At 42.5% G+C, this 125,624-nt stretch overlaps 2 protein-coding genes across 5 annotated transcripts; both read left to right on the top strand.

The window, feature by feature from the left end:
* The first annotated feature begins 5,379 nt into the window (after positions 1-5,379).
* arih2 (ariadne homolog 2 (Drosophila)) lies at positions 5,380-53,697 on the top strand. Of its 2 annotated transcripts, none has more exons than XM_060932178.1 (15): positions 5,380-5,503; positions 8,778-9,234; positions 14,660-14,727; positions 14,811-14,883; positions 23,079-23,220; positions 23,421-23,542; positions 32,846-32,955; positions 33,114-33,231; positions 33,368-33,418; positions 42,342-42,363; positions 42,459-42,610; positions 44,555-44,698; positions 44,913-44,981; positions 46,394-46,507; positions 53,130-53,697. In XM_060932178.1, the coding sequence occupies exons 2-15, from the start codon at positions 8,986-8,988 to the stop codon at positions 53,199-53,201; spliced, it is 1,506 nt and encodes a 501-aa protein (XP_060788161.1). In that variant the 5' UTR covers positions 5,380-5,503; positions 8,778-8,985; the 3' UTR covers positions 53,202-53,697. The 2 variants fall into 2 exon arrangements, with proteins under 2 accessions (XP_060788161.1, XP_060788162.1); XM_060932179.1 differs by lacking the exon at positions 5,380-5,503 and adding an exon at positions 5,896-6,432.
* An 11,843-nt stretch (positions 53,698-65,540) lies between these two features.
* Positions 65,541-121,883, top strand: impdh2 (IMP (inosine 5'-monophosphate) dehydrogenase 2). 3 transcript variants are annotated; one of them, XM_060932175.1, is made up of 15 exons: positions 65,541-65,932; positions 79,065-79,113; positions 81,538-81,639; positions 81,826-81,900; positions 83,219-83,425; positions 83,556-83,643; positions 88,245-88,444; positions 88,523-88,613; positions 101,011-101,106; positions 104,553-104,624; positions 109,173-109,316; positions 112,663-112,807; positions 113,187-113,330; positions 113,473-113,556; positions 121,529-121,883. In XM_060932175.1, exons 1-15 carry the CDS (start codon positions 65,835-65,837, stop codon positions 121,548-121,550), a joined length of 1,617 nt encoding a protein of 538 aa, XP_060788158.1. In that variant the 5' UTR covers positions 65,541-65,834; the 3' UTR covers positions 121,551-121,883. The 3 variants fall into 3 exon arrangements, with proteins under 3 accessions (XP_060788158.1, XP_060788159.1, XP_060788160.1); XM_060932176.1 differs by lacking the exon at positions 104,553-104,624; XM_060932177.1 differs by lacking the exon at positions 113,187-113,330.
* Positions 121,884-125,624: the final 3,741 nt, after the last annotated feature.

The following is a 125,624-nucleotide window of genomic DNA, read 5'->3' as shown; positions in this document are numbered from 1 at the left end:
TATATTTAATTGAAAATAATACAAAGACAACATATCAAATGTTGAAACTGAGAAATTTTATTGTTTTTTGAAAAATATATGCTCATTTTGAATTTGATGTCAGCAACACGTTTCAAAAAAGTTGGAACGGGGCATGTTTACCACTGTGTTGCATCACCTCTACTTTTAATAACATTCTGTAAATGTTTGGGAACCGAGGAGACCAATTGCTGTAGTTTTGAAAGAGAACCGTTGTCCCATTCTTGCCTGATATACAATTTCAGTTGCTCAACAGTTCGGGGTCTCCTTTGTCATATTCTGCGCTTCATGTGCCAAATGTTTTAAACTAGTAGTTCTTGCCCTTGAACCTGATTTCCTCTGAACGGTCTTCTTCACAGGGGCTAAATCACTCCCCACGTCTCCTCAATGACATGGATTTGGCCCTAGCGGTAGTCTCCGGTGAGGAGCGCTGATTGCGAGGTCCTGTACGATTGAAACTGTCAGGTGAGTGGGGGATGGGATTCACCGCTGAGGCTGTGCACAGTGTGTTAGCATGAGCATGTAACCTATGGGAAAGGAATAGTGTGTTGAATTAGTACTAATCCCATGTTTTGGAAAATCGAAAACTGGGGTGTCACTAATCCATGTGCAAAGTATGGAGTATGTGCGTCCAGCCATGTCGATTTGCATAGGTGAACAGACAGAGAGAGAGAGAGATTCTTCCTTTAGTAGTATACAAGACAGATAGATAGAAAGAAAGAAAGAAAGAAAGAAAGAAAGAAGGCAGGTATAGACTGCAGGCAGGCCAGTTTAGCACCTGGACTCTTTTACAACAGATCCATGGAGTTTTAATATGTGCAGAAAGCGGTTTGGCATTGTCTTGCTGAAAGAAGGAAGGCCTTCCCTGAAAAAAGATGTTGTCTGGATGGCAGCATATTGCTCTGAAACATGTATATATCATTCAGCATTAATGATGCCTTCCCAGATGTCCAAGCTGCCCATGTAATGTGTACTAATGCACCCTCATAGCATCACAGATGTTGGCTTTTGAACTGTACACTGATAACAAGCCGCATGGCCCCTCTCCTCTTTAGCCTGGAAGACATGGTGTCCATGATTTCAAAAATAATTTATATTTTTGAATTGTCAGACCTCAGGACAATTTTCCACTTCACCTCAGTCCATCGTGAAAGAGCTCAGGCCCAGAGAAGGTGCTGTACAATTGAAATTGTCAGGTGAGTGGTGGAGGGGATTCACCGCTGAGGCTGTGCACAGTGTGTTAGCATGAGCATGTAGCCCATGGGAAATGAATAGTGTGTTGAATTAGTACTAATCCCATGTTTTGGAAAATCGAAAACTGGGGTGTCACTAATCCATGTGCAAAGTATGGAGTATGTGCGTCCAGCCATGTCGATTTGTATAGGTGAACGGACAGAGAGAGAGGGAGAGATTCTTCCTTTAGTAGTATATTAGATAGATAGATAGATAGATAGATAGATAGATAGATAGAAGACAGGTATGGACTGCAGGCAGACCAGTTTAGCACCTGGACTCTTTTACTACAGAGCCATGTAGTTTTAATATGTGCAGAAGGCGGTTTGGCAATGTCTTGGTGAAAGAAGGAACGCCTTCCCTGAAAAAAGAGGAGGAAACCCACACAGACACGGGGAGAACATGCAAACTCCACACGTCGGCTGCTGGGCTCAAACCCAGGACCTTCTTGCTGTGAGGAGACAGTGCTAATCACTACACCACCCGACGTGGTGTCCATGATTTCTAAAAATAATTTCTCCTTTTGATTCGTCAGACCTCAGGACAATTTTCCACTTCACCTCAGTCCATCGTGAAAGAGGTCAGGCCCAGATTAGGTGGCTTTGTACTATTTCCAATGAAACATGGGGTTTCTGTGATTTGCAAATCTTCACATTCTGTTTTGGAATTGGGGTTGTAAATAGTACTAGTCACGGGCGATTGCTCTAAGACAACGAGGGAGGCTCAGCCTCCTCTAAAAATGACGAACATCATGTAGGATGAATTGCGCTAGGCTTATGTTATAGCCGACCTTATAACATTGCTATTTCAGATCCAGAATCATAGAAATATATGTGCTCAACCCAACTACAGTGCGAAATCATTCCGTTATAACTTTCCCCAGTTCGCCTAATGTGTGCGTGAGTTTTCCCCCTCGTGACAGCGCGATGCAGCCCAGCCTCAGTGGACTTCAATGGCATTTGGGAGCTATGCGCTTTTCAATCTCAAAATGCAAGACGATTATTGGACAAATACTGCGAAAACGCCCGCCCACGGGCTCCGAGCCTCAGTGGACTTCAATGGCATTTGGGAGCTATGCGCTTTTCAATCTCAAAATGCAAGACGATTATTGGACAAATACTGCGAAAACGCCCGCCCACGGGCTCCCAGCCTCAGTGGACTTCAATGGCATTTGGGAGCTATGCGCTTTTCAATATCAAAATGCAAGATGATTATTGGACAAATACTGCGAAAATGCCCGCCTACGGACTCCGAGCCTCATATGGGAGGGACATGGCAAAGCTTTCCGCGAGGAGACTGGTGATTGGTGAAAGCGGCCGGATATTTTCTTTGATTGACAGCTCGTTTCAAATATAGACAGGCAGCGGTGAATTTCAGTTCAGTCCCATGCGGATTCGCAAGTGCTGTGGTGTATTGTAAGAGATCAGTTTACATTTCGATTTCATTCATTACATATGGTTTCTACCAGCTTTTTTAGTTTGTATATATTTTCATTGTAAATAAAGTGTAAATATAGTGTTGTCAAGTTTGCTATCTTAGTTCCAGAAATTTCATTTATTTGAGTGACTGAACTTGAACTTGAGGGGGCTAGTCAGCTAGCAAGAAAGCTGCGCACGGATGCCAAGCATTGCTGATTTAATTTTGGCAAAGCCATTTGCCAGTCTTCCTTTCGAGGAAAAAATTAAAATTAAAGAGCAGGGTAGAGCAACGCCTCAAATTGACTTGGTGAAAAAAGTAGGGAATAATACTCGTTCCTTTCAGCTCTTCTGGTACGAGAAAGTGAATTGGCTAACAGCAAGTGACCCACATCAACAACAGTAAATAGGCTACTTTAGTAATATGTCATGGATGGACCAAAAATATAGAATCTATTTAAAATGTTTATGCCGAGTATATTATATTGGAATATATATTTCTCTGGATATGAATTAAACACAGCTACAATTTGGAAAACACTTTTAAACAAAAACACAGCCGAGAACATTTCACACTACAGACCTGGATTAAAAGTGAAGGGTTATCAAAATTGTCAATAAAACATTTCTCAGTCAAAATAAGTAAAATATAGGGAAAGTGTCATTGAATGAAATGTGTGGCACCCAGCTCTATGTTTGGCTCCCCAAGGTCAGTGCTTGTGCCTATTCCAGAACACTCTGCTGTTACTGCTGAGGTTCCTGACAAAGAGCTGCTTTCAATAATGATCAATTTTTAAACAACATGCCACAATTTTAAAATATAAAATGTTAAAATATCCCCCCCCCAACACCACCATGTATATTGGACAGTAGGCTAATGGGCCAAAAGAACCTGTTATTTCACAGTTTGTGACGCTGCCAACAATCAGCCAGATCAGAGGCAAGAGTATGGGCAAAACTGATGTGTTTTTTCTTTTAAAATCTGGAAATATCGTAACTGACCACCCTCCCCTGTTTGAAAGACTACCAGCCGCCACTGGTACTAAGTGATGAAATTCTACACCTATGACCTGATTTGACTTGTGGAACTAATCGTCCATCCCACACTGAGTTAAATCCGCTTTGGTGACGCTTTAAAGTGCCATTCCACCATTGGATGTATTTTTTTGGCATAAAATACAATATATTTTATGACAACATGACTAGACAGAGAAATCTTTTAGCTTCAAAATGATATATCAAACATAATTCTTTGACAACGACAAGTATATTAATTTTGCGACCAAAGTCACCTACCCTTTTAATTTCCGCGCGGTAGTGAAACGTGATGTCATCGGCAGGTTCCCCTTCTTGTGTACCACGTCACGTGTGACGCGGCACAGATTATCAGCAATGGCGGATAGAACGCGATTGTCAGCTTCGGAAAAGAAGCGAAGGAAAATAGCAAGTGATGCCCAAAGGAGACGGTCGATGGTGAATATCGGCACAGCAATCGACAAGTGGAAATTGCGTTCTATCCGCCATTGCTGATAATCTGTGCCACGTCACACGTGACGTGGCACAGATAAGTAAATATAGTAAGTAAATATAATAAGTAAAATATAGGGAAAGTGGGCGGCACGGTGGTGTAGTGGTTAGCGCTGTCGCCTCACAGCAAGAAGGTCCTGGGTTCGAGCCCCGGGGCCGGCGAGGGCCTTTCTGTGTGGAGTTTGCATGTTCTCCCCGTGTCCGCGTGGGTTTCCTCCGGGTGCTCCGGTTTCCCCCACAGTCCAAAGACATGCAGGTTAGGTTAACTGGTGACTCTAAATTGACCGTAGGTGTGAATGTGAGCGTGAATGGTTGTCTGTGTCTATGTGTCAGCCCTGTGATGACCTGGCGACTTGTCCAGGGTGTACCCCGCCTTTCGCCCGTAGTCAGCTGGGATAGGCTCCAGCTTGCCTGCGACCCTGTAGAAGGATAAAGCGGCTAGAGATAATGAGATGAGATGAGAGATAGGGAAAGTGTCATTGAATGAAATGTGTGGCACCCAGCTCTATGTTTGGCTCCCCAAGGTCAGTGCTTGTGCCTATTCCAGAACACTCTGCTGTTACTGCTGAGGTTCCTGACAAAGAGCTGCTTTCAATAATGATCAATTTTGCGACCAAAGTCACCTACCCTTTTAATTTCCTCGCGGTAGTGAAACGTGATGTCATCGGCAGGTTCCCCTTCTTGTGTACCACATCACGTGTGACGTGGCACAGATTATCAGCAATGGCGGATAGAACGCGATTGTCAGCTTCGGAAAAGAAGCGAAGGAAAACGGAAGTGGAAATCGCGTTCTATCCGCCATTGCTGATAATCTGTGCCACGTCGTACACAAGAAGGGGAACCTGCCAATGACAACATGTTAACATGTTTCACTACCGCACGGAAATTAAAAGGGTAGGTGACTTTGGTCGCAAAATTAATATACTTGTCGTTGTCAAAAAATGATGTTTGATATATCATTTTGAAGCTAAAAGATTTCTCTGTCTAGTCATGTTGTCATAAAATATATTGTATTTTATGCCAAAGAATACATCCAATGGTGGAATGGCGCTTTAACGTGTGCACCATTTCAGTGTCTTTGACGACATTCTTGGTTTGCATCCTAAATCGCTGTCTATGGAACAGCTAGTGCGCACTTTGGTCATGCGTTTGAGACGGGGCCTTTGGCTCAGCGGGACCCGGAAGTGACACCACGCACTCAGCCCCCGCTTGTGTAGTATGCTTGTCCGTATAACGGCTCAGTTAGCTCTCTCTCTCTCTCTGAGCGCTTCAGTTCTAATATCTGGATATTTTCCTCAAGTGGAATTCTGGTAGGTGAAATAAACTCGGTGTGTTTGTGGAGAAAGCGGCTTTTCATGTGTTTAGTGCGTGACTTTGGGGAGAATTATAAAACGGCCTTGTTTACCTGCGAGTCCCCGGACTGAAGTGAGCTGGTAGCGGTGCTCGGGTTCGTTCATCCGGGGAAGGAAGGAAGGAGAGAAATGAGGTTTTATTTTACTCAGAGCTCACAGGATATAACCTGGGAGCAAAACTTGTATGTATGACTTATCGTTTTGAGGATATTTGATGCAGGGTGGTATGGGTTTAAATGACATGTTTAACTCCTAGTTAAAGCAGTTAGCCTGCTGTGCTGCGGATTAGCGGCTTGAGCTAACGCTTGCTAAGCTAGCTTTTAAATTAGCCAACAATGCCGCGTCCGTGAGTGTAAACAAACTCCAATAACGGGTTGAGCCGAGCGGTTTACAGTCGCTCTCTGGTCGCTAAGCAGGCACTTTGTGGTGTTTTGTGTGTCGCTGTGGGTTATTAATAGGAGCGAGAGGAGTGCACAGCGAGTTGTTTTTCGTATCTGGAAAAACTCCAGTCTTGAGCTGGATGGGTGATTTTAGTCTGCGTTTCAGACTCATCTCTTGCTCCATCTATGGTGCTTTTGGCTCCCATTCAACATCAGTCCGTGACCAGAGTCACACTGAGACATGGCGAGCTTTGGCAGCTCTCAGATCAACTCACTTGAGCTAATCTTTCTTGTGATCTCTTGCCCTGTCTCCGGTCTCGTTTAATCCGTTAAACCGCAGCCGAAAGCTTTTCACTTCACTCCAGTACTGATTTGACCATCTGAGGAACAACACGGACAGAATCATCAGAACCGACCTCCAAAAGAATTCACCCTTAATACTGGCACTTCTTTTCACCTCAAAGTGTCAAGTACACACACACACACCACCTTGACCAGCAGCTGTAGGTTAGTGAAGTTCCCATTTCATCTCATCTCATCTCATTATCTCTAGCTACTTTATCCTGTTCTACAGGGTCGCAGGCAAGCTGGAGCCTATCCCAGCTGACTACGGGCGAAAGGCGGGGTACACCCTGGACAAGTCGCCAGGTCATCACAGGGCTGACACATAGGTGGTGTTTACATTAGACCGTATCCGTCTCGTTTTCATCGCGGATGCACTGTCCGTTCACATTAAAACGACTCCACAGGCGGAACAACTTGAATCCGCCAGGGCCCACGTATTCAACCCAGTTCGTATCTGATCTGGTGCTGTGTAAATATTGAGATACGAGGAAACGCAGTGCTGAGCTCTAGCTGACGTCGTCATTGGACAACATCACTGTGACATCCACCTTCCTGATTCGCTGGCGTTGGTCATGTGACGCGACTGCTGAAAAACGGCGCGGACTTCACTTCCTGCTATTGTTTCCGCCTTGTATCACCTTTTTGTTTTTCATTAAAGAGTATAAAAGTATGAATATAATGCTTTGCATTGTCATTCTTAATGTTGTTCATGGTAAGATGCAAATACTGCCCATTGTGTAGTTATGATTGTCTTTAGGCTTGCCATCCTTCCACTTGCAAGTGGTGAGTGACTTGCGCATGCCCGATATGCGCTGGGATCACACACACAGCGGCTCAGTCCCGAATCACTGCTCGTGCGCTTCACTCGCGCGCTCTGTGAGCTGCGCGGGGCCGGAGTGCGCACCCTCCAGAGGGCACTCGCTGTTCAGGGCGGAGTGATTTGGAGCGCAGCCGCTGAGGAGGAAGCGCTGAGCCGCACTGACACATTTCAACTTACGTGCCGTCTAATTAGTCATGTGATTAGCGTATCCGTGTATTGGCGTTGCTGTGTGCACGCGAATCGTTTTAAAAACGTTAATCTGATGATCCACTGATACGGTCTAATGTAAACACCACCTTAGAGTCACCAGTTAACCTAACTTAACCTGCATGTCTTTGGACTGTGGGGGAAACCGGAGCACCCGGCGGAAACCCACAGGGAGAACATGCAAACTCCACACAGAAAGGCCCTCGTCAGCCACGGGGCTCGAACCCGGACCTTCTTGCTGTGAGGCGACAGTGCTAACCACTACACCACCGTGCCGCCCATCAAAAATATTTTCTATATAAATTGTGTGCACTTGTCTAACTCCAACATTGTGTCTCCCCTTGCTGACCACCACCGTTGTTCCGATAGATATGATATGATGGTCTTAAGGAAAGCAGTGCCGATATTTTTAAACGTCTCCCGAGTTCACATTTTCGAACCCTGGTCTGTTTACCCTTGAAGTGCTGCTGGTTTAAGCATGTAAGAACAGCAAACACATTCAAGTGCAGACCAAAATAACTGATCTGAGGCCTGGTCCAAGCCAGGTGGTCTTCGTCCACTTCCAAGTGCACTTTAGGACGATCCGGTTACGCTGATGAAGAGATTTGACTCCGAATCAAGCCGACTGCAGGAACGAACCAAACATGTCGGGCATTATCGGTTGCGACACTATTTTGCAGATGTGACTCACGAAAGGACGGAACTGTAGCACTGAGGAAGTGTTCTGGATATTTGAACAGACAAAGAAAGAAATGGCAAAATGATGTGATTAGTCATCACACAATAATTTTATTAAATAATTATATAAACAGCTCTACTCCAAGATTTGTCTGTTCTTTTATCAGGGTTTTTTTTTTCTTTCACACACTTGGTAAATGTTTATGTACCTTTTTTGTCATACGAGTTGTTGTTGGGGTGGGGTTTTTTGGGGGGGGCTTATACACCCCTCAACTGACATAACATTACATTAATGACATTTGGCAGACACTTTTATCCAGAGCAATGTACAACATACCCAGAGCAGCCTGGGGAGCAGTTAGGGGTTGGGTGCCTTGCTCAAGGGCATTTCAGCTATTCCTGCTGGTCCAGGGAATTAAACTAGTGACCTTTTGGTCCTGAAGCTGCTTCCTGTAACCATTATGCCACGGCTTCCCTCACGTAATTTTCTGTTCAATTGTGTGCAGTATGAACCAACCCAAAACAAAAGTATATTCTGTATATTCACTCAGATGAATTAAACGTAAAAGCATCACTGTAATTTGGTTAAGAACAGGCCAACAAACAAAAATCTCAAGTCGGAAACTGACTCGGACAAAGCGGAAAGAACGATTAGCACAAATCAGCCATTCTAAGGGTGACCTGCACTGTTTGAAGTCTTCCTTCCCCCGCTTCAGTACCATATTGCTTCAACTTGTGTTTAATGAAACCATATTAACCAGCTACTGAGCAATAACACACTTTCTCGGTTGTGTCTCTTTAGTGTTTCTCTCTGCTCGTCCCCATTTCTGGTTTCCTCATGAGTGACGGGGAGTGTGACTTTTTCTGCTTCTTCCGCTGCTGCTGAGTTCGGCACATAGCCCCCCTGGGATACACGGTCCAGTCTGGGGCAGGTGGCGGCAGCAGCACCGAGGGCCGCTTGTTGGTGGAGAGCGGCGTTTGAGTCGGCGCACGGATAAGCCCCGAGGGCTATGTCTGTGGACATGAGCAGCCAAGCGTCCGACAGTAACGAGGAAGATTTCGAAGAGGAGGAAAATGAGGGCGCCGAGGAGGAAGATCAGGGTGATATGACTTATTATTATGAAGGTGTGGCTGGCGATGTGGAGCAAGCGGAACCTGATGCTTTCGACCCGGAAGAATACCAGTTCACATGTCTGACCTACAGAGAAAGCCAGAGACTGCTGACTGAGGAGGTCAACCATGTGTCCACCTCCCTTAAGGTTTGTATTTGTGGCGTGCGCGCATGGTTTCCATCAGGAAGATGCTTAGGTTGCGAGATGGGGCAGAAACCATGAAGAGTTTTCTTTTTGTTGCGTTTTGATTTTAATTGGAAGCCTTTCCATGTGAAGCGAAATGAACATCTATGTCTAGTGGTGACAGACTGATGGGTTATTTAGTTAATCCCATCTAGAAGATTTTTTTTTTTTTTTTAAGTGCTCCAGCTGCACTTCAGTTTTTTTTTTTTAAATGATTAACTCCTCTTTGATATCTGATTATAGTTCTATACATTGATGCTTGGGTCAAATTTTCTTAATCCAGTACTGTTCTCCGGGGGGGGGGGGAATTAAAACCCTTTCTAACACTACGTTCAGACTGCAACCTGAAACGACCCATATCCGATTTGTTGTGAAATCCGATTTTTTTATTAGGCCGTTCACATTACCAGTTATATGAGACTTGTATGCGATCTCCAATATGAACGGAAAACGACCCAAAAGTGTCCCGCATGCGCAAATTGACACGTAATAAGCACATCTACGTAATACGTAAACAAAAAAAAGCGCACTCTTCATGTTTAATGATTTTTGTTTGTTTGTTTAATTATCTGGTTAGTGTTAAAGTGTGAGGTCTCATGTGTGTTTTTGTTTCTGAACTGAAATGAAAACGTGTAGCCTGGTAACGAGGGTTGACTCCTAAATGTCTCTCTAATTTCTATATAAGTGCACTACATGTTACTAGGAAGTAATGGATTTTTAAACTCTATATAGTGCACTCGAGCTTCAGTAGGCAGTCATTTGGGATACGGCCGCTGTATTACCAAACTCTTAATTCAGGCTTAATAATTTGCACATATTTATTTTGTTATATTAATAAACTTTTTCTACATTTTTATAAATATTTATTTAGATTGTTTATAGCCAGCTGAATTCTGCAACTTCTCTCAGCACTGGCTCAAGGTGCAGAAACACCAGTGCAGTTTGCGATGGAGATGAGGCGAGACCTGGCGATGTGGTTTTTGTGGCGGCGGCGGAACTCGCACAATAATCTGATTAATGTGGGCAGCAGACTAATGAGACCGAAGGTGTCAAATTACTGGAAATTTCCAGAATAATCTTGTAATACAGGATGGTTTAAGTTATAAATCAGTTATAGAAACTGTTTTATTTAATCAGGCTAACAGATCAACATCCAGGTCCCTACCAAATCCACCATTAGCTTGATCAATTCTATAAAAGTCTATTTAAATTCTGAAAACTGTACAAATGTTGTTGTTTTCCACCAAAGAGGCGGGATTAGCCAACGCAGAATAGTGACGTTTGTCTCTTGTTGATGACGTGTAGGTCGCATGAATGCGACCTGTCTGGTCAGACTGCAGTCGCATGTGAAAATATCGGATATGCATCAGAATTAGGACCACATATCCAAGCGGCCTGGGTCGCATGTGAAAAAATCGGATCTGTGTCGTTCAGATTGTCAATAACAAATCGGATACAGGTCGCATATGGGCAAAAAAATCGGATATGGGTCGTTTCAGGGTGCAGTCTGAACGTAGTCTAAGTACTTCTCTGTACTTTCTCAGTACTTCTGATTTGCAAAGTGCTCAGTTTGTGAAATAGCCTTGAACCTGCCCTCCCCAATGTACAGATTATTAGATGATGATGATGATGATATATTTTGAGTTTTCATTTAAATAAAAAAGCCTGCAAATATAATGATGCAAATCAAGGCTCGGAATGTGAGTGAACATCTTTCGTGTCTGCACGTGATTAAAACAAGCTAATTTACTAGCAGGTAAATAATTGTCTGTGTGTGTTGGACAGCAGGATATTTAGTTTATATTTTGCAGTATACTGTACTTGTTCTGTTCCTGCGCCTGAAAAATAAAGCAGCAGATTCCGCTGCAGACCATTAAAGCATCATTTATTTATTTATTTATCTCTTTACCCCCACACGCTTCAGCACTGCAGGTGGGCAGAATTGACTCACTGAACTGTCTGATGTCAAGTACACTGGGAGGAAACCCCGCTGTGTTCACGCGTGTGTGGTTCTGCATATTTTAATGTGACCTGGCACTGGTGCGACTGTGTGGGCTGCAGTGTCGCAGCTGCTTTTCTTGAACCCGGAGAAGCTTTATCAGGTTGAAATCTTGCACTGGAAGCATGCAGGGAGATGCTTCCTGAAGTCAAGAGCCAAGCCTTTAATTGTGCAACATTAGTGCAAGCTTTTCTTCATTCTGTCTAAGAAATGGCACACAAATGCTTGGAAAGAGTTGTTTATACAACTCTTTAAGAGCTACTAGAATAGAATAGAATGCCTTTGTCACTATACACATGTACAATGAGATTAAAGCATCTCCAATAACGGTGCAAAACAGCGTGTAGAGAGAGAGAGAGGAAGGGGGGTGTAAGGGGGGTAAGGTGCACAGTCTGAGGTGTATGTGTTGTGTTACACGTTATGGAGTAAAGTATTGCACAGAGACAGTCACATTATAAATTATTGCACGAGAGAGTCACATAAGATAAAATATTACACATTATGAAGTATTGTAAGGTAAGGTGCACAGACTTGAGGTGTATGTGTTGTGTGTAAGGTGCACAGTCCTGAGGTGTATGTGTTGCGTTTCACATTATGGAGTGTGGTGTTGCACATTATAAAAGTATTGCACAGAGAGAGTCACCTTATAAAGTACTGCACATTATAAAATAGTAAAATAAATAGACTATAAAGTCAGAGCATATCCAAGTTCAGGGCGGTTATGGCTTTTGGAAAGAAGCGTTTTTTTAATCGATTTGTCTTTGTCCTGATGCACCTGTAGCGCCTCCCTGAGGGCAACAGGTCGAACAGATCAAAGCCAGGGTGGGAGCTGTCCTTGATAATATTCTTAGCTCTGCTAAGGCAGCGGGAGGTGTAAATGTCCATCAGGGAGGGGAGAGGGCAGCCAATGATCTTCTGTGCTGCCTTAACTACCCTCTGGAGCCTCTCCCTGTCTACAGCAGTGCAGCTGCCGTACCATACTGTAATACAGTACGTCAGCATGCTCTCAATGGATGAGCGGTAGAAGGTCAGCAGCAGACCTGGTAGAATTCATGATAATGTAACAAGAGCGTGATGCTAAGTTTGTTAGTGTTATCATGTATCTTATTTTTAACAAAGGTAACGTTGCATGACAAGAAGTTGGGTGTCGACCTTTGGGGCCTGAGACATTCAAATGTGGCAGATGGTTTATATGGTTCACGTACTTTCAGAACACATCTTTGCTCTGGTCTGTTAGACCAACACCCAACCCTTCACCCAACACGAGTGAGAATGAGGCCTGGGAAACGTGTAGATTTAGAGATCAGCTTCTGGTGGGAGGTTTAACAGTAGACCATTTTTTGAAATTTTCATTTCTATCACTGTAATGAAACCTGCAAAGCAACAGATGTATTCAGATGTGGGTTTTTGTTTGTTTTTGCTTTGATTGTTTTCTATAGGTTTCCTGAATGCAGCGTGCAGAACTGAAATATGCTCCATCATTAAGTACTGCGTTAAACTCCTTAAGACCCATTTAACATCAATTTAAGTTCAGCATCAAAGACTTGCTGCTGTTACGTCTTGTTACAACAAGCTTTCGAAAGTAGTGACTGGTCCCCGAAAACTGTCTGATCTGTAAAAAGGACCGAAATGCACATTTACATCATAGACTGGCAAATAATGTGTGATTGGCAAGGTGTTTAGCGACTGTTGATGCACATGGTGTTGGAAGTCCGGTTGTTCTTTAAGTTTTTCAGGAGAAGCCATTTAAAGGTGCTGACTGCAAAGTCTCATCTCATTATCTGTAGCCGCTTTATCCTGTTCTACAGGGTCGCAGGCAAGCTGGAGCCTATCCCAGCTGACTACGGGCGAAAGGCGGGGTACACCCTGGACAAGTCGCCAGGTCATCACAGGGCTGACACATAGACACAGACAACCATTCACACTCACATTCACACCTACGGTCAATTTAGAGCCACCAGTTAACCTAACCTGCATGTCTTTGGACTGTGGGGGAAACCGGAGCACCCGGAGGAAACCCACACGGACACGGGGAGAACATGCAAACTCCACACAGAAAGGCCCTCGTCAGCCACGGGGCTCGAACCCGGACCTTCTTGCTGTGAGGCGACAGCGCTAACCACCACACCACCGTGCCGCCGACTCATCTGAAAAATATAAATATATTAAAAAAAATTTCTTTTGTGCATGGCGTTTTCCAATGGCTCACAAAAATATTGTGTGGACGAGATGTGATCATTTTGATGTCCTGAGGGTCGCTTTTCTCCAAATTGGGACTCTCTTCCTACCTCTTGAGGTAAACTGTATGGCCCTACGGAAACAGCCAAACGCAAGGAGCTTTAACGAATTGGCATAATTATGGAACTGTGTCACACCAAGATGGCAACGCGTGGGAAACATCGTGACACTGCATCAACCTCGGGGAGTTTTGAGTCGCAGGTGTAATTTGTGGTTGACGTTCATGAATAAATCTGAAACAAAAGACGAATATGTCTTTTGTGTTCTCGTTTCTTTCTCTGTAATACCATAACATTAACTCCATACTCGCTATCGTAGAGTCAAGCCCATGCTTTATAAGGCTAAGATAGCTAAGCACTAGCTAGAATGCAAAAGTCCTGTGAAATTGAGTTATCTGTCCAGAAAAATGATGTCATCTGGCCTTGCTCTATGTTGCACTCGCACTCACTAGGCAGGCTTTCCTTTACTTTTCCGCTGGCTTTTAGCTAATGGGAGAGCGGAGTCTGCCATGTTTGCCCGTTCCGACTTATTTTAGTTAAAAGTAGGTCAAAATCGCCCCACGGTGGTCACGTGATATTGTTGCTTGCTTCGGCAGTCTCCGGAATGGTAAAACGCGGGACACGTTTTATCTCGGCAAAACATTTGCACACAGGATACACAGTGTGTGCAGCAGCGAGACATCTCAACTCCAATAGAAATAGAATATTTTGACCAGAATTCAACTTTGCAGTCAATACCTTTAACTGGAATTATAATAACGAGACCCCACTGGCTGAGCGTCGCTTGGTAAACAAGCTAACTGGCTTTCTTACTATTTCGCTGACAAATTCAGTGTTGCCTTGACCTTAAGACTTTATTGCAATCATTATGTGCGGTCTCGCTGATCGTAGAGTGGAATACTGCAGTGTTTTTCCGAGCCTGATCTTTGTTTTCATCTGCAGCAAATATGTAATTAGATTAGCGTACACTAGAATTTTGTTATGTTTTCCTGTACTAAGACGAGCACGGAAAAACCTGTTTATACAAATCGAACTTCTAAGGGATGTTGTTGGATTCCGTTAATAAACTATTTTTAGTGTAATGCATAAATTAATTCCGAAGTCAAAGATAAAATCCCCCCCCCCCCCCCCCCCCCCTTCTGTATTTCCCCAGGTGTCACCAGCTGTAGCCAAACTGGTGCTTGTACATTTCCACTGGCAAGTGTCACAAATACTAGACAGGTAAGATAACGTGCATACAAACTTCTCTGAATAAATACAAAAAGGGGAAGAGCTGATATTTGTATTTCCTCTGTGTGTTATAGGTACAAGTCCAATTCGTCTCAGTTGTTTTGTGAGGCCCAGGTTCAGCCCATAACCACCTGCCGATCTCTCACTGTAAGTAGGTGGTGGTGGTGGCTTGTTTGAGCAGAAGAAAGGAATCTATAAAAAATATTTACGAATAGCAGAGCAGTGCGTTAGGGCTGCACAGTAAATCATCGTTTTGTTCAATATTAAAATCACAATTATTCCGTCAACTTGAACAAAGTCATTTTATTGCACTTTATCTTCCGATCAGCAGAAGAGAAACGGTTTCACGTAGTGCGTCATATTCCTTCAAACGTCTTAATCTTCAAATAGGTGGGTTGCATCCACCTCATTAGATATGCAAAACATGAAGTGGTGGTCAGCTAAGCTCACTGTTCACAAAGCGTTACTATCGGTGGGGCGCCTTGCTAGTCGTTAAAATGCCCTACGCTGGTGTTTTGCACTGTTCGAATCAAACCGTGAAGGGATGAGAATTTTCCGCCGATCGGCAGATTTCCGACTTTTTCAGACCAAAATGATCGTTTTTGAGATCGATATAAATCCGTTGAGAAATTTTCGGGGGGGAATATGATTAACGATCTGTGGTCACCTTATAACGCAGACATCCCAAGTCTCCCGGAACTTCCGGGATTCTCCTGCATATTGATAGAAGCGAGCAAGAGCGTGCGTGCGCAACATTAAGGTCTGCATCACGCATCTTAGAATGTGCGAGGGAGACTGTGTGCAGTGTTGCCAGATAGTGCTGACGTTTTCCAGCCCAAAATATGTTCAAAACCCACCAAAATGCACTTAAAACCCCACCCAATGTGGCAACACTGCCCGTGTGCCTGTTCATGTAGCACATGCCAGACAAAGAGCATCCTGATTGGGTTACTCAGCAAAATAAGCCAATCAGCTTTGAGTGTGGGCGGGCTTTTATCCCTTTTCTCGAGGACTGGCGTTTTCAGTTGAGTCAGTGCAGCCTACAGGATTGGCATGGCAGAGAGAGAGCGCGCGCCCCAAAAAACCAAAGTACAAAACCCACTTCACCTCAGATTACACAAAAGAATCTCCCTGTCTAATAAGGGTCAACAATAATGACAGTTTCGCGTGATATACTGTTTGCAGCAGCATTGCCCACCGTGGCTTAAATGATTGTAAAGGACATGTTGAGGTGAGGACTGTCATTTCATGTGCATTATATTTAGGTCTACAACAGGCTGTCATGAAAAGACCAAACTTATTGAAGATTTCCATAAAGTAACAGTGTATGACTATACATCATATATATCACATATATATCAAATACACGTCATATATAAGTGTGTATCTTTTTATAAACGGGGTTAGCTTATCTAATGTAGCATGTTGGGGAGAATCATAGTCTCGTATCTATATTTCTGATAAAATTTTAGGTATGATACCGTGTATAACTCTCCTCCTTATTGCTCATTTCATAGGGGATGGGGGGGGTTGCTGGCGTGTGCCGCGCGGGAGCGTCTGCCCAAATTTTTTAGGCCGAGATGAACTTAGTTTTTGATTTTAAAAAAATTTCCAATATGTAATGCCAATTGTACATGCCTGTTCTTTAGTTCAAAATCACCATCTCGATCTTCAAATTGACCATATGGTATCTGTATTACATTACACAACATCCTGTCCAGATAAAACCTAGTTAGTACACAAAACAGTTGAAAGGGAAGTGATGAGTGATGTTGAATGTTGCCTGCTTAATATGCAAGACCTCCTGCTACCATGATAACATCAGAAGAAAGCTTCAGAGAATTATATGATAGAACTTTTTTCTGGTTTGCACTTCATTTTAAAGGATTAGACTATTTAAAGACATGAATAGCAGAAATATAATACTGTAGAGCTCGTTTATATTAAAAGGTGCATTGATTTCAAAAAATCATCAAATGTGAATGGTACAAGTCTCTTGTACCATATTAATCATTTTCACCTGGGAGTCCACCAGGAAGGGGAATTTATTTCCGAATACATTGCAACTTTTTGCTGATAAAATATATATATATATATATATATAGCCAAAAATCATTAGCCCTTGGAACCCCACCCTGTTTTTTTCAGACTTTTTAAATATTTTTCATTCTCTTACCTGGTGATAAAAGTTTCTTTCAGATTCCCTGTGAAGTGATGAAAAAAAGGGTGAAAGAGCAAAGGATTTTACTAAAAGATGATGAGAGAGGTGGCTCTTGAACCTTTCTCTGCGATCGAAGGGAGCCAATTCAAAGAACGCTCGAGTTTGCAGTGATCACTTTGAAAGATTTGTAAATTTCCTCCAATTTATTTTTGCTTGAATTCGCAAGTGACTTTTCTCGCCGTTTTCTGTTATTTTGTGACGTTTTGAGCGTAATGAAAGAGCCAGGCTTTTATGGATGTGCAGTGTCCAAAAGAGAAACACGAATTAGTACATCTTCTCTTCTGCGGATGCTGAACCTCCGTCGCCTTGACACTGTCCTCCGATGCAGTCGTCTCCATTGGTTTGGACACGTCCAACGCAGTAATTCTTGGATCGACAGATGTCCTACCGTGGAAGTTGAAGGAGCGAACAACCGTGGCCGACCTCGAAAAAGCTGGAAAGAATCTGTCGGTGCTGACTTGAAGCTATGGAATATCGCAACTCAAGACCGTGCTGAATAGAGAGCTCTGCTGAAGACCGCTAGTCATACACGCGTCTGACGTTTCAACTGACTCAAAACGGATAGTGTGAGTGTAGTGTGTTTTGAAGTTCAGGAGACGCTCAAGTCCTCAGATGTGTTTTTGTTTCCTGCTTGATCGTGGTCGCCATATTGTAAACTGATGCGTCTGTTTTCACCAGTGTTGGGCATGTTACTTTCAAAAAGTAATTAGTTATAGTTACTAGTTACTTTTCCCAAAAAGTAACGGAGTTAGTAATGGAGTTACTTTGTCATAAAAGTAACTAATTACCAGGGAAAGTAATTATTCCGTTACATTTTGTTCCCCCTCAAAAAAAATCAAATTCAATTAGTGTAATCATAATAAAAGTGAATGTTAAATGTGTTTAATGACTGAAATGGACACTTAACAGAACCAATTAGTAACGTTATCTACACTATATTAATATTTTTGTGGGACAATGTGAGAAGACATCAAATGTAATATATTTTTGTAGTTATTAAAATTATGTTACTAATTACTGGCCACTGACGAGGACAAACGCTTTGTTCCTCGACATAATGTGCATTGCACGTAAACACTCTTGCCTTTTATTTCAAGTAATGAAAAGTCCTGGCTGTATTTCCAGTGTGAAAGCGCAGTGCTGGGCTGACCGCTCGCTATCGCTGGCTCTTCCGATTGAAAGAGCGTGCAGTAGGCGTGGCCTACCTACGTATGTTGTCCAAATCTACTCTGATTGGCTTACTGTGCCGTTGTCTCGTGTCTCCCCGCCCCACACTAAAGCAGAGTAAAGAAAGGCTGAACGAGCAGCGTGCCAGATGAGAACAGCTTTAATAAAGTAACGCATAGTATTTTATTGTAAGTAACGGGAACGGCGTTATAATAATGTAAAAAGTAATTAGTTAGATTACTCGTTACTAAAAAAAGTAACACCGTTAGTAACGCCGTTTATTTCTAACGCCGTTATTCCTATCACTGGTTTTCACTTTATTGATCAGGATGTCTGAGCAGTCTTTACAAGCATGATGATGTAGACTGGGCTCCTACACTGAACTAGAGAGATAAGATAACTGAGACGGTCCATGGAAACACAAAAGCAGAGCTCGCAAATTAACAGCAGGAAACTAGCCTGGCAAGCCAGACTAAATGTGAATATTTAGTCTGGCCTCGATCCGTAGACATTTCCGAAGGGTGTGGGAGGAACAAACCACTGTCTTTCAAACTGTCTCTGTGCGTATAGGCCAACGCTCTGACCAATCAGCGCAACAGTGACTGTGACGTAGTCAGAGCGACAGAAAGCAGTGGGGGAGGCCTTGAAATTAAATAATTTTTCAAAATGCGTATTAATTAATAAACAGGTTCTAGATATTAAGAAGTTTGGAGATAATGACCACAAGTTTGGAGTCTGTACCACATACACTTTTTTTTTTTTTTCCCCCCAAGTGTTTTTCAAGGGTTTGCCTAAATTGTTTTTGAGAGTTTTTATTTAGTGGTGTTTGGTGAAATAATTTCCCTTAAATTTAAAATAACGGGAAAATAAGAAACAATCAAAAAGTAATGTTTCAAAGCTGTTTATTAATTCTTCGTACTGCACAAACTAGCCCCATCCTTTTGGCTACGAGCGGAGCCAGCTGGTAGATCAGACTTTTGCCATAGCCGGTCGGCAAAACAGCGAAAACGTCCTTCTTGAAAAGGAATGAGCGGAGAGCCTCTTCCTGCTCATGTTTCAATGAAAACTCCAAATCTAATTCTTCTAAAACTGATTCCAAAGCGGAGTCAAACGCGCGCTGTTCACTAGCCGTAGCCATCTTTCCTGCTGCGCTTTCTCCAGCGTCACGCAGCTTTGTCATCACTCCTGCAGAAGCCCGCCCAAAGAATCCAAACAAAAACCTTGCGTTGTGATTGGCAGGCACGATTTGATGCCCGGGGTGTTTTTGTTTATATGGTGCAAGGCTAGACCCACTCGCTAGGCAAAAATATTTTTGGCCGCTAGGCAGGTGGGTCTAGTTTATTAGGCTAGCAGGAAACTGCTTCCCTGGCCGTGCAGTTACAGTGAGCCGTGATAACTTCTCCGTCCTGTTTCACCAATACCCAGGTCTTTAAAGGGGATTCTGTAGATCTTTGTGAATGATTTACCTGGAAGAGAAGAGCAGGGAGGATTGAGAATCGAGCGGCTGTGGTTTGTTTAAATCCAGTACTTAAACTTGTAGCATCCTAGCAATCAAAGACGCGTCCAAAAAGCCCAGAAATTCCGACTTACCTGGGCATAAATGATACAGGATTTATCGTGTAGTGTCCTGATTCCCAGATCTTTAACCCAGCCACATATAAAAAGTTGTACTTACTCCTCCATGCTCTTCCAGGTTTTCATCTGTTTGTCCGCGTAGAACGATGTCTGCAGCACCAGGTAGTTTGAGATGTCGGGGAAATCAACAGATGGATAATTTTCCAACTCGTAGGAAAAATCCTTCTTTGTGAACGTGTAAAAATCTATCCCATTGCAGAGAGCAACTTTCTGAACGTAGCTTGACCATGCGTTGGCCTCTAAACTGCGAAAATAGCCGGAGACGGTTTCACGTGCTCTTCACATAACGGCAGCCAAATTGGTTCGTCTGACCACCACGTCATTCACCGGACGTAAAGTCAAAAGCAAAAGTCATGTGACTGAATGCAGCCTATTAAAGGGTATTTCTTAGTCACATTAAAGGGGAACTGAAGGCAATTTTTTTATTATCAAAATTCTATTTATCTCATTTTATAAAATGTAGGAATGCATTTCTGACAGCTATTTTGTCACTGCTATAGCAAGTTATGAGTGTTTTGAAATATGCTCTATAATATATCAGTCCGTATGTCAAAGCAATGGCCGTAAACGAGATTCGCTGAGACCTGTGCGAGACTTCATAGGACGGAAGTAAAACGTACAGTGGAAATCAAAGTGGCCAACATTGTCAAAAGACGCGCGCGCCTTCTTTCGAATGCTGATGTAATCAAGCCGGAAGTTTTCCCTGTGTCCGAAATCGCTCCCTACTCACTATATAGAGCACTAGATGGTGGGGACGCCATTTTGTAGCGCTGTCCGAAGCCTTAGTGAGTTTGTGTGGGAAATGCACTCAGTATAATATGTATTTATCACCAAAATACATGCATGTATTTTGTTATTTTGAAAACCCACCAGCCGCCTGATCTGGCACGTTTTAATTGTGCGACAGTAATAACGTAAATACCAGCGTGACGGACTCGTCCTTATCCTGTCGTCTTTCCAACTCTTCTTTATTCCACGTTGGTTCAAAGTCATATGGAATAATCTCCATCACTGATGAAGCTGGCAAATCTCGAACTTAATCTAAATTGGAATGATATGGCGATCTGGCTGCTGTGTAAACGGTTTTCAAAATGGTGGCACTGACACTTCATGTTTGAAGTCTCGCACAAGTCTCATGAAGATCGCGCGGATGAGCGACACCTGCCTTGGACCATACAAACTACATTCAACATGGCTAAAAACCGAAAAGGCCGATAAGTGTACAACCCCGATTTCAAAAAAGTTGGGACAAAGTACAAATTGTAAATAAAAACAATGCAATAATTTGCAAATCTCAAAAACTGATATTGTATTCACAATAGAACATAGACAACATATCAAATGTCAAAAGTGAGACATTTTGAAATTTCATGCCAAATATTGGCTCATTTGAAATTTCATGACAGCAACACATCTCAAAAAAGTTGGGACAGGGGCAATAAGAGGCTGGAAAAGTTAAAGGTACAAAAAAGGAACAGCTGGAGGACCAAACTGCAACTCATTAGGTCAATTGGCAATAGGTCATTAACATGACTGGGTATAAAAAGAGCATCTTGGAGTGGCAGCGGCTCTCAGAAGTAAAGATGGGAAGAGGATCACCAATCCCCCTAATTCTGCAACGACAAATAGTGGAGCAATATCAGAAAGGAGTCCGACAGTGTAAAATTGCAAAGAGTTTGAACATATCATCTACAGTGCATAATATCATCAAAAGATTCAGAGAATCTGGAAGAATCTCTGTGCGCAAGGGTCAAGGCCGGAAAACCATACTGGGTGCCCGTGATCTTCGGGCCCTTAGACGGCACCGCATCACATACAGGCATGCTTCTGTATTGGAAATCACAAAATGGGCTCAGGAATATTTCCAGAGAACATTATCTGTGAACACAATTCACCGTGCCATCCGCCGTTGTCAGCTAAAACTCTATAGTTCAAAGAAGAAGCCGTATCTAAACGTGATCCAGAAGCGCAGACGTCTTCTCTGGGCCAAGGCTCATTTAAAATGGACTGTGGCAAAGTGGAAACTGTTCTGTGGTCAGACGAATCAAAATTTGAAGTTCTTTATGGAAATCAGGGACGCCGTGTCATTCGGACTAAAGAGGAGAAGGACGACCCAAGTTGTCATCAGCGCTCAGTTCAGAAGCCTGCATCTCTGATGGTATAGGGTTGCATTAGTGCGTGTGGCATGGGCACCTTACACATCTGGAAAGACACCATCAATGCTGAAAGGTATATCCAGGTTCTAGAGCAACATATGCTCCCATCCAGACGATGTCTCTTTCAGGGAAGACCTTGCATTTTCCAACATGACAATGCCAAACCACATACTGCATCAATTACAGCATCATGGCTGCGTAGAAGAAGGGTCCGGGTACTGAACTGGCCAGCCTGCAGTCCAGATCTTTCACCCACAGAAAACATTTGGCGCATCATAAAACGGAAGATACGACAAAAAAGACCTAAGACAGTTGAGCAACTAGAATCCTACATTAGACAAGAATGGGTTAACATTCCTATCCCTAAACTTGAGCAACTTGTCTCCTCAGTCCCCAGACGTTTACAGGCTGTTGTAAAGAGAAAAGGGGATGTCTCACAGTGGTAAACATGGCCTTGTCCCAACTTTTTTGAGATGTGTTGTTGTCATGAAATTTAAAATCACCTAATTTTTCTCTTTAAATGATACATTTTCTCAGTTTAAACATTTGATATGCCATCTATGTTCTATTCTGAATAAAATATGGAATTTTGAAACTTCCACATCATTGCATTCCGTTTTTATTTACAATTTGTACTTTGTCCCAACTTTTTTGGAATCGGGGTTGTAATATAATATGCCAATACGAGTCACAATATATAAGGTTACTAAAACCGAAACCGTAATTGGATAACACGTTAATTAAGAGAAAAGGCAAGTTTAAAAATGACTTCAGTTCCCCTTTAATTGATTGTATCTTTTGCTCCATGTCTGTGGATCTTCAGTTTCACCCGTGTAGCTGAATGAAATTGCTTCTCTCTGCAGGTTCAGTGTTTAAGATGCAGAAACCAAACAGTGGTCAAGGCTCGCTCTGATTGGTCAGACAGCTGAAACTCAATGGGGAGCTTGTGATTTAACATAGCAGAGATGCTAAGAACCAAGATTTAGGCTTTTGGTTAACTTCAGGAAAGCTCATAAGTCACCGAAGACGATTAATCTAGGAAGATGACAGTAATGGTCAGGATTAAAACTGGAATAACAGTTCGGTCCTGCTGCAGGTGTTTTTATTATTACTATTCTCTCGTGGCAGAACACTTTCATACCGTGTGCTTACTGCGTGTGTAGGCCGTGGCATCGTTGCAGTGTGGTGTGTGTCTGCAGTTTGTACGGAGAGAAGTGCTGCTCTCTCTACCATGTCAGCACTCCTTCTGCAAATCCTGCTGGGAGCAGCACTGCACCGTGCTGGTCAAAGACGGCATAGGAGTGGGTAAGCACACACACACAGCTGTATGCACAGATGTGGTTCGGGGTTTGTCTAATTCTACTTTGTCATTGAGTGTTTGTTGATTCTTGAACACTCCAGCATATGCATCGTCTTGTCTCGGCGCTCTTGTCTTTTGTTTGTCTAAATCACTTGTCAAGATATTTCACCGTTTGAATTCGACAAAGGCGTTTGTGAACTTTCAGGGATCTCGTGCATGGCTCAGGACTGTTCTCTTCAAATGCCAGAGGATTTCGTCCTGCCCCTGCTGCCCAGCGAAGAACTAAAGGACAAACACAGACGCTACCTCTTCAGGGACTATGTGGAGGTATTGTCTGTCTGTCTGTTTATACATTAAATTTGAAAAAAAAAAAACCACACAACGAATCGTAAGTGGATGGACTAGGGTTGTCACCAAACCACAATGTTGTAATCGCGATTCTTGGTGCCAAAACAAAACTAAAGATAAAACTAGAAGGGCACTCGGCAAGCGCAGACCTCCATCAAGGACAATAGTGGACTCTTCTGTGATCCACAGCCACTTTATATGTCTGGATATATTTCCAAAATGATCAGAATTATGTGCCTACATGTGTATCTGAGTACCCGTCCATTGTGGATTTTGATATGCGGCTATCGTGTTTCTATATTGGCTATGTTTCGTCCATTTACTTTTGTCCCCTTTTGTGAACTTGACTGCCATCTACTGGGCTTTAAGATGTATGGCAAATCCCATGTTTTGCAACATTCGCAAAAGGGAAAATAAATTTACGGGTCAACTTGGATCCGCTCCAGAATTTAACAGGTTCTTTCTTGGCCCATGCTAAAGCTAGCCGCACACTACGCCGATCCACGCGATACCGAACCGACCCATTTCAGAGCTGACTCCCGACAGGGCACGCACATATCCCCGACTAACTCACGACTGTTGACGAGTGCAGTCGCGATTGAAGCGACACCAAACGAGATTATGCGAACTAAGCATCATAACAAACATTCCGCTAAATATCACGTGACAACTTAATAGCTTTGTGATTGGCTATTGGATATAGTTACTGTTAAATCCAACACTTGAAGATGCTACAGGCTGAATTACAAATGACACAACATGGAATATGTAGCGCCCTATCTAGGCTGCATGAGCTATTATTTCCAACCTTAAATAGTGCACTTATATAGGGGAGTTAAAGCAATTTGGAATTCAGCCACACAACTTGAGCAGTGGCTTTCCAGCCCACTGTGTCTATGGATAAAGCTTCAGTCTATGGAATCACGGTATATACCTGCATTAGGTGCTACCAACACGTATTTCTCGCGCTAGAAATTGTGTTTAATGATGTCACGTGTTATATGCGAAAGATATGATTGGCTATTGCTAGCGACTCTCGCCGATCAGTCTGGCTCCCGATTAGTTTTTCGAATCGGCTGTGATGAGTCGGTACCATCGAAAACTAGTCTTTACGCCTGACTCGCGACTTCAGTTGGCTCGGTACGCTGAAAATCGGCGTAGCGTGCGGCTAGCTTTAGCCCTTCCACCAAGTTTCATGGAAATGTGGTTGGTAGGTTTTGTGCAATCCTGCTTAAAGACAAACAAACGGCACCGAAAACATAACATCCTTGGCCACGGTCATAAAACACATAAGTAATTAAATAATTCAAATATGGTTTGGTTTAATAATGTATTTGTTGCACAGACCAACAGGGGAGAGCAAGTGTGTACTGTCTGAGTGTAAATATCACAAGTTCCCATCAAAAACATGAAAAGAAAATTAATTATAACGATTAGTTATAGCCCCATACTGTATGACCTGCACTGATGACGCTTAAAAACAGTCACGCAAGCTTGCAACAAAATTGCAGGGATTGTTATTCGCATCGCATGCTGTGTATGGACCACTAAACGGTGTCCGTTTATAAAACAGAGTTAAACATTTAAACATGCTTCATTAAATTTCCTATTGTAAATGTCGGGAAGTATTTTTCCTGTGTAACGATGAGCTTTGTGAGTCAGTGCACAGGAAAAGCGCTTAATCTCATGCCTGAGAGGAAAACCGTTCAAAATGGCTGTTTTCTGATTTCTAACATTTTGCGTAATGGTTATATTGTCTGTTTATGGGCATGGTAAGAAAACATATGTCCAATTTCACTCTCTGAGCTCACATTTTCCAGAACCTGAGGGTGTGAAACTTGATTTGTGTACTTTGCTGCTCGAGCCTATCCATGTGCATCTTGCTTGTCAGAGTCCTATTAGCAAGCGCAGTTTGTTATCCGCCGCCCAGACGAAGTTTGGCGGGGGATATAGAAACGGGTTCCATCCTTCCGGTCACGTTTTCATTTCCAGGTCGTATCTTTTAAAACTACTGAAGATATCTTCATGAAACTTTGTATACATATCAAGTAACGTGAACTGGTGCCTTTTGCTATTTTGGATTTTTGAAAAAAAAAAAAAAAACTCTTTTTTTTCCAATTTTTACATAAACAGTAGATTTTGACTTGGTTTTGAAGAGCAATGTTCGTTTCCGGAGCATATATCCAAAACTACCGTATTTTCCGGACTATACGTCGCTCCGGAGTTTTAAGTCGCATCAGCCAAAAAATGCATTATGAAGACGAAAAAAACATATATACGTTGCACCGGACTACAAGTCGCACTTTTTTGAAGGGTTATTCTATCCATAGAATCTGTGATTGTATCTGATAAGCGGCGCGTGGTTACTGCGCGACTGCATTGTTTATTTAATAAACGAACAGCTGAGCAGCTGCCCTGTAAGCCTAGTCTGATTATTTTAAATATCTACTACTGTCTTTAATACTATCACTATCGTTATTACTAATAGCCTATATTATTATTATTATTATTATTATTATTATAACTAATATTAGTAGCCTATTACTGATGCATTAATCAGTTTGCTTTTAGAATATTTTTACCGGTAGGGCTTATTATCGCCCCATGGCTCTTTCATCTGTGTTATTAAAGCTGTAGTCATCATCGAGGAGTGTCATTCATTTTTGTCGAATTTTATTTCATCAAATCAGAGGCCAAGTAGGCTATAGGTATATCATCTCCAAAGACAGGTATGGTAGTACAAACAACCGTCTAGTGGAAAAAAAAACAACAACAACCGCTCAGAGAAAAAAACAGGCAGAAAGTGCGCCTGCCAGTTAACGTCATATCAGATAAAAACATTAAACGTTATTCAGACCATTAACACCATAACATCAGAGATGAAGAATAAAGTTCATCTTGGAAGGAGAGTTATTTTTAAAAATGCAAAACAAAATCATTTATAATAGCCCAGAGAAAAACTGTCTGAATATGTACCGTAACATCAAGTTATTCAATAGCCTATAGGCCGAATATCAGGGCTTAATTTGAGCCGGAACATGACGGAACAAGATCCGTAACCTCTGTTGTCGGATCCGGCAGCTATTTTCATTTCATTCGGTGCTCCGGCAGCTATTTAAATGGATCAGATCACCTCCGTGACCATCACAAAGGGGAAAAAAATCAAACAAATTAAATAAGTAAATAAAAATTTGTTTGGTGTTCGGTTTTGATTTTGATATCTGTTGTTGATTTCTCTCCTATGACATCCACAAAATCTATGCGAAAGGGGAAGAGGGAGGGACATGGGGTGTATACTTCCGCTCAATAGAACACCGGGTTTTTTGTAGCCGTTAGCTTGCGCTGTGGAAAAAATGGCAAAAAAACAAAGCTTACTAAAATTTTTAAAATGAATTCTCCAACTTGTTTTGTAAACCCTTTATTTCTTAACTATTACTTGAATTGATTGCACTTATGTTTGCTGGCACTGCTTTTAATGAGCAGGAGAAAAACAGGGAGGGCTCGGAAAATGACCGCAGGTCGTAATCGAACCCGGGTCCCCGGATTTATGGTATGGCGTAGAGCCCTGCACTCCCGCGGGACCCGCCGCAAAGCAGTGCGGCGCGGGACAAATTTTGAAAGCTCATTGCGGGCGGGACCGGAAGTGCACATATGCGCACGGGAGCGGGAGTGCACATATGCGGCGCAGGTGGGAGCGGTGATAAGCTGCAGTCCCGCTAACTAAAAACGTGCTTAAAATAAAATTTATAAATTATTAATTTATGTCTATCATATATAATTTGTGCTGGATATTTTATTTGGCATTAATAAAAACATTTTAAGATGCCTAAATTTGCAGAGAAAGTCCGATTGCCAGATTGAGTGAGAAATTGCATCTTAAACTTGCCATTGATCACCCTAAGGGGAAATTCTTTGATCACTCTAATGACTTGCAGTTCACACCCAGCTAGCAAGAGAACCATGAGTGAATTGATTTACTTGTTGCGTTAGTCTACAACTTGAATCAGAGAGACAGGTTACACAGTGATGGTAGGCTTGACTCAATGCTATCCCAGAAATCCTTCCTGTAATATGCAAATTTGGCTGTCCAATCAGAGGTGGTCAAATTTGCATATTGCAGGAAGGATTTCTGGGATAGCATTGAGTCAAGCCTACCGTCATTGTGTAACATGTCTCTCTGATTAAAGTTGTAGACTAACACAAGCAGTAAATCAATTCACTTCTTTTACTAGCTCTGCTTTGCAATAAAAAAAAACATTGGTACAAAGCAAGCCCATTCACTTTTTTATGCTGATCAGAGAATTACAATGGTTTCTCATGTGATAAAAATGTGCGATTTGCGATTAACCCTTTGGTGACTGACCCCTTGAAAATGGTTCCTCCAGGAACCATGACGTTTCAGTTGTCAAGACAACGGAAAAACTAAAATACAAATACAAGAGCATTTTGTTTTGTGCACAAGAGCATTGTGACGTATCTTTCTGTTTTTGTATTTTAGTTTTTCCGTTGTCTTGACAACTGAAACGTCATCGTTCCTGGAGGAACCATTTTCAAGGGGTCAGTCACCAAAGGGTTAAATATTTGAATCGTTTGACAGCACTAATTATTATTATTATTATTATTATTATTAGAGATACTGCATGCTGAATTCAGAAACAAGGTAAACAATAACAAACGTGAGCTGTAGATATTTATGCTCAAATCCACTCAAAGTAGGGGGCGGGGCACCATCACGCTGTGTCAAGACAAGAACTTTCCTGAGAAATAACGCGAACGTCTGCATCATGCGGGATTTGCGGGCGGGAGCAGGACAAAATATGGCAGGCGGGAGCGGGACTGAAAATCATAATTCTTTGCGGCCGCGGGCGGGAGTGGGACTGCACAGTGCAGGTGGGAGCGGGACTGAAAAATCCGACCCGCGCAGACCTCTAGTATGGCGCCTTACCCACCTGAGCCACGAAGTCCCGCTGGCACTGCTTTTAAATCCCCTACTTAAATCCTTAAAATGAGTCACTTAACTCATGTCTTGTGTGATCTGATCTCCAATGGTGAAATAAACCGGTTGTGATATGAGTACAGTCTGTTATTTTAGAAGATAAATTTAATATATAATTTAATATATAGCCTAATAAAAAATATTTTATAACATATCACAACATATTACTGTCTGTAACTGTTCGTCACTAAAGCGTTTTCTAAGATCATAGTCTATTTTTTTTTTTTACACACACAATAAGCGCATGTGCGTCAAGTTATAGTAAACCGCCCCCCGCCTTTTTTTTTTTTTTTTTGAGTCGCCGGACCCACCCACCTCCTGTGTTCCGGGACCTCCCACTTCACAAATTAAGCACTGCCTAAAATCATTACATAACTTATTTAAATAACTATAGGCCTATCATTAATAATAAAACACAGGTCAATCAAGTTTATCAAGCTGACGATTTCACTCCAAATCAGCAAATCCATTGAATTCTTCATCCTCGGTGTCACTTCTGAACAACTCTGCCAACTCCAGCGGCAGACGAAGCGCCGTTTCCTCTTCTGCGTGGCTGTCGTCAGACTCGGCATCAGCTCCAGTTATTCCGCGGTGGAAAAAAAAAACATGTATATACGTCGCACCGGAGTATAAGTCGCATGGCCAGCCGAACCATGAAAAAAAGTGCGACTTATAGTCCGAAAAATATGGTATTCATGATACGGATTTGAAACTTGGTGTGCATGTTAACAAGGTGATGTAGATGTGCCTTTTCATACTAAGGAATTTGAGAAGTCTTAATTTTTCTTGTTTCCATGGAAACAATTTCAGACGTAGTCTCAGGTTAGTCTGAGGGGTAGGTTTTGTTTCCGGAGCAGAACTTGAAAACTATGAGTGGTATGGTCTTGAAAGTTGGTATATGTGTTGATTAAAGTCATGTACAGTATATGTGCCTTTTGATACTAAGAAATGTGAGAAGTTTTAATTTTTAGCTCATCTGGACCAAGTGTCCGGTGGGCTGCTGAGGTCAGTGTAAACAGAGGTGGATAAAGTAACCAAGTTCATTACTTAAGTACAGATCCCACTGGTTAAGTGTCACTCCGATACAAGTGGAAGTTGTACGGTCAAGTTTTTACTTAAGTTAAAGTACTGAAGTACTTGCTTTTAAAAATACTTAAGTATTAAAAGTACATTTTCTGTCAACACGTTGTATTATTTGTTTTATATATGTATTAACATGTATACAGTGAGAGTAAAAAGTATTTGATCCCTTGCTGATTTTGTTGGTTTGCCCACTAATAAAGACATGATCATTCTATACTTTTAATGGTAGATGTATTCTAACATGGAGAGACAGAATATCAAAAAGAAAATCCAGAAAATAACTTTAAAGAATATATTTTAATTGATTTGTATTTCATTGAGGGAAATAAGTATTTGATCCCCTAGTATGCTTTAGGAGTTCTGGCTTTCACAGACCAGTTAGACACTCCCAATCAACCTGTTACCTGAATTGAAGACGCCTAACTAATCACCTGTATGAAAGACACCTGTTCACAGAATCAGACAATCAGACAGATTCCAAACTCTCCAACATGGGTAAGACCAAAGAACTCTCTCAGGACCTCAGAGACAGGATTGTTGACCTGCACAAATCTGGAATGGGCTACAAAAACATTAGCAAGATGCTGGGTATTGAAGTAACAACCATTGGTGCAATTGTGAGAAAATTTAAGAAGTATAACATGACCATCAATAGACCTCGGTCTGGTGCTCCACAGAAGATTTCACCTCGTGGGGTGGCAATGATCATGAGAACTGTGAGAAATCGGCCTGCAACCACACAGCGGGAGTTAGTGAATGACCTCAAGGCAGCTGGGACCACAGTCACCAGGAAAACAATTGGCAACACTTTGCGCCGCAATGGATTAAAATCCTGCAGTGCCTGAAAGGTACCCCTGCTTAAGAAGGCACATGTGGAGGCCCGCCTAAAGTATGCCAATGATCACCTCAAAGATGTACAAAGCGATTGGGAGAAGGTTCTGTGGTCAGACGAGACCAAAATTGAACTATTTGGCCTAAACTCTACTCGTCATGTGTGGAGGAAGAAAAATGCTGCCTATGACCCCAGGAACACTGTGCCCACCGTCAAGCATGGAGGTGGAAGCATTATGTTTTGGGGGTGTTTCTCTGCCAAGGGCACAGGGCTACTTCACCGCATCAGTGGGAAGATGGATGGAGCCATGTACCGTGCAGTCCTGAGGGACAACCTCCTCCCCTCTGCCAGGAAGTTGAAAATGGGCCGTGGTTGGGTCTTCCAACATGACAACGACCCGAAGCATACAGCAAAGGCAACAAAGGAGTGGCTCAAGAAGAACCACATTAAGGTCATGGAGTGGCCCAGCCAGTCTCCGGACCTCAATCCAATCGAAAATCTATGGAGGGAGCTGAAGGTCCGAGTTGCCAAGCGACAGCCCACCAACCTTAATGATTTAGAGAGGATCTGCAAAGAAGAGTGGGCCAAAATTCCCCCTGATATGTGTGCTAACCTTGTGGTTAACTACAACAAATGTCTGTCCGCTGTGCTTGCAAACAAAGGCTTTGCCACCAAGTATTAAGTGCTTTTGGCTAGAGGGATCAAATACTTATTTCCCTCAATGAAATACAAATCAATTAAAATATATTCTTTAAAGTTATTTTCTGGATTTTCGTTTTGATATTCTGTCTCTCCATGTTAGAATACATTTACCATTAAAAGTATAGAATGATCATGTCTTTATTAGTGGGCAAACCAACAAAATCAGCAAGGGATCAAATACTTTTTACTCTCACTGTAAATGTTCGTTTCCGGAGCATATATCCAAAACTATTCATGATACGGATTTAAAACTTGGTATAAATGTTAACAAGGTGATGTAGACGTGCCTTTTCATACTAAAGAATTTGAGAAGTCTTAATTTTTCTTGTTTCCATGGAAACAATTTCAGACGTAGTCTCTCAGGTTAGTCTTAGGGGTAGGTTTTGTTTCCGGAGCAGAACTTGAAAACTATGAGTGGTATGGTCTTGAAAGTTGGTATATGTGTTAAGTAATGTTTGTGTGTCTTTTGATACTAAGAAATGTGAGAAATTTTAATTTTTAGCTCACCTGGACCAAAGGTCTGGTGGGCTTATGCCATGGGCTGCTGAGGTCAGTGTAAAGAGGTAGGGTTGGTTTCCTGCAGTAGAACTTGAAAAATGTGACACATACCGTATTTTCTGGACTATAGAGCGCACCTGTATATAAGCCGCATCCGCTCTATTTTTTAAAAAAAATTTAAAAAAAGATATACAAGCCGCACCGGGCTATAAGCCGCAGATATCTATGTTGAAAAATTAGATATTTACTGCATGTACAGAACGATTTTGTACTGTAAATGTACATGTATGTACCTGAACAGATTCTTTCCGAACAGTGCCTTTTAACACGGCAGCAACTTTGCTGATTAAAACGGAACAGAACCAAGAGAAAATAACCGGTATTTATTTACCTTCATTTCTCCTGTGTTTGAAACCACAAGTCACTTTAATCATCTTCACTGGATTTGAAAATAATTACCAGTTAGTAATTTGTCGTGCGTGTTCTATCTGCTAAAGATCTGCTAATTCTTCTTTGCATTGATTTTTCGTCTATCTTATTTTTGATTCTACTTCCGGTTAGAGCGCCCCTAGCGGTGGAAGAAAAATCCACAGAATAGCCGCACCTTTGTATAAGCCGCATGGTTCAAAACCTAGGAAAAAAGTAGCGGCTTATAGTCCAGAAAATACGGTAATATCTTGAAGCGGGGGATATAGATGACCGTCTTCTTGTTTCACCTGTATGTGGAATATATCAGCTAATTGTTTACCTAAGCATACCATCATGGGTTTTCAAATGTTATACGTTTGAATTGTGTACCCTGTTGGATCTTTTCATGACCAAACTCACTCTCTGTCATGCAAGTCAGTCTTTCTGTCAATGGTAACTTTGATGCCATGGTATCTGTGTTAACTCTGAGATGAACCTTGCACCTAATCTAAGCCAACAGCTCCAATATCAGATTACTTTTTAAGCTTGCAGGGTGGATTATAGAATTTATTTATTTTAAGTCCGGATTCGCGCACAATCTCCCGGTGATGGGGCGAACACATGTCTGCATCAGTGAGGGGCCCAGTGATTTTCCTTATTTTTAAAATAAATAATTGTACAGTACTACCAAAGTAACCTAAAATAATATAGATTTAAATTCTGAAGTAACTTCCAATCTCTGTCTCTTTCGGTCTTTCTCCAGTCACACTTCCAGCTGCAGTTGTGTCCTGGCGCAGACTGTCCCATAGTCATAAAGGTGCAAGAGCCTCGAGCTCGTAGAGTTCAGTGCAGTCGTTGCAACGAAGTCTTCTGGTAAATAAAATCCTTCTCGGATGCAGAAACAGCACCCACTCCTTCACTCTTAAATTCATGCCACATTCCACACATGTAGATTCCTAATTAGTGGAAGCTCATTGTATGTGCCGTCTACAGTATTAATGTGTTCTTGTTCTTTCTGTCCTCCTGTCCAGTTTTAAGTGCAGACAGATGTATCACGCCCCCACAGACTGCGCTACCATCCGCAAATGGCTCACTAAATGTGCGGATGATTCGGAGACGGCCAACTACATCAGCGCGCACACTAAAGACGTGAGTAAATCCATCGGCACACGCGTGCGCACACATGCACTCCTTAGCATTATTGTGCGAAAATAAAACTCTTGAATGTACAAGAGTGTCGAATTGTTTTGCTGATCTGCTTCTCTTTACTCTTATTGGATTGTAGTGTCCTAAGTGTAATATCTGCATTGAGAAAAACGGAGGCTGCAACCACATGGTGAGTCGTGTGCACTCTGGCTTCACTCCGTGTTTACTCCTGCACCTTCGTGGCCATTGAGAAACAGGATGTGCATACATCCAAATGAACTCTGTGACCTTCATATATGCGCTACTACTTTTAGGTCATGGAGATGGTAGTTTAAAAAGAGTAATTAAATACTGTATTTAAAAATCTATCCCGAGTAGATGTGATGTATTAACATAACTTGGGAATGGTCATAATCTGGATAAAGCGTGGATGCACTTTATCCTCATCTGACTGATGTCGATTGTCCTTCCCACATCAGTAGATTTTATCAAAACAAAGCATTCCTGTATAACAGCTTCTTTAAACGTGCACAGCGTGCTTACAAACAGCTCACCTAACAAGCATCAAAAATCAAAGTCCTTTCCACGCCATGTGGCGCACTGGGCGGCGCCGATCCCCGTTTCCGTAGCCCTCGGCCTCTCGCCTATTACATAGCTAGGGTTACAGTGGGGGGGGGGGGGGCGAGTCCTCTGGTAACCGCGAGAGTTTGACTCCCCACTCGCATCTGTATTGCAGCGTGCCTTGCCAGACAGCAGAAGGTACCATTTTTAATGATGGTCTTTGGTATGACCCGACCGTGAGTAGAACTCGCGATCTCCTGATCGAGAGGCGGACACGCTAACCACTAGGCCAACTCACGGTACCGAACAAGCATACTACTGTATTAAAATGATAATTTGGTAAGATTGAATAATCCTGACCTTACCAGTTTGTGCTGTTGTGCTTATTTCTGCTTGAGTGATGTAGCAGCCTGGGTGTCCTGGACAGATGGATGTTAATTAACCATGCTCCAGTTGGTCTCATTATTACACTCCGATGGTTTTTATCGTATTTCTACATTTTCTCAAAATTCTCAAATTTTGCATGCAAATATTTGTAGCAGGGCTTTGAACCAGAATTTTTTTCCTATTGGTTCGTTCCGAACAGAAACGGAATTTTAACGTTTCCGGTTTTGGGTTCCACCATTAAATGGACGTTCCCGAACCGGTTAGAACAAAAAAATTTCGTTCCCGGAACGGTTAATTACGTTCCCTGTCAGCTGTTTAACAAATGGCTATAAAATTATGTCTCTGTCTCATCCAGCTTAAGCCAAATGTAGGCTAATTCTATTACAACCTTCATTAAATAAAACAAGAAATAATTCAAAACAATTATTATTTCAAATGTTGGTGATTTGGATTCTCAGTATGTCTTCCCATCTACACAAACAGAAAAAGTGCCAAAAATGAAAGAGAATTCGTTTAGTGTGTTACCAAAGGCTAGTCAGGCCCTATGCACTGATAGGCTAACAGAGGTTAACATCATTTAATGTTCGCGAGCCTCTCATTAACGTGGACAAATATATTGATATCGTGTTTGAAATTGACGTTTTTGAATAACGATAGACTGCAATATTTACCTCTTATTTAAGATGTGGAGACGTGGTAGTAGTCCACCCTCCCGCTCTCTCCATTCAGTCAGCGAACATCACACAGGAAGTGAACCCCAGCGGGTCATAGAAACTTGCGCAGGAGAAGAATGACTTTTTTTATTTGTAGGCTACGGAAACTTTGAGGAACGAAATAAAAACCGGTATTAACCGGTTACCATTATTTTTAATAAGCGTTTCTGTTCCGGAACATAAAAAATAATAAAGTTTCTGGTTTCGTTTCTGTTCCATGTGAAATAGAAAAAGTTCCCGGTTTTCGTTTTCGTTCCTTGAACCGGTTCAAAGCCCTGATTTGTAGTATTTTACATTGTATTCTTTGGCACTGTAATATACCAGACATACCCCGTGTCCGAAATCACTCACTCGTTCACTACTCCTTATATAGGGAATTACTATATAGAGGACTATATAATGAGCTCATTGGTAAAATGAAAAACCGCTTTCGGACACTAGTCCGTCGCGCTGGTATTTACGTCATTACTGTCGCAGTTAAAAAGTGCCATATCAGCCGGCTGGTGAGCTTTCAAAATAAATGCATGCGTTTTTGTGATAAATCTATATTATACTGATCATATTTCCCACATTAATCAATACAAAGTACTTTGTGTCTGCTGCATCTTTTAGTTCTTTTAAATCAAGGCTGAATACTTTCTTCTTTGCCGCTGCCTTTTATCAACTCAAATTTGAGACTTTGATTTTTCAGCGTGACCGCAGTGCATGATGGGATATATTGCTTGGTTAGTGACCATCGGTTGTACACTACTTTTCGTAATGCATTGCGGGATACTTTGAGTCCACTATATAGGGTGTAAATAATCCATCACTATCATTTCGGACAGCACTACAAAATGGCGTCCTCAGATGGGGGGGAATGAAATGTTTACTCTGTAGGTACACGAGCTAAATGAAAAACAGGGTTCTATCTGAAACGGTGGCTGTAGCTTGGTTTCATTGCACCTGATAGAGGGGCATTAACACATTTAATCAGGAAAATGCAGCAGTTGAGTAGTTCTCTGCTCTTGCCTGATGGAGATTAACTTTATTAAAAAAAAAAAAAAACACACACAAAAACCCCCCGAAGAATTATACAGGACTGTAATTGAGAAGTGCTGGACTAAATACTAATGGGACAAATAAGAAAGCGAAATTTTTAACCTACTGTACTTATGCTCCCTTTTAATGAACCATGATTTAAATCGGGGCGATCAGTTGATTAAAATATTGAATTGAAGCGTACTTTTTTTTTTTTTAAATATTATCTGTTCTAAATGTACCTTGAAGGGATACTTTTCAAGTTTTGAGAGTGGACAAATATGCTTGTTTGATGCAAATGTATGTGGTCAGGAAGGATAAGGCTGAACACAGCAAAAACCATTTTTGTGGGTATTTTTATTGTCCTGCTGCATTTAAAAAAAAAAAAAAAAAGGCACCGTTACTGTTGTTGTTTTGAGGGTGTAGCACAATTCACTGTGAACAAAACAATGTAGTATTTTCCTCTAGCTCTGTACTTAATTTCTAGCCTCAAACTATGCAATAAAATAAATGAACTCGGTGATGTGGACTCTGGACAACAGTAGTGAATATCTTTAAATAAAGAAAATAAAAATACAAAACACAAACACATTTGTTAAGCCACAGCGCATAAAGATGTTTTCCAGTGAAATGCAATAACTCACTGGTAAATATACAGTACATTCGTGGGCAAAAACTGCATTTACAAACACATCACTCACACCATTTGTCAGAATAAAACAAACTCTCTCACTCCAATATGCAGCCTGCACGCTTACACACACACGCACGGACCTTAAAGGAACAGTCCACCGTACTTCCATAATGAAATATGTTGTTCTCTGAATTGAGACGAGCTGATCCGTACCTCTCCGAGCTTTGTGCGACCTCCCAGTCAGTCAGACGCGCTGTTACTCCTGTTAGCAATGTAGCTAGGCTCAGTATGGCCAATGGTATTTTTGGGGCTGTAGTTAGATGCGACCAAACTCTTCCACGTTTTTCCTGTTTACAGAGGTTTATATGACCAGTGACATGAAACAAAGTTCAGTTACACAAATTGAAACGTGGGGATTTTCTATGCTATGGAAAGTCCGCACTATAATGACAGGCGTACTAACACCTTCTGCGCGCTTCGACAGCGCATTGATACCTTCACTCGGAGTTGTACCATTTTTTTTTTTTTAGACAGGGCGGACGGACCAGGGCATTCGCCCGCCTGGCCGTGCCCGACTAGGAGCGCTCTCGGCCGGCTTGGGAGGCAGACGGCAGCCCCTCCTGGAAGTGTGTTTTACCATGGGCCTCATGCGGAAAAATGACAAAGTCCCAGTTTTACCATGGGGCTCGAGTTGTACCATTTTTTTTTAGACAGGGCGGACGGACCAGGGCATTTGCCCGCCTGGCCGTGCCCGAAGAGGAGTGAAGGTATCAATGCGCTGTCGAAGCGCGTAGAAGGTGTTAGTACACCTGTCATTATAGTGCGGACTTTCCATAGCATAGAAAATCGCTACGTTTCAATTTGTGTAACTGAACTTTGTTTCATGTCACTGGTCATATAAACCTATGTAAACAGGAAAAACGTGGAAGAGTTTGGTCGCATCTAACTACAGCCCCAAAAAAATACCATTGGCCATACTGAGCCTAGCTACATTGCTAACAGGAGTGACAGCGCGTCTGACTGACTGGGAGGTCGCACAAAGCTCGGAGAGGTACGGAGCAGCTCGTCTCAATTCAGAGAACAACATATTTCATTATGGAAGTACGGTGGACTGTTCCTTTAACACGTAGTCTTTTCTCCCCTCTGGACCATCATAAGCATATAAAAAAAAAAACACGTATAAACAGTCAAAATGCAACAATACAAGTTGATTCTGTACATAAGTGCACTTTATACGACTTGTGCCGACCAGCTACATCGCTCGCTAACACTCCGAGGTGGACAAGGTACCCAAGTTCATTACTTAAGTCAAAGTACAGATCCCACTGGTCAAATGTTACTCCGATACAAGTGAAAGTTGTCCAGTCAAATTTTTACTTAAGTTAAAGTACTGAAGTACTTGCTTTTAAAAATACTTAAGTATTAAAAGTACATTTTCTGTCAACGTATCATTACATTACCACAGCGCTTACAAAACCTAATGCCGTTACCAAGGACAGAAATGTGAATTTACAAAATGAACGCATGCTGTGCCATCATGGTGGTTTAACGTTAAGCTAGCTAGTCAGTGAAACTCCACCTGACATGCTAGCAAACGCTTTTTAAACTCAAAATCATATTGGGTAGCTAATGCTACTAGAAAAGAAAGATTTCTACGTTCTGTTTATTTGGCAAGATTATGCTAAAAGATATTTCTGAAAGGACTTCAGATAAGTTAACGTTATTCATGTTAGCATAACTGTTTTTACATGCTAACTGTGTCCAAGTTAACTAGCTATGTGTTGACGTTAGCCGTGGGCAAGACTGTGGCAACTTGGCGGGCAAATCCATAGGAAGTCATTTGACGAACCAGACTGTATAGCTGTTGCAACGTTATCGCTAGCTGTAAAAGCACAGACAACTTCATTGCAAGCTTTGTCTTGGAGCAAAATGTTTATATACCTCAATATGCTTCCGCAGGTTGGACGGCGAGTTTTTGTAGGCCGTGATGTGGTTTGTTTTCAGCAAACAAAGCAAACATTTAAAACGAAACGAATCTTTAATGTTTTCAGAAAACTGAATTATGGGTTCTAGGCATGGCCATGAGGTGCGTGTGTTCTCCAGAAAAACCGCCTCCTTCCGTTCTGCCATCAACTGATCATGTTCAAATAACGCTGTTGAGAAATCATTGATCTTGATTTTATACAGTCTATAGATGTTATGTCAGGCTTTCGTCTAAACCGGGGAACAGGGGCGCTGCGCCCTCTTACTCTCGGCGTTCGCCCTCTTACCGAAATGCCGATTGAACCCCAAGTCACACTTAGGCCATGCACTTGTATGCTACTGCACAACATGCAATCTTTCTCAAAACGATCTTTTCTCCGTGAAAACATCCCAGCAACACCACGTGATAACGTATTTGATGATCAAACACATTATCATTACTCCAAAAATATTCCAATCATAGTAGATACACCGCCAGACGGTGCAAAAAGAATCCGAATTGGCGTTTTCCAGACTGAGGCGCCATGTTGTTTAGTTGTCGCGGCTGCTCTCGCGAGATTTGACATGGGTTACATACAAGGTCAGCTGACTTGTAGAGCGAGATTTCTCGAGACTGAATGACCTTTCACCCACCGGCGCGGGAGCTTTTGACAGAAGTAGTTTGCCAGTTGTTTTTGTTGACACTTGGGCATTTAAAGATGTCATCCCGCGGCACGAAACGGAAGAAAGCCAAAGACTGTCCGGGGCAGAAGATTACTTTTCTTTTTCAATGTTGACAATTTGTTACAATTTCCCTCTCAGATAGCCTCAGAATGTCCCATTGTAGCCTCAATTTTTCAAAGGCTTCGCGCGGCGGAGAGAGGGGGGACGGACAACCGGCACCATCCCCCCGCTTCGCTCCCTCGCCATGGTGAGCACCCTCATACTAAATTTTTCTAGAAAAACCCCTGTTATGTGACCCTAGTGATGACTGATAGTGGGTATCATCTGCGAAAAATCCAATCATGTTTTAGAAAAGAAAAAATTCACTTTCAAAGCCGCTTAATTGTAACGAGGACCTTGATAGAAATGTAGCGGAGTAAAAAGTACGATATTTGCCTTTCAAATGTACTGAAGTTAGTCATAAGTTTCCAAAAAAAAATACTCAAGTAAAGTGCAGATACTCAGTGTACTTAAGTACAATACTCAAGTAAATGTACTTCGTTACTGTCCACCAATGCTCACACTACATCACTTCCTGATTTCCCAAACTACAGGGGAGGAGGCACAGAACGTGTATGCGTTAATTGCGCATCAAAAAAAAAAGTGGCATTAAAAAGAATTTGCATTAACTTCAATAGCCCTAATTTAAATATAATTTGATATTTGCTCAAACTAGACCTGTACTATAAATATACCTTTGCTATCAATTTGATGGCAGTTCTCTTGATTTTGTTAAAAGAAATCTTCACGTTTTCCTGTACTTTAATTATAGTAACTGAATGTCAGACTCAAATTATCATGGATTAAAGTTTTCCGTCGTGTGACGGATTTCCGTCAACTGAACTCTCCCAAGGCCAAATGTGAGGTCGGTGCTGATCCGAGGAGAATTAAAATGACGGGTGGTTGGGTAGAGATTGGGTTATAACACTGATGTGTTGCAACACCATCAACTATCAGCAGGGTTTATTTAACTTTTTTGTTTTTGAGCCATGCTTTGTGTCGTTCATTTCCTATGTTTGATCATGTTTAAACGTTCGCTGTCTACGGTGCGGCATTAAAAAAACATGCGCTGTCAAAATTGGCAAAATACATTCCCATGTGCTTGGCGTGCTTGTGTCTGACCATTTCTGTTTTGTATTAAATTAAATCTTGCCAAAATGACTTAGTTCAAACCTGGACATATAGAAATGGAGCATGTAAAAAAAAAAAAAAACGAAAACATAAAACCCCGGAAAGCCCGCTCCTCTGCTTCAGCCAGACTTGAAGACCCGACGGTGCAATGCTTGCAGACTGTCAGAAGTAATTAGACCTAAATTTATAACTAACAAATCAGCAGACGCCCCAACAATTATTCTTTTCGTTAGGCCAATGTGTAAGGTATGTTAGAACCGTGCCTTATAGCCTACGCTATATCACAATTTAAAGGACGTTTGAGGAGTTGGAGGGCTGCGAGCGCAATGATGTTCCGACATGCGCTAAACTTTATTCCCTGAAAATCATACATCAGCGTTCAATGCCCCAAACAGTCAAAATGTCTAGAAGACTACGGTTAAATAATAATCATAGCCTACTAAGTTAAATTACGTCAAAAACATCTGTTTCCGGCCTATGAAATGATGGAGGAAAATGAGGACGAACGCAAAGTAGATAGCAGCCAACTTTACGCGATCTTTTAGGTAACTTAACACTCGTGTTGGCCACAATATTTCTCTTAATAAAATCTTGAATTGTTTTTGAAGTTGTATTCAACACAAAATAAGGTCAAATTATAATTTTAATGTAAGCGAAGATCCAAACTTTTTTCTATATTGACGTCGAGCATAGAGGAGCATGTCATTCTGCTTTCGGTTTCGGCAGCATGGATGCGCTTTACATGAAAGAAGCCACTGATGTGTCTGCCATCGATAAAGGTGTAAAACAAGTGGAGGTGGGCTTGGCTGTACGAATTAGGTGAAAACGGAAAGCCATTTAGTTCATGGTGCAAAAAACTAAACATTCCAGGCGCTTGCATTTGTGTGGTTTGCCACAAAAAAATTATATACGGAAGCAATGGAAAGAGAGTGCAATAAATTGAATATATTAATCCATTAATTAATTGATAATAAAGTTATCAGGGTGGCACGGTGGTGTAGTGGTTAGCGCTGTCGCCTCACAATAAGAAGGTCCAGGTTCGAGCCCCGTGGCCGGCGAGGGCCTTTCTGTGCGGAGTTTGCATGTTCTCCCCGTGTCCGCGTGGGTTTCCTCCGGGTGCTCCGGTTTCCCCCACAATCCAAAGACATGCAGGTTAGGTTAACTGGTGACTCTAAATTGAGCGTAGGTGTGAATGTGAGTGTGAATGGTTGTCTGTGTCTATGTGTCAGCCCTGTGATGACCTGGCGACTTGTCCAGGGTGTACCCCGCCTTTCGCCCGTAGTCAGCTGGGATAGGCTCCAGCTTGCCTGTGACCCTGTAGAAGGATAAAGCGGCTAGAGATAATGAGATGAGATGAGATAAAGTTATCAGTTCTAAGTTAATCATTCTCAGAATTTCATCGAAATCCACCCATAACCCCCCCCCCATAGAATTTCATTGAAATCCACCCATAACCCCTACCCCACCCCCCGTAAATTTTCAGTCAAATAATTTTTTTTTTGCTTTAATCCATGAATTATGACCGTTTTTACTTCTTACATTTGTTTTTGATATGTTTATTGATTTTCCAGAACAAAGCACACGTTTTCAAGAACCCCCCCCCCCCCCCCCCCCCCCCCCCCCGGAAAAAAAAAAAGAAAGCTCAGCTCACAGATGCAGACATCTATCACAAATTCTGTTCTACATAAACCCTCTAGTAAGAATGGCAGAAATATCTAATCCTGTGTAGGACATGAAAGGCTCCCATGTTCTATGAAATGCATCGTCTTCACAGTGTAACGTGCATGTCAAGGAATTTAGTGAGACATATTCAAGTATAACCTTATGACATTGTGTTTTTGATGGGACCCTGTCTGTTATCCAGTTCCAAAGTATGCACTTTCTTGCACTGAATGTCTCTTAGATTAATTTGAAGTGTTGTTCACGGGCTTCCTGACAGTGTTTTTATCTTTTTTTTCTTCTCTCTCTTTCTTTCTATGTAGCAATGCTCCAAATGTAAACACGGTAAGAGCCTATCAGCTGTGCGTGTAATCAAATGAAACCAGCTTGAACATGCAGTACTCTGGCTTTGAATAAAGGGTGTGTGCGTGTGTGTGTAGATTTCTGCTGGATGTGTCTGGGAGATTGGAAGACTCACGGCAGCGAGTATTACGAATGCAGTCGCTACAAAGAGAATCCTGATATCGTGAACCAGAGCCAACAGGCGCAGGCTCGAGAGGCCCTGAAAAAATACCTCTTCTACTTTGAGAGGGTAAGACATGTATATGTGCACAAAAGTTTCAGAGAAGCCACAAGTAACCCCTAATTAGTTTTAGGTTGCAACCGTAATGATGATCTGTATGTTGTTGGTGCTCCCGAAGGCCCTGTGAATGCGTTGTATTTTAGTTGTTCAAAATGGCGTCGTTTTCATGAACGTCACTGAAAAGTAATTTAAAAAAAAAACAGGTCTTTAGTTCTTTTCACCAAGTAGTATACAAGTTGGGCCCAACTATATTTACACACACACATACGTGGGAACATTCTAACACATTACACAGGAGTGCAGAATATCTGTGAAATCTTTCATGCGAGTGTGAATATAATATGTTATTTACCAGCTGGGAGGTCCGTATGGTGAAATACTGTGACCGAGGTCTTGAAAGTACTGAGCGAGGCCCTCTGGGACGAGGTCAGTATTCAAGGCCGAGGTCATGGTATTTCACCATACGGACCGACCTTAAAGGAACAGTCCACCGTACTTCCATAATGAAATATGCTCTTCTCTGAATTGAGACGAGCTGCTCCGTACCTCTCCGAGCTTTGTGCGACCTCCCAGTCAGTCAGACGCAGTCAGACGCGCTGTCACTCCTGTTAGCAATGTAGCTAGGCTCAGTATGGCCAACGGTATTTTTTGGGGCTGTAGTTAGATGCGACCAAACTCTTCCGCGTTTTTCCTGTTTACATAGGTTTATATGATCAGTGATACGAAACAAGTTCAGTTAAAAAATTGAAAGGTAGCGATTTTCTATGCTATGGAAAGTGCGCACTATAATGACAGGCGTTCTAACACCTTCTGCGCGCTTCGGCAGCGCATTGATATCTGAGCTCCGTATCAATGCGCTGCCAAAGCGCGCAGAAGGTGTTAGTACGCCTGTCATTATAGTGCGGACTTTCCATAGCATAGAAAATCGCTACGTTTCAATTTGTGTAACTGAACTTGTTTCGTATCACTGGTCATATAAACCTATGTAAACAGGAAAAACGCGGAAGAGTTTGGTCGCATCTAACTACAGCCCCAAAAAATACCGTTGGCCATACTGAGCCTAGCTACATTGCTAACAGGAGTAACAGCGCGTCTGACTGACTGGGAGGTCGCGCAAAGCTCGGACAGGTACGGATCAGCTCGTCTCAATTCAGATAAGAGCATATTTCATTATGGAAGTACGGTGGACTGTTCCTTTAAGCTGGTAAATAATGTATTTCTTTTTTTTCTTTACCAAATTCTAACAGAAAACGAGAGCGCCCGAAAGGGAAAACCAAGGTGAAGCCGCCATTTTGAATCCTCATTCACGGCTGTAATGTAAAGTGCTTCCTCCTCGGTATACAAGTGCACTTCCATGGCAGGGAAAAAAAAACTACATCTTGCCACCTATGTAGTCCCCTATTTATACAAATAGGAGTCATTCAGGATTCAGCCATGTTTTTGCTCGGCGTTAGCAACAGTTAGAGGTTTTTAGCTTTCTCCTGAAATGTTTCCTTTTATTTCTTCTTCCTCAGGGTAGTAAAACTCGCTTTCGCTGTGAACACTGTCGTTATCGCTGTCCATGCTGTAAAATTAATGCAATTCTCCTGAGAAATGCTCACAAAAATTTATAAGATTTTTGATAATCTTATTAAAAAAAAAGATAAATGTTGACAAATTCTACTAAGTTTGTTGTGAACGAGCGAGTCACCAGAGGTCCATAACTGGTGTCCGTATCATAGGATACGGACCCGCTTGCCAGCCAATCAGAGCGCAGGATTTGATGGAAACTGCACCGTGAAAAAAATAGAGCTTTTACCTGCAGCTGAGCTCTGTTTTCCGGGAACAGCACCACATTCTTAAAGAGATCCAGCGCATGTGATGTGCTCATGGAAAGAACAAATCCTGCTGTTGATTGGACTTGGGTCGGCAACAGTCAGGCACTGAAGTTTGTGTTTGTGTGTGTGTGCTTAGTGGGAGAACCACAATAAGAGTTTGCAGCTGGAGGCTCAGACATATCAGCGCATTCAGGAGAAGATTCATGAGAGGGTCATGAATAACCTGGGTACCTGGATCGACTGGCAGTACATGCAAAATGCTGCCAAGCTACTAGCCAAGGTACGTATACACATTGCTATTCTCTGTGTAAGGTATACAGGGAAAAAAAACACAACTATTGGCACCCGTGTCAGTTATAATTATATAGCTTCATACTTAGATTGTCTATTGAGAGGGGTTTTTTTTAAATGTCGTCATGCTGCAGAGCTATTTTGATTGCATACATGTACAATAGAGACATTACCACTGTGTGTTTTGTTATTCCTCTCCATAGTGTCGCTACACACTGCAGTATACCTACCCTTACGCCTACTACATGGAGTCTGGACCCCGCAAAAAACTGGTGAGTGACATTTACTAACTACAGTGTGTGCATATTTAAATGCAGATCTGTGTATAGGCCATAGATGTACTGCTTTTTTTTTTTTTTCTTTTTAAACTGGTGTGATGAAGGCATAGATCACAATCAATGATTGTTGATGTGGGTTTTCTTTAATTATGTAGTTGATTTGGCATAAATGTAAACCCAGTCAATTGAATTGACCAGGCATACAAATGTTTCTTAAAGAAAATTCCTCATCAAAGGTAAATCTTTTAATAAAGCAAGGAAAGCTCGAGCAGTTTGTGATTTTATTTATTTTTAAATTTGTAAAGGTTTTGAAACTTTTAACATGACTGTTATTTTTGTCAGTGGAAATTTGAGAAATGCAGCTCGAATAGCTCCAGAAAATAGATATGATGGTTATGCACTGAATAGTTGAATTATGATTTAAAGGTGGGGTACGAGATTTTTTCAGGAGTATTTTTTACCATATTGCTTGAAAAGCTCCTCACACCCATGTTGCAAGCAGTACAATAGAAGGTTTGACCCAAAAACGAAATATTTTAATCCAGTCTACAGTGTAAAATAAAGGAAAAACGCCATCCAATCATATCGAAGTACCACCTCAAAATGATTGTATACTGACACGTCAATCAGACTGACGCCCACGAGCAGCCTGGCCCTTGGGGGGGGGGGTGAGAGAGCGAGCAGCCCTTCCCCCACCCCGCGCGCTGCGAGCAGAGTGTCGCAGAGTGCAGGATTTTCTCAGAGCGCTCCCTCCAAACAACGGGGATTTACATGAAAACGGAAGGAGATATTCACAAAATTCTTTCACAGTGAGCGCCGCAAGGCTCTCCTGAACACACTGATGTCATTTTTTTTTTTGTCTGTAGTGTAAAAAATGAGGTCACTAGAGTGAGTTAAAAACAAGTGACTTTTCTGCCAAGTTTATAATTGCAGTCTATGGGGAAGCGCGCCTGTCCTGTCCTCACTTTCAGGCTTCTCATTCAAAAACTGCAAGTCCTATCGTGTAGGTAGACACATTGTGTGAATCAGGACAAGTGTGGCTACTGCTTTTGAGAAAATTGTGTGTGGAGTGAAAATTGGGGCTGAAAACACAGTTTAAATGAGAAAGTTTGAGCTATTTTTCCAAGCTCTCTATACTCCACTGGTGTGTAACGCAGTAGACACCCATTATAAAGGCTGATTTTCTCAGGCTTTATAAGGGGGAGGAGGGGTGGAGACGCGGGGGTGGGAGCATGGCGAGGGCGGGCGTGTTTCTTTTCAAAATGTGGCTTGCGGGAACCGATATTCCAAAATCTCGTACCCCACCTTTAAACTGTAACTGACTACTGTACGAACATAACTTCGTTAATGTTGAACAGTTGTTTACATCGTGTGTGTGTGTGTGTGTGTGTGTGTGTGTGTGTCAGTTTGAGTACCAACAGGCGCAGCTGGAAGCGGAGATTGAGAACCTGTCATGGAAGGTGGAAAGGGCGGACAGTTATGAGAGAGGCGAGGGAGAGCTTAATGCCACTGATCGAGGGGTGAGAAAACGCAGCACTGTACAAAGTAGACGAAGTCACTTGTTACTTTTTGTTGTTGTTGTTGTTGTTTACAGCACCATCTGTTCTCATCTCGCTCTCTCGCTCACTCTCTCGCTCTCTTCTCACTCACACCTTTGCAAATTCAAATGATAACTCCCAGCCAAGCACATTGCAAGCTCAAACTGTGTGTGTTCATACTCAGAATCCGTTCTTATGTTACAGTGCTGGCTAAATCCTCAATACTCGAGGGGGTAATAGAGTACAAATCTGACGAGCATGTGGTATTATTCCAGGAAGAAGAAGAAAGCACAACTTTTATTCATCACACACTTGTGAAATTTCCTCTCTGCATTTAACCCATCTGAAGCAGTGAACACACACACACACACACACACACACACACACACACACACACACACACACACACACCCAGAGCAGTGGGAAGCCATGCTAACAGCACCCAGGGAGCAGTTGGGAGTTAGGTACCTTGCTCAAGGGCACCTCAGCCCAAGGCCGTCCCATATTAACCTAACCGCATGTCTTTGGGGGAAACCGGAGCACCCGGAGGAAACCCATGCTGTTCGTAGCTGTTAGTCCAATAATAAATTTACAAAAAAATTTATTTTATTGCTAATTGTTTACATAATGCATCAAAGTCTTTCACACGGTCAGATTTTTAAGTTTTCCACTATAGTTCTGAAAACTACACCAATTCCTTAAAGGAATACGCCAGCCCCAAGTGAAATTGAGTCAGTCCCTGCAGTCCCTAGAGTTGGATGAGTGAGCCAAAACGTTTTGTAGCCGACCCAGCCATTGTCCTGATCTGGAAACGTCCCGGTTAGCTTTAGCTTAGCGTAGTCGCTGTAATCCGGCGTGTCCAGCTAGCATTGTCATTGCAAAAGTGAATCAAATAACTCAAGATTTTTTATAATTATTTCTCATGACCTGTACATTCACATCGAGTACACATATCAATGCAAATTAACACGAAGGGATTTACTAGACCAATTTATATCTGGAACTATTTTCGGCCACAGCACAGGCAAAGCACCGCTGCAGGCGCAAAGACACCACATTAAATCCCTTCGTGTTAATTTGCATTGATATGTGTACTCGATGTGAATGTACAGGTCATGAGCAGGGCTTTGAACCAGAATTTTTTTCCTATTGGTTCGTTCCGAACAGAAACGGAATTTTAACGTTTCCGGTTTTGGGTTCCACCATTAAATAGACGTTCCCGAACCGGTTAGAACAAAAAAAATTTCGTTCCCGGAACGGTTAATTACGTTCCCTGTCAGCGGTTTAACAAATGGCTATAAAATTATGTCTCTGTCTCATCCAGCTTAAGCCAAATGTAGGCTAATTCTATTACAACCTTCATTAAATAAGACAAGAAATAATTCAAAACAATTATTATTTCAAATGTTGGCGATTTGGATTCTCAGTATGTCTTCCCATCTACACAAACAGAAAAAGTGCCAAAAATGAAAGAGAATTCGTTTAGTGTGTTACCAAAGGCTAGTCAGGCCCTATAGAGGGCTACCGCATGACATCACCGCGCCGCGAGATTTTGTTAGGCGCCATATTGGAAGAGCAAGTACACATCTATGCAAGTACATACATACATAAAACAAACTACACCTGAAATGTAGCCAGGGCCGGTTCTGCCCTAATCTGGACCCGGGTGCAACATCGCGCAACCCCCCCCCCCAAAAAAAAAAAACACCAGTCTAAATCAGGACAACCATCACAACTATAACTATAAACATTTTATATCAATTATTTTAACTAAATGGGCTATAATAAATAAGCCTGCAGGCAGCCACGGCGGGCTGCCTCAGAAAAGTAACCATTCAGTGACACAACTGAAAGCCTGCAGCCACGGCGGGCTGCCTCAGAAAAGTAACCATTTGTCCTACCTTAAAACTCGTTTTGCATTTTCTGCCTCCTTTTTTGTATTTTTAACCCCCCGTTTATTTTCTTTCCTTTTCTGAAAACCCGATTTGTGACGAACTAACTCGTCAGGTCTCGTCTCTCGAGCCCGCGATGATTCCCGTGGGAAGGGCAACAACTGATCCATTTTTACAAACAGCCAATAGGGAGGTTGCATCGTTCAGGCTCTTCTTTGCTCAGACACTCAGTAATGGAGACGTGATAGTAGTCCACCTTCCCGCTCTCTCCATTCAGTCAGCGAACGTCACACAGGAAGTGAACCCCAGCGGGTCATAGAAACTTGTGCAGGAGAAGAATGGCTTTTTTATTTGTAGGCTACGGAAACTTTGAGGAACGAAATAAAAACCGGTATTAACCGGTTACCATTATTTTTAATAAGCGTTTCTGTTCCGGAACATAAAAAATAATAAAGTTTCTGGTTTCGTTTCTGTTCCATGTGAAATAGAACAAGTTCCCGGTTTTCGTTTTCGTTCCTTGAACCGGTTCAAAGCCCTGGTCATGAGAAATAATTATAAAAAATCTTGAGTTATTTGATTCACTTTTGCAACGACAATGCTATCTGGACACGCCGGATTACAGCGACTACGCTAAGCTAAAGCTAACCGGGACGTTTCCAGATCAGGACAATGGCTGGGTCGGCTACAAAACGCTTTGGCTCACTCATCCAACTCTAGGGACTGCAGGGGCTGACTCAATTTCACTTGGGGGTGGCGTATTCCTTTAAGTGTACTAGGTTTTGGGGGGTTTTTTTGGTTTGTTCCCCCCCCCACTTACAAATAACCTGGAAGACATGTGAAACATGATTTAAAAGTGCAGTGGAATAAGTCATGGCCTTGACAAAAGTGTATTTCATCAGACTTCTCATTGTGAATGAATGTTTGTTTGTACACTCTGTACCACTAGATCCTGGAGGCGAGGTTTTACAAACGCATGTAAGGCTCATTCAAATGTCAAACCTACCTCACCAATTATTCTAAAAATAGGTTCGTTACACCTAACGCACCTTCACCACAAGTAAAGTTATCGCAATTTAAAATCTGGTTAACCCCAAAGGTGAAAATTCTAGGATTTCGTTGCAGTGGTGGCACAGGAGCATTGCAGGCATTTTCCAGCCAGTATCTGATCACAAACGGAACAGATTAGACTTGTCTGTTTTACTACTGCACAAAACTATTCAACAGTTTGATCAAAACATGACATTCACTGACTACGTTTACATGCACGTCCAAATCGAGCTGCTGTTGGTAATCGAGCAAAGGGTCCCAGCAGGGGTGCCAGAGAAATCCAATCCTACATGCACAAGTAAATCGGGCTATTGTGCAAGGTGCATTGTGCACCCGAGCCACACGTGGCGCTACACGCCCCATCGTGTTGGTACACTTCCGGTTGTCATCATGAAGAGCTATAGTGTTGCCAGATACTGCTGACGTATTCCAGCCCAAAACATGTTCAAATCCGCTAAAATGCACTTAAAACCCCCAATCTGGCAACACTAGCAGTTCCGTGTTCAAGTTGTTAGGCTTGCTCTAACAGACTATGGCTACAAACTGTCCGGCGCAGACCACTGTTTTGTAAGACAACTTATTTTGCACAATAATATTTTTCTAAAGTCCATTTTTTGCTTACAAAAAAATATTTTTTTTTTGCTTACAATTTAACTTGTCTTAATAAACACACAAAAAGTTCAATTGTTTTGTTTTTATTGACATTCTGTTGGATATATATATATATATATATATATATATATATATATATATATATATATATATATATATATATATATCACAGGTGGCTTCTCCAGTGAGGAGAGGGAGGAAGATCCTCCTTAAAAATTCTAAGAATAAAAAGTTGAAATTGTCTTGACCAATTTAATGAATTGCTGTCCTTGAATATTACTATTTTACTGCCAAATACGACATGTACATTATATTTGTTTCTCTGGGTGAAATTACATTAGCACCCCCTATCGCTCGCTATTAGAAATTACTGCACGGAGGATCTTCCTCCCTTCGGCTCCCATTCACTCCGATTCAAACAGTCTCCGGCACTGGCGGCTCGTGGTTAACATAGACTTCAATGAGAGAGAGGAGGAAAATCCTCCTCTAAGAGGGTGGGACTAGCTAAGAGATCTGACAAGTGCTACAAAATATCAACCAATAGGCTGCAGCCCTAGTTGCGCAATGAACCAATAAGTAGAGGCCTTAGCTGCCTGGGGGGAGGGGTTATCTTATCAAACTTAACTTCTAGATCCGGTGACTCGGGCACTTCGGCAGTCAGAGTGAGAACGGCGAGGTGGAAGTGGATTGACTATGTTATAAATATTCTATGAATAAAGTAATGGAAACAGAGGACGTGGTGAATGTTTTGCTTGCAAAACCCTTCCATGGGCTGAGCTACAAACATGGCCGCCAGGTTTGCTTCATTAAATACGGAAGATTTTGAGAGAATTTTGAAAGAGAAAGATGTGTTGAACACCTGAAAGTAATGTGTACAGCAGCTATAAAAAGTGTACACACCCCGTTAAAATGATAGGTTTTTCAACTATTATCAACTCAACCCGTGCGTGTAACTATAGCCGGTCCAGCAGGTGCGGTCGCATTGGGGCCCGTGACCTTCAACCAAGCATTCCTTCCTCCCTCACTTTTACAAAAGCCAGCCGCTACTGATATATATATATATATATATATATATATATATATATATATATATATATATATATATATATATATAAAAAATTCACACACACAAATACAATGACTTGTTTATGTACACAATTCACAGCTATGCAACAGCTGTACAGATGTATTTGGTGATACAGTAAGTGAGCTAAATTTTAACAGTGCAAACAATGCCACAAAAAGAAAAGATTCATGCCGTTGTCATGATTCGTTGTCATGCCGACCGAGGTTGTTGTGTTTCCCGCTTGTGGTCTCGTCACTTCCGGAAGTAGCTCGACAACTAGCTCGATAGGGTATACATGCACAAAGTAGCTCGGCAGAAATCGCATAAACTAGGTCGTGTAGCTCGATTCCGAGAAATCAAGTTCGGTTCAATTTCAGCCGAATTAAGGTGTATACATGGCATTTTGAACTTCGATTTCAGTCGAGCAACGGCAGAAATTCGATTCTCTCTATGTGCATGCAAACGTAGTGACTGTTTGAGAAATTTACACTAAGCAGTAGCATTAAAAAGTAAATAAACATTTCCACATCGTTTTGGTTAAGTACTGTATGTTTATGGTTCCTTAAAGTAGAGATGTCCGTATGTAGGCTAATGCTCGGGGGGGTCAAAACCGGAATTTGGCAGCAACATCCAGTGAGGTTTCCCAAGACATCCACACATTTTATGCTTAGGCCAAAAAAAAAAAATAGTGTTTTTACGGTAACATGAAATACTAAAATAAGGTCGGTAGGTAGGAAAAAGGTTTTTTTTTTTTCATTTTTTTTTTTTTTTATTTTGTTCGAAAAAATTAACACAAGTAAACATCTTACAAAATAGTATTTTAGCACAGAATCCTTTATACCACACATCATAAAATAAGTGTTTTAAATCTTTAAACGAATAAAAAAAAAATATCGAGAGTTCGAGTTATGATCTACGGAAGCGATATTTCATGATATTTTCATGTAATAACGTGAAAACACCTTATCAAAAAAGAACATGAAAATAACGTCCTAGGCTAGGCTACTTCCATTAAAAGCAGACGGCCTAGCCTAGCCTACTGTAGAACTTGGGTCAAGCAAAAACACCAAGCAAAAACATGGCTGAATCCTGAATGACTCCTGTTTGTATAAATAAGGGACTACATAGGCGGTAAAATGTAGTGTTTTTCCCTGCCATGGAAGTGCACTTGTATACTGAACAGGAAGCAATTTGAATTACAGCCTTGAATGAGGATTCAAAATGGCGGCTCGGCTCAGTTTTCCCTTCCTCCTTCAGTATACACGTGCGCTTCCATGTTTATGCAGGAGGGCTGATAGAAGTGGTGAAACATTTTACTTTTTATCGTTTCTTTCACAACTTGAATGCGTTGAAACCAAAAATTATGACAAACTAACGCCGCTTACACTAAAAGATCGAGGGAAATTTGGAATAAAAACTTTACGGTCGGCAAATTCGACGCGGAAATTCTCGATCGGTCGGGTTACCGGAAACACGCTATTTTATTTTATTTTATTTTTTTATTTGGCCTTATTACTGTATTTACATTGGACTCCTGTGAATGTGAAGGCACTTGTCGGTTGTTTTACAGCCTCTGCTCCATGTTTTTTTTTTTTCAATAATAATGCAGTCTAACGTTATTAGCGGGACTGGTTCTGCAAGTCAGTTGGACTGATATGTAGTCACATGACAATTCTCTGTAATGATGCTTCTCGCATATTTGCGCACTACTTTGAGGAATAGTATGTGGTATACAGAATATACTGGTGCAGTACACTATGCTTTTGTAAGCTCAGTGCAAGAAAGTCATATTGCCCCTTGTTACAATGTTCAGAATGCAGTACACATGTCATGAGTCGATATGGTTTTACACATTGGCACTGTGTAAATGGATTTTATATAGCGCATAGCTTTTCTGGGGGGGGTTATGGTCCCCCCCCCCCCCCCTTTTTTTTGTGTGTGTGGTTTTTTTTTTTAACTAAATTAACTTTTTTTTGTGTGTGTGTAGGATTTGGAAAATCAGATGCACATTGCTGAACAGAAGAGACGCACACTGCTGAAGGACTTTCATGATACCTAAACGTCCATCTGACATACTTGCAGCGTTTTTTTTCTCCTCTTTTCCGTCATCTGTTCATCCCTCTCCATCTGTCGCTCGCTCCAAAGATCCTTTCGCATCCCCATCGTTTTTCTTTTTTGCTGTTTCTCATCTCTCTCTCCCTCTCTGTCCCCCTCCCCAATTGTAGCACGATTGTATCCTGATTCAAGCCTTCCCCCCACTTTTTTTTAAATAAACACACCTCCATATCAGCTTACAACACACCCACACACAGAGAGTTTAAAACACTCCTGAAACATGGACTAACTGCTGCTCTTCCAGCTGATTCCTCCCAGTAATTGCGGTTTTGTTTTGGTTATTTGTTCTTTGTCTTTTTTTTGCTTCTCACTGAGTTGATATTTTTCTGAAAGTTGGCTGTTGATAGTTAGCTCATTTAAAAACAATGAACCATGCTGTAATTTTCAACGGTTGTACATTAATACAGAAATAGTTACTGAGAGAAGGTTTTTAAACCAGATATTGAGTCCTGTGTTTTGTTCTGTACACACACACACACACACACACACACACACACACACACACACACACACACCCTGTGTCACCATAGCCGCTTGGGGTTCTATACTGTGTATACTGTTTTCAGGTCTGTCGCACATCGACTTCCTGTTTACCGACTGAACGTATTTATGAAACCTAAGGGTGGATTTTGACGCTATTTCAAGAAGCAAAATGCTATTTGAAATCCCTGGGGAGAACACTGCTCTTTACTTGTTTCAGGGTTAATGATTTGTTGAAGTCAACAGTCGTAATAAGTGTCCTATTCCTTCGACTGCTTGCATTCTGATAGAAGCGAGAGCAGGGGGATACGTAAGTGAGCAGTAGCTCAGAGTTGATCTCGCTTATAATCAAATGGAAAAATGTTCATATTTCAACAGATTAGTGCGCTAAATGATGTCATTCTTGAGCCCATATCGCTTTACCATTCATACAACCCTGATTCCAAAAATGTTGGGACAAAGTACAAATTGTAAATAAAAACGGAATGCAATGATGTGGAAGTTTCAAAATTGCATATTTTATTCAGAATAGAACATAGATGGCATATCAAATGTTTAAACTGAGAAAATGTATCATTTAAAGAGAAAAATTAGGTGATTTTAAATTTCATGACACCACCACATCTCAAAAAAGTTGGGACAAGGCCATGTTTACCACTGTGAGACATCCCCTTTTCTCTTTACAACAGTCTGTAAACGTCTGGGGACTGAGGAGACAAGTTGCTCAAGTTTAGGGATAGGAATATTAACCCATTCTTGTCTAATGTAGGATTCTAGTTGCTCAACTGTCTTAGGTCTTTTTTGTCGTATCTTCCGTTTTATGATGTGCCAAATATTTTCTGTGGGTGAAAGATCTGGACTGCAGGCTGGCCAGTTCAGTACCCGGACCCTTCTTCTACACAGCCATGATGCTGTAATTGATGCAGTATGTGGTTTGGCATTGTCATGTTGGAAAATGCAAGGTCTTCCCTGAAAGAGACGTCGTCTGGATGGGAGCATATGTTGCTCTAGAACCTGGATATACCTTTCAGCACTGATGGTGTTTTTCCAGATGTGTAAGCTGCCCATGCCACACGCACTAATGCAACCCCATGCCATCAGAGATGCAGGCTTCTGAACTGAGCGCTGATAACAACTTGGGTCGTCCTTCTCCTCTTTAGTCCGAATGACACGGCGTCCCTGATTTCCATAAAGAACTTCACATTTTGATTCGTCTGACCACAGAACAGTTTTCCACTTTGCCACAGTCCGTTTTAAATGAGCCTTGGCCCAGAGAAGACGCCTGCACTTCTGGATCATGTTTAGATACGGCTTCTTCTTTGAACTATAGAGTTTTAGCTGGCAATGGCGGATGGCACAGTGAATTGTGTTCACAGATAATGTTCTCTGGAAATATTCCTGAGCCCATTTTATGATTTCCAATACAGAAGCATGCCTGTATGTGATGCGGTGCCGTCTAAGGGCCCGAAGATCACAGGCACCCAGTATGGTTTTCCGGCCTTGACCCTTGCGCACAGAGATTCTTCCAGATTCTCTGAATCTTTTGATGATATTATGCACTGTAGATGATATGTTCAAACTCTGCAATTTTACACTGTCGGACTCCTTTCTGATATTGCTCCACTATTTGTCGGCGCAGAATTGGGGGGATTGGTGATCTTCTTGCCATCTTTACTTCTGAGAGCCGCTGCCACTCCAAGATGCTCTTTTTATACCCAGTCATGTTAATGACCTATTGCCAATTGACCTAATGAGTTGCAATTTGGTCCTCCAGCTGTTCCTTTTTTGTACCTTTTAACTTTTCCAGCCTCTTATTGCCCCTGTCCCAACTTTTTTGAGATGTGTTGCTGTCATGAAATTTCAAATGAGCCAATATTTGGCATGAAATTTCAAAATGTCTCACTTTCGACATTTGATATGTTGTCTATGTTCTACTGTGAATACAATATCAGTTTTTGAGATTTGTAAATTATTGCATTCCGTTTTTATTTACAATTTGTACTTTGTCCCAACTTTTTTGGAATCGGGGTTGTACATTTGTCTTTTAGAAACCTTCGTGAACAAGTTAAATTGCATGTGGCTGCTTCCGTTTCTGTGTGCTCGCATGCTTGTTTGGCATGTGTAACCCCACTGCATTTTCAGGTCTGTACACACAGTCCGAATATAGCCAGCCCTGTGAGCCTGAGATAAAATTAACCCTATGGGATGGCCCCATGAATACGTGTGTCTAAAAGATAGAGAAAACAGTTACACCCAGCATTACATCACTGTGCTGTACCTACTACCCAGGAGATACTGTGTTCTGAAAATCAGCTGTTTTCTACTTGGAAGAACTGAGCAAATAGTTACTTTCGGTTACTTGCAAGGGTGACCTCCAATTCAAAAGCACTCGGGCTAGAGATGCATTTGCAGGCTCGCTGTTCTTGTAGTACAGTGCAAGTGAAAAGCAGGCAATACTTCATTCTTAGGAGTTGAACACCACAAACTTATTGGTGTAAACCTCAATACAATGGCTTCAATTCTTAATTCAGTGATTCACTATTGGAGAAGGAGGATGCTGAAGCTGCTACGATATTTTGATTCATAAGACAATTAACGGTTATTCCATGAAATCGAGTTGTACATGAGCTGATAGCCATAAACCACGTAGGGCAAGATTGAGTGTGAAATAACTGCTTTATTCTATCCACATTCACTTGATTTTGAGAAAAGGAGCATTTTTATTTTTTACAAACTTTCTACAAAACATCTGACAATCATTTCCGCTTATGTAAACAAACCAGTGAAATGACAGTAGCAATTTGTGAAAAAAAGCTATAATTCTTGAAAAATAAAAATACGTTCTTACCATTAAATACTTTCATTCCATATTTTTTGTATATTTGGGGGTTTTGTTTTCGAGTAGTTTTTTTTTTATTTTGTCCTCAGTTGTTTCAGTAACATGCTCTGCCATTTTGTTTTTGTCTAGTCACGGTATATAAGCTGATATCCTAGTAGTAGAGTAGCCAATCAGAGCATGCAATTGCTCATATCCAGTGAATGTGAATAGAATAATATCTTTGACTTTGAACCTGTGGGGCGGCACGGTGGTGTAGTGGTTAGCACTGTCACCTCACAGCAAGAAGGTCCTGGGTTTGAGCCCCGTGGCCGGCGAGGGCCTTTCTGTGTGGAGTTTGCATGTTCTCCCCGTGTCTGCATAGCTTTCCTCTGGGTGCTCCGGTTTCCCCCACAGTCCAGAGACATGCAGGTTAGGTTAACTGGTGACTCTAAATTGACCGTAGGTGTGAATGTGAGTGTGAATGGTTGTCTGTGTCTATGTGTCAGCCCTGTGATGACCTGGCGAGGGTGTCCAGGGTGTACCCCGCCTTTCGCCCATAGTCATCTGGAATAGGCTCCAGCTTCCCCATGACCCTGCACAGGAAAAGCAGCTACAGATGATGGATGGATGGACTGAATCTGCTATGATTTTGATAAATTCCATTCATAAGGCAATGATTTAATATTTGATTATACCACAGAATCTGCTATGAGACAGTACCATACGTTTCTATCTGGCTACCATTAATTCACAAATGATGACCTACAGGAGTATTTTCAGTATCAAGATTTGAGCAAATCAGCTCGCTCGTCCATTTACACATCAGTTTAAATATCTCATCTCATCTCATTATCTCTAGCCGCTTTATCCTGTTCTACAGGGTCGCAGGCAAGCTGGAGCCTATCCCAGCTGACTACAGGCGAAAGGCGGGGTACACCCTGGACAAGTCGCCAGGTCATCACAGGGCTGACACATAGACACAGACAACCATTCACACTCACATTCACACCTACGCTCAATTTAGAGTCACCAGTTAACCTAACCTGCATGTCTTTGGACTGTGGGGGAAACCGGAGCACCCGGAGGAAACCCACGCGGACACGGGGAGAACATGCAAACTCCGCACAGAAAGGCCCTCGCCAGCCACGGGGCTCAAACCCGGACCTTCTTGCTGTGAGGCGACAGCGCTAACCACTACACCACCATGCCGCCCTATTGGAAGCATCCTTATGATTTTATAATGGTATGATTGCTGCTTCAGTTAATTTCAAGCATTGCCTTTTAAACTGAAACCGTTTTTCCAGTGTCAAGCTATTTATAATATAGGGGTGAGAGTGGAACTATTTTTATATCCCACTCCACCACATCCAAAGGAATTCTGATCCGTCCTGCTTTAACTCATGAAAACAAATAGTGTGAGAAATCATGTGAACTAGAAAACATGAGAAAATTTAACATATGAAAATCGAGTAATTGTGTGTCAAAGTCATGTGAAAAAAAAAACCCAAAACATAAGTCCACTTCATGTGATTCATACCTCCTGGGCAATTTATAGTTCCCAGCTGACCTCATGCACGTCTTTGGAGAGTGCGAGAAAATCAGAGCACCTGGTGTAAACCGACACAGGCATGGGGAGAACATCCAAACTCCTCACAGAAAGCCCCCGATATGACTTTAAAAAGTGTATTTAAAAAAAATTTTAGGATTCAATTTTTCATGACTTGAATCAGTCAGAATCAATGGATGCTATCATAAGTGCTAAATACATGTAGTATGAATTTTCTCAACTAAAACAAAGTTGGGCTTTTGGACAACACCCTGAGGAACTGTTTTACTGATCTGGCTCAACACGAACTATAATTATCATTATAGTTTTTATCATGACTTGATAAAACACAGTGAACCAACACCAGCAGATGACATGGCACCCCAAATCATCACAGACTGCGGAAACTTCACACTGGACTTCAGACACCTTTGATTCTGTACCTCTCCACTCTTCCTCCAGACTCTCGGACCTTGATTTCCAAATTAAATGCAAAATGTACTTTAATCTGAAAAGAGGACTTTGGACCACTGAGCAACAGTCCAGTTCTTTCTCTCCTTAGCCCAGGTAAGACGTTTCTGACGTTGTCTCTGGTTCAGGAGTGGCTTGATATTAGGAATGCGACAGTTGTAGCCCCTTTCCTGTGCGTGGTGGCTCTTGATGCACTGACACCAGCCTCACTCAGTCCACTCCTTGTGAAGCTCTCCCAAGTTCTTGAATCGACTTTTCTTGACAATCCTCCCAAGGCTGAGGTCATCCCTATTGCTTGTGCATCTTTTCCAGCCGGGCAGCACGGTGGTGTAGTGGTTAGCGCTGTCGCCTCACAGCAAGAAGGTCTGGGTTCGAGCCCCGTGGCTGGCGAGGGCCTTTCTGTGCGGAGTTTGCATGTTCTCCCCGTGTCTGCGTGGGTTTCCTCCGGGTGCTCCGGTTTCCCCCACAGTCCAAAGACATGCAGGTTAGGTTCACTGGTGACTCTTATGGCCCTTTTCCACTACCCTTTTTCAGCTCGCTTCAGCTCATTTCAGCCCGACACGGCTCGCGTTTCGACTACCAAAGAACAGCACGACTCGGCTCGCTTCAGCCCTGCTTAGCCCCTAAAACTCGCACCGTTTTGGAGTGGGGCTGAAGCGAGCCAAAGCGAGCCGAGTGAGGCTGGGGGCGTGAGCAGACACTCCCCTGTGCACTGATTGGTGAGGAGGAGTGTCCTCACATGCCCACACACGCCCCGCGAGCACTCTGGGATCTGTAAACACCGTAAACCCGGAAGAAGAATAATTACGAATTACGAGAATTTCTGAAGCCTTATGCGCCTCGCCTCATCTATACGCTCTTGCCAGTATCTGTTGGCGTTGTCGGTGACAACAAGCCACAGCACCAAGACCAGCAACACTAACGACTCCATGTCCTCCATGTTTATTGTTTACTATCCGGGTCGTGAGACTACCGCTTAAAAGCTCACTGATGTCACTGTTTGCGCTGCTTAACGACATCACGTGATGTCCACCCACTTTCGCTAACTCCACCCAATGTGTCCACCCACTTCCAGCCAGCATGGTTCAGCGCGGTTGTAGCCGAAATGCAACTTCAATAGCCCCACTCAGCTCGACTCAGCCCAACTCAGCCGCGTTTGTAGTGGAAAAGTGGCATAAATTGACCGTAGGTGTAAATGGTTGTCTGTGTCTATGTGTCAGCCCTGTGATGACCTGGCGACTTGTCCAGGGTGTACCCCGCCTTTCACCCGTAGTCAGCTGGGATAGGCTCCAGCTTGCCTGCGAGCCTGTAGAACAGGATAAAGTGGCTAGAGATAATGAGATGAGATGAGATCTTTTCCAGCCAGCCTTTTCAGCAATGACCTTCTGTTGCTTACCCTCCTTGTCGAGGGTGTCGATGATCGTCTTCTGGACAACTGTCAGGTCAGCAGTCTTCCCCATGATTGTGGTTGTGTGTACCGAACTAGACCCAGAGTTACATGGTATTTATACTGTTTTACTCAAACTCGAAATATTTTGAGATTTTTTTTTTTTTGCACTGGAGACCATACACTCTAAAAAATAAAGGTGCTTCAGTGGTTCTTCAAATCTCTGGATGGTTCCATGGAGAGTCAAAACTCTGTGATGAACCATGACATTATGTGAAAGGTTCTTCACATTGGAAATGGTTCTTCAGAGCCTGGCATTCTCTTACCATTTGCTGGTCAATGCACATAGGCTATGTTTACACAAATCTGTCTTCACTGCTCAAACAAATGGTTTAAATGGTTCTTTAAAGAACTGTTGCATGAACGGTTCTTTGAAGCCCTGAAAAAGGTTCTTCTGTGGCATCGCCCTGAAGAACCGGTACTGGCCCCATTATTTTTTAGAGTGTAATTATCAAAATTAAAAGAGAAAAATGCTTGAAACATTTTAGTTTATGTGTAATGAGTCTAGAATATGTAAAATTTTCACTTTCTTAAATAACTGATGGAAAACATTGGACTTTTTCATGATATTCTAATTGTTTGAGATCTAATAGTATCTCAGGAAGTGTCCATCAGTTGTTCCCCTTCAAAAATGACCATTGAAGAGCCCTTCAAAGTGAACTTCAGGGGACGACTGCACTTGAGCGACAGTACTCCTTCCTATTTGTTGACGAGATCTCACGAGGATATCGTTCTTATATAAGAAGAGTCTTGATTGGGTAAGAGTGCACGTGCTTGATGAATATTCAAAAGTCGATTCTTCGACATTGTCAAATGACCCATGGCGGCTTGTTTACAAACACGAATGGAGAAGCTCTAAATCATGAGTATGAGTTCTGATGATCTTTACAAATTGGGTAGACATGAGGTGAAATTGAGGAAATGGCTGATAGAGGAAGGTTTACTGGGAGATTTGGCTTTCTTGAACTTGATAAAACGTGTTTATACGATACCACGACTTCAACCATTAACCTCTGTAAATCTACAACAACCCACAGGCTCTGTCAGTCCACCTCGTCTCGATGACAGATTGTAGGATTTTCAGCTATGAGGCAGGTTCTGAATAATATTTTTTCACAAGTAATGGTTAGAGAAGCAGCTTTGGGACCAAAAGGTCACCGGGTTTGATTCTCTGGACCAGCAGGAATGGCTAAAGTGCCCTTGAGTAAGGCACCTAACCCCCTACTGCTCCCCAGGTTACTCTGGGTATGTTGTACATCGCTCTGGATAAAAGCATCTGCAAAATGCCTGTAATGTAATGTATTATTGGGGGCTTCCGCCCCAAGAACTCCGCTTATTAATTTAGTTCTTGTTCGGTCATTGAATCAGCTGATTGGGCGCAAACATAGTCACTTTAATTATAAATGAACTCTGCCCCCTAGCACCATTACTGTTGCTGAAGTGCAAAGTAGCTAACTTCAGTTTGAAATGACCCTACAAAGGGCTATCGAAGGGCCAGCTCCTTTAAAAGTGGCCTAGGGCTAGTGGAGGGCCTCGGGCTAATTTTCTGACGAGACTAAACTACAGTGTTGCCAACTTTTTTGAGTAGCTAAAGACTCTCAAAAAGTCACCAGACGTCACTTGATGACGTCACGGTCTAACTTGCATATACATTTATTAATAATGATCCCAAATCCAGCCACTAGGGGTGCATAAGCTTACCGTGGTTACTGGGGGTGCCGGTCCCAAGCCCGGATAAATTGGAGAGGGTTGCGTCAGGAAGGGCATCCGGTGTCCAACTGTGCCAAATCTAACATGCGGATTGAAAAAGGAAATACCATGCCGTATTGGTTAAGCAGTCGGACCGGATGGTATCCCGATTGAGGCTTGGAGATGTTTGCGTGAGACGGCTGTGGAGTTCCTAACGAGATTGTTTAATAAGATCCGAGAGAATGAGAAAATGCCAAATGAATGGAGAAAGTGTGTGCTAGTCCCAATATACAAGAATAAGGGAGATGTACAGAGCTGCAGTAATTACAGAGGGATAAAACTGATGAGCCACACCATGAAGCGATGGGAAAGGGTATTGGAGGCGAGATTGAGAAGAGGGGTAACAATCTGTGAACAGCAGTACGGGTTTATGCCAAGGAAGAGCACGTCGGATGCAATTTTTGCTTTAAGAATGTTAATGGAGAAGTACAGAGAAGGCCAGAGAAAGCTACATTGTGTGTTTGTAGACCTGGAGAAGGCATACGATAGAGTGCCGAGAGATGAGTTGTGATATTGTATGAGAAAGAGTGGAGTGAATGAGAAGTATATTAGAGTGGTGCAAGACATGTATGAGAACAGTGAAACAGCAGTGAGGTGTGCAGTTGGAACAACTGAATGGTTCAAGGTGAAGGTGGGACTCCATCAAGGATCTGCTTTGAGTCCTTTCTTGCTTGCCATAGTGATGGATAGCTTGACAGATGAAGTGAGGCAAGAGTCGCCATGGAACATGATGTTTGCAGATGATATTGTGATATGTGGTGAACGTAAAAAGGAGGTTGAGTTGGGTTTGGAGAGATGGAGGTATGCATTGGAACGAAGAGGAATGAAGGTGAGCAGTAGCAAAACAGAATACATCTGCATCATTGAGAATGGGGATGAGTGAACATGCAAGGAGTAGACATAAAGAAAGTTGGTGAATTCAAGTACCTGGGGTCAACTGTGCAGGAAAATGGGGGCTGCGATAGTGAGGTGAGAAAGAGAGTGCAGGCAGGGTGGAGCAGTTGGAGAAGGATTTCAGGAGTCATTTGTGATAGGAAAGTCCCAGCAAAAGTGAAAGGTAAAATGTAGTGAGACCAGCTGTGATGTATGGATTGGAGACCGTACCCTTAACGAAGAGACAGGAGGCAAAGTTGGAGGTGGCGGAGTTGAGGATGTTAAGGTTTGCGATGGGAGGTTGGACAGGATAAGGAACGAGCACATCAGACAGACAGCGCATGTGGAGAGCTTGGGAATTAAGCTAAGAGAGATGAGACTGAGATGGTATGGGCACATCCTGAGAAGAGATGCAGAGCATGTGGGAAGGAGAATGTTGAGGATGGAGCTGCCAAGCACACGAAAACGAGGAAGGCCAAAGAGGAGATACATGGATGTGGTGAGAGAGGACATGAAAGTGGCAGGTGTGGTAGAGAAGGATGCGGAGGACAGGGAGCAATGGAGACCCCTAATCGGCAATACAAAATAAACTTTTATGCATTTACAAAATACTATAATTTCTATCAATAACGCATACAAAAAGAAGTAGTGAGTAACCATGAAGGAAAAGCTTGTTCGCTTTTGTAACTTGGAAAAATCTCAAAGAAGAGAGTTGGAAAAACAAGAAATACGGGGGCGGGACAAACAGTGATCAGTGCTAATCACTGATTGGTCAGAAGCGCCACTCGGGCAGTATGCTGAGCGAATAGTCATTAATGTGTTCTCGGAAAGTCTTTTTTTAAAAAAAATAATTAAAGTCGCTTAAGGGGTTTAAAAAGTAGCCAAACTCGAGTGACAAAGTCTCTTCGTTGGAAATTGGTCTCAAACCGGAAATGACGCAGCCATAGTTTATACAATACATCACAATTGCAGTTTTGAAATGTGGACTGGTCTTGAAACCGGAAATGACACAGCCATAGTTTATACATCACAATACATGATAACATAGATTTACATAGAAGACTAGTAGACTGGTACCAAAATCCAGAATTGTGACACCCAAAGGCATTTTTGAGACAAAGTCGGCAAACAGTCTTATTTTGTCAATTTGGGTGTGCCGAATTCAAATCTGCAATATGCCGAGCTCTAGCTGACCTCTGTTGACCTCTAGAGGTCATTGAACTTTGGGCCTGTAAACGTCTCAGCTGAAGCCAGTTTCTCAGCTTTCTAAGGAAAGAAATGTACTAAAATGATTAATGAAGTTAGCAAATGGCCTTGTTTGTTAAATGTTTGGGTGCTGAATTCATTTTTCATTTGTAAAACGACATATGACCTCTGATAACCTCAAGGTCATTAAACTTGGCCTATAGGCCTATGCATTTAACGGCATTTTTAAACTGACTTTACTCCCCCAAAAAGAATATGAACAGACAAAAAACAAATAGAAAGGAACAAATACAACATTAAATGCCAGTCCATGTACATGTGACTTACTTTTCACAATGAGAATGCCTAGGCGATCACCTTACATAACATTGCATTACATTTAGCGGTTATTGTTTATACAAAGCTACTGAAAAAAGGACAGATTCAGCAGCATACAAAATGTGGGGGCATACAGGGTATACAGGTTCATCAGGGTTAGTATATATGAGAGTTTTTTTCTTTGTTTTTTGTTTTGTTTTAAACGGGGTAAAGCCTTTACAAAAAAACAAACAACAAAGAAAAAAACTCTCATATATACTAACCCTGATTGTAACCTCTTTGTTCTTCTGTAGTAGCTATTGTTGACTAGCTAATGTCAACAAGTAGCTGGTATGTTACTGTAGCAATGTTTACGTTCAGTCATTTGGATGACTGTTAAAACCTTTCAGTCTCAAGTTTTTCCTTTACTGTATTTACTAGTTTACTGTAATTATGATCCGGCAGCTATTTACACCGGATCCAGTATAAATAGCTGCTGGAGCCAACGTCCGAGGTTCTGGAGCGCGCTCCGGCTTGCTCTCCCTCAAATTAAGCAGCGCGCGCCGGCCTGCTCCCGGAGTGCTCCAGCCGAGGTTGCCCTCAAATTAAGCAGCGCGCTCCGGCTTGCTCCGGAGCAAGCCGGAGCACGCTCCGGAACCTCGGCCGGAGCACTCCTGGAGCAAGCCGGAGCGCGCTCCGGAACCTCGGCCGGAGCACTCCTGGAGCAAGCCGGAGCGCGCTCCGGAACCTCGGCCGGAGCACTCCTGGAGCAAGCCGGAGCGCGCTCCGGAACCTCGGCCGGAGCACTCCTGGAGCAAGCCGGAGCGCGCTCCAGAACCTCGGACGTTGGCGTGTATGTGTATGGCGATGGGTTTTTAACGACATAGGTATACAGATCATGTGGGCCGAAGTCAGGTAAAGACGAGGGCTTGGTGTACTTCCGTACGTCAGTGAACAATCCTGGTGGAAGCAGGTAAACGTCGTTCTCTAAGCCTGCTAACCTCAATTTTTGCAAACACCTCTCCCTCTGCTCGCCCTGTAAATGCCCTACGTCGCTGGATAGTGAAGGTGTTTTCTGCATCTCGCTCCTTTTTCTTTTATGTTTTTCGTTTGTCGCCTTCCTCGCATTCAAACTGATTCGAGCCGAAGTCCACTACATGTCCAAAATGGCGGTCGCGTTTACGAAGGTCACGTGACTGAAAAGGGTCTATAGTAGGATTTAGTGTAATTGGGCCTTAAGTAGGCATCAATCCTGTAGATGGCAGCAATGCAACTACTTGGATGCCGGCTGCCGTAAAACTCCGAAGAAGAAGAACATCACAATTGCAGTTCTGAAATGTGGGCCGGTCTCAAACCGGAAATGACGCACCATAGTTTATTTATATCCGCGAAACAGAAGGTCGCGCTTCAGACAGACACGTGCGCTTGTAGTTAGCACTACGGAGCCGAGTCCGGCCCTCAACCTGGTGAACGGATGAAAAACAAAAAACTTGTTTTCCAGTAACAAAGCTCAAGCAGCACAAGCTGTTATTGGAAGTTTATTTCCGGCGCTAAATTCCGGGTTGAGCGCGACCTTTGTGTCGGGCGACGGCAGCGAGTCCAACACAAGTTAGCCGTAACGTTACTGTCTCACATTGGGACGCGTCTCTTTTACTGTCCTCCGTTAAAATCTCAAGTTTTTCTCTGCGCAATGGCGGACTACCTGATCAGCGGACAGACCGGCTACGTGCCTGAAGACGGTCTGACCGGGCAGCAGCTCTTCGGTTGTGGTGATGGCCTCACGTACAAGTATGTAGCATGTAGCCGGCTAATTCCACACAGTTTACTCTTAGGGTGACCATTTCCATAACACCAAAAAGGAGGACATTATTTGGACATGACTCCCCCAGACAATTTTGTATTTCTTCGATGCAATTTCCTGCATTCTAATCAATTTTAGGGTGAATAATGGCAAATCCCATCTGATTCATAGCCCTCAAATTTTTATGTAAACCACAGTGGCAAGATTGAGAATGGATTATTTTTATGCAAGTCACTCAAGTTTGGTGAAATCAGCATCGCAATGTTGTAGGGTTAAAGATTAGGATTGTGGGGAAAAAAGAGTAAGGTCAAAGCATTCATAGTATTTATTATAATTCATGTATTAGCTCTTAATTGGCTAGAAGAACACACAGTATTTATATTTATTAAAAACATTGTGGAGTTAACAAACCACTGAAATTAAACTTAAGGTGCTGAGTACCAAAAAGCACAACATTTGTAGATTCTCAAAGAACAAATAGACAACATAACCAGCAACGTTATAAAACGTTTTAAAGCATTCATAGTATTATTATAATTCATGTATTAGCTCTTAATTGGCTAGAACACCATATTTGTATTTATTAAAAACATTGTGGAGTTAACAAACCACTGAAATTAAACTTAAGGTGCTGAGTACCAAAAAGCACAACATTTGTAGATTCTCAAAGAACAAATAGGCAACATAACCAGCAACGTTATAAAACGTTTTAAAGCATTCATAGTATTATTATAATTCATGTATTAGCTCTTAATTGGCTAGAACACCATATTTGTATTTATTAAAAACATTGTGGAGTTAACAAACCACTTAAGGTAGATGTGCATTTGCACTGTCATCCATATCCTAACAAGTTAAGTTGTGAGCAGCTGGTCTACCGGACAGACTCGTGTTTCCAAGTCCCAGCCAGGGCCGGGGGGGCAGGGCACCAGTGTTGCCAGATAGTGCTGACGTTTTCCAGCCCAAATTATGTTCGAAACCTGCCAAAATGCACTTGAAACCGCCCAATCTGGCAACACTGCAGGGCACTAGGCACGCACCAGGAAGATCATCAAAGGATAGAGCACAACGCGTTCTAGAACGCAATGCCTCGCGGTGCAGAGTTCGCATTGCATGCCAAAAAAACATCGAGCCATAGACTCTTTATTGTAGATTACTAGTGTGCAGCACAGATCTGCAGTTTCCCTACAAAACGTTATTCTAGAACTCTGCTCTTCCAGTCTGGCAAGTCGATATTATATAATTCCGCTCATCGTCTCTAATGGAGCACTTGCATGTGACGTCACAGCCGATCCAGATTGTGACAGACGCCATCTTGTCGGTCAAACGCCATATTCCGCCTTCTACTTCTACTTCTGGTTCTACTTCTGCTTCTACTTCTACCTTTTCTTCTGGAAAACCCTACTATATACAATTCTACTACAACAGCTGCGGCTACAAGCTCTCCCTACCTGTGCATGTTTTTTGTGTGTATTTTTGCGTGTTGTTCGTCTGTACCGGACTTCAATATCCACTACAACCGTATGGACTTACTGGACATTGGTTTCCATCAGAAAATGACGGTTTGTAGCGATTTCCATCACATGCACAACATACCGGACGAGAAAAAAAAAACCATTCCGGACGAGATAGCGAGACCAGCGGGGTCTCTGTGGATTGTTATCGGAAGCAAAGCGAAGGAGGCGGTGCCGGGAGCGGAAGCAAAAGCGAGGCTGCAGAGCCAGCCTGTTGACTAAGCTCAGAAAACAGCTACTCAAACCTCCACTGCCAAGCCTCTACCTCTCCAACGCCAGATCCATGTAAACAAGACAGACGATTTGGAATTACCTTATTCTATTCTATAATCGGCTGGTCAGTGCTATACTCAATACTTAAGTGACTTACCCATCCAATGAGGATTCTTGTTTACAAGATGCCACATCTGAGTCGCTGACAAATCCTGAATTTCTGTAAAGATAACTGTCCAGAGATTTATAAGCACGCAGTGCTTCACCACTGAACAGCGAGGGAAAGTTAATGAGGTAATTATATTCCGCTGGCAGTTCAAAATCCGGTCGTGAAAACTCCGTCCGGAAAGCCATAAGGGTCACAAATCTGTAGATCGTTTATTTTAGACATATATCTAGTTATCTGTTCATTAGAAAAATGAGCCGTGTAGTCCGTCGGTTGAAATTGATCCATTCTGTACACGAGTGCAGCAGTATTCAGCGTGTTTTTGACCGACAAGATGGCGGTTGTGTACTTTCCGGTCACGTGACTGCAAGATCTCTATAGGGTGTTCACACAGCACATATTTGCATTGATGCTGCACCGATGTATTTTGTTGCGATATATCTTACACCGGTGTAAATTTTGCGCAGCGTTCACACGTCACAAACCTGCTTACTAGAGAGAAGCGTGTTAGCACCGGTGCAGCCCCACTTGCGGTCACACGGCAGTTTCTGCGACCGTGCTATAGTAGCAAAAACTTTATTACTATCATTTCCTTTGATAGTAATAAAGTTTTGATATCATTTCCTTTTATAACTATCATTTCCTATCATTATTACTATCATTTCCGATAGTAAAAATGCAGAAATGAAATATGCGCATGCGTGAAAATGTACTTCCTTTTCCTGGTTGTCATGGCATCACCAAGCGCCGGGAAAACAACGTGGATGAAGACACCAGTGTTGCCAGATATTGCTGACGTTTTCCATCCCAAAATATGTTCAAATCCGCCAAAATGCACTTAAAACCGCCCAATCTGGCAACACTGGAAGACACGCAGTTCTGTTGTTGTTGATATTCGCCATTTTGGAAGCGCAAAATACCAGGATGCAAATTATGCAATGCCCGTATGTAATCAACTCTCCTCATGCGTAGCGAGTCTACCCCTGTAGCGTTCAGACGTCCCATTTTATATCGGTGCTGCCCCGCAAACTAGCATTTACTCCGGAGTAAATTTCTTAAACCACCTCCCGAGCAGGGTTAGATTTGCACCGGTTTAAGCAGCTTTCAGGGGCTACACCGGTATAACTTTGTACCGTGTGAACGCTACACCGGAGTAAAAGTTGCCATGTGAACACCCCTTAAAAGGAGGACAAATGTGCGTCCGGCTTGATGCTGCGCCGGACACCGGACAAGACATTGAAAAGACGGATGGACGGTCCGGCCTAAAGCCGGACGTCTGGCCACCCTATTTACTCTGCTGTGATTCAGAAGCAATTAACGTGCGGAAAATAAATTTAAAATAACTGCCAAGGAACAAATCTTTCCAATACTTCACTTCATTGGAAATCTATATTTGGTAAAATAGGCTTGGTTGTGTGTTCTTGTGTTTAACAGTCGCATGAAAACGCTGGAATATTGAACGCTGCATGCTGGGAGAGTGTAAAGTAAACAAAAGATTTTACTTCAAGCCTTCTGACACACAAAACCCATTTCTGATGACTAAAAGTTTTCTAAAACGCATACCAGTGGGTAGTATCTAAATTTGAACAGCTTGACCCATTTGGACACTGTTTGTTTTGTGTGTTAAACTAGAGCACATTCCGTACTGTGCCAGTGTTTAGTGCTGTCTTGCATTATTTATCAATTATAAACCAGGGCTTGTTTAGATAGCAAGCTCCAAAACCACACTAACAGCAGTAATGGCGTGTCAAAATAGTAAATTACGCCACCCCAGCAGTGACACTGCTCAGTTTTAGGTTACACTTTCCAGCAGTGCTTGGTTTATTCCAGAAAGAGCTTCAGGGTTTACAGACATGATGTTCCTCTTGGATATAGTGTGTCTGGAACACTACATTTTAAAAACATGACACAAGTCTTATTACTGTGCTGTTAAACAGCTAAACAGTTTTGTGTGTGGAGTTTTTTTGTTTTGTTTTTTTAAAGCACACCATCTCATCTCATTATCTCTAGCCGCTTTATCCTGTTCTACAGGGTCGCAGGCAAGCTGGAGTCTATCCCAGCTGACTACGGGTGAAAGGCAGGGTACACCCTGGACAAGTCGCCAGGTCATCACAGGGCTGACACATGTGCCGCTTTTCCACTACCAACGCGGCTGAGTTGGGCTGAGCCGTGCCGTGCTGAGTCGGGCTGAGTCGAGCTGAGTGGGGCTGTTGGAGTTGCATTTCGACTACAACCGCGCTGAACCGTGCTGGCTGGAAGTGGGTGGACACATTGGGTGGAGTTAGCGAAAGTGGGTGGACGTAACGTGATGTCGTTAGGCGGCGCAAACAGTGACATCAGTGACCTTTTAAGCAGTAGTCTCACGACCCGGATAGTAAACAATAAACATGGAGGACATGGTGTCGTTAGTGTTGCTGGTCTTGGTTCTGTGGCTTGTTGTCACCGACAACGCCAACAGATACTCGCAAGAGCGTATAGATGAGGCGAGGCGCATAAAGCTTCAGAAATTCTCGTAATTTGTAATTCTTCTTCTTCCGGGTTTACGGTGTTTACAGATCCCAGCGTGCTCGCGGGGCGTGTGTGGGCGTGTGAGGACACTCCTCCTCACCAATCAGTGCACAGGGGAGTGCCTCCTCACGCCCCTAGCCCCACTCGGCTCGGTTTGGCTCGCTTCAGCCCCACTCCAAAACCGTGCGAGTTTTGGGTGCTGAGCAGGGCTGAAGCGAGCTGAGTCGTGCTGCTCTGAGGTAGTCGAAACGCGAGCCGTGTCGGGCTGAAGTGAGCTGAAAAAGGGTAGTGGAAAAGGGCCAATAGACACCATTCACACCTACGGTCAATTTATGGCCCTTTTCCACTACCCTTTTTCAGCTCGCTTCAGCTCACTTCAGCCCGACACGGCTCGCGTTTCGACTACCAAAGAACAGCACGACTCGGCTCGCTTCAGCCCTGCTCAGCCCCCAAAACTCGCACGGTTTTGGAGTGGGGCTGAAGCGAGCCAAAGCGAGCCGAGTGAGGCTGGGGGCGTGAGCAGACACTCCCCTGTGCACTGATTGGTGAGGAGGAGTGTCCTCACATGCCCACACACGCCCCACGAGCAAGCTGGGATCTGTAAACACCGCAAACCCGGAAGAAGAATAATTACGAATTACAAGAATTTCTGAAGCCTTATGCGCCTCGCCTCATCTATACGCTCTTGCCAGTATCTGTTGGCGTTGTCGGTGGAAAAGCCGCGTTTGTAGTGGAAAAGCAGCAATAGAGTCACCAGTTAACCTAACCTGCATGTCTTTGGACTTGTGGGGGAAACCCACGGGGAGAACATGCAAACTCCACACAGAAAGGCCCTCGTCGGCCACAGGGCTCGAACCTGGACCTTCTTGCTGTGAGGCAACAGCGCTAACCACTACACCACCGTGCCGCTCCTTAAGCACACCAGTGACCACTTAAATAAAGCTACACCCTATGGTTATGCCAACATTTCTACTCAGTGCTCAAGAAAACCACACAAATGGAAAGTTTCTCAACCTGAAGAGACTTAGTCATGCCATATGTGAAACTCGAGCTCCAGTGGTGTGTGTGTGGGGACTTGGGCATCAAACTGAAAGGGTGGCAGCAGGATACAGTGCCAAGATTAGGCTCATATCTGCACTGCTTTTCTATTATAACTTTTTTTAGTTTTGACAATTTTAAGTTTTTAAACATGTGTGATCTATAAATCCCTACACGGATTGTACCCGCCTCCCCTGGAAGAGTTCATAAAAAAAAAAACAGCCAGATAGGAGCATCAGGACCAGAGCTGTCATAAGAGGGGACTGTGAGGTGCAATTTAGACGCACAACATTTGCCCAAAACGTGTCATCAGTTCAGGGATGTTTGGAATGGAATAAGTTACCCATCAATATCAGTGTGTCCGTCTTTTGAGACTTGTAAAGCAGCTTTTCTCAGCCGGGGTGCCTGTCTGGCTTCGTTCGGGGTGCCGTCAAAAAATTATATATTCTAACATTGAAATAAATAAAATGAATTAAAATAAAAAAAAAACCATAGTTACACTAATGCAGATCATTGCCACTTCATGCAGATCATAAAAATTTGTCTCACGGCCCCCTTTTCCAGGTCACGACGTCACTGCCGGGGTCAGCGCGTGCTCCGCGTGACTGCGTATATTTTATATGGGGGTGCCTTGAGAATTTGCGTACTTTTGAAGGGTGCCGTGACTGAAAAAAGGTTGAGAAATGCTGTTTTAAAGCACAACTTGCAGATTGGATCTTAGACAAACAAACCTGTGAGCATCTGTAATCATGTTCAGTCTGGGATCTCCCTTGTATGTTGCACACACAGGGGAGTTTGTTCATGTTTATATAACCGATATATGTGCAGTCATGTATACACGTGTGTGTACATTAGGGGTGGGTATTGCCAAGGACCTCATGATACGATACGCATCACGATACTTGAGTCACAATACGATACGCATCACGATACTTGAGATACGATACGATATTGCGATATTCTACATAGTTCACTGAAAAATGTAAACTGCATTATGCATCTTAAAATCCGAGTTGTATGTACATCAGATGATAGTGATAATTCATGGGACAAACTGAGTCAAAACAATGTAATTCTAATTATCCATGCCATTTTATTGTAACTATACAAGCGCAAGTTACAACATATTTTCAGGAACAACACACTGTCTGGAACACACTGAAAAGTGCAGTGGGCATCTTAGTCTCCCTGAGCACGATTATGAAACAAAGTGCAGTGTGGGTCAGTGTCCACACACTGAAACTGAACTGAAACCTCAGTGAATCACGTTTCTTCTGAACTTAGAGTAAATACTCAAAATAAAATGCAGTGTCTCACACACACTAAAATTGAAAATGCAGAATAAAGTGCAGCTTCTTGCCTTTGGTCTTAAATGACAAAATTAATTTCACAGTTACAGTAAGTCACACATCACTGAAGTAGACGGGAGGACTTTGGCGCTGTCCAGTGTAGTTTGCTTCGGGTCGGGTTTCGGTGGCTCCGGCTGAGCTAATATGTCGGGGTGGTGTCGTGCTAAGTAGGGGTGCGAAAATATCGATATGGCGATATATCGCGATACTTTGTCTTCCGATTCAATATCGATACTCATTTTGAATATCGATATTTTTTCAAATAATAAATCATGTTTCAGACGGGTTGTAAATCCAGTACGACTTCCGCACCTCCGCTCCGCGAGGTGTCGCTGTGCCGCTCCCTCACTGCAAGGCACTCTTCATCTTCTCTTTTTTTCCCCGGCGGTTGCAGTGAGGGAAAAAAAACAAGCAAGCATGGCTGTTAACGTAAACCTAGAGACGCTGCCGAACTTTAAGGCAGATGTTTGGAGGCACTTTGGATTCTAAAGGAAAGGAGAAAAAAACAGTGAGCCAGACAAAGAGTACGCACTCTGCAAAACCTGTTTCGCTCCAATTAGTTATTCAGGCAACACAACAAGCTTGCGAACTTGCTTAGCATGACACCACCCCGACATATTAGCTCAGCCGGAGCCGCTGAAACCCGACCCGAAGCAAACTACACTGGACAGCGCCAAAGTCCTCCCGTCTACTTCAGTGATGTGTGACTTACTGTAACTGTGAACTTAATTTTGTCATTTAAGGCCGAAGGCAAGAAGCTGCACTTTATCTTGCATTTTCAATTTTAGCATGTGTGAGACACTGCATTTTATTTTGAGTATTTACTCAAAGTTCAGAAGAAACATGATTCACTCACTACGTTTACATGCACATGGAGAGAATCGAATTTCTGCCGTTGCTCGACTGAAATCGAAGTTCAAAATGCCATGTATACACCTTAATTCGGCTGAAATTGAACCGAACTTGATTTCTCGGAATCGAGCTACACGACCTAGTTTATGCGATTTCTGCCGAGCTACTTTGTGCATGTATACCCTATCGAGCTAGTTGTCGAGCTACTTCCGGAAGTGACGAGTGACGAGACCACAAGCGGGAAACACAACAGCCTCGGTCGGCATGACAACGAATCATGACAACGGCATGAATCTTTTCTTTTTGTGGCATTGTTTGCACTGTTAAAATTTAGCTCACTTACTGTATCACCAAATACATCTGTACAGCTGTTGCATAGCTGTGAATTGTGTACATAAACAAGTCATAGTATTTGTGTGTGTGTTTATATATGTCCAACATCTGAAGCATGTCAATAAAAAAACAATTGAACTTTTTGTGTGTTTATTAAGACATAAGTTAAATTGTAAGCAAAAATATATATATTTTTTGTAAGCAAAAAATGGACTTTAGAAAAATATTATTGTGCAAAATAAGTTGTCTTACAAAACAGTGGTCTGCGCCGGACAGTTTGTAGCCATAGTCTGTTAGAGCAAGCCTAACAGCTTGAACATGGAACTGCTAGTGTTGCCAGATTGGGGGTTTTAAGTGCATTTTAGAGGATTTGAACATGTTTTGGGCTGGAAAACGTCAGCAGTATCTGGCAACACTATAGCTCTTCTTCATGACGACAACCGGAAGTGTACCAACACGATGGGGCGTGTAGCGCCACGTGTGGCTCGGGTGCACAATGCACCTTGCACAATAGCCCGATTTCACTTGTGCATGTAGGATTGGATTTCTCTGGCACCCCTGCTGGGACCCTTTGCTCGATTACCGACAGCAGCTCGATTTGGACGTGCATGTAAACGTAGTCACTGAGGTTTCAGTTCAGTTTCAGTGTGTGGACACTGACCCACACTGCTCTGTGTTTCATAATCGTGCTCAGGGAGACTAAGATGCCCACTGCACTTTTCAATGTGTTCCAGACAGTGTGTTGTTCCTGCAAAATAAGCACAAGTGAAATGTTCTCCGGTATATGTTCTCAAGTTTACAAAGAACAAATTGATATTAGTGTTAGCGCTGAAATGTATGTGCAGTCTGCAGTGCAAGTTTTAAGTTTTCATAAAACAATTTGATTCTGCTTGTTAAGCAGCACTGATGTGTCCATGCTTACAGAAAAGTTGAGAATACTAGCACAGAAATGGGAATTTTCTGTATGTTGTAGTGAAGCAACTCTTGGTTTTGCCAACAGTGGAATAGAGACAAATATATGTCTGGTAAGAGTGTGTAGTTATGTACCGTATTTTCTGGACTATAGAGCGCACCTGTATATAAGCCGCATCCGCTCTATTTTTAAAAAAAAAAAAAAAAAAAGATGTACAAGCCGCACCGGGCTATAAGCTGCAGATATCTATGTTGAAAAATTAGATATTTACTGCATGTACAGAACGATTTTGTACTGTAAATGTACATGTATGTACCTGAACAGATTCTTTCCGAACAGTGCCTTTTAACACGGCAGCAACTTTGCTGATTAAAACGGAACAGAACCAAGAGAAAATAACCGGTATTTATTTACCTTCATTTCTCCTGTGTTTGAAACCACAAGTCACTTTAATCATCTTCGCTGGATTTGAAAATAATTACCAGTTAGTAATTTGTCGTGCGTGTTCTATCTGCTAAAGATCTGCTAATTCTTCTTTGCATTGATTTTTCGTCTATCTTATTTTTGATTCTACTTCCGGTTAGAGCGCCCCTAGCGGTGGAAGAAAAATCCACAGAATAGCCGCACCTTTGTATAAGCCGCATGGTTCAAAACCTAGGAAAAAAGTAGCGGCTAATAGTCCAGAAAATACGGTATGTGAAATGTAATTTTACAGTGGTCAATAAATTCTGATTTTCTTCAGTGACACAGATATCGTGATGTGGTTGAAATTTCTTGCAATATATCGATTATCGCAGAATCGCTGTACCGTGATATTATCGTTATCATGGGCAAAATATCGCCATCGTATCGTGAGGTATCTGGTGATACCCAGCCCTAGTGCTAAGTAAGTTCGCAAGTTTGTTGTGTTACCTGAATAACTAATTGGAGCGAAACAGGTTTTGCAGAGTGCGTACTCTTTGTCCAGCTCACTGTTTTTCTCCTTTCCTTTGGAATCCAAAGTGCCTCCAAACATCTGCCTTAAAGTTCGGCGGCGTCTCTAGGTTTACATTAACAGCCATGCTTGCTTGCTTTTTTTTTTTTCCTCACTGCAACCACCGGGAAAAAAAGAGAAGACGAAGAGTGCCTTGCAGTGAGGTAGCGGCACAGCGACACCTTGCAGAGCAGAGGTGCAGAAGTCGTACTGGATTTACAACCTGTCTAAAACGTGATTTATTATTTGAAAAAATATCGATACTCAAAATTTGAGTATCGATATTGAATCGGAAGACAAAGTATCGCGATATATCGCCATATCGATAATTTTGCCCACCCCTAGTGTACATGATGGTACATATTTATATGGTTTTGGCTTTATTTATTGGTCTGTTGTTATTTTGTAATGATTTTTTTTATGAACTTGTATTGTTAAGTGTTTTATGTTTCTGGTTTGGGGACTACGGATGGAATTTTACCATTTTTGCTAATTCCGGTGTATTTACAGTACATACCGTATTTATCCTTATAGAGGCGCCCTCCCTATTTGACACGCCTCCACGATTTTCAGAGCTAGAATAGTATTTACCAACCATTTTCTTCATTTAACAAACTTTAAATCCAACAAACCACAACAGAGACGTTCAATTTCACCGCTGATTTTTTTTTTTTTTTACCGGAAATCGCGTTAGTAAACATGGACAGTATAAAATACGGACATTCACTCTGCTGCGGATATCAATACGGGTGGAGACGTACCTTTTGTTTGCGCCACTCTTGTACACGTTTACGGTGAACATTAAATGTTTTTGCAGCTAAGTGTTTGCCTTTCTGCTCTGCCAGTTCTACAACCTTTAACTTAAAACTAGCGGTGAAGGATCGTTTTGAGGACGACATTTTGTTTTGTGAGCTCATAAACATCGACAATGACGTGAATTGTGACGTCACTACAAATAGTTTACTTACCAATGTTATCCTTATAAGCGAGCTGGACATTGTTTAATTGACTTTTTGGACATGTAACTGTATTTTCATGTGTTTCAAAATAAATGTTTTAAATTCCGATGATTTTGTCATGTTCGATTTTTGTCATTTAAGGGTCGAAATTGACGCTCCCCCTTCATGTTTTGCATCGTGCCCAGGCGCGTTTATTAGGATAAATACGGTATCTCATGTATGCAGTGTTCGTTTAATATGCATTGTCCCATCTCAATAAACAAATAAATGAAAAATGAAATGTACAGGGGGCTGCAAAAGTAGGTATTCTTCTTGTTTTGGCTGCTCCTGATTAGAGGTCACCACAGCTTAATCCAGCCACTGGGGGTGCATAAGCGTACTCTTGGTGCCGGTCCCAAGCCCGGATAAATTGGAGAGGGTTGAATCAGGAAGGGCATCCGGCGAAAAACGGTGCCAAATCTAACATGCGGATTGGAAAGTAGGTATACAGTAATGAAAAACAAAACGTTAGTAGTATTAAATAAAACCTAGCACCACTGTTATAATACTGGAATAATCCTTACTGTGTACCTACTTTTGCAGCCCTCTGTACTTTAAGACGAGCATCTCATATGGGATTAATGCGTAGTTTTCCTCCTCATTACAACATAGATTTCAGTGCACACTGGAGTCACAACAGTGTATTAAAAATGAGTTGTCGATATGTTATGACTAAATATTAGTGTCAGTGTTACAAATGCCGACGTTGTAATAAACCCAGGGTGTTGAAGGGTCATAAACGGCGCTGTTGCAACCTGAAGTTGATTGTTTTTCAATAACTGTTGGCCCAAAGTATTTTATGTCTCTTACACTGCGCTAGTTTGTCAACGCAAACGTTATTTTATTCGTGAAAGAAATGTACGTTCCATGTAATTTTCATTTATAGTTGCACTGAATGTTGTGGAATACAGAAGCAAATGTTTCGAGGTACGGCATGCTTAAATTTTTTTTTTTTGAACTGTAAACTAGATGATCTGACTGTACTTTGACACCCATCAGTGCTGGTGTTCATAGAAACAATCACCATTTTTCAAAAAGTCAGAGCTTTGTTTTGGAAGTGGATCAACATGCTGTCTACTGGTTAAATTCATCCTGAGCCTTGCAAGGCCGATGCTGATGTAGAGACTACCATTTGGTCCTCATCTACATCATGACTCTGCGTCCATCCTGCCCCACTCTCAGGCCGTTATCTCATCTCATTATCTCAAGCCGCTTTATCCTTCTACAGGGTCGCAGGCAAGCTGGAGCCTATCCCAGCTGACTACGGGCGAAAGGCGGGGTACACCCTGGACAAGTCGCCAGGTCATCACAGGGCCGACACATAGACACAGACAACCATTCACACTCACATTCACACCTACGGTCAATTTAGAGTCACCAGTTAACCTAACCTGCATGTCTTTGGACTGTGGGGGAAACCGGAGCACCCGGAGGAAACCCACGCGGACACGGGGAGAACATGCAAACTCCACACAGAAAGGCCCTCGCCGGCCATGGGGCTCGAACCCAGGACCTTCTCGCTGTGAGGCAACAGTGCTAACCACTACACCACCGTGCCGCCCCAGGCCGTTATCATTTATTCATTTATTTATTTATTTATTCCTTCCTTCTAAACTTTTACAGTGGGTGGAGTTGCGCTCAGAGCTGGGGATGAAACGCCTTACAGAAAGCGTCCCCATGGGGCGTCGTGGCTCAGGTGGATAAGGCGCCATACCATAAATCCGGGGACCCGGGTTTGATTCTGACCCGAGGTCATTTCCCGATCCCTCCCCGTCTCTCTCTCCCGCTCATTTCCTGTCTCTACACTGTCCTATCCAATAAAGGTGAAAAAAGCCCAAAAAAAATCTTTAAAAAAAAAAAGAAAGCGTCCCCGTATTAATCCAAACTACTGCATTTTCTTTGTGAATAAATTTTTAAAATCCATTTAATATTAGTCTTGTGTGGAGAGTCCACTGTACAAGATGAATTCGTTGTTCCTATGAAATCTAGCACGACTGTCAGAGCTGCTGTTATAGAAAATAATCAACACCTTCTGACCGATCAGATTCAATAGTTCGACAGCGTTGTGGTGAATAAATAAATGATTGCAAAAATTATATCGGACAGTTGTAGCGTATATTATTGTAAGTTAGAGGAGAGTAGTTTGAGTGGATTGGAGAAGGTTGTTTGGGTTTGTTGTCCAAATGAAGAATTTTGTTGAGCTGATGTGTAGTCTGGTTTGCTTGACTCACACCGTCTTCTACGCTTCTTTCTGTTCCATAGTGACTTCCTGATTCTTCCAGGCTACATTGACTTCACAGCTGACCAAGTGGTAAGTAAAACGCATGTGATGGTTCAGCTCAGAGCTGAAGGAGTATGTGTTAGGGCGTAAGGTAGTAAGCATTATAAGAGTGTAAGATTAAGGGGAAGCCCTGGCCTAATGGTTTGAAGCAGCTTTGAGACCAAAAGGTTGCTGGTTCGATTCCCTGGACCAGCAGGAATGGCTGAAGTGCCCTTGAGCAAGGCACCTAACCTGAACATGCTCCCGAGGCTGCTCTGGAGAAGAGCGTCTGTTGAATGCCAGTAATGTAATGCGTTAGTGATAGTACATGGGACATAAAGATAATAAGGCTCAGTGATGCACGATAAAGACAGTATTGCTGTCTATCAGTGCCGCAGTTAAAACCGACAGACCAGTAGTTTTGTGTCCAATCCTTTAAAGGAGAACTGAAGTCATTTTTAAACTTGCTTTATTTCTTAACATGTTTATTCAATTACGTTTTCGGTTAGGGATGTCCCGATCCGATCACGTGATCGGAAATCGGGCCCGATCACATGGTTTCAGACTCGATCGGAATCGGGCATTGCCTCCCGATCAGAGATCGGATATATATCTATGTAATATATTCTCATTTTTAACACATCAATAGCTATGCGTTGGCACAGAGTGAGACCAGACCTCTTGTCTCAACACAGCAACATCAACGCGTGCGGCATGACATCACTTTGTAGCGGAGACGCTATTGGTTATTGGCTGCCTGTTGCCGGCAAAGTTGAACACGGAAGCAGTTCGAAGCGGAAAGCAAAGAATGAGATCTTTTTTTTTTTTTTTTTCGTTGGATGACAAAAGAAACGGGCTCAAACCTGAAAGGGTAGAAATGCTTGTTTTCATCAAGAAAAACGTTCATTTCCTTAATTGAAATTACTGTACACCACTGTGAGATGCGTTCTTAAAAGCAAATTACTGGCACTGTGGCACTTTATTTTTTTTTTATTTGTTTACATTCCTGCCAGGTATTTTAAGGTTATTTTTTTAAATTTGTTATTTATTGTTCAAACTGCCTCACGTAAGTGCTCTGTTTGCTAACGGAGTTGTTGGATGTTAAAATAAGGTGTTAAATAAAAAATGAGGAACATCCTGGATCCGTTTCTTTCCTCGTCTTTATTTTTTATGGATTATAAGAAGTATCGGATCGGGACTCGGTATCGGCAGATACTCAAAATCAAATGATCGGTATCGGATCGGAGGGCAAAAAAACCTGATCGGGACATCCCTATTTTCGGTTTTAGTAACCTTATATCCCGGCTCATATCGGCATCTCATTATCTGTAGCTGCTTTATCCTGTTCTACAGGGTCGCAGGCAAGCTGGAGCCTATCCCAGCTGAGTACGGGCGAAAGGCGGGGTACACCCTGGACAAGTCGCCAGGTCATCACAGGGCTGACACATAGACACAGACAACCATTCACACTCACATTCACACCTACGCTCAATTTAGAGTCACCAGTTAACCTAACCTGCATGTCTTTGGACTGTGGGGGAAACCGGAGCACCCGGAGGAAACCCACGGGGAGAACATGCAAACTCCGCACAGAAAGGCCCTCGCCGGCCCCGGGGCTCGAACCCAGGACCTTCTTGCTGTGAGGCGACAGCGCTAACCACTACACCACCGTGCCGCCCTATCGGCAACTGATTGCAATTAAATATGATGCTTATCGGCCTGTTCGGTTTTTAGCCGTGTTGAATTTAGTTCGTTTGGTCCACGGCAGGCGTCGCTTATCTGCGTGATCTTCACCAGACTTGTGTGAGACTTTGAAACGTGAAGTGTCAGCCAGGTGTCAGTGCTGCCAGTTTTCCAAGTGAAATATTGCACAAAAACAAGTTTAAATGACGATTACTGCTGACTTTTTTCAAACTTTCCTGATTGCTATCAAAGCAAACAACTTCCGGCTTGATTACGTCAGCATTCGAAAGAGGGCGCGCGCGTCTTTTGACAACGTTGGCAGATGTCGGTCACTTTGATTTCCGCTGTACGTTTTACTTCCGTCCTACGATGTCTCGCACAGGTCTCAACGAATCTCGTTTATGCCCATTGCTTTGACATATGGACTGATATATTACAGAGCATATTTCAAACACTCATAACTTGCTATAGCAGTGACAAAATAGCGATCAAAAACGCATTCCTATATTTAATAAAATGAGAGAATTTTGCTGATATAAAATTTGCCTTCAGTTCTCCTTTAATGCTGCTTCATGCACCACCTTGAAAATATATCAACACATTCATGTTATTAAAATACATGCACTGCTTTTTAACAAGCAAGACAGTGATTGTTTTGCCATTGTTGCATTGATACACATTCATTTCACTCACAGATACGGTTGTGAGAAAATCCCACCGATGTACATGCATACAATGCATTAGAACAGCGCGTCTCTGTGGAATAAGATGATTCGATTATTTTCATTATAGGACTTGACATCAGCCCTGACCAAACAGATCACTCTGAAGACGCCGCTGGTGTCCTCTCCCATGGATACAGTCACGGAGTCAGGGATGGCCATCGCTATGGCGGTAAGTGAAACGGACGCGATTCTGTTCATGTTGTGAAGTATGTTATGTTAAAGAAGGGTATCCTAAAGACATCCGTTATATTCGAGGTTCACTTGAGAAAAGGCTGCAGTGCTGGTTGAATTACCTTTCTGTGTCATTAAGCAGATGGTGTGCGTCACTGTGACATGTTTGTTCCCTGGTCTTTAGCTCACCGGTGGGATCGGCTTCATCCACCACAACTGCACACCAGAATTCCAGGCCAACGAAGTGAGAAAGGTCAAGGTGAATGTCTCCTCTCCTGTTACCTGCTTCCTCATAGTGGTGTGTTTGTGCTTCATGCGTCTCGTCTCTGAGAGGAGGGATGGGTGAGAGGATCGTGTAATGTAACATGCAGTTGAGGCTAATCCGAGACAAACGATGACTCTCTTATTTTAAGAAGGAAAACAGATCGAAAACTGTCATCGTTTTAAGCAGCTTGTGAAACAGGCCACCATTGCCCAAAATATTTACTTTATATTTACTTATCCTAATAAATAGCATAAGCTTAGCAGAAAGGCTCAGTTTTTAATCTAGTGATGGGTGGAGCAGTAGGATGCAATAAATTACTGGTGGGCAAGTTAAAGAACTTCCCCTTGAAGTTTTTTCAGTAACAGGAAGTGATATGATGAAGAAAAATGAGTGCGGCATCTACTTGTAAAGGCCAATTTATGCTGACAACCCAGTCCTCGCAGATGGCGTCGCAGACAGTGTCTGCGTAGCCCCCCCACCTTCGCAGACGCTCTGCGCGCACCTCCCAAAAATTGTGACCACCGCAGAAGCCTCGCAGACAGCGTCGCAGACAAGAGGGCTCTGATTGGTCCACTCTACATCCGCTGTACACGCACTTCCGCTTCCCTACTTTCCCGGTTTGTTTTGTTTTTACGACCGGCATTTTTAAAAACACGAGCGAAGATGGAGCAGCACGAAGAGCGGTTGATCGAGGAAGTGAGGAACTACGTACATCTATACGACTCCAGTTCTAGTCATTATAAGTAACCGGAGGATAAACACTCCACTAACCACACCCACCAACTACTCCTAGCGATTTCGCAACTTCGCGCCCCCTTGCATTGTAGCGGTGAATAACATCGTGCACGCCTATTACTCCCCGCTCAACGATAAATTACAACTGTCTGCGAAAAGCTATCTGCGAAAGCCTTGTCGCAAGAGCATGCAGAGGCCTTAAGGCGTTTAAAAGCATTAAACGAGCATTTTCCAGCCAAATGGAACCAGTCTGCATTTCAGGGGTGGTTTTTTTTTTTTAATATAAAGAAGCAAGCATTTAATATTCAGGCACACTGATGAAGCGAGCTGGATGGGAAATACAAGTGCAAAACCAGTGTGAATTTTGAGAAATGGTTGCCCTGATGACCATACTATAAACAGAAGGAATGATCTTCAGCCTGATCTGGAAGTCTTCTGAAAGTCCACGTTTACCCTCTTAGTAGTTTTAATCTTTTACCTTTATCCTCAGATGTAATACTGTGCTTCAGTGATTTTTCATCGTGCACGCTTTTCTCCATTCCACATTCTCCCCGTCTGCCCTGCCCGCGTCTCTCAGAGATACGAGCAGGGCTTCATTACAGATCCTGTGGTGATGAGCCCCAACGAGCGAGTGAGAGACGTCTTTCAGGCAAAAGCACGTCACGGCTTCTGCGGCATTCCCATCACAGATAGTGGACAGATGGGCGGTCGCCTCGTAGGCATCATCTCATCTCGAGACATCGACTTCCTGAAAGAGGAGGAGCATGACCTTCTGCTCAGTGAGGTAGGAGGAGCTTAAGAGGAAGAGCAAGAGGATCGGTGTTTTATGAAAAGATAAGATTGTGTGAAACTTTCTTGCATTGAGTAGTTATTGTGTGAGGGTTCACACAGATTTCCATTATTAATATCTGTAGGTGATGACGAAGCTGGAGGATCTTGTAGTGGCTCCTGCTGGTGTAACTCTGAAGGAAGCTAACGAGATCCTTCAGAGGAGTAAAAAAGGTAAAAATCATTCAGATTACATTGCAGGTATTTAGCGGATGCTCTTATCCAGAGTAACGTACAATGTATGCAGAGCAGCCTGAGGGGCGGTTGGGGGTTAGGTGCTTTGCTTAAAGGAACAGTCCACCGTATTTCCATAATGAAATATGCTCTTCTCTGAATTGAGACGAGCTGCTCCGTACCTGTCCGAGCTTTGCGCGACCTCCCAGTCAGTCAGACGCAGTCAGATGCGCTGTCACTCCTGTTAGCAATGTAGCTAGGCTCAGTATGGCCAACGGTATTTTTTGGGGCTGTAGTTAGATGTGACCAAACTCTTCCGCGTTTTTCCTGTTTACAGAGGTTTATATGACCAGTTACATGAAAAAAGTTCAGTTAAAAAAAAAATTGAAATGTAGCGATTTTCTATGCTATGGAAAGTCCGCACTATAATGACAGGCGTACTAACACCTTCTGCGCGCTTCGGCAGCGCATTGATATCTGAGCTCCGTATCAATGCGCTGCCGAAGCGCGCAGAAGGTGTTAGTACGCCTGTCATTATAGTGCGGACTTTCCATAGCATAGAAAATCGCCACGTTTCAATTTGTGTAACTGAACTTGTTTCATGTCACTGGTCATATAAACCTATGTAAACAGGAAAAACGTGGAAGAGTTTGGTCGCATCTAACTACAGCCCCAAAAAATACCATTGGCCATGCTGAGCCTAGCTACATTGCTAACAGGAGTGACAGCGCGTCTGACTGACTGGGAGGTCGCGCAAAGCTCGGATAGGTACAGAGCAGCTCGTCTCAATTCAGGTAAGAGCATATTTCATTATGGAAGTACGGTGGACTGTTCCTTTAAGGGCACTTCAAGCATTTCTGCTGGTCCAGGGAATCAAACCGATAACCTTTTGATCCCAAAGCTGCTTCTCTACCCATTAGGCCATGGCTTTTTCCCGTTTACATTGATTGAATGCTGTCTGCTTTGAGAAGAAAATTAATGCACAGGTTACTTTTTTGGTTCACTTTATTCGTTCTTAATGTTCTGAATCATTTTAATTGACGTTTTTGTATCATGTTCTGTAAATGGTCTAATCAAGTTTAGTTTTTGTCCTAATCGGGTTCCATTACCTCCGAGAAAACTTGAAATCCTTTTTATGAACCGTCAGTACATCCTCATGGAGACGTCATTATTTAGAGATATTCAGTGTGAAAGCCTTATTTACTTAAAGATTACTAAAAATCTATTTAATTTTATGGACTTGTTGCAAGATAAATTGACAAACCGCTGACAATTCAGTAAAAATATCAATCTAAATTAAAACAAGTGTTGCCAGGCAAAACAAACCTCGCCCGGTAGCATTTATGTTGAATATGAAGGAAGATATCGCGAAAAAACGATCTTGACCTTGTGTGTGAACATACTTGGCCAATAAACATGCTTCTGATTCTCTGCTGCTCTCAGCCAATCAGAACACAGTACTGCTTACTGATCTCAGCCAATCAGAACACACAGTCATGCCTGATTGTTACATTCTTCCAGCACAATGACACACCCCTTTTCCACCAAATCAGTTCCAGGGCTGGTTCGGAGCTGGTGCTGGTTCACAACTCGTTCAACTTGCGAGCCAGCTGAGAACCAGTTTGCGTTTCCATAGCTCGGGGTGCTAAGGGGAGCCACGTCAGTTACGTCGCTGTATACGTCAGTTATGTCACAGCGTTTGCATAAACCTTGGCGCGAACTTTGAAGCAACAACAACACGGAGAAGAAGCAGCAGCAACAATAATGGATGACTTCGCGTTTGTACAGCTGCTGCTTCTCGTCGCTTAAAAATGGCTACCTGGGGGCGTCGTGGCTCAATTGGATAAGGCGCCATACCATAAATCCAGGGACCCGGGTTCGATTCCGACCCGAGGTCATTTCCCGATCCCTCCCCATCTCTCTCTCCCGCTCATTTCCTGTCTCTACACTGTCCTATCCAGTAAAGGTGGAAAAAGCCCAAAAAAAAATCTTGGAAAAAAAAAAAAGGTGACCTTTCGCGGTCTTGCTATTGTTGTTGGTCTTAACAATTCAATCCCCCCCACCACCACCACCACACACACATTGACGTAAGCAGTTCTTTCCTCTGGCCCAGCAGAGAGTTGTGGTGCGTTCATGTGCTATGGGAATTATGGTAAATACCAAACGCCGACATGGAAAGCACACGTGAACGCCCCCTCTTGTGGTATTTTCCACTGGGCAACTTGTAGAAAATTTTGATCCACGAGTTGTCAAGATGAACTGTAACCTTTTCAACATGGCGGCGAGCGGTACAAGACACTTGAATGGTAAGCATTGTACGCTACTAAAGGTGTTTTTTTTTTTTAACTAGTACTAGTGGGTAGTTTTTGGTGTCTATGCAATGTTGCGTCATTAACAAGTGTAATATAATACGTTAGAAATCCGTTTCCTTTAAAAATGTTATGGTTTGTTTTTACCTATCCAGAGCAGACGCTATTGCTAACGATAGCTAACTAACTTTTGCTAACTAGCAGTCCGCGTCCTTTGTCAACAACAACAAAAGCATGTGAACACAACACACTGGTAAATACCACTTCCCAACTGGAAAATATCATCTTCCCATAGCACATGAACGCAGCATTGGTGCTAGCCTGGAACTGGTTTTTCTGGCCCCAGAGCCAGTTCTTTGTCAGTGGAAACAGAAAACCCGGTTCCAAACTAAGCACTGGCCCCGAACCAGCCCTGGAACTGCTTTGGTGGAAAAGGGGCAATGGTGGCTACCGCCTCTATATGAAGCGGTAGCCACAAAAACCTTGACCAGATGACCCCCAAAATGTTGGAGGTTCTATTTGAGACCAGTGCCCATCTATCCTGAAAGTTTCATGAAGATTGGTCCAGCCGTTTTCCGGTAATATCATTAACACAAAAACAAACAAAGAAACCCCACCGATAACAATACCTCGCCTTGCTTACTCCATAGCAGGCGAGTTAATAAAGTAATTAAAAAAAAGTGTGAATTACATTTCGGACTTGTAACCTGGGAACAAGTACATCCCATACGAAATTTAGTTAATTTAAAACCACGTTTCACCTGTTTCTTGTGCAAGGATTTTGCACAATATGCAGTATGTATTCTCTACAACTCTTTAAATCTGTCCTTAGTTCAACTAAAATGTCTCATCTCATTATCTGTAGCCGCTTTATCCTTCTACAGGGTCGCAGGCAAGCTGGAGCCTATCCCAGCTGACTACGGGCGAAAGGCGGGGTACACCCTGGACAAGTCGCCAGGTCATCACAGGGCTGACACATAGACACAGACAACCATTCACACTCACACCTACGGTCAATTTAGAGTCACCAGTTAACCTAACCTGCATGTCTTTGGACTGTGGGGGAAACCGGAGCACCCGGAGGAAACCCACGCGGACACGGGGAGAACATGCAAACTCCGCACAGAAAGGCCCTCGCCGGCCCCGGGGCTCGAACCCAGGACCTTCTTGCTGTGAGGCGACAGCGCTAACCACTACACCACCGTGCCGCCCTTCAACTAAAATGTATTTTTTTTTATTTTATTTCAAGTCCCTGAAAGTTTGGGGAAAAAAACTGTTAAAAATTTCTCCAGTTATGCCAGTTTGTTCGACCACAGCTGTGAGTTTATCAGCTAATGGTCATGTAGCTTGGTAAGTAGTGTATTATAAGTTAATGGTAGTGGACAGTGCAGGATCTTTATCAGCTGCTGGAGAAGCTTGTGTAGTGTACAAACACTTGACGAACAGGAATACAGCAGTACAAGGTTCACTCCTTTGTAGTCGGGAAAATATGGCAGGCATTTAGGCCTGTAGTGTCAAGTTGTTGGGGGTGGGGTGGGGTTATTTAAATTTTTTTTATTTTTATTTTTTAAGTCTGCTGAGCAGTTCACAAGACTTAAAGGAACAGTCCACCGTACTTCCATAATGAAATATGCTCTTCTCTGAATTGAGACGAGCTGCTCCGTACCTGTCCGAGCTTTGCGCCACCTCCCAGTCAGTCAGACGCAGTCAGACGCGCTGTCACTCCTGTTAGCAATGTAGCTAGGCTCAGTATGGCCAACGGTATTTTTTGGGGCTGTAGTTAGATGCGACCAAACTCTTCCGCGTTTTTCCTGTTTACATAGGTTTATATGACCAGTGATATGAAACAAAGTTCAGTTACACAAATTGAAACGTAGCGATTTTCTGCGCTATGGTAAGTCTGCACTATGAGTGAAGGTATCAATGCGCTGCCGAAGCGCGCAGAAGGTGTTAGTACGCCTGTCATTATAGTGCAGACTTTCCATAGCATAGAAAATCGCTACGTTTCAATTTGTGTAACTGAACTTGTTTCATGTCACTGGTCATATAAACCTATGTAAACAGGAAAAACGCGGAAGAGTTTGGTCGCATCTAACTACAGCCCCAAAAAATACCATTGGCCATACTGAGCCTAGCTACATTGCTAACAGGAGTGACAGCGCGTCTGACTGCGTCTGACTGACTGGGAGGTCGCACAAAGCTCGGAGAGGTACGGATCAGCTCGTCTCAATTCAGAGAAGAACATATTTCATTATGGAAGTACGATGGACTGTTCCTTTAATGTTCCTTCAGGTAAACTGCCCATCGTGAATGAGGAGGGCTGTTTGGTGGCCATCATCGCGCGCACAGACCTGAAGAAGAACCGAGATTTCCCTCTGGCCTCCAAAGACTCTCGCAAGCAGCTGCTCTGTGGTGCTGCCATAGGAACACACAATGATGACAAATATCGACTCGACCTCCTCGTGCAAGCTGGTGTGGACGTGATCATACTGGCGAGTGTCTTTGTGTACTTTTTATGTCAATATATATATTTTTTAAAGTGTCCCCCTAATGCTTATTTTATCTAACAGGACTCTTCCCAAGGAAACTCTATTTTCCAGATCAACATGATCAAGTACATCAAGGAGAAATACCCTAACCTGCAGGTTATAGGAGGCAATGGTAGGTGTCATGCGCGCGCGTACACACTGACCTGCTTCACGGATGGTGCGCTTCATTCCTGCTTCAAACCAGTGTTTCCAACAGTCAAATGTAAACTAGATAGAACTCGAGAGGGCTGCCCCCGCCTGGTAGACTACACGTCTTATTAAGTTGTGATTTGGGGATGGACATTTGACCTCACAGTAATCTTGACCTGTGACCTTTTAACCTCAAAATCTCATCGGTTAATGTTTGTCCCCAAATGCACAAACGGTGAAAGTTTGATGAAATTCCTTTGATTTGCCTTGGAGATATGGCGTTCACAAGGTTTTCGGACAGACATTTGACCTCACAGTGACCTTGACCTTAGACCTCTTGATCTCAAAATCTAATCATTTCATCTTGGTCCCAAAGTGCACAAATGGTGAAAGTTTGGTGAAATTCCTTTCATTAGTCTTTGAGATATCGTGTTCGCAAGGTTTCAGGACGGACGCACGCGCGGACAGACGGACAACCCGAAAACATAATGCCTCCTGCACCTTAAGGTGGCGGAGGCATAAAAAAAACGGGGCCGTTAACGAGTCACTTGTGCAATTGTAGGAAGTTTGCGGACAGTGTGGTTTTCTAAAGGCATTGCTCTCAAACTCGGATGAGCTTTTTTTTTTTTAGTAGTAGTAGTATTTTTATAGCATGATTATGGTGATCCCAATCTAGCCTGGGCCCGCCCATCCTAAGTGTGATGCAACACGAGGGCCTGTTGCGAGCTTAGTCTGGCCAGGCAAGCTATCTACAGCTCTTCCAAGCTCCCGAAAAATCGGGAGCCAATCAACTTTGAGCATCTCCAACGGCCCTGGGTAGAGGCCTGTTCAAGGCACTGACGTAGTAGAACTGCGACCGGAAGCCATAGATTGTTTACAGAATCTATGCCGGAAGCGCTTCATTCACGCTTCTGCATCTATTACGCATAGATGCTGTATTGAAAGCATTCAACGGGAAGTTCTCATTGAAAACGGAGCAAAGAGCAGCCCTGGAGGCATTTATTGAAAGGAAGGACGTTTTCGCCTTGCTCCCGACCGGCTTCGGTAAGAGTTTAATCTACCAGTTAGCCCCGTCACGTCACATACGTCAGAGGAAAGAGTGATGTGATTGGTTTAACCCTTTGGTGACTGACCCCTTGAAAATGGTTCCTCCAGGAACCATGACGTTTCAGTTGTCAAGACAACGGAAAAACTAAAATACAAGAGCATTTTGTTTTGTGCACAAGAGCATTGTGACGCATCTTTGTTTTTGTATTTTAGTTTTTCCGTTGTCTTGACAACTGAAACGTCATCGTTCCTGGAGGAACCATTTTCAAGGGGTCAGTCACCAAAGGGTTAAGCTTCGTCACAGCCTTTTCTGGCTTCGACCGGTAGCAAACTGAGGCATTTCAGGGAGGCGGGTCAACCACGGGCTCTGGGAAACAGTTGGGCTTAATATCTTGGCCAGACCAATAGCTCGGAGAGCTTTGAAGTCGCGTTAGCCAGACTAATCCCAATCAGCTATAAATACACTTTTATTCTCTATTTCAAATCGGATATGACCTAGTGGTGTTTACCAGGCATCATATTGGTCCTTCAAGGCTCATCCATGTTTTTTTATTAAAGGGTGAAGAACCACCATCATGCCATTTCTGCAGGATATCTTTGACAGTCAAGCATATTTTACTTTGTTGTCCCGGTCAAAACACCACAAAAGAACGATTTTATTCTCAAACTACTCTGCATGATGTTTAACAAGGTGCCACCACAAGTTTTAGAATTTCATGTGTATCTGAAGCATCTCATTTAGTTATTTATGTAACTTTATCGGTTTTAATTATGTATGAAGAAATTGTAGTGCGTTTTTCAAAAATGCTCGCCATGAAACTGTTGACATGGCATTTAAAAAACTCAAGTTATTCTAGTCACGCGCTCACATTTAATATGTAACTATAGGAAGGCATTTTTTATGATGCAATGGTTAACAATTTAAAAAGATTCACTTGACACTAACTGCAGTTAAACTATTAAAAGTGCTGTTAAAGGTCCACGATGTAGGATTCAGTTGATTGCAACCTCTAGCGTACTTCCAAAACTTGTTCATGCTCCCTTGCTTTATTTTATTTTATTTTATTTTTTTTATGCCTCCACCACCGTAAGGTGCAGGAGGCATTATGTTTTCGGGTTGTCCATGCGTCCATCCCAAAACCTTGTGAACGTGATATCTTAAAGGCTAATGAAAGGAATTTCACCAAACATTCACCATTTGTGCGTTTGGGGACAAAGATAAACTGATTAGATTTTGAGATCAAAGGGTCTAAGGTCAAGGTCACTGTGAGGTCAAATGTCTGTCCGAGAACCTTGTGAACACAATCACTACGTTCAGACTGCAACCTGAAATGACCCATATCCGATTTGTTGTGAAATCCGATTTTTTTGTTAGGCCGTTCACATTACCAATTATATGAGAATTGTATGCGATCTCCAATATGAACGGAAAACGACCCAAAAGTGTCCCGCATGCGCAAATTGACACGTAATAAGCACATCTACGCAATACGTAAACAAAAAAAAAGCGCACTCTTCATGTTTAATGATTTTTTGTTTGTTTGTTTGTTTGTTTAATTATCTGGTTAGTGTTAAAGTGTGAGGTCTCGTGTGTGTTTTTGTTTCTGAACTGAAATGAAAACGTGTAGCCTGGTAACGAGGGTTGACTCCTAAATGTCTCTCTAATTTCTATATAAGTGCACTACATGTTACTAGGAAGTAATGGATTTTTAAACTCTATATAGTGCACTCGAGCTTCAGTAGGCAGTCATTTGGGATACGGCCGCTGTATTACCAAACTCTTAATTCAGGCTTAATAATTTGCACATATTTATTTCGTCATATTAATAAACTTTTTCTACATTTTTATAAATATTTATTTAGATTGTTTATAGCCAGCTGAATTCTGCAGCTTCTCTCAGCGCTGGCTCAAGGTGCAGAAACACCAGTGCAGTTTGCTATGGAGATGAGGCGAGACCTGGCGATGTGGTACAGGATGGTTTAAGTTATAAATCAGTTATAGAAACTGTTTTATTTAATCAGGCTAACAGATCAACATCCAGGTCCCTACCAAATCCACCATTAGCTTGATCAATTCTATAAAAGTCTATTTAAATTCTGAAAACTGTACAAATGTTGTTGTTTTCCACCAAAGAGGCGGGATTAGCCAACGCAGAATAGTGACGTTTGTCTCTTGTTGATGACGTGTAGGTCGCATGAATGCGACCTGTCCGGTCAGACTGCAGTCGCATGTGAAAATAACGGATATGCATCGGATTTAGGACCACATATCCAAGCGGCCTGGGTCGCATGTGAAAAAATCGGATCTGTGTCGTTCAGATTGTCAATAACAAATCGGATACAGGTCGCATATGGGCAAAAAAATTGGATATGGGTCGTTTCAGGGTGCAGTCTGAACGTAGTCAATATCTCCAAGGCTGATACAAGTAATTTCACCAGGTCAAGATTACTGTGAGGTCAAATGTCCATCCCCAAATCACAACTTAATAAGGCGTGTAGTCTAGCAGGCGGAGGCATCCCCATCGACGCCGTTGGCGGTGAGTTCTATCTAGTTTCTCATGCTAATTAAGGATGATCCTCTGGGGGGGGACTTGGGTTTTCAAATGTTAGCCAGCACAAGAAAACACTGATTTCTCCTTCTTGGGTTTCGTTTCTTCATCTTCCTTCTGGTGCTTCCTTCCAGATTCATGCTGCCACTTTAAATACATTTTAAAAAAAATAAAAAAATGCATGTTCTAGAGGTTTGTCCGTTCTGGGTCACTATAACAGTTCGACATGGCAGTTCTGTGGAAGTGGAGCTATGCTGTATAGATATAAAGGGCTCGTTTCATGCTTATGAAAAGTGATTTGTAGTTGCATGTAGTTATACACTAATAAACACTTATGAATACCATATTGCATTTCTGCTAATGGAGAGAGCCCCTAAATCCTACATTGTGCTCCTTTTAATAGTCTGCATAATGCTTAAACTTATCTGGGTTCTATAGGTTAAAAAATTCAGAAAGAAAATGCACCTGGCACCAGTAAATAAATATTCTGATTAGGGCTGTCGAAGTTAACGTGATCTCAATTTATCGCGATTTAAAAAAAAAAAAAAAATGGTGCCGTTAACGCAAATTCTAATTTGGCCCTACGAGTCACCCGAAGTTCATGTTGAGGCTTGTCGCGCGCTGCTGCAATAAGAGTCAGTGATGGAGAAAGGTCTGTTAAACGGGAAGTTTCATTTCAAAAGAAGAGTGTGATTGAGTTGGTTTTGGTATGCACTTTGCAGTTCTTTTTTTTTTTTTTTTTTTCAATTGTTTATTTATTGAGTTTTTTTTTCTTTAATATACACATACAACACACTCAGAACAAACAGTTAAGCTAAGAGAGAGCAACTACATTAATATAGCTATTAAGCAATATAGAATGTGTGAAGACATTGACAAGGGGGGAAAAAAAAAAAAAACAGAAATAATACAAATAAATAATAAATACAATAGCAAGAAAAAAAAAAGTGCATTATTGTTATTATTATTACTATTATCTTAGAGAAGAAAATAAGGTACACAGAAATGGCACACATGGACGTAAGTCATATATAAGGCCAAAGTGAGATGTCACTCAAATTAGGTCAAATGATGATCAAGGGCGCCAATGTTTGTACAAAGAGATCCCCTTTACCTTTCAAATGGTAAGTGTGTTGTTCCAGTTGCATTGTGTCATTCATTATTGATTTGAAGAGGTTAATTGTAGGTGGTGTAGCTTGATTCCAGTTAAGCAATATGCATTTTTTCGCTACATAAGCTATTATGCCAATTCTTTTATTGGAGATAGAGTCTAGTGCACCGTCTGGATCTGTACCAAATAGATACAGTAAAGGTGATAGTTTGAATTCAATTTGCATGACTTTGGTTGTTAAATTGTGTACCTCATTCCAAAATTGTTTTAATTTACTACAATTCCAGAACACATGAATAAGTGAACCAATGCATGTTTTACAACGATGACATTCCGGGGAGACAGTGGGAAACATCTTGCTGAGACGGACTGGTGTTAAATACATTCTGTGCATAAATTTATAATTCTGCTCAATTACCTTGTTACAGGATAAAGAAACAAAAACATTACAACATATTTTGGTCCAGAGCTCGTCATCAAGATCTTGTTCCAAATCTCTCTGCCATACAGTTCTAAGTGACATCAATGAGGAGCTATTATAGTCCAATAGTGCCCAATAGATCACAGAGATCTTTCCCTTCAGCGTTGTGGAATTGACCATAATTTCTTCGATGTCAGATAAAGTAAGGGACATTTGCCCTGTATTTTCCAATGTGGCTATATAATGACGAAGCTGTAGGTATTTGTAAAAGTCTTTGTTTGAAATTTCAAATTCAGATCTGAGGTCTGCAAAGGATTTTAGGGTACCCTTCTCAAGTACATTTTGGAACTTGTGTATTCCATGATCTTTCCATTTAGTAAATAATGATTTCCCGATCGAGGGTGGCAGGTCTGGATTAGAGGATATAGGGGCTAAGACAGAAATGGTGGTAAGTAAGCCACAAAATCTCTTCACATCTTTCCAAGCCTGAAGAGTGTTTCTTATTACATATGTTCTTGATACTGATTTTATTGCTTTTATGTTATTGATGAATGGCAGAGTAATGATTGAGCTGGGAAAACAAAGTTCTCCTTCAATGTCTGTCCAATGAGCAGTGGTTCGATTCTGTATCCAGCTAATTATGTCCTTAGTCTGTGCCGCCCAGTAGTACAATTGAAAATCTGGGAGGCCCAGCCCGCCCTTTTCTTTAGATTTAGTTAAAGTTTTCAAGGAGATTCTTGGGGTGGAATTCTTCCATATAAAAGAACTAATTATTTTGTTAATTGACTGAAAGAATGGTTTGTTTAAATAACAAGGTAAGGACTGGAAAAGATAATTAAATCGTGGCAGTACATTCATTTTAATCACATTGATTCGTCCAATAAAAGAAATGGGAAGCAGATTCCAGTATTCCAATTCCTCTTTGATTTTGCTAAGTAAAGGAGTATAGTTTACCTGAAATAAGTCTTTTAGGTTTTGACAAACATTAATTCCCAGGTATTTAAATCCACCTTGTGTCCAGGTAAAAGGAGATATTCTTTTTAATTCTGATGAAATGTCTGTGTTAAGTAGGCAAGCATTGGATTTTGTTAAATTAATTTTGTAGCCTGATATTCTTCCAAATTTCTTAATTAGGTCTAGAGCTGCTGGGATTGATTTTTCTGGGGTGGACAAATACAAGATCACATCATCTGCATATAAAGAAATTTTATTGTTTTTTTTGCCAATATCAATGCCAAAAATATCTGTACTTGATCTTATAGCTTCTGCAAGAGGTTCAATAGCCAAATTGAATAAGAGAGGGGACAAAGGACACCCTTGACGACAGCCCCTAAATAGGCCAAATCTGTCAGACAAAGTGCCATTGACACGTACCTGTGCTTGAGGGTCCCTATAAAGACTCCTGATCCACCCAAGAAATGATTCGTCAAAATTAAATTTTTTCAAGACAGCAAATAAATATGGAAACTCTACCCTGTCAAATGCCTTCTCGGCGTCCAGTGAGATTAGCAGTGACTGGTGTCCAGACAGGGCTGAGTAGTCAATGACATCTAACAGTCTCCTAATGTTATCTGAAGCATATCGTGCTTTGACAAAACCTGACTGATCGGGATTGATTAACGTAGGCAACAGGTTCTCCAGTCTCCGTGTGATGAGTTTAGATATAATTTTGAAATCAACTGTGAGTAAAGAGATTGGACGGTATGAGGAGCATTCAGCACTGTCTTTGTCTTTCTTGTGTATCAGTGATATTACAGCCGTTTTCACAGAATCTGGGAGCCGCCCTTTCTTAAAAAAGTCCTGTACCATAGGCATAAAAAGGGGCTCTATATCAGGCCAAAATTTCTTGTAAAATTCAGCAGGATATCCATCCAGTCCTGGGGATTTTCCTAATGGTAGAGACTTAATGGTATCCAACACCTCTTCTGATGTAACAGGGCGACATAAGTGTGCGTTATCTTCATCTGACAAAGAAGGTAGTGATAGTTTCTCTAGAAAAGACTGAATGTCTGACTCTACTGGGTTTTCTGATGTATATAATTCTTTATAAAAGTTCAGGAATGAGGACTGTATACTTTGCAAATCATATCTTAATTGGCCATTTGCCTGACGTATATGTTTTATGGTACGGTCAGTTTGTTCTTTTTTGAGCTGATAAGCTAAAAGTCTGCTGGGCTTATTTCCATATTCATAATAACGTTGTCTTGTGAAGAACAGAAGTTTTTTAACTTTCTCTGTTTGGATGATATTGAGATTAGCTCTAACAGCTTTGAGGTTCCTCAAGTTTTCCTCTGTGGGTGATTGTTTGTGGGATTGTTCTAGGGTAGTAAGTTCTTTTTGAAGTTGAGAAGCACGTTCATTGGCAGCCTTTTTTATAGCGCTTGTATATGAAATTAGATGTCCCCTAATGACTGCTTTAGCCGCGTCCCAAATTACAGCAGATGTAACAGGAGAGAATGAATTTTCCTGCCAATATTGACCTATCCATTGCTTTATTTTTAAACAAGCTTCAGTGTTTGAGAGAAGTGAGGCGTTAAATCTCCAGTATTTAGTCCGTTCTCTCTGGTGCCCTAGGGCGAGCTTAAGATATACTGGAGAATGATCAGATAGAAGAATTGGGCCAATAGTACAGGACATGACAGATGACAGAAGGTCTTGAGGTAGAAGAAAGTAATCTAATCTCGAATATGTTTTATGTCTGGTGGAGTAAAAGGAATAATCTTTGGTGGTAGGGTTAAATTCCCTCCAGACATCAATCAGACCTGCATCGTTGCATGCCAGCTGTAGGGCTTTGGATGCATTTGGATTGGATATTAAGTGTGATGATTTATCAAGATTGCCATCCATGTTACAGTTAAAATCACCAGCAACTATTCCTAGATCTTTATGGTGTTGAGAGAATAAAGTAATCATATCTGACATGAATTTAGGGCAGTCATCATTTGGTGCATAAATGTTATGCAGGATAATTTCTCGGCCATATAGCAGTCCACAGACCAGGACATATCTGCCTTCCTGATCGTGGTGCTCTTCTGTCATTATAAATGGCAAGTTTTTATGGATAAGTATAGCTGTTCCCCTTTTACTGCTTGTATAGCTTGAAAAGTAAACCTGTCCAACCCAATCTCTCTTCAGTTTTTTATGCTCTTCTTTTGACATATGCGTCTCTTGCAGATAAGCTACATCTGCTTTTTGGCTTTTCAAGAACGTAAGAACTCTCTTGCGTTTAATTGGGTGACCTAGGCCTCTGACATTGAAAGTTATCACATTAAGTGAGTTTACCATGTGTTAAGTGAGTAGTGTTGCGTCACATATTGCACTTATGAGACAAGAAAGAAAAAACAGAACATACATAAAATATAAACAACAGAGTAAGTAAACCAAAATACAGACAAAGTAAAAATCTCTCTCAGCATCCCCTAACCCTCCTCCCCAGCCCAAAAGCCAAGTCCCCAATTGACAAGGCAATCCAATTACAAAAACAACCCTGATACTGTCTAACAGAGTGTAGCCTACATTAAATGCCTGTAAACAACACACGCAAAGATGTCAGAACTTTTTTTTTTTCCCCACCCCAAAGAAATATAGGGGATCCCATAAGCCATAGAATGAACATTTCAGACCAAGTGGTAGAGTAAATTGAGTTATACAAGGAAGAAAAAAAAAAAAAAAAAAGGGGAGAAGAGAAATAAAAACCTTGGTCAACACAGCAAGATGATCTGAAATAATAACATTTGGGTTAACTTTATCGTTGTGCATATATATAGAGTCCCATGTAGTTTACAGTCCTTGCTTGGCTTAGTGGGATCGCATAAGAAAAATAAAGCTCACCCCTCGTTGTCGTTTGCACCAACCTGGGAACCCCCAGCCACGGTGCTACGGTAGAAATCTTCAGCCTCCTGTGGTGAGGAAAGGTGGCGGATTTTTCCTTCGTGGAGTACTCTCAGCTTGCACGGATGAGGATGGAAGCCGCGGAAAGTTCCCATGTCCAGGAATCGCTGTTTCACTCCATCAAACTTGCGTCTCTGCTTCATGGTTTCAACAGACACGTCCTGGGTGAAGTACAGCTTGGATCCGTCGTGTGTGATTTCGCGATTCTTTGCTGAACGGAGTGCCAGCTCTTTGTCTTGGAATTTAAGAAAGCGGATAATAACAGCTCTGTGCTGGTTCGGCCGTACTTCGCCCAGAGTGCGATGCGCTCTTTCCAGTACGAGTGGCTGACTTGAGTCCAATCCAAGCCATACAGGTAGCATATCTTGCACGAAGTCCAAGAGCCGACGTGAGCCCTCTGCGCTCCCTCCAAGACCAAAGAGCCTGATGTTCTTACGTCTCCCACGATTTTCCAAATCTTCCGTCTTTGATTCAAGTTGTGCAATTCTTTCGGTAGCAGCTGCTAGTGATGCTTCCAGGCGATTTAGCTTGTCTTCTGTGCCAGATATACGAGTCTCGGCCTCGTCAATACGTTTTTCGTTGGCGGTAACATCTCGACTGATATCTGAAAGATTGTTCTCTACCGATAAAATAGAGTTGGCCATTTCGTTCAAACGTCCATCTATTGCATCGAGTTTAGATCCAAATTCAGACCGAAGGGCCTTGAGCTCGGTTAGCACCTCTGCTATCGCCATGTTGTCTTGGTTGCTGAGAGTTTCCTCCGGTGGTTTCTTCGAAGATTTTTTACCTGCTTTACGTGCTTTTCCGAAAATTTCACACTCTTTTACTGGCTGGGGGTTTGACATAGTCAGAGCAAGGAAGATAGCGGGGTGAAAACTATTTGGGGTAGTTTTATGTGCGAAGTTAACAGGAGCTTCCAACTATGCTGCCATTCTCTTCAGGGTCGAGCGCCCCCCCCGCACTTCATCTCATCTCATTATCTCTAGCCGCTTTATCCTTCTACAGGGTCGCAGGCAAGCTGGAGCCTATCCCAGCTGACTACGGGCGAAAGGCGGGGTACACCCTGGACAAGTCGCCAGGTCATCACAGGGCTGACACATAGACACAGACAACCATTCACACTCACATTCACACCTATGGTCAATTTAGAGTCACCAGTTAACCTAACCTGCATGTCTTTGGACTGTGGGGGAAACCGGAGCACCCGGAGGAAACCCACGCGGACACGGGGAGAACATGCAAACTCCACACAGAAAGGCCCTCGTCGGCCCCGGGGCTCGAACCCAGGACCTTCTTGCTGTGAGGCGACAGCGCTAACCACTACACCACCGTGCCGCCGCCCCCCCGCACTTTGCAGTTCTAAAATATTTTTGTAAAGCGAGATGTCAGTATGCTGTAGCACTGAGATACGACACTAAATGTCTTTATTGAAGTCCAACTGCAATTTATTTTTGTTTGCACAGCACTGTGAAGTCCTATAGATAGTTTTCACTGACGTCACGGCATTCCGGGGAACGCCCCCCAGCCGCCATCTATGGAGGGCAAACAAAACGGACCATCGCCACTACTGGCTACATTATCTCGGACGAATTTATGAAGTTATAGAGTCAGTTTTCTAAAATAAAGATCAATGTCAGCAAAATCAAGCAAACAGAAGTATATAGATACACATCTCACGGTATGCAGCCAAACTGGCCTTGATTGGGGGAATTGACCCCTACGAAGTGGACAAAGATGCATTTTCAAGTGACTGTGCAGGGCTGCCAAAGCCTGAAACTGACTTCATCAAACTTTAAAGGCTGTCTGATGTATACAACTTTATATATTCACAGCGCACCTTTTGGCGGATGCTGCCTGAATCACGCAGATACGATTTTTTTTTTTTTTTAGGGGGGGCGTTGGAGTGTCTGATTATAATTTCAAAGTAAATTCTGTATTAAAATTACTAAATAAGCAAATCCGTTACAGTCCATGAAACAGGAAGTATAAGGATGAGAAAAAAAACAGTTTAAATCAGGAAGCTGCGCACATTTGCGCAGTCCTGCACACCGCTCAGGACTACAGAATAGACCTAAAATGTTTTTCAAAAATGACCCTTGCGTGAGTGAAGTGACAAGTTTCAAATAGAAACGTGACAAACGAGCGATATTAAGTGTATATTACAATGTAAACGTACACTCAGCGGTTCCAGTTAGGCATTCTCCAGAGATTGTTCACATGATGTTTTGGTTTCCAAAAACAAACTTAAACACAATTGATTGTTTATTTAAACAACTTACCACTTATAAAATGATCGGAGCAGACTTTGCTGTGTTTGGAAGGCTGATAATCCTTGCGGTTGATTCTCGCAAGCCATAGATTTCTCCTTTGTATGCTGAGTTTGTTTGCTCGCCTTCGTGCTCCCGTACAGTGGGAATTCCATAAAAGCTCCGCTTGACTTCATCATCTGACCTATTACGACAGCCGTGAATACAACAAGTTTGCACCATTGCTAGCTTTAAATAAATGTAAATAATATATAAATGAATGTAACTCGCGCGCTACAATGTGTGCTCAGTGACCCGTACGGTAAGCTAGCCCTCCAAGATGGCCGCCACCAGGGAATCCCCGACTCTGTGACGTCATGTGAAAACTATCTATAGGCTGTGACTGAATACAACTCCAGCACAATTGAAGTTTTATTTCATTTTTATTCTATTTTGTCATACATGTCTGAACTGAGACACAGTAGTATGTGACTGCATGTTTTATATTTGAGACTACAGCTCCCTAATCCATCACAAAATCCAATTTTGTGTTTTGTATGTTCAGTACTGCCTAGTATGAGTGAATAAACTCCCTTACCATTTTCTCTTGTCCCAGCAGTTTTTAACAAGTACTCTTAGCATAAAATGTGTTCATCATTTTAATTGTAACATTTCACTTTAAAAGCCTTAATCATTTACATAGATTTAAAAAAAAAGCGATTAATCGCGATTAACTATATGAAATTCTGAGATTAATCGTGATTAATTTTTTTAATCGTTTGACAGCCCTAATTCTGATGAATATGTTTAATTCTTGTGACAAAACTGGGCCCATGAGCTACTGAAAGGTGCGTAAATAATTGAGAATCCAAAACTACAGACCAAGGCTTTTAGCCCAAGCTGAGGTCACTGTAGTAGCATAGAGTAACCACTAGAGGTCACAACTGTGCCAGGGTTGATGCATGTCATTTTTCAATTACAGTAGGATGAAAATAAGAGTTGTCTGAATAAAACCTGGACATGTTGCTAAACAGAAAATGGAATTTTCCTCTGAACACCTCTCTCTCTCTCTCTCTCTCTCTCTCTCTCTCTCTCTCTCTCTCTCTCTCTCTCAGTGGTAACAGCAGCTCAGACAAAGAATCTGATAGACGCGGGTGTGGACGCTCTGAGAGTGGGCATGGGCAGTGGCTCCATCTGCATCACACAGGAAGGTGAGTCCGGCAGTCATACACATCACTGTTTTCCTTTCAGCCAGTCCCAAGCCCTAAAATCTTCCATCCTCAACTGATTAACCGTCTCCAAACCAGTCCTGTCTGTGATTAGCCCTTACATTTTAAACGAGTGATCTGGAAGTGAAAGTTTCAAGTCGGTAAGCAAGCGGCTGCATTCACACCACAGTGCTCAGACTGACCCACATCCAATAAACACTCCATCTGAAGTCCCTTTGGGGTGAAATCTGATGCATGACAATCCTTTGTGCATCAGAATATCATTTTGGTACCATGTGTGAAGGTGCCATAAATCTGAATTTAATCAGACTTAATGTAGTTGTCACTGGGGAGGGGCGCTGATCCATTACGCCTGTAAGTATAAGAGGGTGTGCGTGGAGTCTGTACATAAATCCGTTAGCTAGTCAACTGGGCAAGTCAAAGCTGACGTGTGGCGCCCAGGCCCATGTTTTGGCTTCCCAGAAACCCATGCAAAGCTAAAAAGTGGTGACTAGTGTAACAGCGTATGGCAAGCGAATTAAGTGCTTTCATACAGACTAAGGGAAAATCCAACAAGTATCTGATCATGTCGCATATTGGGCTGAAACCCCCCCCAAATAAATAAGAATGAATTAATAAATGAATACATTTTTAAAAAATCGCCTTCGGCTGACGTGTGGCAGGCAGGATTGTGAAACTTGTGCTATAGTTACAGCATCAAGCTGTGTTACAACAGTGAAGCACGTTTAACATGAATAAAGCCTACATACCAAATGAAATCCAAAAGTCAGTAAGAAGTACATTTGAATAAATTTACTGTGAATAAAAAAAAAAAAAAGTAGCCTGGTAGCAAAGCCTGCGTCTCTCCTAAAGCAGAAGTGCTGCTTCTCACTCTGCAAAAAATTCCCCTGAACTGCTGCGAGCAGAAGAAATGGTGGTTTGTTGAGAAGAATGGGAACATGTAGGTCCGTCCTCACTTTATAGGGCACAGTCATTTGTTCCTGTTTTTGTATTTTTTTTTCTCTCCTCCCTTTTTCCTGTTATTCCTTGTATCACCCTTTGCTTCCCCACCATTAATTTCTCTCTACCGACAATGTCTTGCAAAAGTATTCATCCCCCTTGGTGTTTGTCCTGTTTTGTTGGATTACAAGCTGGAATTAAAATGGATTTTGGAGGGTTAGCGCCATTTGGTTTACACATGCCTACCACTTTAAAGGTGAAAATTGTTTTTTTTTTTTTTTTTTTAATTGTTAGACAACAATTAAGAAGAAAAACAGAAATTTGGAGTGTGCGTAGGCATTCACCCTCCAAAGTCAATACTTTGTCGAGCCACCTTTTGCTGCAATTACAGCTGCAAATCTCTTGGTGTGTCTCTATTAGCTTCGCACATCTAGTCATTGGGATTTTTGCCCATTCCTCAAGGCAAAACGGTTGCAAGTCCTTCAAGTTAGATGGATTGTGTTGGTGTTCAGCAAGTTTCAATTTATGCCACAGATTCTCAATTGGATTGAGGTCTGGGCTTTGACTAGGCCATTCCAAGATATTTAAATGTTTCCCTTTAAACCATTCCAGTATAGCTTTAGCAGTATGTTTAGGGTCATTGTCCTGCTGGAACGTGAACCTTCATCCCTGTCTCAAACCTCTGGCCAACTGAAACAGGTTTTCCTCCAGAATTGCCCTGTATTTAATGCCATCCATCTATCTTTCAGTCCTGACCAGCTTTCCTGTCCCTGCAGATGAAAAAGATCCCCACAGCATGATGATGCCACCACCATGCTTCACTGTAGGAATGGTGTTCTCAGGATGTTGGGTTTGTGACACACATGGCGTTTCCCATGATGGCCGAAATTATCAATTTTAGTCTCATCTGACCAGAGAATCTTTTGGGGAGTCTGCCACATGCTGTTGGGCAAACACCAAACATGTTTTCTTAAGTAATGGCTTTTTTTTTTCTGGTCACTCTTCCATAGAGCCCCACTCTGTGGCGTGTACGGCTTAAAGTGGCCTTATGGGCAGATGCTCCCATCTCCGCTGTGGATCTTTGCAGCTCCTTCAGTGTTATCTTTGGTGTCTTTGTTGCATCTCTGATTAATGCCCTCCTTGCCTGGTCTGTGAGTTTTGGTGGGTGGCCTTCTCTTGTCAGGTTTGTAGTGGTGCCATATTCTTTCCATTTTGCTATAATGGATTTAATGGTGCTCCCTGGGATATTCAATGTTTGGGATATTTTTTATAACCCAACCCTGATCTATACTTCTCCACAACTTTGTCTCTGACCTGTTTGGAGGCTCCTTGGTTTTCATGTTGCTTGCTTAGTAGTGTTGCAGAGTCAGGGTCCTTCCAGAACAGGTTGATTTATACAGACATCATGTGACACTTTGCACACAGGTGGATCTTAACTATGTGACTTATGAAGTGAATTGGTTTGACCAGGTCTTATGGCCCTTTTCCACTACCCTTTTTCAGCTCACTTCAGCCCGACACGGCTCGCGTTTCGACTACCTCAGAACAGCACGACTCAGCTCGCTTCAGCCCTGCTCAGCCCCCAAAACTCGCACGGTTTTGGAGTGGGGCTGAAGCGATCCAAACCAAGCCGAGTGAGGCTAGGGGCGTGAGGAGACACTCCTCTGTGCACTGATTGGTGAGGAGGAGTGTCCTCACACGCCCCGCGAGCACGCTGGGATCTGTAAACACCGTAAACCTGGAAGAAGAAGAATTACGAGAATTTCTGAAGCCTTATGCGCCTCGCCTCATCTATACGCTCTTGCCAGTATCTGTTGGCGTTGTCGGTGACAACAAGCCACAGCACCAAGACCAGCAACACTAACGACTCCATGTCCTCCATGTTTATTGTTTACTATCCGGGTCGTGAGACTACCACTTAAAAGATCACTGAGGTCACTGTTTGCGCTGCTTAACGACATCACGAGACGTCCACCCACTTTCGCTAACTCCACCCAATGTGTCCACCCACTTTCGCTAACTCCACCCAATGTGTCCACCCACTTCCAGCCAGCACGGTTCAGCGCGGTTGTAGTCGAAATGCAACTCCAACAGCCCCACTCAGCTCGACTCAGCACGGCACGGCTCAGCCCAACTCAGCCGCGTTGGTAGTGGAAAAGCGGCATTATTTAGGGGTTTCATACGAAAGGGGGTGAATACCTATGCACACTCCAGATTTGTTTTTTCATCTTAATTGTTTGTGTGACAAACAATTTGCACCTTTTTTGCGGTAGGCATGTTTAAATCAAATGGTGCTAACCCGCAAAAAAAAAAATCAATTTTCATTCCAGCTTGTAATGTGATAAAACAGGACAAACACCAAGAGGGATAAATACTTTAGCAAGACATTGTACCAACCATCCTGTATTTTCTTCCCTGATTTTTAACTCTCTTCCCCAGTTTTTTTTCCATGCCCTTCATCCCTGCTCTGTGTTTTAATCTTTCTCTAGCTCCTCTTACTATTCCTCCTGATATAAAGCTCCACAGCCCCAAAGCCCCAGCCACTGTAACAGGATACTGCAGTAAGTCTGTCCCCCCTGACACAGGGCTCCTATTGGCTCAGTGCTACCCTTCCTGCCCGCCTACCTTTCACAGCCCGCTGCACTGATTGGCTAACAGCTCTGCATTAGTAGTAGTAGTTGCTGTGTTTGGGGTTTTTGGGGTTTTGGATGCTTGTTGTTTTGCAGAGGTATCAAGCTCCAGTCCCATCTGTATTCTTACAGAGATTGTAGAATAGCACATCTGGTTCAACGCATGGAGGTTTCAGTAATTAGCCGATTAATTGAATTGGATTTGGATGTACTGGTGATTCTCCAGGACTGGAGTGTGAAACCCCTGCTGAAATCGGACTAACCTGTCAGCCATGGGCTTGGGCAAACTCTCTGACTGACCACAAATCTTCAGGAGCAGTTTAAAGTGTGCTTGTGATTTGAAGACAGTTGGAGCAAACACTTAAATTCAGGAAAAAAATATTAATTCTGGGGGGGGGGGAAACAAATCACAGTTTTGTAGTTTGCCAAGATCAGAGCCTTGCCAGCATATAACACTGATCTAACACATTTACGTCATAACTCATTGTATAATTTTTCACTTCATTATCATGTTTTTTTTTTTTTTTTTTAATCCAAGCTGACTTAAAAGGCTGCTCTCCATTTGTGTTTGAGCAGAAGTTACACTGACGCGTCTACTGCATGGTGTGCGTCTCTGCAATGCTTATCTCAGTTCGTGTTCCAAATATGCACCTAAAGCTGACCATTCAATAATAAACTAAATATACTGACTTTCTCCCCCCCCCCCCAAAAAAAAAAAAAGAAAAAAAATTGGAAATAAAAACAAACAGGCAACATGACTTCGACACTACTGATTCAGAATTCTCCTTTGTCCACAAGAGGGCGCTCAGATTAATCAGTCGCCCAAAAACTGATGCATTGCAAAAGGCACATGAACAACTACCTTCCAAACAGCAAAGTAAAACGAGTTGATAAAGCAGCTTTACAAATCCTCGCCATTGACTGCTTCTCAGATGCAATTCTTTGCATATAAATAGCCAGATTTGATTTTTTTTTTCCCCCCAACTTGTATAACATTATACAGGTGATATACATCTTCATAAAGGTCATCGAACCTTTTCCACCATCTCTGCTTACTTTTTTCTTTTTTCCCCTCAAACTGATCATGAAGCTGTAAAGTACTGATTCATCCAGTTTCCTTCCACAGATGCGCACACGTCACACACCAAATAGTTATGACTTTTATAACCTAATGATATTTGTATCCATCTTCCTGAAACCCGCACCGACTCCACCCAAATCGGTCTACGTGCATTGAATTAATCATTGAGTGTTTAATTAATCAGGACCAAAGACACTGCATGCTGAGAAAGAAGTCAACAAGACCTGTGTGGGGTTTGGGTGTGGTGTTTTTTTTTTTTCCTTTCCTTTCCTTTTCCCTGTCCCCTGAGCATATAGATCTGACACTGTGTAATAGGCCATTTGCAGGAATTGGTCACGTGTCAATTTTCCTCATAGCAACAAGACCGTGGTGGGCAAGCTAACTTGACATTCGTTGACAACCACAAGAGTTTGACTGGCAATGCGAAGCAATCCATTTCTCTAATAGCAGTTTTTACCTTTTCTGCTGTCTTTTTTTTTTTTTTTTTTTTTTGACCCGAATTTTCATGTGTACTTGGAAAAAGTTTGTGGTTTTAACTTCTGTCGTAAGTTAAAGCGAATCATTGGCCGTAAAAGAGTTTTTTGGACTCAAGTTGGTCGCCGCCGAAAGTGCAGGATCTCATTGTCAAAAAACCTGGACAGGGTGCAAACTCGTCTCGTCTCGTCTTCTTCCGCTTATCCAGGACCGGGTCGCGGAGGCAGCAGTCTAAGCATGGAAGCCCAAACTTCCCTTTCCCCAGACACCTCGGCCAGCTCCTCGGGAAGAACACCGAGGCGTTCCCAGGCCAGCCGAGAGACATAGTCCCTCCAGCGTGTCCTGGGTCTTCCCCGGGGCCTCCTCCCGGTGGGACATGCCTGGAACACCTCCCCAGGGAGGTGTCCAGGAGGCATCCGAAAAAGATGCCCGAGCCACCTCAGCTGGTTCCTCTCGATGTGGAGGAGCAGCAGCTCTACTCCGAGCTCCTCCCGAGTGACTGTGCTTCTCACCCTATCTCTAAGGGAGCGCCCAGCCACCCTGCGAAGGAAACTCATTTCAGCCGCTTGTATCCGCGATCTTGTTCTTTCTGTCATTACCCAAAGCTCATGACCATAGGTGAGAGTCGGAACGTAGATCGACCGGTAAATTGAGAGCTTCGCCTTTTGGCTCAGCTCCTTCTTCACCACGACGGACCGGTAAAGCGACCGCATCACTGCGGAGGCTGCACCGATCCGCCTGTCGATCTCACGCTCCATCCTTCCCTCACTCGTGAACAAGATCCCGAGATACTTAAACTCCTCCACTTGAGGCAGGACTTCTCCACCAACCTGGAGAGGGCAAGCCACCCTTTTCCGGTCGAGAACCATGGCCTCGGACTTGGAGGTGCTGATTCTCATCCCAGCCGCTTCGCACTCGACTGCAAACCGCCCCAGTGCATGCTGAAGGTCCTGGTTTGAAGAAGCCAACAGGACAACATCATCCGCAAAAAGCAGAGATGAAATCCTGTGGTTCCCAAACAGGATTCCTTCCGGCCCCTGGCTGCGCCTAGAAATTCTGTCCATAAAAATTATGAACAGAACCGGTGACAAAGGGCAGCCCTGCCGGAGTCCAACATGCACTGGGAACAGGTCTGACTTACTGCTGGCAATGCGAACCAGACTCCTGCTCCGTTCGTACAGGGACCGGACAGCCCTTAGCAAAGAGCCCCGAACCCCATACTCCCGAAGCACCCCCCACAGAATACCACGGGGGACACGGTCGAATGCCTTCTCCAGATCCACAAAGCACATGTGGACTGGTTGGGCAAACTCCCATGAACCCTCGAGCAGCCTATGAAGGGTATAGAGCTGGTCCAGTGTTCCGCGACCAGGACGAAAACCGCATTGTTCCTCCTGAATCCGAGGTTCGACTATCGGTCGAATTCTCCTCTCCAGTACCCTGGAGTAAACTTTCCCTGGGAGGCTGAGAAGTGTGATTTCCCCTATAATTGGAGCACACTCTCCGGTCCCCTTTCTTAAAAAGAGGGACCACCACCCCAGTCTGCCACTCCAGAGGCACTGTCCCCGACCGCCACGCGATGTTGCAGAGGCGTGTCAACCAAGACAGCCCCACAACATCCAGAGACTTGAGATACTCAGGGCGGATCTCATCCACCCCCGGTGCCTTGCCACCGAGGAGCTTGCAAACCACCTCAGTGACTTCGGCTTGGGTCATGGACGAGTCCACCTCTGAGTCATCAGCCTCAGTCTCCTCAGTGGAAGACATGACGGTGGGATTGAGGAGATCCTCAAAGTATTCCTTCCACCGCCCGACAATGTCCCCAGTCGAGGTCAACAGCTCCCCACCCGCACTGTAAACAGTGTTGGCAGAGTACTGCTTCCCCCTCCTTAGGCGCCGGACGGTTTGCCAGAATTTCTTCGAGGCCGACCGATAGTCCTTCTCCATGGCCTCCCCGAACTCCTCCCAGTTCCGAGTTTTTGCCTCTGCAACTGCCCGAGCTGCAGCACGCCTGGCCTGCCGATACCCGTCGGCTGCCTCAGGAGTCCCGGAGGTCAACATGGCCCGATAGGACTCCTTCTTCAGCTTGACGGCATCCCTTACTTCCGGTGTCCACCACCGGGTTCGGGGATTGCCGCCACGACAGGCACCGGAGACCTTGCGGCCACAGCTCCGAACAGCTGCGTCCACAATGGAGGTAGAGAACATGGTTCACTCAGACTCAATGTCCCCCGCCTCCCTCGGAAGCTGGGAAAAGCTCTCCCGGAGGTGGGAGTTAAAGACCCCCTCAACAGAGTGCTCGGCCAGACGTTCCCAGCAGACCCTCACCATACGTTTGGGCCTGCCAGGTCTGTCCAGCTTCCTCCTCCGCCAGCGGATCCAACTCACCACCAGGTGGTGATCAGTTGACAACTCAGCCCCTCTCTTCACCCGAGTGTCCAAGACATAGGGTCGGAGATCAGATGACACGACTACAAAGTCGATCATCGACCTTGGGTGCAAACTACAGTAAGCAAATGATGAAGGTAGAAAAGAATTTATAAGTTATAAACATACCTGAGAAATCGGCCATTTCGCACGTGAATTTCTTTCGGCGGCGACCAGCTTGAGTCCAAAAAACTCTCTTGTGGCCAGTGATTCGCTTTAACTTGCGACAGAAGTTAAAACCACAAACTTTTTCCAAGTACACACGAAAATTCGGGTCAAAAAAGACAGCAGAAAAGGTAAAAACTGCGGTTATAGAAAAGGATTGCTTCGCATCGCCAGTCAAACTCTTGTGGTTGTCAAGGAATGTCAAGTTAGCTTGGCCACCACGGGCTTGTTGCTATGGGGAAAATTGACACGTGACCAATTCCTGCAAATGGCCTATTGTGAGTTTATCTTGTGTGAGTGATGGTATTGATATTAGTTGATTTCTCTGTCAGTGTTGGCATGTGGCAGGCCGCAGGCTACAGCTGTGTATAAGGTGTCGGAGTATGCGCGGCGCTTCGGCGTGCCGGTCATCGCAGATGGTGGCATTCAGAACGTCGGCCACATCGCCAAGGCCCTGGCGCTTGGGGCATCCACAGGTGAGGAACTCTTGTAGTCAGCTGTGAAGAATAAACAAGTCCAGGGCAGAAAACACTTGATTAGTGAGGACATGTTTGGTGTCTGAAGTTTGCTTCTTTCTGAAATTTTGCAAGTTAAGCTTATATACACCAGACAGTAGACCTGGTGTGCTTTGACACACAGATGTCAATAAAAATATGGGGGGGAATCACATCAGAGACTAAAAAAAGCTATAGGAACCATCTTCAAGCTGAAATATTTCTCTCTCTGCGCCCACATTCAGGAGGTGTGTCTTAAACTATATATAAATACACACAACTTAATGCTGTTTAGCGATGTAAGTCAAGTCAACTTTATCGTCAAATATGCTATACATGCTCGACATACAGCACAGATGAAATATCAGTCCTCTCTGACCCACGGTGCAAACTGGCAATGCAATAAATAAAAATAGAATAATTGAAAAAAATAAACAGTATAAACACTCTAGATAGGAACTAGACATAGACTAAACACTCAAACAATATAAACAGAATACAGTATAAACACTAGATAAGAACGACAGACTAAACACTCAGACAATATAAACAGTATAAACACACTAGATATTAACTAGACTAAACACTCACACACAAATTGGTACAATAACCAAACAGTCAAGGGCACTTGAGGTATAGCAGGTAAACATGAAATAAGCAGAACAAACAAACTAGCAGCTGTTAAGGTGAGGTAGTGCGGAATAGTGCAAATGGGCGCGGTAAAGTGAGATGTGCGGTCTCTGAGTTCAGTGTGTTAATGAACGATGAGATGCATGTATATATGTGTGTTGGGGGGAACTGTGAGGATGACATGTCAGCTGCTGAAGGGGTGTGTGCGAGCAGAATCTGTGGCAAGGGGCAGGAGGGGCAGAACAGGGAGGGAGTTGAGCCTCCTGACCGCCTGGGGAAAGAAACTGTTCTTGAGCCTGCTGGTTTTGGCCCGGAGACTCTTATCATTAAGTCTTATCAGACTGTTAATGTACACATGGTATCACTGAACTGAAAGATTAAGTGCATAATGCCAAGGCAATATTATGGAAGCAAATTAAGATACTGAATATGCCAGACACGCTATGGCCAAAAGTATGTGGACACCTGACCCTCACACCTGTGTGCTTTTTGAAAGTCCCATTCCAGCTCGACTTCTCTGTTTGCTGTTCTAATAATAAGCTCTACTTCTCTGAGAAGGCTTTCCACTAGATTTTTGTGTGGGTTTGTTTTTTTTCCACAAGGGCATTGAGGTTGGGCAGTAATGCCCTTGTGGGTGGCACAGTGGTGTAGTGGTTAGCACTGTTGCCTCATCAGCCGGCGAGGGCCTTTCTGTGTGGAGTTTGCATGTTCTCCCCATGTCTGTGTGGGTTTCCTCCGGGTGCTCCGGTTTCCCCCACAGTCCAAAGACATGCAGTTAGGTTAACATGGGGCGGCTGTGGGCTGAAGTGCCCTTGAGCAAGACACCTAACCGCTGACTGCTCCCCGGGCGCTGTAGTGTGGCTGCCCACTGCTCTGGGTGTGCGTGCATGTGTTCACTGCTTCAGATGGGTTAAATGCAGAGGGCGAATCTCACTGTGCTTGAAGTGTGCATGTGACAAAGGTTTCTTCTTCTTCTGATGTTGGCTTAGAGAACCTGGGGTGCAGTCAGACTTTCCAGTTCATCCAGAAGGGTTCAGTAGGGTTGTTGGTTCCAGTGAAGGGAAATTATGCTATAGTATAGACATTCTGTACCATTGTGCGTGTCCAGCATTTTGGCTGTGATGGTCAGGTGTTCACAAACTTTTGGCCATATAGTGTAGATCACTTAGGATAAAGTGCCTGTGACTATCTTAAAGCCCTTGTGATCAACCATGAACCCCTCCTGCTTAGCTGTACACTTGCGTTATGGGTTGTTTTACAATCAGGGTACGCAAGCTAAAAATCCCATTTAACACTTCAATATCAAAAGGCTTGATTAAATAAACTTGGTTGTTTATTGTAGCCCTGCGATGGCTCTATTTACCATGCAAAAAAAATTTGGTGATAATGTTATTTTTGGTGAATGTATGGCAATATATGTCCTATTTAGCAAAATTACTTGTGTCATTTAGAAAAAGTGCTTTTTTTGACCACAGGTAGCTCCAAAAGGGATGCACTTAAATCATTCTTTATACCATAAAACACATATTTGGTTCCATATCATTGGAAACAGGCGGCACGGTAGTGTAGTGGTTAGCGCTGTCGCCTCACAGCAAGAAGGTCTGGGTTCGAGCCCCGTGGCCGGCGAGGGCCTTTCTGTGCGGAGTTTGCATGTTCTCCCCGTGTCCGCGTGGGTTTCCTCCGGGTGCTCCGGTTTCCCCCACAGTCCAAAGACATGCAGGTTAGGTTAACTGGTGACTCTAAATTGACCGTAGGTGTGAATGTGAGTGTGAATGGTTGTCTGTGTCTATGTGTCAGCCCTGTGATGACCTGGCGACTTGTCCAGGGTGTACCCCGCCTTTCGCCCGTAGTCAGCTCAGATAGGCTCCAGCTTGCCTGCGACCCTGTAGAACAGGATAAAGCGGCTACAGATGATGAGATGAGATGAGATCATTGGAAACATAGTTAAGTTTTAATGTTGAATGCCAGTAAGTTTTCAGACTATTTTGATCAAATTAGTATGTAATTGTGTCAAAAAAATGTCCTCTCTGAGACAGCTAATTTTTCAATATAAACTAACACATCTAAAATGATTATTTTCATCCTAAAATGTGGTCAAGATATTGGGACATAAATATTAGAGACAACTAACACAAAGCTTACAGCCTTATATTTAAAAGCACTATGGAAGTAGTGGATTCTGAATTCTCTCCGAGAATCACTTCATCTGTTTCTCCCAGCCCTGCTTAAAGCGACACTTAATTTACTTAGAAAAAAAACCCTAAATAGTTCATGAACATGCGATAACATTCACCTAATGTTATGGACTACTAACAATTTCTTAACTGTTGGAATTTTATTTCTATCAGCTGTTTTTTGACAAGGAGTCTTTGATAACATTTTTGCTACTTTTCTTTATCTTATAGCAGATTACACAAAACTACCGTACACATGTCAAAAAATTACCTGAAATCTGTTCTTTAACTCGTCCTTCACTTAAAAACTGGTACAAGAACCAGTTTGAATCAATTTGAATTTTGGGCCCCTGAGACACAAACTTTGTACCCTGATTGTAAATCAGCCCTTATATTGTTACTTGGATCATTTGTCATACTATGAATAAAATCTTGAAAACAAGTGATGGTTTTACTCTCGCTCACTTTTCTGAATGTTGTACCTTTTTAAGGATTTTTCATTCTTGTTTGCGTTTTTCTCTCAGTGATGATGGGCTCATTGCTGGCAGCAACCAGTGAAGCTCCAGGCGAGTATTTCTTCTCAGATGGCATCAGATTGAAGAAGTACAGAGGAATGGGTTCACTCGATGCCATGGACAAGAACCTGGGCTCCCAGACCAGATACTTCAGGTAACACACTCCTTCAGTCATTTATATGTGCATGAAAACACTGTCTGACATGTACTCGATCATTTCACGCATGATGATGAGGATCAGTTTGCTTCTCAGACCTCTGTACCAAATTTGGTGCGCATGTGAACTCAAGCCAATGTCAAATCATGGAATAAATTACCAAGTTGCACAGAACTTCAAGCCAAAGTAGTTCAAATGTCTAGTAGTGACGTCACTTGATCATGTGACTGGCTGAATTTATTTATTTTTAAATATTTAAACTTCAGCTCCTCTCTTTACTCACCCAGTGGCATGTCGTTTTGCATGTGATCCAGTTATAACGCCTGTGTACAAGTGTTATTTCTGTTAATTCTCACTGTGTGTCCGTCTCTTTCAGCGAGTGTGATAAGATTAAAGTAGCTCAGGGCGTGTCAGGCGCTGTACAGGACAAAGGCTCCGTCCATAAGTTTGTCCCATACCTCCATGCTGGAATCCAGCACTCCTGCCAGGACATAGGAGCTAAGAGCCTTACGCAACTTAGGTACACGCAGCCGCCGACCCAGTGGATAAATATAAAACAGTCTTGCACACAAAAGTAGAGAGTCACAGGAAGTGTGTACATGCAGATCTACAAGTCTGGGCATTCAGTGTTTACTGTCTTCCTTCACCTGTTTTGTTCACAGGGCGATGATGTATTCTGGTGATCTGAAATTTGAGAGGAGAACTGTGTCTGCTCAGGTGGAGGGAGGAGTCCATAGTCTACACAGGTATACACACAGCACTCGATCTCAAAGTACACAGACCACAACATGTTCTTTGAAAGTATAATAAGAGTTGTGTAATGCATTGCAATGTGAAACTGAATGAGGTTTGTATGATAGATTTTTATCCCCCCTCCTGCCCCACTGATGATTTTATTATTGAAAAAAATCATACTAATCAACTTGATCATCTAGAGTTGTCTGCTTGCTGGCAGGGGTGATCATGAAAACTCTGCTGGATGTGCAGTAAACAGAAAAAAGTACATTTTCAGTAATCCTTTTACAGATTGGTTGTCTGACGCGTTTTCTGTTTAAAGCAGGGGTGGGCAATTATTTTTTCCGTGGGGCCACATGAGAAACAGAAAATTTTGTGGAGGGCCAGACCAAAAGGCTGAACTAAATTCTGCGTAATATTAATTGTATTTCTTTATATAAAGCAATAAATAACATTGTTTTTACAAGCTGCTACGACTGGTAAGAGTATGGAAAAAACGAGGTTGCCTTACGAAAAATATGTAATTTATCCAATCAAATTTCCCAAAACAATGGTTAACAAAATGTGAACGTTTGTACCTTTTTTTTTCCAGTCACATTCACCCCAAAACACAATAAAGATATCACAATATTGTCTTTCTACTCCAAATATCAAGCAAGATACATCATATTATAATAATGATGCCCACATTTGTAGTCTAATCACCTCATTTGGTGTTTTTCAGTTTATTTGTTCAGTGAGAGAAATCTAGTCTCTGTTGGTCTTTAACGAGCGCATCAAAGTCAGGTTGAATGTCTGAGGTGGAGACGCGAAGCACAGCAGACAGATGATCATCAGTCGATTCGGTGTAGGGATCAGATCTACAGATCGGCTCGGGCTCTGGCGCCTGCTTGGTGACGTCACACTTTTGGCCCTTTTCCACTACCCTTTTTCAGCTCGCTTCAGCTCACTTCAGCCCGACACGGCTCGCGTTTCGACTACCAAAAACCAGCACGACTCAGCTCGCTTCAGCCCTGCTTAGCCCCTAAAACTCGCACCGTTTTGGAGTGGGGCTGAAGCGAGCCAAACTGAGCCGAGTGAGGCTGGGGGCGTGAGCAGACACTCCCCTGTGCACTGATTGGTGAGGAGGAGTGTCCTCACATGCCCACACACGCCCCGCGAGCGCGCTGGGATCTGTAAACACCGCAAACCCGGAAGAAGAAGAATTACGAATTACGAGAATTTCTGAAGCCTTATGCGCCTCGCCTCATCTATACGCTCTTGCCAGTATCTGTCCGCGTTGTCGGTGACAACAAGCCACAGCACCAAGACCAGCAACACTAACGACTCCATGTCCTCCATGTTTATTGTTTACTATCCGGGTCGTGAGACTACCGCTTAAAAGCTCACTGATGTCACTGTTTGCGCCGCTTAACAACATCACCTGACGTCCACCCACTTTCGCTAACTCCACCCAATGTGTCCACCCACTTCCAGCCAGCACGGTTCAGCGCGGTTGTAGTCGAAATGCAACTCCAACAGCCCCGCTCAGCTCGACTCAGCACGGCACGGCTCAGCCCGGCTCAGCCGCGTTTGTAGTGGAAAAGCGGCATATGTGATTGGCTGGACCGTTTGAAGGATGATGTACAAGTTTGTGGTTGGTCTGGACAAATTACGGAAGTAGTTATCGCGGGATTAGGTTTCGTGGGATTTCATGTCATGTTCATGTTGCGCGCATTGCGTTTTTGTTGAACACAACTTCAAAATAAAAGCACTGCACATTCAGTCCATGCATGAGGTAAAATTAGAAAATACGTTTATTTTGTAATTTCTAATTAACCTTACGCGGGCCGGTCAGAATGAACCAAAGGGCTGGATGCGGCCCACGGGCCGTAAAATGCCCAGGTCTGGTTTAAAGTGTATGTAATGCCTCTAAACCCCACTTTTTTTCGTGTACAAAGCAACAATCATGTTGATGGACCATGTGTTTTCGAACCATAGCTGATCCAAAAGGCTATAAATTAATGGCAAATCAATAAGATCTGCCTAGACTGATCCGGAGGACCCCGAAGGGGTGCGTGACGTCGTACGTGCCACAATCCAGGTATCAATTTCATTCCCATGCACAGCAGCGGTTTGACCAGTCTCGATATGGAATCACGTTTTGGAGAGAATTCTGATAGTGGTTGGGATTCTTATGTTGGATGAAGGGGCAGATGATTATCAAGGATATTCCGGAGTAAACGGTTACCTTTTCGAGCCACCAAGATGAGAAACTGCCACTTCAATAATTTCACGACAGACTTCCTCTGTAGCATGTGTGAGATGGAGAGATGGATAGATAGAGATGTGCAGAATGCAGTGGTTTCCTTTCATCATGTTTTCCTGAACAAACCTAAAAACGAATCGAGTCTTCCAATATTGCAATCTGAGCGCATTTAACATGTTTCAGTTAATAATTGATTGCGTGTACACATTTTTCTTCCTGTTAAAGTGCATCAGATATAACATGGGATGTCGCAAGCGTGTAAATGTTGCTCATGATCCTGCGTCTGGTGCTGTATGTGTGAGAGATAACAGGAATCGACAAACTGTCCAAATGTCAGATCAAGTGTCATTTATTAAATAAATGGGTTTCTTTCAATGCCAGTAATTCCCATGTGGTCGTTCTGGTGATGAACACTTGATTGAATCAGATTTATTATTAGTTGGCAACATGAAATCTACCCGCTTCATTTGCACAAACTTCACCCACTGTCGCTTTAGATTAGTGGGGTTTTTTTTTTCTTGGAAATTCGTGAACTGAATATCCTGTTGTATATGGATTTGAACATCCAAACACAATGCAGCACTTTCCCATCATTATTTTTGTAAGATTCCAACAACAATCTCCAATCTTGGTGAGTAAACAAGCACGGAGTCAGATGAATGGAAATGACCCAGATAACCGGGGTTCCGTGTGTGACGTCGTGCGAGATTAGCCCTGAGGCAAAGCTGCCCTTTTCCAGGATCCGGAAGCTGTGATTTATCGATAGCTTTGTGCTTGACACATAAATGTTATTTACCAGCTGGGAGGTCCGGATCGTGAAATACTGTGACCGAGGTCTTGAAAGTACTGAGCGAGGCCCTCTGGGCCGAGGTCAGTATTCAAGGTCGAGGTCACGGTATTTCACCATACGGACCGGCCTTAAGCTGGTAAATATATATTTTTTTTTCTTTACCAAATTCTAACAGAAAATGAGAGCGCCCGATAATGAAAGCCGAGCCGCCATTTTGAATCCTCATTCACGGCTGTAATGCAAATGGCTTCCTCCTTGGTATACAAGTGCACTTCCATGGCAGGAAAAAAAACTACATTTTGCCACGTATGTAGTCCCCTATTTATACAAATAGGAGTCATTCAGGATTCAGCCATGTTTTTGCTTAGTGTTAGCAACAGTTCAGGAGAAAACCTGTAAATGTTTTTTTTTATTTTTTCTTCCTCAGGGTAGTAAAACTCGCTTTCGCTGTGAACACTGTCGTTGTCGCTATCCATGCTGTGAAATTAATGCTATTCTCCTGAGAAATGCTCGCAAACATTTACAACCCCGATTCCAAAAAAGTTGGGACAAAGTACAAATTGTAAATAAAAACGGAATGCAATAATTTACAAATCTCAAAAACTGATATTGTATTCACAATAGAACATAGACAACATGTTGAAAGTGAGACATTTTGAAATTTCATGCCAAATATTGGCTCATTTGAAATTTCATGACAGCAACACATCTCAAAAAAGGTGGGACAGGGGCAATAAGAGGCTGGAAAAGTTAAAGGTACAAAAAAGGAACAGCTGGAGGACCAAATTGCAACTCATTAGGTCAATTGGCAATAGGTCATTAACATGACTGGGTATAAAAAGAGCATCTTGGAGTGGCAGCGGCTCTCAGAAGTAAAGATGGGAAGAGGATCACCAATCCCCCTAATTCTGCGCCGACAAATAGTGGAGCAATATCAGAAAGGAGTTCGACAGTGTAAAATTGCAAAGAGTTTGAACATATCATCATCTACAGTGCATAACATCATCAAAAGATTCAGAGAATCTGGAAGAATCTCTGTGCGTAAGGGTCAAGGCCGTAAAACCATACTGGGTGCCCGTGATCTTCGGGCCCTTAGACGGCACCGCATCACATACAGGCATGCTTCTGTATTGGAAATCACAAAATGGGCTCAGGAATATTTCCAGAGAACATTATCTGTGAACACAATTCACCGTGCCATCCGCCGTTGCCAGCTAAAACTCTACAGTTCAAAGAAGAAGCCGTATCTAAACATGATCCAGAAGCGCAGACATCTTCTCTGGGCCAAGGCTCATTTAAAATGGACTGTGGCAAAGTGGAAAACTGTTCTGTGGTCAGACGAATCAAAATTTGACATTCTTTATGGAAATCAGGGACGCCGTGTCATTCGGACTAAAGAGGAGAAGGAAGACCCAAGTTGTTATCAGCGCTCAGTTCAGAAGCCTGCATCTCTGATGGTATGGGGTTGCATTAGTGCGTGTGGCATGGGCAGCTTACACATCTGGAAAGACACCATCAATGCTGAAAGGTATACCCAGGTTCTAGAGCAACATATGCTCCCATCCAGACGACGTCTCTTTCAGGGAAGACCTTGCATTTTCCAACATGACAATGCCAAACCACATACTGCATCAATTACAGCATCATGGCTGCGTAGAAGAAGGGTCCGGGTACTGAACTGGCCAGCCTGCAGTCCAGATCTTTCACCCATAGAAAACATTTGGAGCATCATAAAACGGAAGATACGACAAAGACCTAAGACAGTTGAGCAACTAGAATCCTACATTAGACAAGAATGGGTTAACATTCCTATCCCTAAACTTGAGCAACTTGTCTCCTCAGTCCCCAGACGTTTACAGACTGTTGTAAAGAGAAAAGGGGATGTCTCACAGTGGTAAACATGGCCTTGTCCCAACTTTTTGGAGATGTGTTGTTGTCATGAAATTTAAAATCACCTAATTTTTCTCTTTAAATGATACATTTTCTCAGTTTAAACATTTTATATGTCATCTATGTTCTATTCTGAATAAAATATGGAATTTTGAAACTTCCACATCATTGCATTCTGTTTTTATTTACAATTTGTACTTTGTCCCAACTTTTTTGGAATCGGGGTTGTATAAAATTTTTGATAATTTATAAATATTATAAAAAAGATAAATGTTGACAAAAGTTGCTATGTTGTGAACAAGCGAGTCGCCAGAAGTCCGTAACTGGGGTCCGTACCATAGGATACGGACCCGCTTGCCAGCCAATCAGAGCGCAGGATTTGATGGAAACTGGACTGTGAAAAAAATAATTAGTATTATTTTACCCTTGCTTTATTAATTCATTTTGGTCATTACTCCATTTTAAAGCATTACAAAAAGGCATTACGTTCACTTTAATCACTTTGATCATGTTAGATTCGACACTTTGTACGCCTGTTTCGTTTTCTGTAATGGTTTCTTATTAATCTTTTTTTTTTTTTTTTTTTTTTTTTTTTAAGTATTTCGACTAAACATTTAACTGATAAATATATACATTTCTAATGTTGGGCAGCATGGTGGTGTAGTGGTTAGCGTTGTCGCCTCACAGCAAGAAGGTCCGGGTTCGAGCCCCGTGGCCGGCGAGGGCCTTTCTGTGTGGAGTTTGCATGTTCTCCCCGTGTCCGCGTGGGTTTCCTCCGGGTGCTCCGGTTTCTCCCACAGTCCAAAGACATGCAGGTTAGGTTAACTGGTGACTCTAAATTGACCGTAGGTGTGAATGTGAGTGTGAATGGTTGTCTGTGTGGGTTTCCTCCGGGTGCTCCGGTTTCCCCCACAGTCCAAAGACATGCAGGTTAGGTTAACTGGTGACTCTAAATTGACCGTAGGTGTGAATGTGAGTGTGAATGGTTGTCTGTGTCTATGTGTCAGCCCTGTGATGACCTGGCGACTTGTCCAGGGTGTACCCCGCCTTTCACCCGTAGTCAGCTGGGATAGGCTCCAGCTTGCCTGCGACCCTGTAGAACAGGATAAAGTGGCTACAGATAATGAGATGAGATTTCTAATGTTGACCAAGCTGACCATACAGTGATTTTTATTTTCCCCCCCCCCACATGAATGAACTGAAAACAGTTGATTTTAACCATGACAGTAAGCGAGGAAGCCCATTGGAGATTGGCGTAGGGGTGGGGGTTCCTGGTGGTGCCAGTTAATATTGGAGATTTCAAAACACCTACATGAATCATCATAGATTCATGTCAATTGGCTCCTTTCCTGTTCCATTGGGGAGAAGGACTGTGCTTTTGGTGTTTAGTAACAGTAGTTACTTGTAACTTCTTTTTTTTTTTTAAGTCATGTAAATTGTGGAGCTTGTACAAAAAATGCATAAAGAGAGGCAGTTGTGGGAATTGAACATAATCAGGATAAACTGGACATCATGGCAGTGTAGAGATGAACAAAATCAGGTGCAGGAGCTTCTGTTTACAAGCAAGAATTACAAAAGAGGAGGTGAAATTTAAATCAGTAAACGCAAAAAATAAATGTTTCTTTGCTGCATTATAACTTAAAAGTATGATGTACAGAACACGACCCCAGATGATCTAGGTTTAACACGGAATATTCCTAAAATATTTACTGAAGTATTACTAAACTGTACTGTAAAGGACATGCATTAATTCAGAGCTCTTTCTGTGCATCATTCAGTCTGTAACTTTCCGAAACATGCATTTGCAACTAAAGGTGGAATAATAGCCTGGCAAGCCAGACTAAATGTGAATATTTAGTCTGGCCTCGATCCGTAGACATTTCCGAAGGGTGTGGGAGGAACAAACCGCTGTCTTTCAAACTGTCTCTGTGCGTATAGGCCAACACTCTGACCAATCAGCGCAACTGTGACGTAGTCAGAGCGACAGAAAGCAGTGGGGGAGGCCTTGAAATTAAATAATTTTTCAAAATGTGTATTAATTAACAGGTTCTCGATATTAAGAAGTTTGGAGATAATGACCACAAGTTTGGAGTCTGTACCACATACTTAATATACACTCCCCAATCCCCCCCCCCCCAAGTGTTTTTCAAGGGTTTGCTTAAACTGTTTTTGAGAGTTTTTATTTAGTGGTGTTTGGTGAAATAATTTCCCTTAAATTTAAAATAACTGGAAAATAAGAAACAATCAAAAAGTAATGTTTCAAAGCTGTTTAATTCTTCGTACTGCACAAACTAGCCCCATCCTTTTGGCTACGAGCGGAGCCAGCTGGTAGATCAGACTTTTGCCATAGCCGGTCGGCAAAACAGCGAAAACGTCCTTCTTGAAAAGGAATGAGCGGACAGCCTCTTCCTGCTCATGTTTCAACGAAAACTCCAAGTCTAATTCTTCTAAAACTGATTCCAAAGCGGAGTCAAACGCACGCTGTTCACTAGCCCGTAGCCATCTTTCCTGCTGTGCTTTCTCCAGCGTCGCGCAGCTTTGTCGTCACTCCTGCAAAATCCCGCCCAAAGAATCCAAACAAAAACCTTGCGTTGTGATTGGCGGGCACGATTTGATGCCCGGGGTGTTTTGTTGATATGGTGCGAGGCTAGACCCACTCGCAGGCAAAAATATTTTTGGCCACTAGGCGGGTGGGTCTAGTTTACTAGGCTAGTGGAATAAGGGATTATAAATGTTAGACTTGGAAATTTCAGGATAAGTTTATTATTCAAGTTAATTATTAGGTCTATGATTGCTTCTCTGGAAATGCAGTATTAATTTCTTCATGCAAACTTTTTACGGACAGATTTTTGGTTTTTAATAGTAGCGTTTCATGACCTTTTGATGTTTTATCCGTCTCCTTGATTTTGTTTTAAATTGGCCAAAAATGAACCAAGTGTGCTCTACTGGTTGATCTGTGCTATTGCAGCTTTGGTCTAAAATGTCACCACCTCATTTGGGCTATTTTATGTGTTATTTACACCTTTTTTTTTTCCCCCCCTCCCCTGTCTTTCAGCTACGAGAAACGGCTCTTCTAAAGAAGACAACTAATGCCAAGAACGCACACAGTACATTAACATGCACACGTTCTATTGTACAAGCTCACACTACTAAAGGAGTGCCCAGATGACCACCTCATGTATACATATGCCAATAGAGCGATGCGTCTGCGCCCATGTCAAAACCCCACCCTTCCCTTTTCTTTGTCTTCCAGACCTTTGTTGAGCAAACCAACTGTGCATGCGTCTGTATGTGTTCAAATTTAAGGACATACATTTCTGTTCATGAAACCAAAAAAAAAAGGCATAATATTGCAGTGCACTTATGTTCAAAGGTATTCATGACTTTTCAAATACATTTTTCCAGTAAAACAGTCTTTCTTCTTCTTTCACTGCTACATATTCCACCTCTTCCAAATACACAAACGGTACACATCTGAAACTCGTAGTCTGAGAAAATTTATTGGAGTCGTTCTCCATGTTTGCAAAAGAGGAAGTAGTGCTGTGGTTGGGTTTTTTTTTTTTTTGCGCTGCAGTAAATGTTGAGACGGAACCCGACTGACTTCCACACATTTAAAACAAGCGATTTGACCGCAGATTTGTTGCTGAGTCATTTCATAACCTGAAAATCAATGTTAATACACTAGTATTAACATTTTAATGTCTGGGAAAGCAAGTTTGCATATTTACATGATTATCAGTATGTATAAACGGTGTCAGATTTCCACAGCAGTACGCTCTTCCTCATTTAGCCTGTGGGTCTCAAGGGAAGCAGGCTGCACCTCCAAAACCACCGGACTTTCCAGACACGGGCTCCATATGCGCACACACCCAGAGGAAGACGCAGACAAGGGCATACGCACACCTGGACAGGTTCTGTTCAAGACTCCAGGTGTCTCGTTTAAATGAAACAGAATATTTAACTGATTTCTCTTCACCACCACCACCACACACCCCTCTTCATGTTCACACTGACGGCTCGTTATAATGAAGTCCTTAGTAATGAGATGTAACTTGAACACAAGTTAACAATTGAACCATATGAGTCATTTGATTTTAATACATTTTTAAAAATTGCAGTCATTGGCAAATTACTGTGGTACGAGATGAATGGGATGTGCTGTTACAGGAAAATCCATGCAGTCGCTGATGTTTTACTCCTTATTTACATCATATCGCAACTTTTGTATATTTTTTTTCAAAAACGTGTAATTAATGTTCTCGAACATCATGTCTCAATAATTCTGCCTGTAATTCAAATCACAGGTTTATATTGTTGAACTGGTTCTAAAACCTTACCTTTTCTGTGATCACATCTTATTTGCGTGTGTATAATGGATGGTCAGCATAATCTAAGCTTATTCAGTGTTATTTCGTAAAGATGCTGTGCTACTTTATGGTTTTTAAGTTTTGTATTTGGAGCTATTTAATATTCATGAAAGGTGGCTCCAGTTTTAGTGCTTTGTAACAGTTTTCAATAACTGGAAAGGACCACAGTCTGCGTGTGTAAATTTGCAATCTTAGTCTTTAAAATAAGCCTATTTTTGTTTACCAACCTTTTGATTAAAAAAAAAAAATTACACCAAATTTCCATAACAAATGTATGTTTTTTTACAAAACCTTAACCCCTATAAACACATGCCCAAATCTTCATATGTCTGTCTCAAACCACATTCATAATGCCTGGGCCGCAGTGCTATCATGTATTGTATACTTCTGTACTGTGGCTCTGGCCTTATTACCTCCGCCAAGGAGGTTATGTTTTCAGTAGTGTTGGTTTGTCTGTTAGCAACATTACGGAAAAAGTTATGAACGGATTGCTCTGAAATTTGTTCCAGAGGTGTGACTGGACACAAGTAACAATCCATTAAATTTTGGTGGTGATCCGGATCACCGTCTGGATCCCGGAATTTTTTAAAGGATTCTTGGCGGAGGTCTGCGCCCTGAGTGCTTTTCTAGTTTTATTATTTTTATAACCTTTATTTAACCAGATTTGTCCCATTGAGATCGAATATCTCTTTTACAAGAGAGACCTCGCTTAGAATGGCACCATTTAAAAAAAAAAAGTTTGTCACATTTGACGCAGACATAAAAAATACAAATAAACAATTGAATTTAGGGTTGTTTTACAATCAGGGTGCGCAAGCTAAAAATCACATTTAACACTTATCTTCAATATCAAAAGGCTTGACTCAATAATGTTTATTGTAGCCCTGTGATAGCTCTATTTACGATGCAAAAAAAAAATTTGGTGATAACGTTATTTTTGGTGAATGTATGGTAATATGTCATATTTAGCAAAATTACTCGTGTCATTTAGGAAAAAGTGCTTTTTTGACCACAGGTAGCTCCAAAAGGGATGCACTTACATCATTCTTTATACCATAAAACAAATATTTGGTTCCATATCATTGGAAACATAGTTAAGTTTTAATGTTGAATGCCAGTAAGTTTTCAGACTATTTTGATCAAATTAGTATGTAATTGTGTCAAAAAAAAGTCCTCTCCAAGACACCTAATTTTTCAATATAAAATAACATATCTAAAATGATTATTTTCATCCTAAAATGTGGTCAAGATATTGGGACACAAATATTAGAGACAACTAACACAAAGCTTACAGCCTTATATTTAAAAGCACTATGGAAGTAGTGGATTCTGAATTGTCAAAAAAAAAAAGTCCTCTCCGAGAATCACTTCATTTGTTTCTCCCAGCCCTGCTTAAAGCTACACTTAATCTTCTTTATCTTATAGCAGATTACACAAAACTACCATACACGTCAAAAAAATTACCTGAAATCTGTTCTTTAACTTGTCCTTCACTTAAAAACTGGTACAAGAACCAGTTTGAATCAATTTGAATTTTGGACCCCTGTGACACAAACTTTGTACCCTGATTGTAAAACAACCCTTTACAAAATCAGGTCAAGATCAAAAGACATTTCTGTTCAAATAAAACATTTGCACTCGTGAAGCCTCGATACAATGGAATTCATCATGGACTTAAATACGGTCAGAGATACCAGATTTTGGAGTTTGAGCTCTGACTGCAAATTATTCCATGTAGTTGGAGCAGAAAACCTAAAAGCTTTCTTCCCCATTTCTGTTCTAACCCTAGGAACAGTAAAATGTAAAAAGTCCAGAGAACGAAGACTGTAGGCTCTATAATTCAGGATTAAAAGAGATGTTAAGATGGAATCATCTCAAGGATAGCCTTGTAGATAAAGACATACCAATGGCTGAGCCAAGTCAAGTAGTCTGTAAAACATATGGTAGGAAAACACAAATAGAAAAATGAATGTCTGTAAATGCAATTGGACTTAAAAGTTTTTCATGCTTATTTGAATGCTTTTAAGCCCAGGAATTTACCATACAAGTGCAGAGTTTCCCAAAAGCATTGCAGCACGAAGCTCATCGTTAAATGGTAGAGCAAGCAGCACAATGAACGCACTTTCTCCTGGTTAAGACGCATCGTCGTTAATGTCATTTGTGTACGTTAAACTGAAGTATAATTTCACCTCCAGTTCAAGCACATTAAAAACAGGTAAGTCATATTACATTATTTTTCACGTGTTTCATAGCTATCCTGAGCTATTCCGTCACTGACGAAACGTGTACATAAGTTCCATAGGGATGTTTTTATGTAAATTACCAGCACTTGTGCCAGTAAGACATTTAACAAAAAGGCAAGACAGTACAAGATTGATTCAGCAGTCAGATTATCTGCCTCAAAATACAGCAAATGAAGTTAGGTTGAACTTCATAACCTGCCATTTTCCAGCAAACTGATTTCGATTTCACTCAATCCTTATATTTGGAGCTAAAAAAGTGTACATTTTTGTAAATCTCTACATAAATTACTGTCTTAAGTCCTGCTTTCTCGAATGATTCCATATGCTAATGAGTAAATATTGAACGTGTTTAATATTTAAGCTGCAGTGTAATCTGGACTGTTAGCAGATTAGAAGGGTTACATTTGAATGTTACCCAAAAGGATAATCGAGAAGAATGATTTAAGATTAGCCTGAAATCACCTTGAGGTCATCTTTTAACTTCAAAATCAACCACTTGTGCACAGGTTTCCAACTCCGGTCCTGGAAAATCCCCTCTCCT

This window comes from Neoarius graeffei, chromosome 10, assembly GCF_027579695.1.
Source record: "Neoarius graeffei isolate fNeoGra1 chromosome 10, fNeoGra1.pri, whole genome shotgun sequence".
In the NCBI taxonomy this organism is placed as follows: Eukaryota; Metazoa; Chordata; class Actinopteri; order Siluriformes; family Ariidae; genus Neoarius; species Neoarius graeffei.
This window is presented reverse-complemented; position numbering and strand designations above follow the sequence as displayed.

Excerpts from the sequence above, each read along its gene's own strand:
- arih2 (XM_060932178.1), top strand. The coding sequence starts at position 8,986 with ATGTCTGTGGACATGAGCAGCCAAGCGTCCGACAGTAACGAGGAAGAT. Across the intron at positions 33,419-42,341 it reads ACGGAGGCTGCAACCACATG|CAATGCTCCAAATGTAAACA; the intron begins GTGAGTCGTGTG and ends CTTTCTATGTAG. Across the intron at positions 42,364-42,458 it reads ATGCTCCAAATGTAAACACG|ATTTCTGCTGGATGTGTCTG; the intron begins GTAAGAGCCTAT and ends GTGTGTGTGTAG.
- impdh2 (XM_060932175.1), top strand. The coding sequence starts at position 65,835 with ATGGCGGACTACCTGATCAGCGGACAGACCGGCTACGTGCCTGAAGAC. Across the intron at positions 65,933-79,064 it reads GGTGATGGCCTCACGTACAA|TGACTTCCTGATTCTTCCAG; the intron begins GTATGTAGCATG and ends TCTGTTCCATAG. Across the intron at positions 81,640-81,825 it reads GGATGGCCATCGCTATGGCG|CTCACCGGTGGGATCGGCTT; the intron begins GTAAGTGAAACG and ends CCTGGTCTTTAG.